This window comes from Equus caballus, chromosome 21 (genome assembly GCF_041296265.1).
Source record: "Equus caballus isolate H_3958 breed thoroughbred chromosome 21, TB-T2T, whole genome shotgun sequence".
In the NCBI taxonomy this organism is placed as follows: Eukaryota; Metazoa; Chordata; class Mammalia; order Perissodactyla; family Equidae; genus Equus; species Equus caballus.
The window spans coordinates 26,320,296-26,439,196 of record NC_091704.1 but is presented as its reverse complement, the minus strand read 5'-3'; the positions used below and the strand labels follow the sequence as shown (position 1 = coordinate 26,439,196).

At 44.1% G+C, this 118,901-nt stretch overlaps 3 long non-coding RNA genes and 1 pseudogene across 3 annotated transcripts; 1 reads left to right on the top strand and 3 right to left on the bottom strand.

Moving 5' to 3' along the window:
• Positions 1 to 25,523: 25,523 nt before the first annotated feature.
• LOC138919787 (uncharacterized) lies at positions 25,524 to 92,773 on the top strand. The gene is made up of 3 exons (XR_011430347.1): positions 25,524 to 25,798; positions 26,311 to 26,492; positions 87,900 to 92,773. It is a non-coding gene; the product is annotated as an uncharacterized lncRNA (long non-coding RNA).
• On the bottom strand, positions 32,859 to 32,953 carry LOC111769876 (U6 spliceosomal RNA; annotated as a pseudogene).
• On the bottom strand, positions 46,640 to 52,805 carry LOC111769739 (uncharacterized). The gene is made up of 3 exons (XR_002802544.2): positions 52,475 to 52,805; positions 51,247 to 51,327; positions 46,640 to 47,913 (listed from the first exon to the last, which is right to left on the bottom strand). It is a non-coding gene; the product is annotated as an uncharacterized lncRNA (long non-coding RNA).
• LOC111769738 (uncharacterized) lies at positions 81,938 to 84,766 on the bottom strand. The gene is made up of 3 exons (XR_002802543.2): positions 84,614 to 84,766; positions 83,111 to 83,303; positions 81,938 to 82,233 (listed from the first exon to the last, which is right to left on the bottom strand). It is a non-coding gene; the product is annotated as an uncharacterized lncRNA (long non-coding RNA).
• Positions 92,774 to 118,901: the final 26,128 nt, after the last annotated feature.

Genomic DNA, 118,901 nt, shown 5'->3' with positions numbered 1-118,901 from the left:
TATATGGTATCTTGAAGACATCAAATAAGAAATCTCCACCAAATTAATGGTTTTTTTTTTTTTCCTTCACTGAGATGGCCTGTGAGGCGGGATAAACCCAGGACCTGAAATGAGAGTCTGAAAGAAAATTGACAAATCCCACCTGTTTTCTCATTTGGTTGCTGTTAGGCCCACCACTTTTCAAGTACTAATTATTCAGCTTGTAGATGATTCTGGGCCTTTATTTTTCTCCTGGTTCTTCTCTCTTATTTCTCCTTGTTTGGGCCATTCTACTGCTTCTTAGCAGCTCCACCAAGGGTGGAAACGAACCTCATATAAGACCTGTGAGTAGGTCTGCTTAGAGGTTTGACGGGGAGAGAGAGGTTCAGTTATTATTGCAGGTCTTACGGAATTCACCTACATGTGCTGTGCAGGTCCACTTTTATACGGTGAATTCAAGCCTTATAACAAGAACAGAATGCCTCCCCTGTAATTCAACGAACACCAGCAATATTTTGGTAGAAAAATTAGAACTGGAAAAATGCTTAATTCTTTCATTCATTTATTCATTCAAATATTCCTATTACTTAACATGCTTCTTATTCTAATGGTCATCTGGTGAGACTTTTGTGAGATGGGGTACATAAATTTATTACCACATATGTGTAGCTTTCATGTTTAAGGAAGAGTATTTTGTTTTTGCCTATTTCTTCTAGCTGGTTACAATATATTCTATAACTAAACATGCCGCCTATCCCCATTCTTTGGTGTAATAAATATCTTGATGAAATTTCTTACAGAGTTTGGTTACTCAGTCAAAACCTAAGTATCCTGCTGGGAGAAGAACAATCATTTTAGTGATACTGTTTTATGCTTTGGTTGAATTGAATAGTTACTAATCCAGCCAGAGAAGAAAGACATAGTAATTGGAACTGAGCAAACACACTGAGCCCCTCAAAAAAAGACTAATGAGAAGTGTAAAATTTCCCATCAAACATCTATACGTCTATTTTCTCCTTTCCTTACAATAGTCATTGGAGCTGTAGGAAATAACTTGAGGGGCCTGGTCTACACAAGGGGAAAAATGCTACTCTTCATTCAAGTAATCTGGAAATGAGTTTAAACAGACAATCTGCCAGTGGTCAATGTTAGGTCAGTAACTCTAATAGCCAATTTGAATTTTTTTTAAAAAAGAAAATGTAACACCTCCATCCTCCGCCCCACCCCTTCACTGTGTAACACCACCAGATTTTTTTGAATTGTGTTAAGGGTAGAAAACCAAGATGTTGGTTGGACAATTTTCATGGATCTTGCCTAAATTAATAGCAACCGTTTTCTCTCTTTCATCTACACAACCTAAACTACCAGGTCTCCTCCAGAACCACTGCTGGGGAGCAGATGTCAGAAGGGCTGAAGCAATGGGATTGACCAACTTAGTTGTGGTGTGGTCAAGATCTCCTAGAGTAGATGCTCCAAGAGAGTTTCATGACTCTTGTTCAGTGCTGTATCTCTGGTGCATGTCACAGTCTTTGGTTCTGGGTAGGCACATAGATTATTAGTCTGGGTTTAAACCATATAAGGCAATCAGTGACTTTTTAATTTATAGATTTTTAGAGCTGGAAAGGACCTCCTTCGAGAGAACAGAGACCACTGTAAATCTCCTATCCAGCGACAATTTCTCCCATTTTCCTTCCACACAGAATCACGATTTTGTTCAGTTGTCCTTCCTTTCCTGTCCCCTCAGGAGAGGATGAAACCACCTCTCTCCAGGGATCTCCTTTTCAATGATTGATTCAGAAATGGGCACATGTGACCGAAGGATGGCCAGTGCTGTGTGAGGGGAAGTCTTCTGGGGAATTCTCTCTCCTTTTCCTCTGGAGGCTTTGTGTCTGACTGTGATGTCTAGAATACCAGCAGTCATCTTACTACTAGCATAAGGATGAAGTTGATACTCAGGATGGCTAGAATAGAGAAAATGATAGAAAGAACCCAGGTCCTTCATGACCTCATTGAACCACTGGATCAATCCCTGTAATGATTAATTTTATGTGTCAACTTGCCTGGGCTAAGGAATGCCCAGATAACTGGTAAAACATTATTTCCGAGTGCGTCTGTGGGGGTGTTCCCAGAAGACATTAGCATTTGAATCTGTAGACAGTAAAGCAGATGGCCTTCTCCAATGTGGGTGGGCCTCATCCAATCTGTCAAGGGCCTGAGTAGAATAAAAAGTGGAGGAGGGGCAAATTTGTTCTCTTGCTTGAGCTGGGACAACCATCTTCTCCTGCCCTCAGGCATTGGTCCTCCTGGCTCTTGGGCCTTCAGACTTGGACCGGGACTGACACCATTGGTTCCCAGGTTCTCAGGCCTTTGGGTTTGGACTGGAACCATACCACTGGCTTTTCTGAGCCTCCAGTTTGCAGACATCAGATCACGGGACTTCTCAGCCTCCATAATAATGTGAACAAATCACTCATAATAAATCACTTAAGATATATAAATATATCCTGTTGGTTCTGTTTCTCTGGAGAACCTTGACTAATACAGCCCCTAAGCTGCCTTGCCGCTCAACTTTCTGTTTTGCAGAATAATTCATTTCCTTAATGTTTAAGCCAGTTTGAATCAGGATTTCTGTTGCTTATGGCCCAAAGCGTCTTAAATCATTAAGAGACTTTTAAGACCAAGTTCTCATTTCACGTAAGATGTAACCGAGTTTACTCAATGTCCTGTTGCAGGTGACAATACAAATCAGGACTAAGAGGTTGGGTCTCCTGCTCCAAGGTCATTGTTATTATATGTTTGTTCTTTTACAAGTTACTTATTATAAATTAAGGGTGGCTTAAAAGTGTATCTCTGAAAACACTGTCCTTGTATTTAAAATATTGTGCTGCCTAGGTCAAGCTCTGGAATTCTAATCCAAATTTTACTCATTTGGACATGCTGAATTGAACTGGCCACTCACACATATGCAGAGTGTGCTTGTTGACTTTGAAGAACCAAAAATACTTTGTTCCTCATTGCTGGGGAGCACTGGACTGGGAGACTTGATCTGCTGGGTAACTGTGGGCCAGAAAGATAAATTATACCTCTTTGGGTCAAGACTTGCCATCTGTAAGGTGAGGGAGACCACAGGATATTGTCCAAGCCTTTGACAAGACTTTGGTTGAAAAATTTAATGGAATCCATAGGCAGAAGATGGGGTGAGGTTAGGAGTGGAGATAAAGGGTGAGGAGATTGGTTTATTCTTTCTGTTCCCAGGGGCATTTCTTATATCGGGCCATTCCCCCACCTGCAAGGCCTTCTGTCTGCCTCCAGTGCTACCTGAAATCGACCCATGCTGTAGGGCCTAGGTGGAGCTGTGCCTTCTCCACTGATCTCCACTCTCTGATCTGCAGTATGCGCCAGTAACGTTTTCTTGGAACTCACTCATTTCCTGAACTCCTCACTCATTCATTAAGTATGTGATGTTATTATGGAATATTTCTTCTGGTATTTCACTCATTTTGCCCCTACATTTTGTCTTTAGGGAGCGGATCAGCAAGGAGGAAACGACATAGACTTTAAGGACACATTGACTTGGTTTGAAGCTTGCTCTGGGGTCCCTGCTTTGCAGAACTCCTGGGGCCAGTCAGGCGATATGGCAGCCCTGCCTGGCTCTACCACTTTGGAGTAACCTTCTCTGGCCAGCTCAAGTCTGCTGTGGAATACAGTTGGAGCAGGTATGAATAAGCACATTGTGTTGGTTTTCTATTGGTGCTGCAACAAACTACCACAAACTTAGTGCCTTGAAACAACACATACTTATTACCTTACAATCTGGAGGTCAGAAGTCTAATGGGTTGGAAAGGCCGGTGTCTTCAGGAGGTTCCAGAGGGAATCCATTTCCTTCCTTTTCCAGCTTCTAGAGGCTGCCTGCATTCCTTGGCTCATGGCCCCACATCACTCCAACCTCTGTTTCCTTCATCACATCTCTGTTGCTCTGACTCTGACCTTCCTACCTATCTCTTATAAGGGCCTTTGAGATTACATTTGGCCCACCCAAATAATCCAGGAGAATCTCTCCATCTGGCACAGTGGAGGTGGTTCTGGTCACTGTTCTCTTCTGAAGGGGTTGTTGGGAGCTGGAGGCCAAGCCCTATGACCTCTAATCTTTCTAACCCTTTCGGCTCTAGCTGGTGTTGGGTCTCAAGTAAGAAATCAATAAATGTAATAAATAATGACCTAGATCGATGACAATGCCTGGCATATAATAAGGGCTCTAGGATGGTTTGGTTGTTTGTTATTTTGTTAGTGATGGGTGGGGTGGGGAACACCTGATTAAATGCTATTATTTAGATCCAAAATATAAGTTTCGATTCTTCTGCTACACTGTTACCTAATTACCCTAAACACCAGTGGGAAAGAGGAATTAGTTCACAATACAATTTAAGGAAAAAAAAATCTTGCTGTCTTAGACTTTTCTCCTGGGTCTGGAAACTTCTTGGTTTCCTAGGGTGCAGCTGACTGCTCTCTCTGCCACTGAAAAATCTCTCAGAGGGCCCTGTCCAGTTAGGTCACACAAAGCCAGTTTTATTATTTAGAGAGTACACAATGCCCCCTCACATGGGGCACAGAGAGGGAGGAATTTTTTTAAGCCAATTCCAGTCCCCTGGAGCTGCAGACTGCCCTCAGGGCAAAGAAGCCTGCAGAATAATTGGGAGGAGTCTGGCAGGAGAGAGGCCAACAGAAGTTAAAGCTGTATTTCTCTCTGTATCCAGGGATGCCACGCCACTTTTTAAGCATTCCCCTCTGGGACAAACCTGTATGTCAAAAAAAACAATAGAATAATATAGAAGGACCGAATCAGGGGAACTGCGGCCTCAGCCGGAGAAGATAATCCCAGGAGCATCATCCCGTCTGCGCTGCGAAGTGAGGAGGCGGGTTCTGGTGGTCCTGCAGGAGAACTGAGTCGGGGAGGAGGTGCTGCCTGCCTAGAATACGCTCAGGCCCCTTAAACTTGGTAGGTTCGTGCTCTATGCAAGATAATAAGGTGAAAACAACCTCTTATCATCCCTCTAACTACCATGTGCAGCTTCCCCAGGATCCCTAATGCTGTCATGGATGATGGGTTTAGAGAGAAGAACCAGAGATGGAGCCCCAAAACTGGAGAGGGAGGGTCATGAGAGGAGGGCAGACCATTAGGTGGGACGCCTCTGCCCTTAGAGCTGGATAGGGACAGCGAGGAGAGGATCCTGCACACTGTCGTCCCTGAAGCTTCGTCCTGGGCTTCCGCGCCATCATGTCTGGCTAGCGAAGGCCAAGGGGTGATCAGGTAAACATACCTGGTCACAGCATTCTGAACTACTAGCACATGGGGGTTGAACTTGTCTAAGGGACTTTTGGGGGGCAAGGCAGAAGCATTATCTGTACCAGCATGTGACCAGAGTATAGAATTCATGGTCCCCACTGATGGCTTAGATAGACACTGAATGGTCCTAATGTTCTTCGGACAGAGCAGGCTGGCAGGGTCTGGGGAATGGGGCTGGCTGAGGTGGCATATTTCAGAGGCCAGAGTGAGTCCCAGAAGTAATGCCCAGGAACACAGCCACTGGTGCCCAAGGCAAGCAGCCCAGACCTGGCGTGGGGATACCAAGATGGTACTAGGCCAGAGAAGGTGAGTCCAGTGAAGAGGCAGCAGAATCTGGAACCGCAGGGAGCTCATCAGTACAGGGTGGGACCGAGGTGAGCCAGGGCAGCCCGGAGGAAGCTCCTGGGCATCTGTGTACAGAATCCTTGATATCTAGGGGCTCCTGGGAGCATCCATATCTAGGCATCCACATCCTAGGGCTTAAGCTCATAGCTTAGGAGTGGAGGCTCAGAAACGTTTTGAGCAGATTGGCTCCTCCGAAAAACTGCAATACACTCGATCTTTAGGATTGACATGAGGAAGTGCAGGCAGGCTAAGCAGGGGGCCGTACTTGGGGTCCCTTTTGCCACACAGCAGAGGGCCATCTTGGAGTCCAGCCTGTGTCAGGCCAGCCCTACCCTATAGAGGCCTTTCAGGTATATGCTCCCAGACAGAGGGCTTTCTACACTTTTCTTGCGCAGAGTGGAAGCAAATCCCACTCTGAGCCCAGTGGGGATCTCGACATTGGCTGAGACCCAAGGGAAGCTCGGTGCCTGTGTGCTGTGACAGAGGAGGGTTGTTGGATATGGTAAATAAAAATACAGGATGCCCTGTTAAATTTGAGCTTCAGAAAAAGAGTGAATAAATCTCTTAGCTTACGTATATCCCAAACATTGCATGGGACATACTTATACTGAAAATTATTTGTTCTTTTTCTGAAATTCAAGTTTAATTGGGCACCCTGTGTTTATCTGGCCACTCTATTACAGAAGCCCATATAGAACAGCCAGCCTGAGATGAGCCAGGTGTCGGGTCAAAGCAAATCAGGCGGGTGTCTTCCCTTGACTCGACTCTCTGAAAGGTCCATTTTAGGGCCGGATCCTGAGTCAGCAGAACAAACATTCATATTGAATAAAATATCGCTTGCTATCAGAAATAGTTTGAATTTGGATTGCAATCCCTTCGTTAGAGTGCCACCCACCAACAAGCCTCAACTGACTTCATAAATAGTCACAACTGGAGCTGCTGTGGTGGTACAGATGGAGCCGGATGCCGGCACAGCACGCGAAACCCCACCACAGCATGGCTTTCAGAAAGCTTGGGGATCTCTCTTTCTCTCCTATTCTGAACTCTCTGTGGTGAAGTCCACTGAGGGTGAAAGCAATGACTGCTCTCAACGGGCCAGAAATTCCAGGCTGACATGACCCAGGGCTAGCGGGCGGGCTTGACAGTCTGTCAGTTTCTGGCTAGTGTTACTTGTCAATCACTCACTCCTGCTAAATTGCAGAAACTCCTTTTCTTCATATCAGACTTTATTTGCTCCTGATGCAGTTTAAGCCCAGCTTCTGGAGTGTCTACTGGGAATGAGGTACCACCCTGTCCACTTGGTCACGAGGATCCCTTAAGTCAGCCGAAAGCTTTAGCTTCTTTTTCTTCCCATCTGAGACTGAGCCTCTGGGTCCTCTCCAAATTCTCCATATTACTTTTGTGCTCTGACCTCATTTTGGCTGTAGCCACATTTACCTCCTTTCTGTTCCTTGAATCTGCTGAGTTTATTCCGTCCAAAGGGCCTCTGGAATGTTCTTCCCCCAGATCTCCCTACCACTGCTCCCTGTCAGCTCCTGCCTGGCCTCCCAGTCTAATCTCTCTCTACTGCCTCATTGGCTTTTAAAAAAACCCTCATAGCACTATCACTACTGTTATTTTCCAGTTTATCTGTTTGTTCATCTATTTGTCATGTCTGCCTCCTCTGGAATGGGAGCCCCCAGGCTGAGGGTGGTGCTTGGTGCACAGCAGGTACCCTGCTATGTGGAGAAGGAGACTGTAGCTCTCCAGGAAGGGCCCGAGGAGAATGGAGAGCTTTGCCACAGTCCTTTCTCTCCCTCTGGGCCTCGGCAAGTCTCCCTGTGTTTCCTCTTGCCTCTACCCCACCCACAACTAGAGAGAATAACCCAGGAGGGCAGTGCTCTGACTGTTTTACATACACAGATAAGGAAACAACTGAAACTTGGTCCTCACTCTACGGAGATAAAAACGAAGTAGTGTTTTATTCAAGAAGAATGTGTGTAATAACAGTAATCTGAAAATAATGATATCTATGAGGTCCTTGGCAAAGCCACCCATGAAAAGAAAAACAATAGATGTGAAAGCTTCGTGAGTCATAACACCACCTTTCAGCATCAAACTGCCCTGGAATCAGATTCAGATAAACTGGTTTCATAAACTCTAGACTCAGCTGTTCGTGTCCCTTTTTATTCCTAGCGCCAACTGCACATTCTCCAGATAGTGGCAAGGTATTGGCTCTCCTTCAAAACACTCAACTGTGCAGAGGAAGAATGAAAAGGATTCCGTGTCAGCTTCTCAAGGTCTGAACCCAAAAATAGCTTCCTTCCCGGGCCTGCCCATGGGCTTTCTTTTCCCTCTGGTCATCTACAGAGAGCTGCTGCCTGGACCTGTGTTCGTTAAAGGTGGCCTGTGGACCACCTGCATCAGAATTACTTAAAATGCAGATTTCTGGGACTCGCCAGAGACCTAGAGACTCTCATCTCCTGGATAGAGCCCAGGAATCTGCATTTTTAACATCTCCATACCCCGAGGTATGTATCTTACGTACACTAGGGTTTAAGACCCCTGGGTTTGTCCACCAGTACGGCCCTCACCGTATCCTGCTGCCTGTGTTGTCACTTGGCTTCCCACGTGTGAGTGTCTCTTCTTCTCAGTGCAATGCTAAGGACAAGGGATACATTTGACATTTCTTTTTGTCCCCTGTAAGGCCTAGTTCACTGCAGGTGTTCAAAAAAATATTTATTGAAGGAAAGACCTGAAATAATTCCCTTTGCTTAGAGGTTGTTCAGAGAAATTTTCCCCCAGAAGATTGGATCATGAATTTGCCAGTTTGATGTTTAAGACAAGTTGGTTTCTGTGTGTGTGTGTGTGTGTGTGAGTTTGGCTTTCCTGAACAAATGTTTTGAGTCAAAGTCCCCCACCCCTTTGTCCAGAGAAGGACAATAAGGGATATACCGTTGGGCAAATTGTCTAACCCCAAAGGTAGAGGCAGCATGTGCCCTTTCCTGGCACCCTTGTCTAAAGAGATTCATGAAGATCGCAGGCCAAGGGAGGCACTAGGGGAAGAGGTGGACATGTGCATGGTGTGGTTGAGGGGGCGCTCGAAGGCCCACCTGAGCCTTGGTACCTGGAACCTTGGCCAGTCTTAATGTGCACAAATAGAGTCAGTTCTCTTGAAGTCCAAAGCTCAGCTCAGTTTATAAGAGTGTCTGTCCCCAGAGAGCAGAGCAGCCAAGGGCAGGGGGATGTGGGCAGATGGATTTTGAAGGAGTTAGAGATCCCAGGGGTGTGGCAAGTGCTGGGAGGCAGACCACATGGGGAGTGAGGCAGAACCGGTGCTGGGCTCCTGGTGGGGAGGGAGTCGTGGGAAGGAGAAGGTCCCAGGATGCAGTGGTGGAGGGCAGCCAGGGCAAGCATCACCTCTTCCCTTGTTTTGCTCAGAGGTGCTCCTGAGGCAAAACCTGTGATGAGGCTGCATCACCAGTGTGAAGACTGGGAGTGGTGGGAATGAGAGGGGGGGAAATGGAGGTTGGAGCACTTAGATCTAATCTTACTTAATTCCACCACCCTCTGGCATTAGGAATCTGATCTAGAACCTTCTGGACATCCTGTTGGTGCCGCCCCGGGGAGAGGATGCTCGGTCCTCACAGGGAGTGCAGGGTTAGGAAGTACTTTCATGGACTGAGCTACAATCTGCCTCCTTGCGGGTTTCTGCCCCTTGCTCTTAATCCTCTCTCAACTCCCTTGTCTGGACTCGACGTCTGGACAGACATTTATGTGTGTGAAGAGAGTGCTTGTGTCCTCCCTCAGTTTTCTATCCTGCAGGTTGAACTCCCCAAATGACTTCCACCCTCCGCATGTGACTTGGTTCCCGGCCTCCTCTTTCTTCTGTTCATTGACTTTCTGCTGTCAAGCTGCCTCTATCTCCGATGAGGCCCTCTCTGTTCCTGCCAATGGCACCTTCATCTCCTCAGTCACCCAGGCTTGAACAATTGGCTCAGTCTTGCCTCTTTCTTCTTTCCTACTCTCAGTTGGGTGTTGGGTGTGTGTGTGTGTGTGCGCGCGCGCGTGCGCACATGCACATACACATTTTATACATCTTGTGACAGTTTTTCTCCTGGAGAAGTCCCAAGGCAGAAAGTGGAAATGAACTTAGTGTAAGCTTGGGGTAGACCCTGCTTCAGGCTGGACCCTCTCAAGGAGAGTCTGTTCTCACACTGAACTGCCCACCACAGCTGAGGTCAGGTGATGTGGGACACCAAAAGAAGCTGCTATACAACATCCTCACCTTTTTAAAATTTTGCAAAGATGTGTTTTCCCTTGCTCTTGGGATGACTTTCAACTTCTTATTTTGGCATTCAAGGCTCTTTATGATCTGGCTCACTGCATAGCTCCAGCTCTTGCCTCTCTCTGAGGGATGCTTTGTGCTTCAGCCGTTCTGAACAATATACCAACCATTCTGAATACTCCGTGTTTTTTTCTAACAGAACCTGATACATTAAGATGTTTGGTTTGGTTCTATTGGTAATGGAGGATCCAACAGTGCTTCTGAAAGCTGTGGAGGTGAAGGCAACTTGAGTAAGTTTATATTTTAGAAAGATCAAGCTGGTCTGAGGTTGTGGGATGAATGACAAGGAAGTGAAGCTCTAGAAGAAGTTCACTGTGCCTGGAGCCTGAGGGCAACGAGGGAGCCAGCAGTGTGTTTCAGGCAGATTGGTGTAGTAATTCACATGTGAGATCATTCTGGCTGTAGGGCAAAGCATGGATTGGAGGGTGACCGAATAGGTGTGGGGATGTGGAGGCACTCAAGGATGATGCCCCAGTGTATAGCCTGGGAAAATGGGTAGATGGTAGTGCCATTCAATGACGGAGAGGTCAAGGAATAAAGAACAGGTGGGACAGGAGATAGTGAATTAATTTAGTTTTGGATATTCTGAGTTTGAGATACTTTTGGGACATCCAAACAGAGTTGTTTAGAAGTCTATCCAAGAAGGAGAACTGGGCTGGAACTATAGATTTAGGAGTCGTTAAAAGATATAGGGGGCCGGCTCCGTGGCCGAGTGGTTAAGTTCGCGTGCTCCACTGCGGTGGCCCAGGGTTCAGATCCTGGGCGCGGACATGGCACCGCTCGTCAGGCCACCTTGAGGTGGCGTCCCACATCCCACAACTAGAAGGCCCTGCAACTAAGGTATACAACTGTATACAGGGGGGGTTTGGGGAGAGAAAGCAGAAAAAAAAAAAAAAGATTGGCAACAGTTGTTAGCCCAGGTGCCAATCTTTAAAAAAAAAAACGATAGAAATGGTCAAGTCCAGAGAAAGTGTTTATTGAGAGTGAGGAGGGACTTGGGCTGAACACCAAAGTACACCAGCTTTTAAGAGATGAGAAACCCACAGAGCAGGCTGAGAAGGAGCGGTCTGAGAGGCAGGGGAAGATGACCAGGTTGAAGGGAAACCAGGAGAAGAGGCTGTTTCAGGGGACTGATCGGCAGCGTCAAATGCTGCTGAAGGTTCAAATGAGATGAAGACAGAGAAGAGTTTGCTGGTGTTTGTATCCAGCAAGTGGTTGGTGATACAGGTAAGAGGGGCTTCTGTGGGCGGTGAGGTCAGAAGCTGGTTGCTGTGGGTCAAAGGATGAGTAGGAGTTGAGGAGGTGGAGATACAGAGTGCAGACACAGTTTGTTTTTAAAGAGCTTTTCTTGTGAAGGAGAGAAGAAGACAGTAGCTTGAGTGATGGTTGAAAAATAATACTGGGAGACACTGAAGTGTGTTTAAAGGTTAATATGAAGGATCCAGTAGACAGGGTGATGCTGACCTTGCAGGGGAGGAGAGAATGATCCATGTAGTAGAGAGATGTCTGTGACGTGGCAGAGAGTAGGGATGGGATGCAGACTAGGCTTACCCTGGAGGAGGGATAGCCTTGCCATAGTAACAGGAAGAGTGGAGGAGACGTGGACCAGAGATGGACCGAAGAGGGTGCAGGGAGAAAATGACGGGAATTATAAGGAGTTCCACCTCGTGATTTATTTTGCTTTGAGAAGAAGGAAGCAAGATCAACTGATGAGGTTGGGGGGCCAGGGGTGGTAAGCCAGGTTTGAGGGCAGTATAGAAGGCTGAAATAGCTTGTCAGGGAACTGGAGAGCTGCTGGGTGAAACCACGGGTTTCTCGGCAGTGTAGAAGGCTCAGCTGACGGTTGGCGACCTTCCCATATTCTTTCTATGTGGAAATAATCTGTGTCTCTTTCACACTCTCATCGTGTCTCACATTGTCTGTACCCCTCTCAGGGTACTTATCACTTTCTAAATCTATATACAGCTATTTGGGGGTCTCTTAGCTCTCCTCGTAGACTGTTGTAAGCTCCACAAAGGCAGGCTTTGTTTTCCTATTACTCGCAGCCCTGTGACATTACGAGGCACATAGAAGGAGATCAAAAGACACTTGTAGAATAAGTAAGTGAGTGCAGCCTGACCTGGAGAAGACCGCAGGGCACTTCCTCTGTGCTCTGGTGGACGTATATTTAGAAAGCAGAGCTATAGCTAGTGTGCTCTGAACGTGAGACACGGAGAGGGAGATATAGATTTAGGAGTCATCAGAGTTTATAAAGGGCCAAGTTCTGAGAAATGTGACTCTGACACCCTACCCTCGTTTAGACGCTCTGAAGTTCATCGCACCCAGTTACCGAATTCCAGGCATCTTGGAGCAGCATTCTCAAACCCGTCCGATACAACGCCTTCTTTCATTAAAAATGTATTTTGTGGTTCTCATTTTACTTTCTTGAGGTGAAATTCATTGATAATACAATCCACCTTTTACATATAATTTTAAAAAATTATGTAATCTCCTAATTGTTAATAAGGAGGAGAAATAAAAGGAAAGTCAATTATAATAAAAGAATACTTTTTCAATGCTCCCTAACCTAGAAGAGGGCTTCTCAAACTTTTATGTGCATGTGAATCATCTAGGGGTCTTATTAAAATGCAGATCCAGATTCAATAGATCCTGGGCAGGGCCTGAGAGCCTTCCTTCCAGCAAGGATGCAGATGCTGCTGGTCTGTGGCCCACCCCTTGAGGAGCAAGGAACGAGGGCTCACAAGGTAGTATTTGGATGCTTTCCTTGTCTTAGAACAAAAGTATTTGGATTTAAGAGAAGACAACATTTAATGGAATATTGATGGCACTTTCTTTAGAGTGGCATTTTGAAATAAGACATTTGTATAACCATTGTGAATGTGACAGTTTCAGAGGCAGATTTATTCAAGTGTGTCCTATTGGTGACTCCAATACCATGATATGATTCTGGAAATGGCGACTAACTCTGGGAAAGTTTTGGAAAAAACAAAGTAAATCTTTCCCCAATTTCTACTGTAGTTTCATTATTGGATAATTCAGTGTATATCGAAATTATGCAAAAATTATTTTGTGTTAGTATGTAGAATATACTTAGGCTTTAGTCTCAGAGAACTATAAGTAAGATTTTCACCTGCATCCATACCTGGTGGGACATGAAATTCACGTGGGACGCTGGACTGGTCTTTGTTGTGACCATCTGTCTCATACATTGCAGGATGCATACGACTCTGCCCCGGCCCAGTAAATGCCGCTGGTGCTTCCCAATTATTGACACAACCAAAAACATCCCCTCCAGCTTCCACAACAGCCCCACTGAGAGCCACTGACGTAGAGGGACTGAGGAAGAAGAGCGACTGTGGGTGGAGGCTTCCAGAAGCACATTGCATCAGAGCCCACTGCTGTGAGCAGAAGGTGCATGTCCCTGGGAAGAAGCCACCACCGGATTGCATCCACTAAGCCGAGTTTGCAAATCCACAGACGCTGAGTGGACACAAGTGGCTTGTGTTCTGTATTGCAAAGAGGACAGAAGCTGCATGTTTCCCTGAGACATGACCTTTTCAGGATGCTGCCTGAGGCAGAATGACACATTTTTCTAGGCACAAGTTAGCTCCAATGATGTTTCTACTATTCAGTCAAGTGAGACGAAGGTCACGGCCTTGTTCTTGCTCATCCTGGGGAAGAGGAAGAAGTAGATGAGGTTCCTCCTGGTGGCTGGCTACTTCTCCAGTTTCATCTGGCACCAGGCCTCTTCATGCTGATTCTGTTTGTTAATTTGTTTGTGATTTTGCTTTGGTGGTTTCTAGAAGCTCTTTTAGGTCTCAGGACTCTCTTATATCCTGTTCTCTGTGCCTAGGCTATTCTGCTTTCTTATCCAGTTTAAATGACCCTTCCTCAGGGAAGCCTTCCTGGACCCCCGAGACCAGGTCACAGGTGGTCCTTCCTTTTGTGCTCTTGTGTCACTCTGAGCTTCTCCATTACAGCTCCAACCACAATATTAAGTACTTAGTGATTTCCACTTGAAGTCTACTTTCCCTTCCAGATGTGAACAAGTCTCATCTCCTAGCACAATGCTTGACACCAAGCAGAGGCTCAAGAGTTGTTTGATGAATGCACTGAGTCAAAGTGAAGGGATTTTATTTATTTTCATAAATACCAAAGAGTACGCAGGCCAGGAGTCTGTGGTAGGATTAAACCAAATTAAGAAATACGGGGAGGCACAGATGAGTTCTTCTGAAAGAAAGAAGGAATTCTGGAATGTGGAGATGTTTACTCGCAACCACACAATGGGCTGCTTAACCTCCTGCAATTCTGCTGGGTACGGTCTCGGCGTCTGTATGTCCGCTGCCTCTGACAGCAAGGAAAGGAGGTGTGCAGGCAGAGCAAGAGCAGCTCTGGAGAACCAGCTGCAGGATTCCAGGGGTGCAGATGAGTGCATCTGCTGGCAAGGCGGAGGAACACTTAGACACTATTAGAACGCTGTTGCCCCATTGGAAAGTAAAGTCTTCTTAAGGCAGGACCCTAGCTTGCTTTCCCATGTCTGTTGTTTCTGGACTTTGGGGAAGTTAGTTAAGTCCCTTCACCTTCACTTGCCTCCCCTGTAAATGGGGACCTTACCTATCTCAGCTACCGGCTAGGAGGATTAAGACACGGTGGTCGAGCAAGACGTTTGTACACTGTAAAGTGCCATACAAGTATTTCGGTTGCTGTTACTCTCCACGTCCTAAGCAGATTTCTCTACACTGTGACACACCTTGAAACACTGCAGACGGCCTGTGCAGCAATGCCCTTGTTCAGTGACTCTCCTCTGCAGCACTCAGCAAGTGTTACTGAGTACCTACTGCGCGCCAGGAACTCTTCTAGGCCCTGAGAATGTAGGGTGAACAAAGTGGGCAGTGGTCAGTGCTCTGAAGCAAACTGAAGCGGGGGGAGGGGTTGGAGAAGGAAGGAGATGGGGGGGTGGGGCTGGCTATTTTGGCTCAGGGAGGTAGTGACAGTTGAGTAGAGATCTGATTAAGTAAGCAAATGAGCCAGGCAGATGATGTATAGGATATGTATGAGGTTGTTATTTAATTTAATCCTTTCAATAATCCTGAAAGACAAACAGTTTTATATAAGAGGAAAGGGAAGCATGGAAAAGTACAGCAACGTGACCAAGCTGATCCCGTTGGGAGTGCAGAGATGGGTCCACATCTTCCCAGTGCTCTTCCCATCCCATTCCCACACTGCTGCCCTTTCCATCCTCCACTGTGGTGTTCTGTCCTCCTCTTTCTCTTCCCACTGTGGTTACACAATCCCTTCTTCAACTTTCTCTTTATTTCCTTTAAAAAAATGGATGAAGAGGAGAAGGAGTGAAGAAAACTGGTAGTGCCGTGCACATATTCCCACTGAGGAAGTTGATATTAAGCTCTAAAGGATGTGCACCCATTTCTCCATCTCCCTGCCACCTTCCTGTGCAGCTCTCATGGCTCTTGCTAGCAGAGGCTCCTAACTGCTCTCTCTACTTCTAATTCATTCTCTGAGCAGCAGCTACGGAGAGCTTTGAAAAATGTAAATTGGATTGTGTCACTCTGTACTTAAAATCCTCCCGTGGCTTCCCACTTGCACTCAGAATAAAATTTAGGCTTCTCACCTGACTCTAGCCCGGCACCATCTGGGCCCTGCCTACCTTTCCAACCTCGTCTTGTCCCACCTTCCCCTTGTGCATTCAGACCTTGTTTCAGCTCCTCAAACATATCATGCTCTTCCTCGACTCTGTACCTAGCTAACTTTTTTTCATTTCGAGTCTTCAAATGAAATGTCACTTGTGCAGATCGCCTTCCCTAGTCACCCAGCCTAAAACTCCTGCTATTCCCTTTCAGCCTCCGGAGGCTCTGATAGACTGAGAAGCCATGAGGACAGAGGCTGGCTGTGGTGGGCAGGCTGCGCCATGTCCCAGCGGTCCTGTCTCCTGGTTTTCACACCCTTGTGTAATTCCTCCCCTTCAGTGTCATCTGAACCCAGTGATTTGACTGAATCAATAGAATATGGCAAAGGTGGTGGGCTGTCATTACTGCAACCAAGGTACAAAAGATTGTGACCTTCGCCTTGCATTCTTGGCTTGCATACTTTGATGGAGCAAGTGTCCATATTGGAGAGACCCACATAGCAAGGAACTGTGTGGCCTCTGGTCAACATCCATCAAGGAATTTAGGCCCTTAGTCCACAGCCCTTGAGAAACGGAGGGCTTGGAACTGAGCTTGGAAACAGATCCTTCCCCACGTGAGCCTTCAGGGGAGGCTGCAGACTCCGGGCTGACGCCCTGACTGCACCCTGTGAGAGGCTGTGAAGCTGAGGACCCAGCTAAGCCGGATGTGACTTCTGACCCGCAGAAACTGTGAGATAATAAATGTGTGTTGTTTTAGGCTGCTGAGTTTTGGGGTAATCTGTTACACAACAATAGATCACTGGTACACTGTCTGAGCATTCATTCACAAATATTTGCTGAATGAATGAATGAATGATTGTCTTCGTCGTGCCCTGAACATCCTGAGCAGGGCTGGGAAAGGAAGTGTCCAAACATACCAAGATCAAGCCTATAATCCCCATGGCTCTCGGCTCTCACAGGGCTTTTCCCCCGGGCCGCATAGCAAGCTCTGACTAGAAGGCCTGTTGGCTTCCTGAAAAGCTAGTTTTCAGTAAATGGCCTTCCCTTTGAAGACTAACTCTTTACCCTCTAGGATCCAGTGGTCGCCTAATAAGATGAATTTCAAAACCCAACATGCGTCGTCGTGGTTTTCGACAATGCATGAATTCTCCAACAGCACAAACAACCCCGCCCTTTTTCCTGGTTATCAGTGATGCCTTGCGCCTGTGATAACGCCCCCGAAATGAATAATTCATGGTTTACGAGTACACTTCGTGAATGTACAGGATGCCGTATAAAACAACATAAATGTTTCCTAATAGAATTAATACACTTTCCAAGAAGTTCAGCTTGAGGCAATTATTGCACTTCCTGGGAGATACAAATTACTTTGCCCTCAGCCTCATGCCAAATAACCCGCCTAAGACACACACTAATTACCCAGAAATACACTGTCTGCCATAGCTCATTGACTAATTGACAATCAGTTTAAAACTTCAGCAAAATATTTTAAAACCTGGGTGTCGCATTTAGCAAGGAAACCAATTTTGTTGATCTTCTCATTTCGGTCTGCCTCATTGGCAAAGTTGTAGCGTGGTTTGTAAGTAATGACTGAGCGGGCTTATTATAATGATCAATGGTAAAAGAACAGCATTCCATCATACCATATAGCATTTCCATCTCTCATTTCTGTGATTCTATTAAGAACAATTACCAATAATACATCCGTTAATGTGATACAAAAATAGAATGCCACCGTGTATGTAATAGTTATTGCTGATGTGATCCGTTAAGCTCAGAGTACAGCTGTCACGAGCTCCTTTCTCTTGCACTTCTAAGAGGTGGCCTTTCCGCACTCCATGCCCTTTACGTTCTGATCCAAGCACATGCACCCACTGAGTTCATGCTGTACCTACACGCATTCCTTCTGCCTCAAAAATAAATTCTGGGCAAAAGCCAAATCCTTGAGAATCATTCCTCACTATATCTTTCCTATTACAAATCTCTGTTAGAGACCTAACTTCTTCACAGAGCTGTATGAGCCTAACTCTGCCTTAATCTTGTTTCTAGTCACTTCGATTATTCCAGTTGACCTACTACAACAAACCTTCATTCTGGATTTTTCTATAGGGAAAGCGCATCCAAGTTTCATACAATTGATTTATAATTAAATATCCGGGACATGACCCATTCACACATTGGAGATTGCTGTTACGGGGGGTGCAGAACAAATCTGTGGGAGTATAGAGTTATAGGAGGGGCACTCTGTGGAACTGTTGGACTGGCCATTTTGTCTGGTTGCAACCACAGAATGTCCGATCAAGAGGGGATCAAACAATTAGGGAATTATTTTTCTCGAAGTCAGGGATTGGTGTTTTGGCTCAGTGGTGGCATCAAAAACCCAGCTCCCTTTGCGTTTCTCTTCCTCCATCCTTTGCATGGAGCTGGTTGCCTCCTGCTCTAGAAACAACTGCTGTAGAAGCAGTGGGGAGGGGTCTGCACCAGCTATGTCTAACGCTTCTGTCAGGAAGGCACAGATCTGCCCAAAATCCTCATCAGATTTCAGCTTAGGTCTTATTAGCTGAAACTGTGTCACATTGGCCACACTTGGCTACAAGGGAAGCCTAGAAACAGTATTTAGCTGGGCACAGTGCTGTCCCTAATAAATGAGGGTTTTGTTTGCAAAGGGGAAGTGGGTACTGGAGTGAGAAATAAACGAGTCTGTCATAACTGGGAAGGTGTGAGAGAAGAGGGGATGTCTAAGCTGGAATATGAGGGATGGGTAAGATTTAGGCAGGAGACAGGAGAGGAAAAGGGACCTTTGGTAGAGTTATAGTAAGAGTAACTTTGGGAGAGCAAGAAACAACAGCATGTCTAGGAGACTGTGAAAACACTGGTCCAGGAAAATTTTGTTCTGAGAAGTTGGAAAAAAGTGAGCCCAGGGGCAGCCTGGTGGTGCAGTGGTTAAGTTTGCACATTCCTCTTCGGTGGCCCGAGGTTCACTGGTTTGGATCCCGGGTGCGGACCTACGCACCACTTGGCAAGCCATCTGTGGCAGGTGTCCCACATATAAAGTAGAGGAGGATGGACATGGATCTTAGCTCAGGGCCAGTCTTCCTCAGCACAAAGAGGAGGATTGGCAGCAGATGTTAGCTCAGGGCTAATCTTCCTAAAAAAAAAAAAAAATAAGTGAGCCCAGTGAGGTGTGTCCAGTTCTGAGGAGCCTCCCACCTTCGCCTACCCCCAGCCTATCCCCCCGTCACGCTCACTCCCAGCCTCCTCTGTCAGATTCAAGTGGACTTTCTGATCAAAGAGAACACAATCTGAAGGGGATTTTGCTCCCTGCACTTTGATCTCTCCCCTGAGCCAGCGATTCTCAACACTGGCTACGCATTGGAATAACGCAGGGGAAGTTTTAAAAACCCCAATGCCAAGGCCATTCCCCAGACCAATTAAGTCAGACTCTGGGGGTGGGGTCAGTGGTGTGCTGGCAAAAGTTTAATAACTGGCTATCTAGAAAAAAAATACGCCTGTATAGATGCCCATAAATTTATTATAAATTTTACTGATATAAAGGATGTGTAGCCTACAACTTACAAATGATAATAAAATATACAATACTCTTTATTACTGAATGCTCTTTAGCCCATTGATTCTCAGATAATGCTTTCCTGTTTTTTTGCTGAACTCTTATGTCTGTAGTTAACCTATGGCTGCAATTCAACTGTGATTTCACAGAATCAGACTGGAAAGGAATGCTTGGTGACTGTCCAAATGCAGCCACTGACTCGCGAGTGTAGTTTGAACATGAATGTTGGTTGACATCTCGTTTACATTGACAAACAAAATGAATGTGAAACAATGAAGATGCGTGTTGGGACTTCACTTGCTCATCAACGAAAAGAGACTTCTTTGCTGATGGGGTCATACTTTTCAAACACTGGAAGAATGTTTCCTCAGTTTTCTGTGCTATTTAAAATGTAATGGTTACAGATACGCTGCACTTTTAAGTTTAATTTGCATTGTTAACATCTTACCCATCACTTTATGAAGTCTAGACTAGGGGTTGGCAAAGTTGTTTAGTAAAGAGTCAGATAGTGAATATTTTACACTTTGTGGACCACAAATGGTCTCTTTCTCCTCCTCCTCTTTTTTTTTTTTTTTAACAATCCTTTAAAAATGCAAAAACTTGGGGCCAGCCCCGTGGCCGAATGGTCAAAGCTCTGTGTGCTCCACTTCAGTGGCCTGGGCTCGCTGGTTTTGATCCCCCATGCAGACCTACTCCACCCATCAGCCATGCTGTGGAGGCATTCTACACACAAAAAATAGAGAAAGATTGGCAGAGATGTTAGCTCAGGGCTAATCTTCCTTACCAAAAAAAAAAAGGTAAAAACTTGCGGGTCATATAAAAACAGACTGTGGGCCAGATTTGCCCTGTGTGCTGGGGTTTTCAGACCCTGATCTAGGCAATCAACACAAAAAGTAAAGCCCTGATTTATAGTGTTTGCTAATTTCTGTGGTGTAAATATCCCATAGGCCATCAACGTGGTGTCACTGGACATGGAGTTGAGAAGAAATGCACAACAGCACAGCATCATATAGCGTTTCCACTTTTCAGATGCAGTAGCCAACCTCAAGAGCACAGATAGTAGTAAAATAATTAGAAAGTGATAAATTTTGAGTATTTACTACCTTTATGTTTACTAAGACTCATTTAATTGTAAGCTTATATAATCTAGTTTTGAAGAATGGCTGTGTTTAACAACTGCTCTGAAAATTTCAGTTTCTTGTGAGCCGGTGGGAACTGGTTCCAGTACTCTACTACATGGCACTCTGGCATCTTTCTATTTTATTATTTTTTTGGGTAGTTTTTTACGTAGTATTTATTTTTTAGAGCAGCTTTTGGTTCATGGTAATATTCAGCAGAAGATACATAGGTTTCTCACACATCCTCTCCCCCCACCGTACATGGTCTTCCCTTCATTATCAGCATCTCCCACCAGAGTGGTGCGTTTGTTACAACTGATGAACCTGCGCAGACCCATGACAATCACTGAGTCCAAAGTGTACATTAGGGTTCACTCTTGGAGATGCAGATTCTGTGGGTTTAGACAAATTTCTAATGACACGTATCCACCATTATAGTATCGCATAGAGTCGTTTCACTCTGCTCCACCTTTTCATCCCCTCCCCCCAACCCCTGCTCTTTTTACCATCTCTGTAGTTTTGCCTTTTCCAGAATGTCACATAGTTGGGCTCCTACAATATGTAGACTGAGTAGTCTGCATTTAAGTTTCCTCCATGTCTTTTCAAGGCTTGAGAGCTCATTTCTCTTTAGCGCTGAATAATATTCCATTGTCTGGCTGCACCACTTTATTTTTAGTGAAGTCTCTTTATTTTTTTTAAGCTTCCCAGGAGATTCCAACTTAAAACCAGTGCTCTTAGTAAATCTGGCCCTGTTATGACTAGAGCCAGAGGCCCAGGGGTGTGGTTCCTTCCAAACCTGTCCATCAAATTTCTGGAAGTCTCTGATTAATCCATGGAGGTTTCTCTCTCTGTCTGTCCCAGTAATAAACTCCTGGCCTTGTCCCACCTGAGTTACTGCTGCCCTGCCAGCCTGACGAAGCCTCTGCGGTCACCTGCTCTGGCTACTGTATTCACTACCCTGGCTACTTTTCTGCCTAAGCAAGTCATCAACCTCAGTCTTGAATATTTATTCGCAACTCTTGGGCTGCATTCCTGAGCCTTCCTCCTGGAACTAGTGCCTGGCACACAATTAGGCACAATAGACATTAGAAGAATGAGCCTTCCAAGGACAATCCAGGTTCCGTCACGGCTGCATGGACAGGTGAGTTCAGGTCCCAGAAGGCTTTTGTGCGAGTCATTTACCTGCTTGATCTCAGATCCATCACTTGCCTTCTCCGCTCTGAACCTCAAGGTACCGAGCCCCTGCAGGCTTCCATTCAGCGGGCTTCTGAGTAGCGTTGTCTGTGGAAGACTGGAGAGCAACAAGAGAAAAGGAGTCAGGATCCTCCTCGCCCTTTCTTCCTGTTTTAGGCAGCATTGCTGCGTGGCTTTGCCATCTTCTAGGCTCCAGCCCCTACCTGGTAGTGCCAGTTATGATTTTAGCCCCATCTGGCAGCCCTGGCTCCTGGGCTGTTCCGTTTGCCCCTCCCAGGGACTGGCTCCCTGCTGGTGCTCATCTTTGGATTGCCCAACCATTCCTGTGCCCTTTCACTTCTTTCAATGTCTTTGTAACAACTTCCCTGTATTAAATTCCTCCTCTTGACCTTTGTTCTTAATAGGGTCTTGTCACATTCAGCCTGGAATGCTTTGCTGAAGATTCTGGGCTTCATGCTTTACGGTGGTTGATAGGACACCACTAGAGGTTTTTGAGGAGGAAATGGATATGATCAAATGGAAGAAATGGAAGGAACCTTTAGGAAGGTTCACTTAACAGAGGTGGAGAGAACGGATCAGAGGTTCTATGGACCCCCTAGAAGATTTGTAGATAGCCTTTGGGAGTCTGTAAACACTCTATAACTGGATGCAAAAGTTTGTGTATATGTGTGTAAGTCAATTTTTTTCTGGGGACAGAGCTTATACCTTTCATCAGATTCTCTATGGAATTCCAAAATATGTTAACAAGTACTGGACCAGAAGTAGGAAGACCCGTTAGGAAGCTAAGTAATTCAATGTGTCAATCAGGGTCCTGCAGGAAATAGAATTCACCCGAGATGGCTCTGATGGCAACTTAAAGAAGAGACTACAAGTATGGGCAGAGTTACGTGAGCAAACAAGAGACGTGGAGGCACCCAGAGACTAGCCACAGTGGGAAGCTCTTAGCCCCCCAGGACTACAGGGCAAAGGGGAGGCAACTGACAGACTGGGCTCAGGACAGCTGGAGCCCTGGAGGCAGGCTCAGTGGAGGCAGGAATGCTGGAGGGGTCAGCCTCTTCAGAGACAGGGAGTTGGAGCAGGAAGGAGGAAGGAAGGAAGGCACACCCTGGCCTCTCTCCCCCCACCGTCTGATTGACTATCCTCAGTGCCTCCTCCTGGTCTCTAACTGCCGGGCGAGCCTGGGTGATGTGGTCTGCAGGGGCAGAGCAGGGCAGCACATGTGAGCAAATGCATGGACTGGGATGGAGCAGCGTAAATGGAGAATAACCAACACACAGAGAATACATTACTTAGAACTTCCATAATTGTCCAAGAAGGGAATCGACATAAATCACGTTTGGGAGCTCCGGGCACCATTACTCACCCTCTGATTTCTGGACTCTGCTTTTCATCATTGCCTCCTACACTAACTTGAGCCTGCCCAGTAACGCCAGACAAAGAGAAGCAAAATACGGAGGATTTTGCTGTTGTTGTTAACTTTGTCTTTCCACACCGCTTACAAGCTCTTTGACACTGGAAGTCACAAACATCTCTGAGCCTCCCTCATCCATGAAGTCCAGAGGTGGCATTTCATATTCTCTGTGGTGCCTTCTGGCTTGAAAGTTTTATGATGCTTTCAGGGGGGTCTTTGGCTTCCTCCCGATGAAAGGCATTTAGTGTTCTGGCTCCTTCCAAATGGGTGAGCAACCCTCCCTTGTCTGCAGTGGTTCCCGGCCTAGGGGAGAGCAAAGACAACAGTACTGTTGGCCCTCCACCGAGCTGTCTGCAGGCGATTAGCATTTTATCGACTTTGGCCGTGCTGTTGATTGCTAGGATTTGTAGGGAACTGCTTTCATATATACGTTTGAGTCAAAGCCTTGCCCGGGCTGAAGAAGCACTAATTTTGAAGATATGTTTGCCTTCTGGTCTGTGTTCTGGAGAGACCTAATATAAAGAAACACCCAGCAACTCTGCTTCCAGGGCGAGTGGAGGGAATTCAGGAGTGTTGCTGAAGGGAGCATGGTTCTGTATGCATTTCAGAGATTTAATTTTATTAGCTGATGCAAATAATCTGTTCCACAAATGTAAAACAAAAGGACAAGAAAATGATCCCTGTGTCAACATCAGGATGTCTGACTTAAAATCCCATTCAAATAACTCCCTAAAAATGATCAGACACTGAATACATTATTTTTCTGACTTTGACAAAACCAGTCTGCACAAAGCAGCAGCCCCATGAGGTTATGGATAAACCAACCACGTTAAAACTTGAGCATTTTCATGTCAGTCACAGATTTTCTTAAGGGCCAAGTCAATGTTTAAGGACTAATGTGTTTGGAGAGGGGGAAAAAAATTGCGCTGTGTTATTAGGCAGAATCCCCTTTATATACAGGGAGTGGATCAGTTTGACCCTGATTGTGCTGCCTGCTTTATTGTCCTACTTCAAACACGGGGCCCTGGGCATCATCTTAAGGAAGGGTTGATTGAACTGTCGGCCTGACACTTGTCAGCTGTGGATAATACGGGTTTCAGTCCGTCATGCTCACACATAAATGAACCATGACAGAGATAGACTGTTGAATAGAAAAAGCAGTTTTACTGTGGATAACCTTTCTTGAATAAATGCAACAAATAATAAAGGCTGAAAAAGAGGACATGTACCTTAGGAAACCAGTGACGTTCAGAACCAAATGGTTATTATCTTTTGGGGCCATCCAAAATTGCCCATTTATCAGGGCATGTGATTGAGAGAAAAGAGAAAAGTGCTATGATTATAATAAAAATGATGGCAGTTGAGTTTATGCTGTCTTCGATATAATATCACGTAACAAAACCCAGTTACCACTCACCAGGACTAAAAAAGGACGCATTGTTTGTGTACAGAACGGAATCCACAATTGTTCTTAGAAAATGGTGGCACACATCTTAATTAAAACAGCAGAAAAAGAGTCTGAAACTCTTCATTTCTCCAAAACATTTCTTTTTATTAAAACAAAACAAAACAAAACAAAAAACTCCCAGTAGAAATTGTGGAAACTCTACATTTCAATCAAGACAGTCAAAAGAATGATTTGAATTTACAGGCCTGTAATTGGAACAAATTGGAAACAAAAGAAGAGCTCGTTGAAGCCACGTGATGTGGCCACAGTGCTGCTGTGTACAGTATGCTCGAAAAAAATCGTGTTTCTTTAAAGCAAAGCTAACTCCACGGCAGGCACCAAGCAATTTGCATAAATGTCTCGACCATGATTTTTTTTTTATTTATAGGCCCTAAGTTTCTAATTAAATACTAATTAATACTATCACCAGAATTGTCTCCCATCCCCAGCTCTTCATAGCTTTGTCACTTTGATTAATGCACAGCCATTTATTAACTTATTTAACAAGCCGGGGTGCCTCATGACAAACCAGATTAAATTATCCTCATAACAGTCTCATTACTGAAAAAAAAAGGGAGTTTTAAACTTAATAAAAATTATCCTCAATAATGTTAAAGCTTTTTCACCGTACCCTTAAAAGATAGGAATAGGTTTCTTGTTTGATTTATAATATATGGAGTTGTATAAAGCATCCATTAATAAAATTTATAAGTTCATTTAAGCTTGCACATTACAGTAGTGCTGTAGCCTTGGGTGCTTATTATTTAACTTTTGCTGTAGTTATGAAGATAATTAATGTCCTGACCAGACAGGGACTAAAATACCCACTAGAATGAGATAATTAGAGACATAAATAATGTTTAGGTTCTTCTGTGCTGCTTTTAAAATTAATTGTTTTGTTTTTCACCCAAACTTGATAAAGAAGAAAATAAGAGTTTCCCAGGGACCTGGACAGTGAAGGCGAGACGTTTAGGCCAATGGGCAGATGCTTCGCAGTCTCAGACTTCCCGGGCTGGAGGAGGGAGCGGGTGTGCCCGGGGACTCAGCTGTCGCTGGGGAGAGGTTGGGCCCTCGCTGCTCTCTCGCGCCCCCTAGCGGCCAGGTCCGGGAGGCAACCGCGGCTTGGAGCAAGGCCTGCTTAGTACCGGCCTCAGGAAGCTCAAAGGGGTGAGTCAGAAATGAAAATTGAAGGAAGTCTCCGCATTCAGCCGTGGGGTAAGCCTCTCGTCTTAGTCAGACTCCGAGGAGAAGGGAAGCTCCAGAGGGAGCTGAACGAGTCTATGGCAGCAAATCCTTCCTGCTGATGAGGCAGAACACAGGAAGCTGTGGCTCAGACTCTGCTGGTCTCAACACAAATTGGAATAAATACCCTAAAACATATGTGGAGCACTGACCCTCGGTGCGGCTGTGTGTCACCATAGGTAGGTAGCCTGTTCTGAGCACATATTCTCTTCTCATTTTCAGTTTCTTGCTAAAATAGCATCCTTGTTGAGGTCCCTGGGTAATCTGGGGAGAGGACAGAGGAAACGCATCTGCTGATGGAAAAGCATTTGCTGGTTAAGCGTCCTTTTGGCCTGTGGCGTCCTGAGTCTTTGGGTGGGGCTGTGGGAAAGGGGCAGTAGCGCCTTGGTCACCAGTGGGGAGGTGACAGCCTGTGTGGATAATAGTTCACCATTTATGAAGCCCTTTGACATACATCATCCTTAGTCCCTCCAGATTCCTGTGAGCCCAGAGGGAGGGACTGTTATTGCGGTCACTGAGGAGTCCCGTGGTGCCTTGGATTCACAGACTGGTCAGTTACTTACTTCATCCGGGCTCCTTTTCTTCAGGTTTGCGATGTCCTTCCTGCATTTCTGCGTCCTGCATCTCACCTCCATTTCTTCCGCACGCCCTCCTTCTCCCTCTCACCTTCCCCTTTTTATCCTTGATTCAGAGCAGAGATAACAATGACTCGACTTGTTCACATACGAAAATAGCTCGCTTGTCAGAGCTGCATGGGGACTGGTGCCACGGAAATTCTGTGAGCAGAAGAACAGTTCAGATCAGAGAATTTTCTTTGGGTTTGGAGTGCTCCCTGGTCGTGGTCGTCTCCAGTCCACACCCCATCCTGGGGAGGTGAGTAGATGGCAAACATCTTTGTTATTTATAACTCTTGTTTAGCATTGATGATTTCCATCTTTGAAGGTCTGCTAGTAGAGTTCTATTAGGAGATGGTGACTTTGGCCAAAAATAGATCAACATTAGGCCAGGTCTCAGCTCCCTGATTTACTTGGTTTCTTCCTGGCAACTTTGTTTGAGTTCAGTGGACTCAGTCCCCAGCTTGCCCAGTATTCATTTTGGGCAAGTAGGCCAAGAGCAGGGCCTCTGGGAACCGCTCGAGGAGATGTCATCAAGTAAAGTAAGAGCATAGTAAGGGGGGAGCTTGTGGTCAGCACAGAAAGGTGAAAGCCCAAGGGAACTTGCTCCTTCCAGGTCCTTCCATTTGAGTCCTCATTGGCTTCATTATAAAGGCTTGAGGAGCGGAGGGGCAAGGGGGATCAGTGGCAAGATGGAGAGGGGCCAAGATTAAGGATGCATAGTTGGGAAGAACAGAGGAGAAGTAAGTGTTTTTCAGTGGTTCCCAAACGTAAGGGCAAAACAATGCTTAAGTGCAGATTCCCTGGCTCCAGTTTCAGAGTTTCTGATTCAATCTGTCTAAGGCCCAGGAATCTGCATTTTTAATAGCCTTTTAAGTGACTCTGATGCAGAGTGTCAGTCCATGGACCACTGGTTATGAAACACTGGACTAAGAAGGGGAGAAAGAGAAGAAGAACGAACTGATAGGAGGTGAGGGAATTTTGCCCTAATCACCTTTACTCCTCTGAGAAAGTGCGGTAGCTGTCACGTGTCCTTCTATAGGCCCTGCCTACCTGGGGATGCATCTCCAGGTGGCCAGCAGGGGCAGGGGAGGGGCAGAGAGGAACGTCTGGCCACAAGCACATCTCACTCCTCCATATTGGGTCCACTGAGGCTGCTCCTTTAAGATTTGTCAGTCTTCTGCCTGCCTCTTCCCTCTGATAGCTAAGGAGACCTTGTGTGAGGGGGAGTCTGAAGGAAAGGAGGGTGCAGCAGAGCCCTGAGCCCATGCTGCTCCAAGCATTTAGGTAAAGAGAAGATTATCTAGAGGGGACTGTTTCCCACCTCTGCAGCAACCCCCTGGAATAGTCAAGGTATGAAATGGGCTTTAAATAAGCTGCCTCAGGCACACACGGCCTACGTGAGCTGGGGTCGGCCGTGGAGTCTCTGGCCTCTGAAGATTGCGTCTGTTGTTTGAGTCACAGTGGGCAGATGGTGCTGCGAGGAAAAGTGATCCTCACACAGCTTCAGAGCTAAGCATGCACCCAGCTGGGACCTCTTGACCTGTGGGATTTTCTCTATCTACTCTTTGTGCCTGTATAACCACGCAGCCAGAGTGGTGGAGATGCTGTGTGTAAACACAATTCAACGCACAAACACTCATGGCAGGTGCCAGGCATCGTGCTGGGTGCTGACAATACAAAGATGAAGGAAGTTTTCTGGCCCACTGGCTTATCTTTACCCCTTGAGCCTATCAGTGACATTGCCCTGAGGAGAAAGGTAAGTCCAGAGAGGTCCCCCGCATCATGCAGCCACCTGGCAGAGAACAGGACACTCATGGCTATAGGGGTTCAGTGTTGGTTTTGCAGGGTGGATGTGACAGAGGGAAAAGGGAGTGACAGGGCTTTGGGCCATGGTTCCCAAACTGGGGTGTGCACACCTCCAGGGGCTGTGTAAGATGATCCACTGGGAATGGGCAGAGAATACTGAAGTGCTTACTACATTGGCCTTTTAAAATCTTGTCATTTATGCCTTTCTATTTTTGTGATATGTTTTAAAATGAAGAAAATGTCCAGTAGCAAAATCTTTGCAATTTGAGAATGGATGAATGAATAAATGTCAGAGATATGTGCTCAATTATTTTTCTTGTTGGATGTGTGTAATGAAATAAATTCATAGACCATTGGTTTAGAGTATTGTCAAAAGAGTGGTTGAAGTTCTGGGCCCTAGAGTCTTAAGTTGGAAGAGGAAGGGAGCAAAACCACGAGGGAGTTGAGAGAATGGGGAAAATGGAACGAAAGGGGGATGGAAAGACTCAAGGAGATTGGAAGTCAGGTTTAGAGGATTTCAGGGAACAAGGTCTCAGGAGAGGAGGTTGTGATCATAGGGCAGGACAAAGATTGAGAACCCCTCAGGTGGGACAATGCTAGGTGATTCCAAAGTCAGACCTGTAACGGGGAGAGAAGGAATGAAGCAAGTGAGGGCCAGTGCGTCCGTTGGATGTGTTGTCCACATGGATATTAAAGTGCCTGAGTTGATGGCAGGCTCTAGAATAGAAAAGAAGATGGTCAGTCACCAAGATGTCAGTGGGAGGTCCCGGGGTAGCCGTGGGCAACCAGGTGGCCTAAGGGAGAGAGGGAGGGACTTAGATGAAGGTAGAAGAGTAACGGTGTCTCTGAGGGGTGAAAAGGCCCAAGATCCTCCCTCTCCAGGCCCTGGAGCCTGGGGGGATGGAGAGGGGTGGGCGATCCTGTGAGAGAGCCAGGCTCCAAAGGAAACAGGAAGAGAAAGGAATGCTCCCATCCTCGGGCTAAAGTTGAAGGGAGGTTGCTCACCATAGAACAGAGGTTCCAGAGGGCACTGGGAAAGCTCTGGAATGAAGGATGCCATGGGAGTAGGCTTTGGAGGAGTTGAGAGCAGGCTGGAGGTGAGCCCATGGGAGAAGAGAAAACACTGCCTGAGCTCTGGGCTCACCCTTCCCCACCGGGGGTGTACCATTTTCTAAGGCTCTGTTTAATGGGTTGTGGAATAAACGTTGTAAGCATAGCTGGCATTTTTTAAAAAAAGGAACATACAAATGTCTTTTTATTCAAAAACACAAAATATTTTATCTGTGGGCATGCCCACTGATAGCCTTAAACCATCATGTACTTTGTCAACTGAAACCCATAACCTTTCCTTTAGTCTTTTTTTTTCCAAGTCATTTCTCTGAGGTTATTGGTGAGAAACACAGCTTTGAGTTTCCTGTAACGTTCATTAATAGTGATAATGCACTATTTTAGGAATTAGAACACGCGGCTTCCAATCCACCTCTACCCACTCTGTCCATGCCAGGGTCCTCCTCCTCTTCAGGATCTTTGTGACAAATTCTGCTCTGTTTCACACAGCACCAGCATCAATGAAGCAGCCCTTACTACCTTAGTAGTGCCAATGATGCCTTTCGCCCTCCCAGCCGCAAAATCTCGCAGCATAGCATCACAACCAACTTCTGACCGGCTGTGCCTAATGTTCTCAGCTGCCAAGGATCCTTCTAACTGTCATTTTTGGCAAGGTCATTCCAATACTTTGAAAAGATTCATTTTGAATCTTTTCAAAAATAATTTTTATCTTTGTTTTTTAAATCTTTATTAGCTGGATTTAGTAAATCCAAAGCTGGAATATGCTGAAACCAAGCCCATCCACCTTGTAGGAGGATGCCTTCTTCAAAAGCAGCTGGAGCAGCATTGAGTGCGTCAGGAACTCTTTTTTTTCATTTGCGCTGCCTCACCTGTCCCACCAGCCTTCCCCATGGCTGTTGCATCTGGGCATTTTTCTATTTTCATTTAATTCTTCCTCTTCGTACTCACTAGTAGCATCCTTTCTTTTTTTTTTTAAGTTAATTTTTATTGAGTTAATGATGTTTTACAATCTTGTGAAATTTCAGTTGTACATTATTGTTTGTCAGTCGTGTTGTAGGTGCACCCTTTCACCCTTTGTGCCCATCCCCCACCCTTCCTTTCCCCTGGTAGCCACTAATCTGTTCTCTTTGTCCACATGTTTAAATTCCTTATATGAGTGGAGTCATACAGAGATTGCCCTGTATCTGGCTTATTTCGCTTAACATAATTCCCTCAAGGTCCATCCATGTTGTTGCAAATGGGACCATTTTATCCTTTTTTATGGCCGAGTAGTATTCCATTGTATATATATACCATATCATCTTTATCCCATCATCAGTTGATGGGCACTTAGGTTGCTTCCACATCTTGGCTATTGTAAATAATACTGCAATGAACATTGGAGTGCATGGGACTTTTGGAATTGCTGACTTCAAGCTTTTTGGATAGATGCCCAGTAGTGGGATGGCTGGGTCATGTGGTATTTCTATTTTTAATTTTCTGAGAAATCTTCATACTGTCTTCCATGGTGGCTGCACCAGTTTGCATTTCCACCAGCAGTGTATGAGGGTTCCTTTTTCTCCACAACCTCTCCAACATTTGTTACTTTTTGTTTTGGTTATTTTTGTCATTCTAATGGCTATAAGGTGATATCTTAGTGTAGTTTTGGTTTGCATTTCCCTGATGATCAGTGATGATGAACATCTTTTCATGTGCCTATTGGCCTTCCATATATCTTCTTTGGAGAAATGTCTGTTCGTGTCTCCTGCCCATTTTTTGATCTGGTTGTTTGATTTTTTGTTGTTGAGTTGTGTGAATTCTTTATATATTATGGATATTAACCCTTTGTTGGATATATGACTTGCAAATATTTTTTCCCAGTTAGTGGGTTGTTTTTTTGTTTCAATCCTGTTTTCCTCTGCCTTCAAGAAGCTCTTTAGTCTGATGAAGTCCCATTTGTTTATTCTTTCTATTGTTTCCATTGTCTGAGAAGACATGGTGTCCAAAAATATCCTTTTAATACTTATGTCAAAGAGTGTACTGCCTACATTTTCTTCTAGAAACCTTATGGTTTCAGGTCTTACCTTTAGGTCTTTGATCAATTTTGAGTTTATTTTTGTGAACAGTGAAAAAGAATTGTCAATTTTCATTCTTTTACATGTGGCTATCCAGTTTTCCCAGCACCATTTGTGGAAAAGGCTTTCTTTTCTCCATTGTAGGCCCTCAGCTCCTTTGTCAAAGATTAGCTGTCCATAGATGTGTGGTTTTATTTCTGGGCTTTCAATTCTGTTCCATTGATCTGTGCACCTGTTTTTGTACCAGTACCGTGCTGTTTTGATTCCTGTAGCTTTGTAGTATGTTTTGAAGTCAGGGAGTGTGATGCCTCCAGCTTTGTCCTTTTTTCTCACGATTGCTTTAGCAATTCGGGGTCTTTTATTGCCCCCTGTGAATTTTAGAATTCTTTGTTCTATTTCTGTAAAGAATGTCATTGGGATTCTGATTGGGATTACGTTGAATCTGTAGATGGCTTTAGGTAGTATGGACATTTTAACTATGTTTATTCTTCCAATGCATGTACATGGAATGTCTTTCCATCTCTTTATGTCGTCATCCATTTCTTTCAGAAAAGCCTTGTAGTTTTCATTGTATAGGTCCTTCACTTCCTTAGTTAAATTTACCCTGAGGTATTTTATTCTTTTGGTCGCGATTGTGAATGGTATCGTGTTCTTGAGTTCTTTTTCTGTTAGTTCGTTATTAGAGTATAGAAATGCTACTGATTTATGTAAGTTGATTTTATACACTGCTACTTTGCTGTAGTTGTTGATTATTTCTAAAAGTTTTCCAATGGATTCTTTGGGGTTTTCTATATATAAGATCATGTCGTCTGCAAAACAGCGAGAGTTTCACTTCTTCCCTCCCTGTTTGGATTCCTTTTATTCCTTTTTCTTGCCTAATTGCTCTGGCCAAAACCTCCAGTACTCTGTTGAATAAGAGTGGTGATAGAGGGCATCCTTGTCTCGTTCCTGTTTTCAGGGGGGTGGCGAGTAGCATCCTTTCTTGAATACGTTTTTCAATTTGTGACTCATCACTTTTCCCTTTCAAGAGTGTGGAGTCATCTTTGGTCTCAATGACTTCTACTTTACGGAGGCTGAACTTCTTCAAGATTTAGGGTCAACCCCTCCTCTCCAAACACCTCCAAAAGCATTTAAAAATGAGTCAGTTCCAGGGTATAGTTTTTTCTTTATTATACGAAATTTATTCGTGATACATTATGCAGGTGTTTTGATGAGAATCCAGAAACATCTTGAGACACCATATTTCTCTGAAATGTGAGAATTTAAGCCCATTGCTGTTCCAGGACAAGTCTTGTGTAGAGATCTTTTTATTGCATTCATTTGCATTATTTCGTTCACTTCTCAGAACTCCGTCAATTAGCAACAGCTTGATCTTGCAGATGAGATAACGGAACCCAGAGAAAGCTCACCCAAAGTCACACCACTTGGAAGGTAGTGGAGCCAGGACTAGAGCCAGTGTTCTCTCTACTATATCATTCTGCCTTTCAGAATTAAGGGCAGATCAGACAATGAGACCTTTTCTGATTAGCTGCATGACAGGATCAAGCTGGGCGGGACCCTTCTCTGGATCCACTTCAGCTCCCACCTTCCTGGACATTCAGTAGATGTATCTAATTAGGAAAAATGCAAATTAGTCGACTGTATACCTATAAATATTATCCTCAGAAAGAAAAAGAACATTTGGTAAATGTACAAAAAATATGGGAAAAATTTGCATGTTATCCTTGTGTAGGGGCCGTGTTAATCTTCTCTGTATTGTTCCAATTTTAGTATGCATGCTGCCAAGCAGTCTCCAGAATATTTTAAAGTGAATATACTATGATAGAAAATACCAAAGTGTATCACATATAGTAGAGGTAAGTATTGGTTTCTGAGACTTTTGTGTTAGTTACATACATGCGTAGTTGTGGGTCATGGTAAAATTTCTTTCATACTGTGGATTGTGCTAACAAATGTTGGAAAGCCACTGTAGAGTAGAAAGAGCATTGGAAAGTGGGTTCCATTACTTGATTCTAGTCATTACTCTGCCAACAACCACCTGCATGAGCTGGGCCAAGGAACTTGACCCCTCAGAGCATCCACTTCCGTATCTTTAAAAGGAGCAGCTTGAACTAGATGTTTTTGAGATCTCTTCCTCTAAGAATGTATCTTTCTGGCGATCCTTTCACGGCATCAAGGAAACACAAAAGCCTCCCTTGTGAGGAGGATGGGTGGAGAGAGGCAGCTGGGGCGAAAGGCAGGCGTGAGCCAGGTGCAGTCACGTGACTTTGCCCCATAGCAGCTGCTGGCCTGGTGCTCATTCTTGCTGCTTGTCGTCACACCGGTAGCACCCCAAGATGCTCCTGCCATGAGGGTATGAATGATGACCATGGGTACATCCAAGCTGGAGCCTGTGGACAGCAGTGGAGGCGAGGCCTGCCAGACACACACACCTGGTACCACGCTTGGCACTGCGAGGTGCTCCGAAGCAGTTCTTGATGACAAGCAGGATAAATATTCCAAGGGAGAGGCAAAGGAAAGGCAACCTAAACAGAACAAGTTGAAACTTAGGAGCCATGTTCCCTCTACAGTCTGTGTGGTCCTGGAGTAAGAAAGAGCAAAGGAAAAAAGTTTTTTCCTTAGAAAAAAATAAGGGAGGGGAGCAATTTCAGAAAATATGCAATGTGAAATGCTTAGTATAGCTCCTTTTTTGGTGTAGACTAGCACTTAGTTTTCTGTAAAGAACAGGGACCTGTTATCACTTTCCACTCATTTGATAGATAAAATGCAAGCTTAATATCATGGTGGAGAAACACCCAAGAGGTTGCTTGCTTTCCATTAATATAGAAGACATCTTTGACACTAGCACATAGGATGTATATACACACACGCATACACACATACACACACAGGAGAGCTGATAAATGCATTAAATGCATAAATTATTTATTGGTCCTGGGACAGCATACAATGTGAGAAGAAATGAAGTGCGTCTGTGTGATACGCGTGCACATGTAGAAATTGAGGGAGTGTTTTTTCCTCAGGTAGAAACATGACGCCAGAAAACATTCCGCCTTTGAAGAACAAAATTACGAAGATGTCCTAACAATTGAAGGTTGTGGTTTTGCACACCTGTTTATTACTTGTTGCATTTGGAAACAGGGCCTGGAGAAGACAATCCGCTTTTCCAGCCTGGCGCTCTTCCGCAAGCTTCAATTTAGCGTCACCGGTTAGATACGGTTTAACAAGGTGTGTCTGTTGGCTTGCAAAATCCCTGGTTGACAAGAGCCTTGTGTGTCAGGAAGCAGATCAAAAATGGGCTTGGTTGTTGTTGAACACTGTACTTTTAAAGAAATAAATTAATAATCGAAGTGGGTTTAGTGCTTGTGGAGGGCACTGACCTGAGAGCTTTGGGAACCAAGGCCTGTCTGCTGCCCACATGCATCGAGTATAACCATGGAACCAACCCACCCAGCCCCACAGTGAAACTCTTCCAGTCACTCCAGTTGCTCCAACTAGACGGAGGAAAAAACACGACCAGTTGGTGGGGCCCAGCATGATCGTAGCTGTGCGGGAGGCGCTACTGGACCAAGAGGGGAAGAGATTCACTTGCTAGATTCTCCTTTTGTGTAGGCAACTGGGGAGGTTTAAGCAATGAATACCTTTCTGATCGGGCCCCACCGTGACTGGAACTAAACCCATGAGCCTAATGTGGGACGTTGGTGTAGCAACTTCTTCAGTTACTCTGTTTACTTCTAAATGACAAAAACAAAACAAACAAAATCCAAAACCAAAACAAAAAATAACTCCAAACAAAGTCTAAACAACAGGAAAAAAAAATCTCCAGCCTATACTAACCAAGTGGCTGTTATTTTTGGCTGTGGGCTGGGCTGGTGAGACACTCTTTGGCCGGCTGTCACTGTGCATTGCCGTCTGACTGGAATTTTTGTGAGCCGGGAAAGGGATGGTTATATTTGGCCTCTGGAAGGGAAGTTGCTGAGATAGAGAGGCAGCTTTGGGTCAGAGGGTTTGAGCCTATGCCAACAAGAGGGGAGGCAACTCACCCACTTCCAGCTGAGGAAGCTGGTGAGACAACCCGGCTGAACCCTTTGGCAGGGTCACAGGGAGGACTGCAGGAGGACGCACACACTCCTGCTCCCGGGGCTTGGTCCAGCCCAGTGAGACTGGCTGCCCCTGGCTGAGCCGGCTAGGAGGGCCAGCATGGGCTCAGCTACAGTGCCTGGAAAGCAAGATTGAGTCACTGCGTCTGTTTCCATTTATTTAGCCCACAGCGCTCGTCTAGGCCATCTCCTGGTATTGTATTCATGGAAGTTTCTAGGTTGTTTACTCGTTACTATTCACATGCCTGTGTTTGCTACTAGACTGTGAGTGCTTTAGTTTACCTTTATGATCTACACAGCTTCCACACAGGAGGACACTTAAAAAGCAAATACGCACTACATGGCCCTCCCCCTTTAAGCTCTGGGTTATGGATATATAAAATAAATTATTGTCTGCAGTTGTGTTAGAAAAAGAACGATGCTCAAGTCATGATAGAAAAACAAGATTATTGTTTATGAATATACCACTAAAATATGCATTTTTGTAAGGCTCATTGATTTATTTCCAATTGGAGAAACCCCATAGACATACAAAATGGTTCATCAGATATTCATTAGACCTCCTTAGCTGCTTTTATTAGAAGTGCCCATGGTGCCAACGGCAAGGTTGATGTTTTCAGGGGTTGAATCAATGCTTGAAACTCATCCATTTCTTATAAGCAGTTTTGGTTTAAGGTATTTTGATGATTTTATAGAAATGTTTTACCCCATTAAAAAGCTATAACTTAAACTGTGGTGCAGGGCAGGCAACATTAGATGATAAATGGCTTTGTGTAAGAGATTTCGAATTTGTCAAATCCGCATTAAAAAACTATATTTGAAATTGGTTAGCAGGTTGGGTGAATTCTCCAGGTGAAAATGCCATTTGTTTTATGGATCCCTCCGAAACAGTTCCCCCGGAGTTTTCGTTTGAATGAATCACATCCAAGTTCAGCTCTCCAGAAACAGCTAGCCTGGTAGGGCTGCGGCAGCTGCCTTCCTGTTTCCTCCTTTTAGGGAAAAGGGCCCTATTTCTTCCTCTGTAACGGAAGCGAGACTAGACAACCAGGACATGTGAATCCCTATACCCTCTTATTCATTCATTTCACACATTTATTGAATAGGTGTGGGCACGTTCTGGCACTAAAGAACAGAACATACAAAACCTAGGCTTTGTTCTCCGGGAAATGACATCTTAGAAGGAGGAAGATGATAAACAAATAAGATAATTTCATGGGTTGACAAGTGCCCTGAAGGCAGCAAAGGAGAGTATTGTGATGGTAAGTTGTTGGGCAGGTGGCCCCACGCATCTCATTCCAAGAACATTCCAGGAAGAGGGCCCAGCCAAAGCAATGGAGTGGCAATGCATCAGTCTGCTGAGGAAGAGAAAGCCTAAGTGTTTTCTTCGTGGACGTTCTTCCCCCACCTCTCGAGCTGTGAATACTCTGCTGCATGAAAGTGAATGAGGCCAAGGGGATTGTGGGAAGTGTGCAGAGGGAGGGAACAAGAGGGTATGGAACACTGGGGATAGGGGAGGAGGGCCATGTTAAGGTAGACTAGGCCACACTCACTAATGAATAATCCCACAGCTCAGTGGCTTAACCAAGCATGTGTTTCTTTCCGGCCATGTCATGGTCTGACGCGGGTCTGACAGCTCTTCTCTGAGCAGCGAAGCAGATTCTTGCCATCATGTGTCTCCACCATCTCCAAGTCCTTTATTTCCAGTCTCATGAATCAGGAGGGGAGAATGAGTGGAAGGCTGGATTGAACGTTTTAGGTGCCAGGGCTCTACTGGCTGCTTGACTAGAATCCAGGTCCATGACGCTAGTCTAACTGTAAGGGATGCTGGGAAACAGTCTTCCTGGGTGCTGAGGGAAGAGTGGCTGAATCGGGAGCATCATCAAACGAGTCTTGGCCACAAGAGAGAAAGGAGGAAAAGGTAGGATTCTCCTACTCTCCCTGTGTCCTTGAAGACCCACATAACATGTGTTCCATCTTAGCCGGAGTACTGGTGAAGGCCCCAGGATGGAGAAGGAATGTCCTCATACCATCCCACCAGACAATATGCCAAGAAGAAAGGGAGGGAGGAGCCATAATTTCAGCCCTGGAAGGGAGCTCGCCTAGATGAACCCTCACTTTAGACTCAAAGTAACTAATTTTACTACTTGCTAAGGGTCTGGAGGAGAGGCCAGATTTGATGCTAGACACCCCTAACTCTTATTGCCTGGCCTTCAAGGCTTCCTTCCATATGACTTTACCCCATGTTCATCTAACCCTACTGCTCACACATCCACTCTGGCCAGGCCCAACTTCTTATAGTTTCCTACTGAACAGAGAATGGACTTCATCTCCTGTGTTCTCCCTATTTTTCTCCTGCGGTGCCTGGGCCCTCCTCTCTACCAAATCCTACTAGTCCTTCTTATCTTTGTGGAACCTTCTCTAGCTTCTTATACCTCAGTGGAGTGCAATCACAAAGAGGCTATATATCTCTTCCATTTAACCTTTGAATTTGCTCCAGTGGGTCCCTATCTCCCATCCTTTAGAGACATCTCAAGCAGGTCCCATAGCTTTCCGCATCACTTCCAGCTATTAGAAAAGCCTCAATTTTGATAATGAGATTTATTTTCAAGTATTACAAGTCCATTCTAGTCTAATGCAAAACTTCAGTCTCACCTCCAGACCAAAGTTCCTTACCTCAGCTTAAGCTTGGGGATGTGCAGTTGGGAAGGAGGGGTTGATTGGAAATTTTATCCTCCCTCTAGCTCATCTCCATTTTGGGTCTTTCAGGGTCCAAGTTGGCACTGATGATTAGAAGAAAAGCAAAAAATATATGTCACATCAAGATTCCCTGTTGGCTAATGTTAAGAAGCTGCCCAATGTCCTCTGTTCTGGTGGGGACCATCATGGCTTCCCTCATGGGGCACAGTTTTTGGTGCTTTGAAGAACCTCCTCTTGTTCATCACATAAACCTCACTCATATTCTGCTCCAGCCACTCTGACTTTGATTCTGTTTCTCAGTGTTGACATGTTCCTTCTTCCCTCAGAGCCTTTGCAGTGTCACTTCCTTTACCTAGAGCTCTCCCTCCCTTGCCCCTTGCCTAGGTAACTCTTAGTCATCTTTTAAATTTCAGCTCAAGAGTCAACTCTTTGGAGAAGCCTAATCTGAGCTCTCAACCTAGGGCAAGTCCCAATCATGTCCTCTCACAGCCCCTGTACTGAAGACATTAATTGTGTAAATAGTTGTTTAATGTCTGTCTTTCCTTTTGCATGTGAATTCCAAGAGGGCTCGATAAATAAATAATTGCAGGAAGGCAGAATAAGTGGATTTTCCCAGTAAGCTCATGAGGACTTTGACATGCCAAGCAGATAGTATGTACTCAATAAATATTTGTGGAACTGACATGAAATTGAAGGCAGGAGCCATGTCTATTAATCTCTGGATTCACTATATGGCTTAGCACATAGTAGGATTTTAGTAAATGTCTGTTACCTAAGTGTTTTGAACAACCTCATCAGAGTTAACCCAAATAATGGAGAATTGGCTAGAATGCAATTCTGACCTGTGCCTCATGGACGTTTCTCATTGTCAGCTGAAGAGTTGCTCTGTTATCTTTGCCAAGCGAGGGCTTTCATCAGCTGACTTCATATACCATAGTCCAGGAGGAGCACGACTGCAGGAAGAGGGCATGGATAATGTGACCATAGATCCAAAGAATGACAATTTCTAATGATTTGTCCCTTTATCCCTTTAGTACACTTGTACCTCGATCAGCCCTTCCAATCCAATTCTTGATTCCCCAAATAGGGTCCACCATATGCGCCTTCAACCTGCCTTGCAGGAGGACTTGTTTTATTAGTCACAATTAGTTGCAGGTGCAAAGACTGAGGGTACAACTAACTGTATCTGGAATCACCTCCTCACATACGAAATTAAACACTTGCACACTCAGAATTAGGTTCAAGTGGCTAATTGCACCCGGAAGTAGGTAATTGCAGGTGCAATTAGCTGCAAGTGCAATTTTTCACCCGAGACTAATTGCTCCCAAAGTAAGGAGATAGGGATTGGAAATTCAGCACCGAATGGATGTGTGGTTATTACAACCACCTGTGATTTTAATAGTTCTTCCCCTCCTGACTTAGAGTGTGGTGGCCTCCCTTTGGTCTTTAGGAACAGTTAGGTTGCTTAACTCCTTCTGTATATTCGTTCTATAGCATTCTCTTCTCCAGTTGGGTCTTCTTTCCTTGCCAAGACTTTCTTTCTTCTGGAGTTCTAGAACCCCTGGCTTTTTAAAAGTCATATGTTCCTCCGCTGTTCATCTGTACATAAAACCTCTCAGAATAGAAGAAATGGTCAGTAACTTGGACAGTGGGTGGTAATTTCCAATTAGGTCTTGAACACAGTTCTTTGAGGATTGTCATTTGAACATGATGGACAAACACTCTTCTCCCACCCCAGGTGAGGAGGACATGGACCCTCCATCAAAGTACCTAGAAACATGTCTTCTCTAGCAGGTTCCACCTGACACATCTTTTCCCACTGGCTTTTTGCCTATATCAGTACGGGTCCAACCAGAAAAACAGGAACTGCCATTATTTCTTTTTAATGATTATAAAATTAAAGCATAATTGGAAAAAAATTCAATGAATTTTAATTTAAATTGAATACAGTAAAACTAACTAAGGAAACCAAAACTGCCAATACCACTGGGGAAAGTCTTTTGATCATACAAGCATTAGTTAGGTAAAGAGTTGATCACTATAGTTATTTTAACAGAGAGAATTTAATACAAGGAATTAATTAAGCTGGCATTAGCAGACTGAAAGGATGAAAGGTATCTCAGAGATAATAGCTCCAGGAAGCAGCTACCACCCCAAGGGCTGAGGAAACAAAGGCCAGAGGCTGGGGTGACTAGCAACTAGAAGCTTGGAGAAGGGACCACACGCAGCTTGGACCCAGCACTCTGAGGAGGGGCACTGCCAGCTGCTTCCGGTGCCTCAGGAGCTCGGAGGAGAGACCTGCAGAGCTCTGAGCAGGGCTGCTGCCCAGCTGTTACTGCACTGTGGGCAACCCGCTAAACATGTCTATACGGCAGGGAAAAAAATGCCTGCAGGGTGTGCCATGGAGCCTGGGGCTTGTGGTCTGGGGATGAGTCAAACCAGGATGGAGCATGTCCTGACAGGAGGAGGGGAAGTAGCAGCTACAGAAAAGAATTTCTGAGGAAGTCGCAAAGGAAGTAAATTTGCACAGGGTGTGTGCTTTCTTGTGTGTCTTCTTTTCTCTATGTCCAGCATTTTCCTTCACATGGCTTCAATCATGTTACCAGGAAGAAAATGTGCGTCTGTGTGAGATAGAGAGAGAGAGACAGAGATGGAAGGAGAGCAGGAATATGACTGTCAGAGTGGGTGCAAGCAGGTGGTGGTCTTAAGATGGTGGTCTTAGCAGGTGTCCACAGCCAACCCTGCCCAGCGCTCTGCAGCAGATTCCATTTCCTCACAGCTCACCTGGTAGGTCAACACCCTCTTTCCTTCCTCTGGGAGAGTGCGGGGCTGCCTGGAGTCAACCTCTGACTTCTGCAGAGCGCTGACTGTTCCGTTTCCCTGCTTAGTCATTCCAGGTGGGCCGGGATCCCACCTGCTAAGTTGGTGGCGGCCTCAGCTGAATGTCACTCAGATGCGGCGGTAGGCCCCTTTGAACCCCCTCTGGCTGTTGAATCTGCTGTTGTGTAGACCCCCGTGTGCAGGACTAGCTACCAAGCCGGGGTGAGGCGGGGGAAGAGATGACAGCCGAGGGGACAGGAGGAGGGTGAGGCTTTGACTTGACCTGGGCCCCTGGCCCCCGACAGACCCGCCTCCAGTGTTTACCGGCCGCAGGTTCCTAATGGATTGCTTCAGCCAAGCATTTCCACGTGCAAAGGGGAGCGAGATTCCTTTGCCCTCATCACCCTGCTTCGTGGCAACTTAGGCCTCTCAAGAGGGGACATAAATATTAGGGGAAGTTGGGTCACCTACCAGTGGTTCTGGCTAAGAAAAAAATGTTTTTCTTCTCAGGAAAATGAATAAAACCACATGAAGGAAAATGCCAGAAACAGAGAAAACAACAGCTTTTAAAACTCTGACTAACCCACAACAGTCACCGGTAGCACCGGGAGGGTTTTTCCCACCCCTCCCCTATGCAAATCATTGGTTCCTTCCTTCATTCATTCCAGAAGTATTAGTTGAGTGCCTGCTATTGCCAGCGCCCGGATATAGGACCCTGAACAAGCCATACAAATTCCAGCCCCTTGGGGACTTATATTCTGAGGGGAGGAGGGTCATGTCTCTTGTACCAACAATTTGTTACCCTGTTTTCACTTGCCCGTCTATCTCAGGAGCACTTCCCTTGTCACTGCGTCATCTTCACGTCCACTATGCTGACAACTGCTCGCTGTTCCAAGTGCAGGGATCAGAGTTTATTTAACCTTTCACTGCTGTCGGGTATGAGCTCTCTCTCCCATTTTCACAGTTTTAAATAATGCCGCGATAAATGTATTTGTGTAGGCAGATTATTATTTTTTTTTTAAATTGTGTTTTGGGTAACTTCCTCCCTTGCTGTATCTTTCACAGTATCAGGCAGGACTCTTGGTTACAAACAACAGGCTCCAAATCTGGTTAAGTAGAAAAGGAACGTACTGGAAGGCTGTCTATCCACTAGCTTACAGAATTGACAGGAGGCTGGAGAACCACGCTCGGAAAAGCAGTAGGAACTCAGGGTCGGGGCGGCAAAAGTGCGGCCCAGGTCCACCCCCGCAAACAGCTAAGACCCTGCAAGCTCCTCCTCCTGGACACGGCCTCAGTGCCTCCTCCCTTGGCTCCACCAACACCACGAGGAACCTCCATACTCCTTGAATGTTTGTCTCATGCCTTCCCTCCAGATTCCAAGTTTAGGGCGGGAGATCTGGCTGGGCCGATGGATCACCTGCCTACCTGCTTCTCTGTTGCTAGGGAGGAATAGGAGGGAATGGCCATCCTTCCTGGAGTGTCCTAGCGGGAGGTGGGTTTCTGCCCTGTTCTCCCATGCAGGGAGAGTGTTGGATCCTGGATAGGAAAAAGGAAAAACATCCACTACAAACATGATCTTTCACTTATTGTATGCGTGTTTATTATATGTGGGGAGATGGAGGGGCAGGGCATAGTTGAAATTTTGCCTGCCAGGGGAGGGTACCAATACTACTCAGCAGTGCTGGGATATCACCCAGGGATGCTGGGCACCTCCACCAGCCCTGGGGCCCTCAGCACTGGGGGCTAGGAAAACATGGGTGAAATTCACAGGGATAGCTCCATTTTATGCATAAGGAAAGCAGCCTTGGAAAGGATCTGTGACTTATCCTGGATCGCACAGCCGGGAAAGCTGAGCTAGCCGAGACCTGAGTATCAGTCTTCTGCAACAGCCGCGGGTTAGAGTGTTACTCAGGCTTGTACTGCTTCCCAGCACGGGGCTGGTGACTGAAATGAGGGGTGCCTGGAGCAGTCCAGGCAAAGGCCCTTTCAACAATGGGGCCTTTGTAGCAAGCCTTTCTTTGTTTGGCCACCAGACTGTTCCCCGGAGTAATTAAGGTCTGTGGTCCTTAGATAGAAGGCTGGCTGACACTGCTTGACAGTAATGCAGCAGTCTGAGCTTAGGTGCCAATGCTGTGTTCGGAATGCACGAGCCAGGGCAGCTCTGCTCCCGACGCATGGGCACGAGCCCTGTGGCTCAACGGCCCTGCGTCTCCTGCCTGTTCTGTTGGTAGGACAACACTCACTGCTTCTACGGGATGGGGTGCTGGTGGCACTCTCCTGGGCAGCGTCAGGCTAGAAGGCTGGCATACAGACCCTGCCGCTGTGGCTGCATCTTCAGGATCTGCAGATGGACGTCTGGCCTGGAGGAGAAAGGTCACAGCCTTCTGTGGGTCCCTGGGTATCAGGCAATGCGAATCTGCGTCCTTTTTGCCAGGGCACGGTGCCCTCCTGGGGTGGTGAGTAACTGCTCTCCTTTTGGTCCAGGGAGATAGCCTCCCCTCCATTCCCACGAGGTCTCAGGAGCCAGCGTTAAAATCAGCTGGTGTTTTTATCCCTCCTCTGCGGGTCTGTACCCACAGTCTGTTGAAGGCCCCTCATTTACAGGAGAAAAGACAAACTTGACTCTCCCAGAACTAGGAAATGAGCCTTTCATCAGGCTTGTATCACTGGGGACTGTGAGGGTCACTGGACAGAACCTCGGTCTCTGCCCTCCAAGCACTTTCGAGGTCTTTCAGGGCGGCTGCCATTTGGAGAGGGAGTGAGACACACCCCCGGCTGGTGGCCTTGCACGGTGGCGGGTGCCTCTGCTGGAGGCCTTCGCTCTGCCTGTCCCCTGAACACACCGGTGTACGGCTCATCTGCCGGCAAATGGAGGAATGGCAGGGTTTAGGTGGAAGTGGGACTTTGGCACTGGTAGAGTTAACATTTACGGATTCAACTATTTGTGTGTGCCCTCGAGGGCTCATGACATGAAGTGATTTTTAATTGTGCTGAAGCACACATTTCCCTCACACTCGGGTGGGTGAGTCACTTCACTACTGAGAACCCGGCACTAGTGTTTCAACAGAGCTCGGGCTCTCGGTTCCTCTTCACAAAAGGCAATCTGTGAGGGGGGTCTTTCTGCTTCAGCGATGTTTGAGAATTGGGGGAGTCATGAGGGTCTCAGGCTGAGCCATCGGCACACCTGGTGAAGGCCCTGGTGTCTCAGGCTCACCCTTCAGCACTTCCCTTCAGGCCCCAGGTCCCTCCTAGAGCCCTAAGGCCTGCCATCCCACCCGGCTCTTCCAGGCTCGCCCACCCAGGTGGCTTGGGGGCAGCGACACCCCTGCCAGCAGCAGGAGCAGTCCTCCTGGCTGGCACATGCGGTGTGGGTCTGCAATGTCTGCTGAGAATTTAAAACCAATAATAAAATCGACTGTAAGTCAGTCTGCTTTTTATTATCCCCATGCTGGCAATTCTAAACAATGTCAGTGATAAAATACTCCTCCCCCAAATCTTTTGTTGGTCCATGTTCTAAACAGTCGCTGTGGCAGCTGTTGAATTTAATTGTATACATTCATATATATGTGTATACACATATATATGTGTATATATATGTTTCAAATTAACATGTTTTATTATTTATCCTTCAGTAAATATTATATCCCACATGAAAGTAATTAGGAGCATTCCCAGTGAGAACAGTGGGAGATGGCTCGAGCTGGCTTCAGGCATGGTTTGTGTCTGCAGCCCCCGTGGTCCTAGGTATTCCTGCATTTAAACAACAGACAATTGATGACAGCACAGTGATTGCAAAGCCAAGAAACAAAACCTGAGTTAATTCACTTCTGTTCTTCTGTGTGACTACTTGGCATTTTAATTTGTGTTTAAAATTTAGTAAGTGCAAATTTTCATTCATACACCAAGTATTTGACTGAATTCAAATAATATTTTTAAAATAGACATTTATTCTTCTTAAATGATTATTTTAAAACTAATGAACTAATGAGAATAATAATAATTACTGATTATTATGGTTATCACTGAAAATAATTTTGTCACCTAGAGAAGGGTGTTAAAAAGATGATCCACTTTGGGTGTTAGACGTGCTGGGTCCTCCACTGTCTGTGCCACTTCAGAAGACAAAAATCCCTCTAGCTAGTTGAAACGCGGGGGGATTAATAATCAGGTATTGAGTGGCCTACAAACACTTTGAAGGGCTAGGCAAGCAGGCTCTCATCAGAGCTTCCAGAAAGAATTCCAGCTGGCAGAATTACTCTACTCGGGAGACATGGCTGGGAAGGCTGTGCTCCCACCTGCCCACTGCAGAGCCCCTCGCCTCTGCTGAGATCAGGGCCAGCCAAGTAAAGACCTTGTCTCTTGCCCCATATAACTGGGCTCTGAATTGAGGTCTGGCGCTGGTGCATCTGATTGGCAGAACCTAATCCCATCTGGACCCCAACTTGCAAAGGAGGACGGGAAATTTAGTTTTTCTAAGGTGTCTGTCATATAGGATGGTCCCCTGGAGAAGCTTGGAATGGAGGTTGAGCAAACCAGTGCACAGCATCCTCCACATCTACCTAGTTGGGTCTCTGCAGGTCACCTTCTTTGGGTCTCTGGAGAGGTAAGGACCTGTCCTGTTTGCCAGCTAGGTCCTGCGCCATGCTGGTTTCTGGGTAAATGGCGGGCTCAGTAGTCCAGCATCTCCAGCTAAGGCTTTTTGTGTGGTGCGCCTCTCCTCCCTCCGCAAGGACCTTCTCTGCTTGGGCTCTTCCATGTGGCTCTCCTGTCAGGTGCACTGCTCTTCTCTTCATCAACTCACAGACATCTACCGGGTAAGGGTGGCTCCCGAACACCCACAGCTCTCCATGATGCCACCCCTAAACTCCACCCCACTTAACTACACCTGTTCTTATAACATCATTATGATTCTTTTATAGTCACTTTCAGGGGTTCTTCTCAATCCACATTTGCAGATTAAATGCAACTCTTGTCCTTAAGGTGTTTTCACTATCATTCTCAGAACATTAAAAATACTCCAATTTGCATCTACACTTGGGCCCTGAAACCTCAGCTCTCCTGTCCCTTGTAGGGGCAATGGGTGGTTGTGGGTGGTGTTCCACCGAGGAGCAGGTTCCACGATGACTGCCTGGAGGGTGACACTGCAGACAGCGGCAGGATGGGACCTTGTGTGAAAGTACCGGGTGAGGCCCAGCCTCACACAGGAGGCTTGAACCCAGTGTCCGTCCTGTTACCCAGGAGGCAGGGCCCGCCTGTCAGTCACAAACGCTGAGGGACACTCTGCTCATAAGGCCAGGAGGAGAGTGCCTGCCGCCCTGTGCAACTGGAGAGGCTGGATTTCCTTCTGCCGCAGCCTCTTCATACCTGAGAGACGGAGACTGTAGACCATGACCTCTCAGGGAAGGGATGCTACTTAGGCTGATAGTGTGTCTTACTTCTGGGGAAGCGAGGCTGGGAAAGGGTGTGGCACAGAGGGAAGCAAGGAAAAGGATTGGTGGCATTAGGGGTATTTCCTTCTGGATTGCCTCTGGAGGAAATCCTCGGGGCAGCAGATGATCAGCACAGCAGGCTGACTCTGGGCTCTGCTCCTCCCCACCCCAGCCACCACCAGGACACTCAGAAATGTGCCCACAGTCCTGAGCCCCAAAGTGGGGCTGAGGAAAGGAAGTGGGCCCACAGAATCTCGGTTTCCTTCCCCTACCCAGTGACTCACACAGTTCATGCCAGTCTTCAGAAGCCTTTCCTCTTTCTTCCCTGCAGCTTCCTAGTGGCCTGAACTCCATTTTCCTTCCAATAACGGGGCCAGAGAGTTTGACCCATTACCATTGGCTGCACTGAACACAGGAAGTCTCATTTCCTCCTTTCCTATGTTTTTATATTTTATTTTTTAAAATAAAAATTGTATATATTTAAGGTGTACAACATGATGAAATCATTACTACAGTCATTATGGAACATGAAAGTTTTTCAGAATATCCATGTTCTCTTCAAAGCATGGTTTCCCAGTGTTTTGCAAGGACATGACATGCCACATGTTTATATGTATATAATACATATGTTCAATTCATGTATATATGCATATATGTGTTTGTATATATACACATACGTATATACATGTATATACATGTATACACACACATTTATTGTTTATTTCTTCTTGGTTCTCATTTACCAGAATGACAAGGCATCTTGCTGATGCCTCTAGCCAACCAGGAAGTCTCTCCAAAGAAGGACATGGCCAAGATCAGGCTCTGCTCCAAAGACACAGCTAATTCCAGCCAGCACATTAAGATTCTAAAGTTAAGAGCACATTGTGAAATGTGAATCGATGTGACATTGTCAAGCAAAATGACCTGTGGGCTTGGGAGGTTGGCGCTTGTAGGAAGAGGCCCAAGTGTGCATCTTAATCTTGATTTCCTTTGGGAATATTTCCTCCATTGTGTTCCTGACTCTGATTATGTTCTTTCTTGTACAATCAAAATAGCTCTTGTCTTTTGGGCTGGACAATTCTTTTTCTTTCTTTCTTTAAATACAGGACTAATTGTTGTTGTTATTGTTGTTTTATTTTTTGGTCAGCAACAGCTGTTTGGTTTTAGAGCTGTGAGTCTATACTTGTGCACAAAATTCCACCCCATTAGGAGGAAAAGGATTGGAGTTAAAGTCCTGCTTGCTGTGTAAATTATTTAATGCACAGGGACCTCAAATGTTCAACCAGAGAACCAAAGTTCAGCGTTCAGAGTTTGACCTCAAAATGGCACGAATAATCCAGTAGGTAAGCACAGATTTCTTCCTTTATATCCATAATCTCAGGATATTATGAAAGCTTTAGCCTTAAGAAAATTTCAGGGACTTCAAGCTTATCTTTTGCCTGGTTTTAAATATATAGTAGGGCCTGGGTAAGCTGGGTACTAACTGAGGTTCTGGATTCTAATATAGGGTTTGTCTCCCCATCTCCTTTTCCCATCAATACTACTTGATTTGGAAACAACCCTACTGTGTATTGTCATAACTGTTTTTTGGGATCTTGAACCAAAGCGTAGCATTGGGAGTATCCATCCATCTCCATGTCTGGACTTTACACAGACCCTCCGGAAGCTCTCTTTCAATTTCTTTAGCCATGTACTTCAGTGAACTGCAAACAAACAGATCATTTTCCTGATGGTGATAAGGCGGTAATAGACTTTACTTCATTGCCTAGTGCCCTTCAGATATGCTTCCTACAAAACTCCCCAGCAGAACAAACAGAGTTACCGAATTTGGTTACTGGTACACAATGAAATAATAGCTAAATAACATAGTTACATGGTTATAATATAGTTAAATCATGCAGCAAGTTGCACACCATAGAAAATGCAGTTAGGCAGAGAGAATGAAATTAAGGGTTAGAGGTAAAAGAGAGGATGTATCTTTAGATGTGATTTGAAATGAAAAGCAGACACCCTCTAAAGGACATAGAAAGATCTTGCCAGATGATGCCTGCAGAAGTGGCTTCTCTTGTCAACTAAGGCAAGACTGGGGAAGGACGCTGGCAAGGGCGTGTTCAATTGGCTGTATATCTTATCTCATGCAGCCCTTCCTTTCCCCTTCCACTGAGGTCATCCTGATTAAGTCCTTTGACCTCTTTTCTAGTCGTTACAATTGCTGAATAGCTCATCTTCCAGGTCTCTGATTTATCCCACAAAGCATTGCCAGATCAATTGTCCTTGAACACCATTCTGATTGTATCATTCTTCTGTCCCCAATCTTCCAGGGCTTCTTATTACTTGCCAAAGCAGAGTAGGTGCCAATTTCTTAGCTTGGCATTCGAGGCTTTGACAGGCTCTTTGTTCTAGCCCTACTATGCAAAGTGTGTGCCAGCACATCAGCATCACCTTGGAACTTGCTAGAGATGCAGCATCTCAGCCACATCTCAGGCCCCACCTCAAGCATATTGAATAGGAATCTGCATTTTAACGAGATCCGCAGGTGATTCACGTGCACAGAAAATTTGAGAAGCACTGCTCTAGCCAAACTAAAATACTCACAGATATACTCCCTACTTTCCCAGTTTTGTCTTTTGCGTATGGAATTACCTCCACTTTTACTCCATCTTTACCTATCCATACAAGGGATCATTTTATGATCATCTCAAATGTTATCTCCTCCCTGGAATCCCATGGGCCAGGCAGATCAACCTTCAGAATGCCTGCCAAGCCCTTTATAATTGAACTGCCTCTTCTGAAGGGACAGCTTTATTTATACCCCATGATATGGTCCATTTGACCACAGAGAATTGGCCCATGGTTGGGTGAGCAGCAGTCCTTCTAGTGGCTGGCCAGTAACCCTGAGTGTGGCCACAGGAAATGTGAGTAGCACAGTTAAATTCTCTCTCCTTTTTGTTTTTTTTTTGTGCTGAGGAAGATTTGCCCTGAGCTAACATCCACTGCCAATCTTCCTGTTTTTGTATGTGAGCGGCCACCACAGCATGGCCACTGACAGAGGAGTGGTGTAGGTCTGCACCTGGGATCTGAACCCAGGCTGCCGAAGCAGAGCGTGCTGAACTTTACCATTAGGCCACTAGGGCTGGTCCTCTGTCTCCTTTTTAGAAATTTGAATAAGGCAGTTAGCGGTGATTGCTAAAACTAAGAGCCCAGAGATAGAGTCAAGGTCATGAGCAGTCATGTGCAAACAACAGTTATGAGGAAACAGAAACTTGGAGTAAGCCAAGGAAGTAGAGACAAGAGGGTGGAGCAGACACGCAGACATGGTAGAGATGCCATAAGAGAAAGTGAGAGATGGTGAGAATAATGGGTCCCTAGACCTGCCCAGGTTCCTGGTGACTTTCCAGTACCAGGTCTTGGGTTCTTATAATAATACCTAACCTCATGACTTGAGAAAACTTGCATAAGTTTCTGTTCCTTGCAACTGAAATAGCCACTTTGGACCCTCCAAATGAAGCTGCCGGCTCCATCCCTCTACTTCTCTTTGAGATCGCATCCCTCATTCTTGTTGGCTGTTTCCCAGCTTTGCATTATAACACCTGTGATGCTATGAACACCAGCTATTAGCAACTTGTGATAAGATCGTGTCCTTCTCATTTTTGAGCATCTAGCAAGGTGGATGCTAAAAGTAACAGTAGGATCGACTCAAATTTAATTCCAGGAAAGCAAAAGCATTATAGTGAAGAGACCTAGGAAGGAAGGTGATAGGATTTATCACTAATAAGGGCAACTGAACTGTTGAGTGGCCAGCGTTTAGTTGAAGTCTTCGGTGGATTGTACCAACCAAGCCAAAGAGCCACAAGCCAGCGTGCATTTTTAACACAAGCTGTTTAGTGTCCTAGCAGCAAAATTAGTAATTCCCATCTCTCAGGAATCTAATCTCAGCTGATGCTATTTTATCAGTAAAGTAATTTCTTGTAGCGAGTTGAATGTACCAAACACGTTTCTAGCTGGTCAGCAATCTTCCCTCTTAACCTTTAATCTGCTCCTGGCTGTTCCTACAGATTACAGGACAAAAGATGTTCGGAGAACGATGATTCTCTGCAGATTCAAAGAGGCAGCTTCATCGTCTATATCTGGAGTGTTGCCTCCCGCTAAGGGTCAGTGTGGGCCTCTTATGTGTGTGCATAGTGGTATATGCAAGGGAGCTATGTGTGCAAAGAGAAATGGTTCTGCATGTTTGTGTGTGTGTTTCTTTTAGTGTGGGAGATTAAGCTGAATCTGAAAAGTGTCATTATGGTTGTTTGGAAGGAAGGCAGAGAGGGGGCCCTAATTTTGCAAGTAGATGGGGATTTTTTTCCCCTCTCTCAGCTCCCTCTTAGAGAACATCACACTCTAAATCCGGAGGTTTCATGTGCTTTTAAGCTGGAAGCTTCTTCTTTAATGGCTTTGTGACTCACAGGGCCTGGGTGATGGTTGCTTTTTCTGTGTATAGAACTATAATCCTTCTCAATTATCAAAGACATAAATTACTATTATTTCCTTACCAGATCGAACATCTTGCTTAAATACGTGAAAGAAAAATTGTTGGTTGTCTGGTGAATTTTCCTCTTGGAAAAACTGCCTATTCTTAATCTACAAGTTCAATGAAAGTTCAAAAGTTTATCAGTGCAAACTCTATATTCTAATAATTCATCAGCCAGCTTCTACAGCCACATTAGAAGGCTCTAGTTGAGTTGGTTTTGCTGTCTCTCTCATGTAAAAAAAAGGAATCAAACAGCACATTTCCTGGGCATATTGCAAATACCTATTGATCATCATCAGAGCACAGATGGTATGAGAGAGCTTGGCTGACACGCAGGCCCTCATGTCAATCACAGGAACAAATTGATTTTGACCGCCCAGCCACAATTCTCCTACCCTAGCAGAATTCCATTCAGTGCTGTTGTTTGGAGAATTTCTGAAGGAGTGTCATAGTCCAACGTTATTATGGAGGTAAACTTGATTACTGAGAAAATGGTGATTTTAATGTACTTCATACTTACCTTTACCACAAGAAGGTCAATACCTTTTGCTGGTGTTGACAGAGCTCTCATCAATTTAAAATTTATCCTGATTTATGTCTGCTAATTAGGGGAAAGGAAAATCCCAATTAGCATTTTTCTATGACAGTATGAAGTGTCATTAATACTTTTCTCCAACTGGGATTTGTTTTCTTACTCACTTTTTTAATTAATAATTTTCATTGACAAAATTAAAGGGCTTATAGTTATGCCATCAATCTTTCCCTTATGACTTGGGTGTGCTGGAGAAAAGCATAGGAAGAGAGGGCTAATACCCCCAAATACTATTATAAGCATTAAAGTCCTCTGTGGGAGCCAGATAAGAAAGGACTTTCTGTGATACTATCCATTAGTGTCCATTACTTTACTGCTTCATATATCAAGGCTGCCAGGACAAGTTCGATAGGAAATGGGTCTGACTCCTTCAGGGAAGGGTTTGGAATATGAATGAAGAATGACTTGGGGACCAAGCTGTTCTGTCCTTCTCCCAGCCCCCAGCTCTAGGCTGGCATGTTTTCCACATGGTCCTTCTTTCTTGTCACATAGCCATCCTACACCTTTTCTCTTGAATTGCTCGCCATCTATGCTGTCTCACTGATGGGGGAGAGGGAAGACCAGATGCTTTTTATGTTATTTTTCATTAAACATCTAAGCCTCTTCTCCAGCCAAACTTGATTGTACTAAGAGTGGATATTTGACTCAAGGGGAACCAATCCATAGACTGGTCTAATCCAACCGGACACCTTCTCTCCAGAATTCAAGTTAAAATGTACACAATCTGTAAGCAGATGATGGGCAGTTGGAATCAAAGGCATATAGACCATCCAGGAATCAAAGGCTTTGGGGACCTGGGGCAGCCATTTTCAGCCAGGTGTACTCTGATGAGTCAGCAGAGAAAGCTTGTCTATGAAGACGAGCAAGAGATCAAAGCTGACACAGAGATGAGAGACCTCAGGCCGCTATCAGGGACAGGGGAGGTAACCCTGGCTCTGGGGTTTGCAGTGTCAGACTTGTCAAACTTCCTGTGACCCAGGTCCCCTACCTCTTGTCCTGGAATGCCGTTATGCTTGCCTGTTGTGCTTCTGAATAGGTCCTTGTTTTTCTTAAACTGGCTTGAATGAGTCTCTGTTCTTCACAACCAAATATACCCAGACCAGAAAGTATCCTGTTAGAGACACTCAGATGGGGAATTTCAGTCTCCTTCACTTACCTAGTCCAGTGCCTGGGAACCTTAGAAAATCCTGGTGCTCTCTTTCATCTAGCTGAGTGCAGTTCCACAAGAGAGGATATGCCAGGGGAAAAGATGTTATTCTCGAAACATTCAAATCTCTTAACCTCACCTTCAAAGCCCTCTACACTCATCCTGTTCCTCTTTCTCTGACAGTTGCTCCTGCTCTTGGACATTGACAATTTACTTAAATCACTCTGCTTTGTTCATTGCTCCTTATGGTAGATTAGAGTTGGCCACACATTTGTTGTGACTTTTCCCCCTGAGAGATGGACTCTAATTCTCATTCCCTTGAATAAGAACTGGCCTTTGTGACCTGCTTGACCAGTAGAATGTGGTGGAAATGATGTCTGGGTCTTCCAAGGTTAAGTCATAAAAAGCCTTGCAACTTCTGGCTGTGTCCCTGGGAACAATCTCTTGGAACCCTAAGTTGCCTTGTAAGAAGTTCTACTGCTCTGAGACTGTCCTTGTGAGAAGCCCAAGCCAGGGTGAGGAAGATGCTAGGGAGAGATACAGGCAGGCCAAAGACTCCAAGCACCAAACTTATGAGTGAAGAAACCATCTTGGAAATGGATCCTCTAGTCCCAGCTGATGCCATGTAGATCAGAGATAAACCACCCAGCTGAGCCCTTCCTGAATTATGGAGACACAAAAATTGTGAGGAAAATAAAATGTTTACTTTGAATTGCTAAGTTTCGAGGTAACTTGCTACACACCAGTGGGTAACCAGAATATTCTGAGTCATCTCAGGACTACTCCAGCCTCCTTGCCTTTCCTTATGTTTTTTCCTAGCCTAAGGACACCCTCATCCTTTCCCCCACCTCTATATCCTTTGGTTATCAGGACATATCTCCCTTTTGGAGAGGCCTTCTCTGATTATTCATTGTTTCTGTAGCAAGTTTGGCCAAAGCCACTCTTAGAACCCGTTGGGTGTGTGGTCATATGTGCCTCTTTGATACTCTGGCCTCTGTCATGTCCTAACTCCCCAAGGGCAGAGCCTACTCCTTGCTCCTTTTTTTCGATCCCTCTGCCCCTTGGCAGAGTCCTGGACAGAAGGGATTCAAAACATGTTGAGACTCCTAAATGTTCTCATCTTGAGAATACATAGCCCTAGTCACCTTAAACCAAATTTATATTGGTACCAATCCAAGGTTTGTCTTCAATTACACATTTCCATTAGGTATTTAGATTTAGAGATACTTCCCACTTTTTATTCTCAGATTTGGGTGTAAACTTTAAATTTTTGGTGTGTTTGGGAGAAATCTTCAAGGCCCACAGAAAGCAAGCCCATGTAGCATAAATAATGAGCAGAATCAAGTGACATAATGTCAATTTGTTTGCTTGTGAACATGCCTGTATCATTTATGTGAGGTCAGGTCAAACTCAACATTTATAGTTCTGTTGTAGTTGGGGTGTCTTTTAACCACATCACCTCTTTCTAAAACCTATTTTGTTTGGACTTCTCCCAGCCCACCAAAATGAACTTTCCCATGTTCCCAGGACAGTTTTCCATTTCCACCTACCCTTTGGTTTCCCTTTCACATGCAACATTCTTCTTGGCAGTGTTCAGCAAACTCATTAACGTCCAACCTCCTCAATTAGGCAGAGTAAACATTGCGCTACTCCAAACTGTCCCCCACTGCAGTGGGTATAGACAGAATTCAAGCAAAATGTTGGCCCAGAACCCAGGGGTTTGACCACTGAAGTTTACTTCTCTTCAATCAAATTCACGTCACATTTTCCTGTAGTTTTCTATAAAGTAATTGAGCTCTATCTTCAGTTTTCGAAGGATCACTGTTTCCTTTTCTGCATATGTGCATCTCCTCTTTAATTCATGGTGTGTACTTCTGTATTATTGTATGTATACCTAAATCAGCAACACGATAGCAGGAGCAATAAATGAGACCAGAAATATTTTTTAATCGTGCAAAAGAAAAAGTCACGTTTAAAATGTTCTGTTTCTTAAAGAACATTTTAAAAAACCCCGTCAAATTCTTGTCCTTCCCTCTAGAAATTGTCACTGTATAAATGCTAACTTTTCCTAGTGCTCAGGCACGCGGGATGTGGGGAAACATCAGCCATAGTCTATTCATGTTCATAGGTCGTGACTAAGATAAATAGATTTTCAAGAAATATCGACGTGGGTGTACTCCAAGTGGGAGGAATTTCATGTTCCAGTTTCCCTGCTGAACACCTAGAATTTTAGAGACTCTGGGAAGTTTGTTTTTGACTCCTTTTAAAGCAGAATATGACTAAGGTCATGGTGTGATAAATCTCTGACACGACAGAGTGAAGGAGCAGGGATCTGAACGGAGAGGAGTGAAACAAGCCGAAGTGAAAAGTTCAAATGCATGAGCGATATTCTTACAAGTAAGAGGCAATTGAGGGTTATTACAGAGTAGCTTTCACAGAGGAGGTGGCTAATCACCGACATTTCAAACAGGAAGACGCTTGTGCTTTCGCTCTCCCTCCTGTTGTCAGTTATAACAACGCACATGCGCACACAGAGACACAGGCGCACACTGCTTATTTATGCCTAACATCCAATCTGCTGAAAAGTATTTACTCTTTCTTCATCAGAATGTTGAATTGTGACATATATCTTCAGTTCCTTAGCAACAAACTGTCATGTCACCCTTGTGAAATTCTGGTCAGCTGAGAGGAAAGGGAACGTGGAGTTGTGATGGAGAAAATCCTTACTTTAATCACAAATGTGTACAAGCACTGGAAAGACAATATGAAAAAACAGGTCAAGGAAGCTGCCTTTGAACAAGTGTTTTTGATTAAGGTTTGTGTCGGCCCAGAAGTCCCCTTTAAGTTCCTTTTTATTGAATAATTTCCCTTTGATCCTTGAGTAACTAAAAGAAAATCTAGCACTTGACATTAACCTGGGACTTAGAGGCCTGTCGTCGCAGGATTCCTTCGCCTGACTGCCATCAGGGTCGCCGTCAGAGAAGAGCCTAGCCCAGCGCAGCATGAGCCATTCACTCTTCCCCAGCTCTGCTTTTCCTTTCCCTCTCTGCGGGGTCAGGGTGCAGGACACCCAGCTGAAGCAGTCATTCCACGTGTGCTTATTTCTTTGCTTGTTTTTGACTTCAAAGGGGCTAGCCCAGGGACACTCATGATAACATAAGAAGATGTCGGTTATCCCAAGAAAGTGGCCTTGGAGAAAGGGCAGAGATCACCAGACGCTGGGGATGTTGAGAATTCCATCTCATCTTCTTTCCTTGTTCTGTTTGTTAGAATGATGCATAAGTGATTTTTTATTTTTGGCTTCGTGGATACAACCAAATCATTGAAGAACATTAAAATCAAACCAAATGGGAGCAAAATTAATAAGAAAAAAAATGCAGAACCTTTTTAAAAAGAGAGAGAAAGACCCAAGAAAGCAAAGGTTATTTAAACAACTCTGAGCGTGTTTTAAAAAACCATATCAGTGCAGTTTACCCGAATTCCCAGTTTTCGTATTTAAATGTCTGATCAGTCATTCAATTCCAATACAGACATGATGTTTGAAGGCCACTTTGTAATGGTTTTACCCTGGTTCAGATTATTTGCAATCCAGGGGGAAAATGTACATTCTGTGTGAAAGCAAATAGAAAACATATCTGAGCACAAATCAAAAGAATGATTACTGCACTCTACGCTCTGTGCCCATTACCGAGTCCCCAAGGCTCTCGTTCTGTTTGTCTTGGCACTTTTTCTTTAGCTGCCTTTGGACTGGGTGGGAAAAACAACCAGCACCACCCACAAAAGCCTCAGCAGAGAATGAGGGCGGTGGAAATGGATAACCTGAAAAGACACGACATCCTTCAAGGGCTTGGTGCTCCAAGCTTCACTGTGGGGGAAGCTGCCCGGGGAGATCTCCCAGGGCCCCCATGGAGGTCTTTGCTGAATGTGTGTCAGGAAGTGCCTGACCATTTGCGGGAGGGGCAACTCTGCTCTCATTTCAATCTCTAGCAAGCTCCCACTCAGTGGTTAATGAAAAATGGCATTTGCACAAAGTGGAGAGAAAAAGCATTGTTTCTATAACACATTATGCTTTTCACTGCTCAGGAGACAACATTTCATATCTTATAAAAAGAATTATCTTTATAACTTACTGTGCATGGCAGAGAAGTTGCAGTGTGTTCTTAAGAGAGCTGTCTCCACACTACAAGAAACACCTGTCTCTCCTACTCCCTACTGACAGAATAGCCTGTGTTTATAAGCAAATCCACTCAACCCCTTAATGATGACCCAGAATAAACATCTGACATACACTAGCTTTCAAGCTCTCCTGTGTTTAGGCATGAATTGTTCATTTCTATGCCTTTTGTATCCAGTCTGAAGGAAAGACAAATGATACAAGGGATGATTTACATTATCAATGGAGGCAGAGGTTATGCCTGTGTTTATCTGATCCTCTTTTATTGTATAACAAACAGTGAGATAACCAGCCTGGCACACAATGACCATTCAGTTTGAGTCACCCACCCACCTTATTTCCATGTTGACTTTAATTTTAAAATATGTTAAAAAGACAAGCCCTTGAATTGCTAGGCGCCTTTGGTTCAGACAGGCCTGCAGGGAAAGGATGGGTTTCTCAGTTGCTGTCAGGCTTCTCCATCAAGCCTGCAAGGTATTGCAACTGGGACATTTCTCTCTAATTGCACTAGGAGAATTGGTACTCAACTTTATGAGGATGATGTGGATGCCTGGCTCAGGTTGCATTCTCAGTAGAGCACTGGAAATTTGGAACAAATTCACCTAGCATCAGAAAAGACCATAGAGAGTGTGCATGAGCCTGAAGAACAGGTAAGCTTGCTTTTCCTTTTAGTGAGTTCATAAGAAAAATCAAGTCATCTCATGAATTGTCAGTCTAGCCTGGAAAACAACTTCATGAAAGCAACCATGGGCCTCCAGGACAATCTGTACCACATTTGAACATGATGCCCCAACACGGAATTCACTAAGTATCCCCTTTGGAACAAACTACTAATTCTTATGTAGTAGGAACTGATCTCTCAAGGAAGACACTTCTTAGCTGGTCTGGGATCTGTCTAGTCCTGGATGTGCCAATCGTAAAGTTGCCTCAACCTCAAGTGCAGATGGTCCCTGTGGAACTCAAGGAGATGGGGTAGTGGTGAAGGCAGTAGTGGTGAAAGATAAGCTCATGGAGATGGAACAGTGGTGGTGGTAGAAGATAAGATGGCCCCATATATCAGGTCCCAAGCCCTTCTCTGAATCGGACCCAAAGAACGTGGGGGATGGAAGTTCTAGGTCAGATGGAAGAAACACACACAACCCGGTTGTTCTGACTGACTGCAACTATAAAACCTGGACAGAAAGGATGGACTCTGAAAATTTAAAAGTAGCAGGTAAATTGGGGAAGAAGACCAGAATTTGGAGTACCACTGAACTGGAGGTGAGTTGACCATTTCTTCCCTCTGATATTCCCCACCCTGAACTCAGTGTAGCCTGAAAACTAGGAGTGGGTTCCAGGAAGCAGACTGGGAGAGCTCCAGGAGAAGCTTGTTCAAGGAGCAGGGAAAGAAACTCCTAACTCTCAGAAGGAGTGCAAAAACCCATCATTTCTGGTTTTTTCCTCTGTTCCCTTGCACCCCAGTCCCCAAGGAATTCGTTAATGGCAGCAATGGGAGCAATAAAGAGCAGAAATCAGTGAAATTGAAAAGAAGGAAGAAAATAAAATAAGCCAAAAGTTGATTCTTTGCAAATATCATTAAAATTGATGGGCCTCTAGCAAGAGGAAATGTGTGTGTGAGAGAAAAACAAATGAATGAAAGAGAGAGAGATTGAGATAGAGGACACAAATTACCAATACCCAGAATGAAAGAGAAGATACTGCTACAGATCCCACAGACAATAAAAAAAAATCATCAGGGAATACTACAAACAGCTCTATGCACATAAATTCAACAAATTAGAAGAACTGTACCGTTTTCCTCGAAAAACCCAAACTACCAAAACTCACCAAGATGAAATAGATAACCCGAATAGTTCTATAACTATTAAAGAAACTGGACTTGTACTTTAAAATCTCCAAAAAAAGAAATCTCCAGGCTCAGAGGATTTCTCTAGTTAATTCTCTCAAACATTTGCAGAAGAAATTAGATCAATTCTATGCAATCTCTTCCAGAAAATGGAAGAGGATGGAACGCTTCCCAACTCATCTTATGAGGCCAGTGTTAACTCAATACCAAACAGATCCTATTGTTTCATTGATTTCTGCTCTTATTTTTATTACTTCCTTTTTCTCTGCTTGTTTTGGTTTATTTTGGTGTTGTTTTTCTAGTTTCTTAAGGTGGAAGTTTAGATTATTGATTTGAATCCTTTCCTGTTTTTTAGCATTGTTAAATACTCTAAGTAGCATTTAATGCTACAAATTTCCCTCTAAACACTGCTTTAATCTGCATCTCACAAAGATAATACAAAAAAAGAAAACTACAGATCACTATCCCTCATGAACAGTGACATAGAAAAACTCTTCAACAAAGTATTAGCAAGTCAAATCCAGCAAAAAAGAATATTTTACCATGATTAAGTGTAATCTGCCACATTAACAGTCTAAAGAAGCAAAATCACATGTTCATTTCATTTGCTGCAGAAAAAGTGTGTGACAAAATTCAACATCCGTTCATGATAAAAACTCTCAGAAAATTAGAAATTCACAGGGACTTCCTCAAACTAATAAATGACATCTATAAAAACCATATAACTAACATACTTAATGATGAAAGATTGTATGGTTTACTCCTAAGATCGGCAGCAAGGCAATGGTGCTACTCTCGTCACTCCTGTTCAGCATTGTACTGGGAATTCTACCAAGTGCAATAAGGCAAGAAGCAGAAATAAAGATTGGAAAAGAAGAAACAAAACTGTTCCTATTCACAGGTGACTTATTTGTCTATGAAAACAATTCCAAGGAATTTACAAAAAATTCCTAGTACCAATAGGTGAGTTTAACAAGTTTGTAAGATACAAGGTAAACACACAAAAATTAATTGGATTTTCATATACTAGTAATGTACAATTAGAAACCAAAATTTCAAAAACCCTTACAATTTACAATAGCTCTGAAAAGTGAGACATTTAGCTGTAAACATAATGAAACATGCATAGGATCCATTTGCCCAAAACTACAAAATGGTGAGGAAAGAGAACAACAAAGACCTAAAAATGGAGAGACACCCTGTTCATGGATTGAAAAACTCAATGTTGTAGAGAGGTCAGTTAGCCTCAAATTGATCGATAGATTTAACACAACTCCAATCAAAATCCTAGCAGGACTTTTTGTAGGTATAGACAAGCTGATTCTAAAATTTATATGGGAAGGCAAAGGAACTAGAATAGTTAAAACAATTTTGAAACAGAAGAATAAGGTTGGAGGAGTCACACTACTCAATAATAAGCCTTATAAAATAGCTAGAGTAATCAAGACAGTGTGGTATTGGCGAAGAGACAGGCGTATAGATCAATAAAACAGAATACAGCCCAGAAATAGACCCCAAAATATATGGTTTTGACAAAGGTGCAAAAACAATTCAGTTCAATGACAAAAGGTACAAATTCAATTCAATACCATTTTCAACAAATGGTATTAAAACAATTGAAAATCTCTATGCAAAACATGAACCCTGACCCAAACCTCACACCTTATATAAAAGTTAACTCAAAATGGATCATAGATTCAAATGTAATAAGTAAAATTGTAAAACTTTTAGAAGAAAATCTTTGTGGTTATACAAAGCGTTCTTAGACATCACAGCAAAAGCATGATTTATAGAAGAAAAAAAGTGATAAATGGAATTTACCAAAATTCAAAACTTTTTCTCTGTGAAAGACTATTAGCAGAATGAAGAGTCGTACACCCACTGGGAAAATATACTTTTAAATTACGTATCTGAACAAGGACTTATATCCAGAATAATATGAAGCTCTCTCAAAATCATCAGGGAGAGAAGAAGCCATTAAAAAGTGGGCAGAAGTCTTGAAGACTTCACCAGAGAGGCTGTAAGGAGGGCAAATAAGGACATAAACAGATGCTGAACATTGTTAGCTATAAGGGAAATGCAAGTTAAAAATCACAGCTGGATAATGCTTACACATCCATTAGAATGACTGAAATACTTTTTCTGTGCTGGTGAAGAGGCCAAGCAAATGAAACTCTCCCACATTGCAGGTGGGAACGCACCATGCAACCACCGCTGGAAAACAGTTTGAGATTCTTATAAAGTTAAACACACGCTACCATACCACCAGCAGTCCCACTCCTGGGTATTTACCCTACAGAGATGAAAACTAAAGTTCTCACAGAAGCCTGTACACGCATATCTGTAGCAGCTCTCTTCCTAATTGCCCATACCTGGAAATAATCCAGATGTCCTTCAGGAGGCGAATGGGTAAACAAGCCGTGGTGTGTCCATACAGTGGAATACTTACTCAGCAGTACAAAGTAACCATTTGGATGAATCTCAAAGGCATTTGAAAGGCATTCTGAGTAAAAGAATCAAGTCTCAGAAGATCATATACTATGTGATTCAATTTATATGACAGTTTCAAAAGGACGAAACTATAGTCATGGAGAACAGAGCCGAGGGATTTCATGATGGAGAGTTTTGGACAATGGAATTGTTCTGTATCTTGATGGTGGTGGTGATTATATGTATCTATACAGGTGCAAAAATCCATAAACCTGTACACACACACGCACACCCCCACACACGCGCACACAAACACACAGAGTCAATTTTACTGTGTAATGATTAAAGACGTAATGTAGGGAACAAAACTCTCAAGTTCCCCCACAGCTCCTCCCTCACTCTGATCTCCTTAGGGGGCTGAAGGCCTTCCCTTCCTCTCCTTGCTGGCTTGTTCCCAGTCTCTTGGTGCCCCTTCCAGCCCCTCCAAGTCTCAGCCATCGAGAGGCTGCAGCCCGTCACCCAGGTCTAACCCTGCCTGAGGCTGTGGCCTTGCTCTACACTCTTCTTTGTCAGGAGCAACCCTTGAAATCCACTGAGTTTTGATCTGATTCCCTCAACAAACCAACAAACGACCACGAAAACAGAAGCCACCCTTGACTTCTCTCTTTTTTTCCCCACCTCTGTATCCAGTTCACCAGCGAGTACCGCCAGTTCTGCTTTCAAAACAGACCAAGAATCTAGTTACTGCTGCCGTGGCGGTTCAGGCCATCGCCATCTTAGGCCATAGCTACTGCAGCCACCTCTTATCCCATCTCCCTGCTCCACTTCTTCCCTGCTGTTGTCTCTTCTCAACACGGCAATCGGAGTAATCCCACTAGAACAAACATCGGTCCTTTCTCTACTTAAAATCCTCCAAACTTCTTCCAGTGCTTTTAGAACAGAAGGCCTTACTCTGGCTTCCAAAGGCTTCTTGAACTTGCCCTTGCCTGCTTCCCACCCTGAGTCTCCTCCCATTCTTCCTCCTGTGCTGTGCACCAGCCACTCTGACCTTCTTGCTCTTTCTGGAATATGTCAAGCTTATTCCCACTTCAGTGCTATTTTCTCTGCCTGGAACTGGCTTCCCCCAGAAATCGGCGTGATTGCTCCTTCAGATACTTCGAGACTCAGCCCTCAAGTCATTTCCTCAGAGAGAACTTCTCTCACCACTTGTTTTAAATAGCCTCCCCAGCCTTCCAGTCTCTCCATCCCCTTAACCTGATTTATTTTCTCTCAGCGCTTAACCACCTTGTGCCAGGCTTTATTACAGAGGCTGACTTCCCATTGCAACATGGAATCCAAACTCCTTACTGGAGACACTATGTGACCTGGCTGGCTCCTGCCCCTGTTGCAAACACCAAAACCCTTGACTCCTTAGGGGCAATCTCCCCTCGCTGTCCCCTCCAGCCACGCTGACTTCCCTGCGTTCCTGGAACAGGAAAGACATGCTTCTTGCTCAGGATCTTTGCACTTGCCATACCATCTGCCTGGAATGCTCTTCCTCCAGCCAGCTTCCCAGTGTGCTGTCTGCTCAAATGGCACTTAATCAGAAAGCTTCTCTAACCACTGTCTATAAAATAGCAAGCCCTTCCTCACTTGGCATCCCTGTTACCTGATTTATTTTTCAGTGCATTTCTCACATCCTGCTTGGTGTATATATACGTATTTATTTGTTTTGTGTTAGGCTCATCATTACGCTGCCAGCCTGGGAAGAGCAGGGACTTAGTTTAGTTCACTATTGTCTGACTTGGTGAGTCTCAGCTCCTCTCATACGATGCCAATTTGAGGCTGCTTGGATGCAGGGAGGCACTGGGAGGATGGGGCGGGCAGTGTGTGTGTGGGGAGGGGCGGTGCCTGGCAGCTTGGCTGTTGCTCCTTGTCTGTCTTTGTCTCCTGCGTGTAAGCTCTGTATGGACAGTGACCAAAGGGCAGTGCCCAGCACATAGTGGGTGCTCAGGAATAGTTGTAGAATGAATAAATGAATGAATACATGATGGAGGCCTTTGGATATTTAAAAAGGATTTTACAGTTTTTAAGAGGAGCTTTCCATGTTCAAACCCTAAACTCAGAGTAATAGTATGAATTGGGGGTAGGAAGGTACCTAATTTGGAGGCTCTTTCTGACGTCTTTACATTTGCCCTCAACTACTAAACACATTTTGATGGCCTTCTATTGTTCTTGTGATAATGATAATATGTTTTAACAGGGCCTGTACCCCTCCTTAGCCACACCGGCTCCCTCTTGCTCTGGGCCTCAGCCACACAACTCTTCTTTCAGTTCCTCCCAAATGCGTATTTCCTCCCCGCCCAGGACCTTTGCACATGCTGTTTCCTTTGTCTGGACCCCTCTCCCGGCCCCTACCCTTCCCATAGTTAACTCTCCCCCTCACCTTCCCGTCTTCACTCGAGCCTCACTTCCCTAACACCTACACCAAGTCGGGCCCCAGGATGTGCTCTCCCACACACCACTGACCATGGTTGTGATTTGACATGTTTGTGTGATTATTTAGTGAAGGCTCCCACGAGGGCGGAACTGTGGCTGCCTTCGCCCCATCGTTCTATCTCCCGGAACCCAGCACTGCCTGGCACGCAAGAGGCTTTTAATAAAGGTTGGTTGAATGAAAACATTAGTTAATTAATGAATGAAACAAAAGCTACTAACTTTTCTGTAGAGCCCTAATTTCAGGGTAAGGCAGTGAAGGCAGTTAAAACAAAAGACAAAGTAACACATTAAGCTCTTAACCCCTCGTCCTTTTAAAATATGAAAGATGTGGTGGTGTACGGGGGATGGAACATGGGGCAGGTGGATTTCTAGGGCCTGAGAAAGGACAGATGAGCTTCTGTGCTGCTGAAACCTGCCACTCCAACCTGAGCAGGCTTCCTCATTGTTTGAAAGTATAATAGGCCCAAACCTTCAATCCAACAATATGGCTGGTGCTCGGGTTTTTTTTTTTTTTTTACATTATGTGGAATTTTCTTTGTGCCTTTCTACTAAAACTCAAAGCATAGGAATAAGAATAGAAAAGATCACGGAAATCAGCTCCATGTAAGGTGACCTTCAAGCAGTCAGCTGTGTCCCATTGTGAGCTGCCTGGCCGTGCGGGTGTATCGAGGAGGAAGGGGTTTCCAGAGGCCAAGGCACCACTCCTTGTCAGGATGGTGTGGAGGTGAGTCAACCCCCAGGTAGGGGACGAGGGGCACTGGTCTGGGGACCTTTAATGAGGCTTTCCACCTGGAAACTCCCAGAGTTTCTGCCCATGCTTTCTGAAGTCTAACCTTCAATCTTCTCCCTTACCTGACCTTTGCTGGAAAGATAAAATCAGTTTGCCAATCCTGCTGCCTATTGGAATCACATGGGAAGATTTAAAAATTCTGACACCTAGGCCTTACCTGTGACTAATTAAATTAAAATATCTGAGGTATTGTCCATGTATCAACGTTTTCTAGAAGCTCCCTGGATAATTCTGAAGTGCAGCCAAGGCTGACAACCACCGTGGACATGAAGCATAACAGGATGATTTCCTTTCTCCTTCTTTCCTGTTGTGCCTCTGGTTCTCAGATGGGGTAAAGGCTAATGGGTGTGTGATGGGCAGACTTCTGTGATGGCTGCCGTGGTCCTGCCTCCTGGTATTCCTGCCCTTGTGTAGCTCTGTCCCTTGAGTGTGGGCTAGACTTGAACTCAGCTCTGCCTAACCATCCAGAGGAAAATGGTCAACACAGTGGGAAGGGTGGCAAGGATGAAATGAAAAGTCCTACTTAATCCACAAACTTGGGTGATCTGATGGTGGATATCAGTGACCTTTGCCTCCTCTGGTCTCTCTCTTCAGTCTCCCTCCAACTTTAACCCCAACCCACTGGGGATAGTTGAGGGGTTATCAGCCCTTTGGTGCTCTAAACATCCTTGATAGAACCTTTCTTCAAGCTTCTGGTCCTGCCCTCCTCCTTCTTTTCATCTTCTCTCTACCTGCTGCCTGGTCTGAACTGGGAGCTGGCATCACGGCCTCTCTCTCAGCTAGAGAAAATCCTCCTCTCAAAGGAAGGCCAGTCAGAACCACGTTCTGCACAGGGTGGCCATAAGAAGCTGCTTATCTAGATCATTACTGCACTCGTTACTTTGGTGTGAGCACACGCGCCAGTCAAGGTCTGGTTGGATGCCCTGGCTCTGGCAGCGGGCTACCCTGGCAGAGCCAGTGTGTATTCTCTGAGAGGGGAGGTCCAACCAAGGCTTTCTGACCACTGGGACTCTTGGCATTTCTTTAGGGAAATTGGGATTGCCAGGCTGACTGCTTCCCACTCCCTTAAATTTTCCCCGAGCGTCAGAGGAGCTGCCCTGGGAATTCCACTGCATGTCCCCAGTTCCCCGGCCCTTAGAGCTGACAGCAGCCCTTTTGTTGGTCTAGCTCTCCACTTAGATCATTGAAGCGATTTCAGAGCCAACTGGGCAACACTCAGCGTTTCATTTATGTCTTGGCAAGGTTACCATGTTATTACTTAACTGTGCTGCTGCTACTCAATAAGTGGGAACTGATTGAAATAACCACAGGAGTTGCTGGATTCCCCTAATTTTAGCACAGAGTTGAAGCTCACTCCCACAGTTGGAAGTTAAAATAGGCTGCCAACCCACAGAAATGCCCACCCCCCACACCTAATTGTCACACCGCTGATGCCTGTCATGGAAGGAGACGTGGAAGGCTGCAGAACATTCTTAGAAGCAAGGTTCTTCTCCTTGGCAGATGCTTGAGGTCCTTTTGGCTGGGCTGATGTCTTTCAGAGCCTGTACCTGTGGAAATTTGCGTGACTGCTTAGATACTCCTGTTTTCTTCTGTAATTTGTTTAGCAGCCGGTCTAAGCACAGAGCACACGTTAGAGAAACGGACGAGAACAGAAACTTCTGTTTGGGGGCGCCTCTTTAAATGACTCATTCCTGGAGCCCAGCTGTGTAGAGTGCAATGACCCTGAGCAATCGAGGTAATTTGGAAAGCAGAAAAACGATATGCAATCCATGATAAGTTGTCTTCTCTCGGTGTCAGAGTGACCAACCACAACCCGAATGCTGCAACTTGGTGAAAAATTTGGAGTAAATGGTTTCTTGTGTAACTGCCCCCAAGCCTACCCAATTGTTTTGGTTTCTTACTATTAAAATCTATGTTTTATTGGTTTTAAAGGATTTTGAAGGAATTCTATGAGAAGTTACTTCTCGTAGTGTGCCTGCTGCTTAACATTTCTTATCACTGTGCAATTTTGTGTTTTCTTGCTCCTATTTTAAGTCATAATCTGTCCTCAACATGTTAGCACAGCATAGTTGAGTGACTGCTAAGAGCAAAGTAGAGGAATAGAATGGGGGGATTTTTAGAGAAAGAGAAAGGCTTTATCCACGAGATGTTTCTCGAGAGGACCGTGGGCAGCTCCTGGAGTTCTGTCAGGTCTTCTTTGCCAGGGTTGATCACCCACTCCTACTCTCTCCGCTGCCATGCCACCCCCCTCTCCTAGGCCTCAGAGGCTCCCAGCTGGACTGTCAGGAGCCTCCTGACACCTATTTTGGTCATTAGCGTCATGTTAATCATCTTTAAAGATACCTTTCTCCATGCCACTCTCCTGCCCACAAGTGTTCAGTGGCTTTCTATTGCCCATAGAATCAAGTCTAAATCTTAGGTTTTCAATGAACTACCTGGTTCCTAATGACACGTTGCCTTTAGGTGCCATGTTTTCTTTGTGAAAACTCTTTTCTAGTCCAACTCACCTTTTCCATAACACACCTGTTCAAACTTACCTCCGCACCTCTGTCAACTTGTACTTCACAAATGCCACGTCTTTCCTCTTCCTGCCCACCTTGCTCAGTCCCGTCCAACCTCCTTACCTGTCCAAGGCTTAGCTCTCCTCTCTGCTCCTGAGTGGAGCCCTTCCTAACTATTCTCAAAATACGGTGATCTCCCCATTTTTGGATTTCCCTGAGTATTTTTTGTGCAGTTATCATGCTAGTGCTTGCTTTTTTCAGCTAGACTCCTCGAGTATCCTACCAGTTGTAACTATTTGCTAATAGATTATTTTTTTCAGAATCAATATTTTGAATATCCAAAATGGGTAGGAGAATATGGTTCCAAGGAAAGATAAGGGAGACACAAATAAATGAATGGACAATTTTGTCTACAACATGATGTTTTCAGTGTTGGCTGGCTGCTCTCTAAAGTCTATTGAAATTCCCATCGTGGGAATTGCTGTGTGACAAGCATCTGCTGCGGCGGCATTGGGACCGCTTGCACGTGGAATCACAGTTCTTGCCTTTCAGGAACCTATGATGGTAAGAAAGAGACTTGGGCTGACTCATTTTCTCTAAAGCAGCAAGGAAATCAAGTCCATGACCACACTTGTTCACATAGTTACTGAGTCAGGCCAAGCTCAGAACTAAATGATGAAAATGAAAATTAATCAGGGACTCCCATGGGTGTCACATATGGCAGTTTTGAATCTTTTTTTTCACTGTCATAATTGTTTTTCTTACTCGTTTTCTTTGGTTGAATACACACCTGTAAAAAAAATGGGGGCAGTAGAGATGATAGAAATAGATAAACCCATGGAAACAGTGGAACATCTACAGAGATTAAATTAGAAAGGAAGGAAGCAAAGGGATTTGAGTGTCTCTGTGCAGAGCGTGGTCACCTTTCCTTGCCGAGACCCCTGGACCAGGTCGTCTGACTAGGTAGCAGGTGCTTCCTTGACTCACACAGAAAAACCACCCTGGGCCTCTTGCTCTGTTGAGGCGAGTCACATCTGGTATGTAAACACCATGCTCTGCTCCCTCTGTCTGTCCTTCCCAGAAGACAGAAAAATGATTAAGTTGTTGAGAAAGAGTCAGAGAGAAGTCCTTGGACCTTTTCTTAACTCATAGAAATTTAAAGTAAAAACCCTTCTTGACATTATAAAGTAGGTTATGTCCCCTTTATTGAATTTTTGTGGAAAAACCAATCGCGATAGAAAACAAGCCATCATATAAAATATCATGCCCCAGAACATCATTTACCTTGGTAGAACAGAATCCCTTTAATGTACAGAAACCTTTGCTTTTCCCACTAGTTAGCAAATAGCATTAAGCGTGACTCAAGTCAGATTTTAAAAACTTGTCTGGTGCCTTTCATTAAGACTTGAAAACTGTGTAAGACTCTTGCTCCAGGAAACCGTGTTCTGACATTTTAATAGCATTGCCTTAGTAAGATGAGAGAATATCCAGGAACTTAGATTCATAGAAAGTAAATCAAGAATTCATCCAAAATGGAGTGCCTTCTTCTGAGTGATGGGGTGGTTTTTATGTGAGATGTCAATGGAGCTTCTACACTTGACATGAAAGTTCCCATTAAAAAAAAACTAAACTACTGCTCAATTTTTTTAATCAAGCAGAGTTATCTAAAGTGCTTTTTAGAAGAGACTATCAGGAAAGAACCGGAAAGTAGTCATTATGACTAATCAACTGCAGGGGTTGAAGGAACCAATATTGGCGGAGGGCCTTCAGGGCCCCGGGGACCTCTCAGACAACTCGAATTCCTTCCATTGTTTGAACTGGTCCTCTGGAAGGGACACAATGAGTTAACACGCACCAGAACTGATCGAATGTCCTGCCAGCTGGTAGTTTACTTTTGTACAGGAAGGCTGTTTTTCTTATGCACAATTCTTTGTTGTGCTAAAGAGACATAAATATATAAAAGCCTAAAAGTAAGCCTTCAGTTCTTTATGTCTGGCAAAATTGTCAGTACAGTGTGCCTTGAGGATCTATCCACCGTGCTTGCCTTGCAGGCTCGCTGCGAACGAGTAAGATCATACTATAATAACCACCCCATACACTTTACAGTTTATAAAGAGCCTCCACAGATGTTTTCTCAGTTGCACCTCACAACGTCAGTGGGAGGCAGGGAAGGCAGATGTTATTATCTCTTGAGAGGGCGTGGCCCTGTGGCTTTTGTTTTAGGAAGACTGAGTTTATTGTGTTGTATTTTCAAGTATTTTATATTGTACAGGGATATTTATAATAAGGAAAAATGGAAAGCTACCTGAATGTTCCTGAATAGAGGACTGATGAAACCATGCCACGGGCCTGGATGGAATACTATACAGCCGTTAGGAATTTTGACTTAGAGGTATTAGAAGCAAATCCATTAGTGCTGAAGTATATTTATGGATGAAAAAAATGATTCATAATATATTTAAGCTGGTAAATGATGTAGGATGATCTCTTTGTGATAAGAAAAAATGTGATGGTAAAATAGTGCTTACCTCTGTGTGCTGAGAATATGTGTGATATTTGTTTTCTTTCTCATGCTCATCTATCACTTCCAACTTTAATGTAATTAAACAATGTGCGACTCAACATTTTCAACCAGATTAACTTTTATAACAATAATTAACGGAGCAGGTGCAGCTCTACCTTGGGGCCTCATGGGTGAGGTGAGCCCTACACGTGGAGGTGAATCAGCCATCTTCCCGGCAGGGACCTGAGTTCACCCAGATGGTGGAAATGCAGAGCGTGAATTAAGGCACAGTTTACGGTGGTGTGAAAGGGGTTAGGGGAGCAGACAAGGATGACAAGGCACCCAGACACCAGGAGTGGTGGGAAGCCACAAGCTCCCCTAGGCCAAAGGGACAAGAGGAGGAAATAGTCACTGGAGCCCAGGGGTGGGCATTGTGGAGGAAAGCCCCTTGGCAGAAGCTGTAGTGGTGAAGGGTCACAGCCCTGTCAGACGCCAGTGAAGCAGGAAAGAAATCCTCCGACCCCTTTCCTCCCACCCTCTTATTTCCTGCTGCTGCCTCCCATTGACCAAGCCCAGCCAGAAGCCAGCTGGCAAGGGAGTCGGGGTCAGCAGTCCATAGAGGTTAGCCCCCTGGTGCACAGAACAGGAAGAGAAGGGCAGGAAATGGGTCTGACGTTGGGCATGTGCAGCAAACACAGGGAGCAGAACCCCCCACCCCGGTGTCAGTCCCCTGGAGAAAAGGGGTGTCTCTTGGTCAGGAAACTGAAACAGAAAGGAAGAGCCTGTTGGGGCAACCTGAGGTGAGGAATCTGATTTTTCTGCCTGTGCTCAGAGCTTCAAAAGCCTGGGGATGGGATCAGAGATCACGTGGCCCAAGGTGAGCGCAGACTTCTTTGTGGAATGTTACACCGAGATAAAATTGTGCGTTCCTGGATACCAATAACACCCTCCCTGCTGCCTGGGCAGAAAAAGGGACTGCTGGGGAGAGGAAGACCCAAGTCATCCCAAATCTTCCGAGCCATTTCCTGCTGTCCCATGTCCTCTTCCACTTCAGTGGCCTCAACACCAGCCCCAAGTGAGAGTGGGACTCAAGTAACAGTGGCAGCTCACATTTACTGAGCACTTCCCAGGTGGCTGGCACTGCGTGCTCCAAACACTCGACATGATTAACTCACTTAAGTCTCTCAACAACCCTATGAAGGAGGTAACATTGTTTACTACTCTACTGAGCAGCTAAGAGCTTGCATAATGGAGCCAGACCATCGGAGTTTGAATGCTGCCTCTGCCATTTCCCTGGTGTGTGACTCAGTTTTTTCATGTGTAAAATGGGGACAATAATAATGTCTACCTCTCGGGCTCAGGAGGAGGAATACATCAATAAATACGAGTGAATTGTTCTGAGCTGGGCTTGGCGCATAACAAGCAGTCAATATATGTTAGTTGTTATCGTCTTCAGTTCCCACACAAGGCAACTGAGGCACAGAGATGTTAAGGTAGTTGCCTCAAGTCACAGAGCTGATAAGCAGCAGACTTGGGACTCTAACCAGGAAGTAGGGTTCCAGTATTATACAAAGGAGCCCACTCTTTTGCTCCCTGTTACTTTGAAGCAGAGGGCCTGGGATCACCTCCTCGGGTTTGAAGTCAATGCACTCTCTCTGCCTGCCTAAGATGCAAAACAAGTCCCTCACCTTCTAGAACACCCTCCCCATTGTGCAGTGGACAATCTGCAGAAGCCCCATCCTTCCTTCAAATCTCCCTTCCTCCAGGGTGCCCTCCTGCGGGTGGGTAGACCCCCAGCAGTAGGCAGCTGGTGGGGAGGGGCAGACCAGTAGCTCCTTCTGAGTCCCCTCTTTCTTGAGATCAGACAGAACGGAGAGCGGAGTTGTGGGAATTTCAGGGCCCGCATCAGCCAGGTGGGTCCTCACTTTCCAAAATGTGCACCATGGAGAGCAAGCGTGTGCTCCAGCTCAGTTGCCTGCTGTGGGCAGAAGGAGAGGATGGGGAGACCCCTCCTTGCGTGGAGCATGTCAAGCACATTGCTATCATCAGTTAATCTGCCTTCATTAGTTAACCTGAGAAGGGTCAGGAGCTGTCAACTGGGCAAGGTAATGAGGAAAAGCCGGCACAAGATGTCCAGGTAACTGACAGAGCTCAGACTGGAGCTCACGAATTCTTTAAGCCTGGGCCACAGCATGAGCCCTCCTGCTCTTTATTTCATTTCTTGGAAACTAGTTTACCTGCCTCTCTTTCTTTGGCCTCCTTTTAGACAGCAGCTTTATAACTAGATTTTTCGTCAGTCTCATCTTTCATTTCACACTGAAATATGATCACTTACCACCCACAACAGAACAGGCTCAAAGCTGTGCCACCAGCGAGTTGAAAGGCCTCAATGTAATGTCTATGGCTTGTTGAAAACACAATAATCAAGTGGCCATTCAACAAATCTCGTTTTATTCCTTTTTTTTTGGCCTGGTGTTCAGTGTACATTGAAATAATATGAATGCAACCCCATGTCCTCAATTTTACAGATGCCTAGTAACCAAAGTCAAAAGAGATTGCTTCGTGTTCATGAAAAACAGAAACTCCTCCAAATACATTGCACACAAGTGGAAAGTGTATAATTTAAGTTTGCACAATGTTGATTCAGGTGCTGTGTTTCCTCTTTACTCATCTTCATAAAGTCACTTTCAGGAAAGGAGGCATTTAGTCAATTACAGCAGTTCTTTACTTGAAACTAAGCTGGGTCGCGGACGCTGCCCCTGCAGTGCCCGGGCTGGAGCCTGGCATCTGGCCTGGTGAGAGTAGGAGGAGATGCAGAGGTGGATCTGGACTCAGTTTCCTCATTTGTCAAACAGAGGGGTTGGCCTGGCCTTAGATAATTTCTGAAGTTCCTTCCAACTTCAAAACTATGTTTTTCTCACTAGCTCTGGACCTACAACTTTAAAATATGTGGTGAGTTGTGTTCTGAGTCTTTAATTAATCAGGAAAATGCTCTTAGATCGGAACCAAATGTGGTGGCATCAAGAGCTGAATGGCAGACGTAGAGTAGGGTGGAGGCTGAAACTCTGCTGCCCATAGGATGATTTTCTGCTCATTAGAAAATGTGCCCTTCTTGGGGGGAAGTGCCTCTCAGGCACATGGCTTAGTGAGCTGACAGTCCTTTCTGGGAATTAGGAATAGGCTCCCCTTCCTCTGGGCAGATGCGGCCTGTGCCAGGGGGCTCTGCTTAGTGAAAGAAGGCCACCTACTCCTCAGCCAAGCCCCCTGTGCAGGGCACCACCTGCACAGCCCACCTGAAGGTCAGTGTGATGGGTGTCTCATCCATTGGCAGAATCTACAATACCTCAGCGGGAAACTGATTTTTTGTGTTCTCTAAACTCTTTTTTACCTCAAAACAAGAGAGTAAGCAAACTAACAAAAAAACCAATGGTGCCATGTGAGTAGAGATTGCTTAAATCACAACACAGGGACTTCTCACTTCACAGGAAAAGTATGTTTTGTGAATAGGTCTCAGAGCGTCTTATCCCAGGTTCTCTCAGATGGTAAAGCCTGAGAAAGGAGGGTGAGGCAAGTGGTTTATTTGGGAAACACAGGCACCAGGAATGGGAGACTAAGAGATGTCAAGCAAGATGGAGGGAAAGCCAGCCCAAGGTGCTTTGTTGAGATGGTTTCTATGGTGGTCAAATGGGGCTCCATCCTTCTTGGACCTTTGAGGACTGTCCTCTCAAGGAATGGAAGAGAGTATCATTTCCTGTCTCCTGGCACCAAATGGTCAAGTGTTGCCCCTGTAATGTTAACTCCTCAAAAATCCGGGTGTGCCTATATGTCAGAATGGTTCAGTTGATGGTGGTGCAGGCAGAGGCACTGGGTCAAAGAAGGCAAACCCAGATCCGTTTCTGGTAAGGCTAAGTCACTGCTCCCTGTGGGATAGAGGGCATCTGGTGGAAAAAACCTACCACCAAGTGACTGGCTGGCGTCCTTCAGGGATGCATGCCATATGGAGTGTTCTGTGTCAGTCTCTCTGGTGACAGGCACATATTCAGTATAGCAGTTGCTAGTCTGGTCTTGGTGAGATGGCACTCATGCTGCTGGGGCCATGCAGATCCTATATCCCTGCTCCATGTCCCCTCTGTCATGCAAGTTCTGGAGCTGCTAGGGAGAGAGGCTGGCTGGCATCCTCAGGAAAATCCTGTCCACCTAGTGGTTCTGTGCTGTACCTGCAGGGGAGGTGCTCTGGTGGGCCTGGATATGAGCCAGAGATCCGTGTGCTATGTCTCCAGGACCATAGATCCATCTACATAATTTTCTCCACACTTTATCTCCTTGTCTCCAAACTTTAAGTTTGCTCCTTTGAGGCTCCTGACCCAACCAGCAAGCCATTCGCCACTGCCCATGGGTCCAGATATACCATTAACACAGACTGCTTCTCCTGCCCTCAAAGTGAGTGAACCAGTGCATTGTTTACAGCTCTGCTCACGGCGAGGAGTGACCTCCACTGTCCTTCAGGGCCACCCAGAATGAGGCTGTAGTCTGATGGAGGCCCATTTTTTGTTAGCACCAACTTGTCAGGGCAACCCGGACAAGGTTGAGGTGAGCTAGGTCCAAGTTTTTTTCCCCTTGGTTGATTGTAGTAAATTATAAGGCCTTACGTATGAACTGAGGGAAGCAGGTAGATAACACGGGAATCTGAGGCAGGTGGAATTTACTTGTGCCCTCTGTATACCTTCTGGCCCACACCCCAGTGAACTGTTTCCATTGCATGACACATTCCTGCTGTGCGTGCCCAACATTGTCTGTCTGATAATACCCAGCACATAATGGGCAGTTCTGGCCACATGGTCACCTGATGTCCTGTAGTCAGGCTCCATCTCTATCAGGGCTCAGGAGCTGTTTTTCAAGTTGTTTATAGTTTTCTGCTGCAGAAGGAAGGACTCTGGGACTCTAGGATCTGTGCTGCAACTCCCCTTATTGGGTTTGGCAGAGACTACACACACATCTTTATTTGCAATAAATAGCACCATTAGCTCTGCTGGTTATGTGGCCTGAGTGACAGGACCACTTGTACCACAGCCCAGACCTGCTGCAGATCTTGCTCTGACACTCAAAACTGGCAGCCTTCCAAGTCACCCAATAAATGGGTCAGAGCAGTATTTCGAAGAGTAGTATATGCTGCCTCCTATTTCTGAAGATTTTTAGTGGTTTTAATACATCACCTCAAAATTCTTTGAAACTTGCCATCAAGAGATGGGGTCCATGTCCCCTCTTCTGGAAGCTGGCTAGGGTTTACGTCTTCAACTAATAGGAGATGGTGGAAGATATACCACATGACTTCTGAGGCTGGGTCATAAAAGGCCATGTAGCTTCTCCCTCATTCATTGGGACACTTGCTCTTCCAACAACCCTGAAGCTGCCCTACTGAGAAGAAGTCCAAGCCACATGGTGAGGCCGTATGTTGGTGTTTTTGTCGACAGCCTTCACTGAGCCTAGCCTTTTAAGTCACCCAGCCCAAGCACTGGAAATACAGGTGAAGATGACTCCATAAGATTCCTGTCCAATCTGAGTCACCCAGAGGCACTTGAGTTTACCCCCTAAGGCTCCAGCCAGGCTCTCTCAACTGAAGTTCCTCATCTGAGCTGCAGAAGAAAGAAAATGGTTTTAGTGACTATTTTCTCAGTTCACCCAAGTATGGTATGTAACTAGTACCATTCTAGATACACGGGAGAGAAATTAACTCATTACATACAAATAGATGCCTTAGGGCATTAGGGCTTAATTCTATCATGGAACCACAGTTTAGAAATCTGGCAGAAATCAAGAAATAGAGACAAAACATTCCTGGTGTGTCTTGTCCGAATTCCTGACCCACAGAATCCATGAGCATAGCATTGTTGCTGTTTTGCATTGCTAAGTTTTGGGGTGGTTTGTTATGCTGAAATAGAGAACTGGAATAAGGTACAAGACCTAATGTCTTCTCCTTTACCTTGAAGATGTTGTACCAGCACCCCCTGGATCACTGGACTCCTAAAAATGTCATTGATGGGGCAGGTTAGAGAATCTTTGTGGGGTTTCATTCCCACCCTGTGACATACAGGTTGCTGTTTCTGTTTACTGGGTTAAATTTGCATGATGTCGTCCATCTAGTGTTCCAGCATGCTTACGGAATATCAAGGCAATTATGATCCCTGCAGACTGTTTTGTGACATTGCACAAGAAGCTTTGCACAGCCTTAAGCAAGGCTATGAGTGTGTGCTGATGTCCTTCCCACTTAAAGGAGACCTGCTTTTGATCCTATTTATTCACGAGGGGTTGAAAAGAACATATTCGCAACATACGGAGGGCCAGAGGCTGCGTTTTAGTAAAGATGTCATATGTAGCTCAGCAACTGAGATTGGGGCTACCCCTTGGTTAAGCTTATGGTAGTCCACTATCATCCACCATGATCTGTTAGTTTATGTTTTCAGGGGCCATGCAGGTGAATTATACAGGGATATGATGGAGACCGTCATCCCTACATATTTTGTCTTTGATGCTCACATGAATTCTCTTTTAGGATGCAGTGCTGACTTGGGTTTACTCTCTTGGCTGGTGGGGTTGGGGTTGGATAGTTTCAGAGGCTTCCACTTGGCCTTCCTACTCTAGTGACTCTTACTCTGTAGGTCAGGGAACCAGTGGGAGGATTGTGCTGGCTACTTTGTTTATCCATCCAAATTATGCACTTGGGAAGTGGGGAAATAACCACAAGGTGGGTCTGTAGACCTATTGGATCTACTTTGTATAAGCTCTCAATTTTTTTCCAATTCTACAAGTCAAGTACCACCCTGGTTGGCTGTTCATCTGTCTCATCACTGGCAACACTCTGGCCTTTTAGCCACTGCCACAGATTCCTGAGGGGCGAAGCATCTTCCAACCTAGTTGCCCGTTACAGTAATCACATATACCAGAATTGCCACCTGGCCTCTGACATTCCAGAATCCTATCATCCTGATGGATGCTAAGGTGCCCAGATCCATGGCAGCATTTCCTCCTATTAACTCTGGTTCATAGGGGATAACCACTATTGGAGTTTCTCAAGGGATGCTAGTGCTTTCTTCATCAGTGCATTTCTTATTTCTGTAGTGAAAGGAATGTCCTCTGAGACTTCCCAGGGAGTACAGACAGATGGAGAGTTCTATGATCACAGTAATAAATCCATTTTAACATTTCCATCTCCCTTTGACCCGTCCTCTTTAGTGTGCCAAAGTCATTCTAGCAACTCTGCCGTGTTTACTATAGTCCATTGTATCCAAGCTTCAACGAGTCATGCCAGCAGAGTGTTGTGACTGGATTCTGATGTTTTTGCCAGGATGTTAAATCCTGAGTTAGGGAAGGATGCTCCCATATCAACGAATTCTTTCCATCTATCTTCATATTCAGGGCTCCCTTGTCCAACCCTCTCAAAATGCGCTTCCATGTGTGTTTTGCTGATTTCTCCCAATGACTATTTTCCAGATCTTGCAAGTGTTTTGCAACATAAAGAGAAGGCATTGTGTTTCCTGGGTCAGGCTGTGCTGAGACCTGACTCCAGTGATTAGTAATGGGAGGAGGGCAAGGTCAGATCTTGAGGAGGACAAGCATTGTCTTATGAAGCACCTGTCTCAGATGAGGCCATGGCAGTGTTTCCACATTAGGGGAGGCTGTTTTGCTCTAGAAAGGGGGAGATCGTATTTTGAGTCCAGAGTGGATGACAAGATATATTTTTTCTTGTCTGTTACTCGTTCCCTATTTCCTCTTTGCTCTATTTCTGCCTTCTTTTAGGTTGACTATTTTTTAGGACTCCATTTTATATTCTTTATTGTCTTCTTAGCTAAACTCTTTGTTGTGTTATACTGTACTTCACACATAGCTTAAGCACCCTATAATAAGATACATCCATTTCTTCCCTCCATGGCTTTGTGCTGTTTTTGTCATACATTTCCTTTATATACATTATAAACCTTACTTTACATTTTTTGATTAAACAGTCAATTATCTTTAAGAGAGATTTAAATAATTTTTTAAAACATTATATACTTACCTATGTTACACCCATTTCCAGTGTTCTTCATTCCTTGGCATAGATCCATATTTCCATCTGGCATCATTTTTCTTTCTGCTTGATAGGTTTCCTTTAACATTGTTTGGAACATGGATCTGCTGGTGACAAATTCTTTCTTCTTTTTTATGTCTAAAAAGTCTTTATTTTGTCTTCATTTCTTTAAGGTATTTTCACTGGGTATAGAATTCTAGGTTGACAGTATTTCATCTTTAAGGATGTTGCCCACTGTCATCTCACTTTGCATTGTATCTGATGAGAAACTGCTGCCATTCTTATTGTCATTGTTTTTCCTCTATACATAATGTGTCTTTTTCCTACGACTGCTTTTTACTTGTTCTCTTTATCTTTGGCTTGAACAATTTGTTTATGATGTTCCTTGGTTTAGTTTCTTTATGTTTCCTATGCTGGGCTTTGATTCTTTTTCCATTTCTCCATCTGCTTGGTTAGACGAATATTGGACCACTTGAAGTAGTTCCAAAGATCAGTCAGTCTCCATTTTTTCACTCTATCTTTAATTGGGCATAGTGTCTACTGCTATTTCTTAAAGTTTCTTAGTTTTTTTCTACAATGCCCACTTTTCTATTAATTCCATCCAGTGTAAATTTTTACCTCAGAAATTGGAGTTTTCGTCACTAGAAGCTCAATTTGGGTCTTCTGAATATCTCCCCTGTTTGTACTTCACTAGTTGGTCACTTGCAATACCGTTTTAATACTTGAATGTCCTTGTCTGTTAATTCTAACATCTGTGTCAGTTCTGGATTGGTTTTGATTAGTAGTTATTTCTCTTCAATTATTGGTTATATTTTCCTGCCTCCTTGCATAACTGGTAAGTTTTTACTGGATGCCATACTTTTTGAATTTTTCTTTGTTGGGTACTGGCTATTTTTGAATTTCTATTCTTGATCTTTGTTCTGGGATGCAGTTAAATTGCTTGTAAACAGTTTGCTCCTTTTGGGTCTTGTTTTTAAGATTTGTTAGGTGGAACCAGAGTTGTGTTTAGTCTAGGGTGAATTATTTTTCATTACTGAGAAAAGAACCTTCTGAGTACTCTACCCAGTGCCCCATGAATTATGAAGTTTTTAGTCTGGCGGGTGGAAACAGGCACTATTCATGTTTCTGCTCCCTCTAATTTTTTTGGGTGGTACCTTCCTCATTGGGTAGTTTCCTCACATGCATTCCTTGATTAGTACTCTGCTGAATATGCAAGGGGGACCCTCTGTAGATGTCTGGTGTTCTTACCCTGTGCAGCTATCTTCTCTTCAGTAGTCTGTCCTGCAAACTCTAGCTGTCCTTGTCTCCAGGAATCATCCCTGTCTTCTCTCTGGGAGTCCACTGGACCCTTGTGCCAGAATCGCCCTTCCCACTATGGGGACTTGAAAACTCTCTCAAGGCAGTAAGATTGGTTGAGCTTATTTTATAGGAGCAATTGCTTGTTCCCCTTCTCTTGGGAATCACTGTTTTTTGTTGCCTGGTATCCAGTGTCTTAAAGACTGTTGTTGCACATATTTTGTTCATTATTTTGGTTGGTCCAGGCAGAAGGGGAAGTCTGGTCTCTATTACACGTCTTAGCCAGTAGTGGAGTATCTCTGTCTTTAAAATATCCAACACAGCATTTGACCTTTCATTTACAGAACATTTGCAAAGATCTTGAATGCAGAAACCTAGCTGAATTTATCTTTGGAATTCTAGATGACTGACACAGGACTTTGCATATGGTAGGTGCTTGGTAAATGTTGGTAAATTGAGTTGCAATAGGACAAGCAGGTGAGATTTTTCCAAAGGGATATTTTGTGTCTTGTGCGAGAAAGAAATATCTAACTAGGAGTTCAATAATGGAAACTTTTAAAAGAAGTGGTGATCTTGTTATGACAGGAAGTGTTCAAGCAGAGTGAGGGTGCTCATTTGCTGGGAATCAGCATTTCTGTATCATCCAGAGAAAGCCTCAGTCTGATGCCAGTTTTCCATTAACACTTCTCAATCTTATTCTTTGCCAACTGTGAGAAATTATAAAAATAATTATTAAGGACTCTCTCTGGATTAATTACTACTTAATTGTGAATGACTCTCTCTCTAGATTAATTATATAAAGGATATTTCCCTCTAAACTTGTCTACGGCTATACTCTCTATTATCTATAGAACATCGGATGACAAGGAAGCCTGGATACTATTGTCTCCAGTTGGCTGATTGAGAAATGGAAATACACACAATTTAGGGGACTTGTTTTAAGTTACACAGTCAACTGTAGAACCAAGCTAAGAACATAGGTCCCTAAATGCAAGACAGTATCCTTTCCCTGTGGCAATGCTGCCCCAGGATACCAAAGGAGGTTTAAAAAGTCCAATTCTTATTTTTTTAATGTGAATTGTAAAAAGTAGTCAGGAACAGAGATAGTGGAACAACTGTAGGATTCAGATAACATGACGTGTGTTTGCACCATAGAAAGTAAGACTGAAATTGGCGTTGTTCTGCAGCAGAGGTTAAACAATAAGACAAATAAGAGCAGGGATCCCCAAGGTCCTGGTGATCTGCAGATTCTAGGCAAGCACTGAATTAAATCGGATAAGCAGGGGTTCAAGTGAGCTAGACAGTTTTCAAAGTAAATAAAACACATCCAGTAACACAATCTCATTTCAGGTTACAGAGTTTCTGGATAAAGGAGTTTTAGATAATGAGGCAGCGTAAACAAACACCAGGGACGTGGAGGAGGAACTAACTGAGAAGATTCAAGTAACAAGGAAGCTGGCATGTCTAACCACATTCTGTTTGGCGTCGGATGATTAAATTTTCAAAATTCACTGAGGTAGGGTGGTGAACCGGATAGAAAATGCTGGGTAGTTAAATAATCTCTCTAGCCTATGTCACTGAGTGTCAAAATAGTGTTGCAGTTTATGAATGCCTTGGGAAGGCAGGACAGAGTAAAGGCTATAAAGGATAAGACTGGATCATCCTGCTTGTTACGGAGGAACAGGGAGAGCGGGGAGGCGGGTGAAGGGAGCAGGGGGCTAAAGGGCTTTATGGGGTGTGAGAATTAGCATTTAGGCTCAGTTGCACTCCCACAGCACAATGGGAATGGGAGCGAGAACTAAGGGACTAAACAAGCCTGGATTATTGAGCAGGAATAGCAGATCTGGTTAATATCAGTGGTCTCCATCCACCGCCACCACCTCCACCGCCATTACCACCACCACCTCTCCCCCTGTCTCCGAGATCCAAAGCTCCCTCACCTTCCAGCTAGGAACTCCATGACTTGAGATCTAGTAGCAGAGGCAGGGCTCTGAAAATGGGGAGCAAAGGGGATAAAAGGATCAACGAGCCCTGGAGAAGAAGGAGAAGTAAGGATGGTCCATTCAAGAGGGCAAAGGGGTAAGTCCTTGGTCAAACTGGAAAAGGGAAGACAGTGGATGCGGGCAGAGGCTCCATTTCTGACTTCTTTGATGACCTCTGTAATGTGATATTTCTCCCATGGGTTGAAGGCAGCAGGAATATGACGTAACTTTTGTGAGAAAAGTATTCCCTTTTTGATTGCCTTTCCATATTCTGAATAAGTCTAGACAAAGCCACAGTTTGGGGCCGGTTTTCCCTTAACACCTCTCCAACGTTACCCAATCTTCCCCATCCCCTTTCCCTAACAAAGAGGGAAGAGGCCTTAGTTTAAGAGCGTGGTAGGCAACTGAGTTAGCTAGAATTCAATCACAATGCCTTGTTTTCCTAGTTATTTCTATTGATGGCAAATGATCTGGTGTTAAATTTACACTAGTTTATGTTTTCTTTAAAATGAAATTTGAAAAACGAATTTATTGTTTTGAAAATCAAGCTGGGTGATTTGAAACTAATTACCAAACAAAATTCATCATTGACCTAAATGTCAAGAAGATGGAACTAAACCCTGGCTTGGGAATCAGGACCCCAAGTGGGGTTTGGGGTCATAGTGATTTCATTGTCATTCTTATCAATTAAAGACAGATAGCTGCTGGCCAGAACTCAGCATGAGATGTCCAAAGTTTTAGCATATTAAGTTACTAAAGTTCTAGTCGAAGGCAAAGAAATAAGGTATTTTAGTGAGCCTCTGCCACCTTAACACACGTATAAGCTCAGAAATGGTGAAGGGTCCTGTGAAGACCTCCATCCTTAAAAGGGCTTTCTGATGCCAACCACTGGAGTGGATTATTTCTAAGGGATCTTCTTGTTCTAAAATGCTGTGCCAAGTATTCAGTCCAAAGGCCAGCAAAGGCAATGATCTGATAAGGAGGAATAGTGACAGATTATCACATTACGATCTCATTTTCTTTACCTTACCTACCTATCAAGTAGGTAGCCTGGAAGGAATCTACTTGAAACAGAGGTCAGGTGCCAAGCATCACCATTTCCCTTGTCAGCTACGTCCCTCTCCCCCAAGAAAACTTTTGTCATCGCAAGTTTTAGATGTTTTTTGAAGGTCAAAGGCATTGAGGCCTTAACTAGATGGGCAAGGGAAACAAGCTGGTTGGCTTTTATTGGCCTGCTTTTGGCCCTGAAGGGAGGGACTGCACCTCCCGCCTCTGTGAGGCTTCTCCCCGTCTGCCTGCCCAGAGAATTTCCTATCTGTAGAATTCCCCAGAGACCATCACTTCTCTGCATTCCCGGGAAAATGACAGGGGTTAGGATAGGTGCTTTAGAGACTGACAGCTTGGGTTCAAATTTCAACTCCCCTAGGGAGCCTCCATTTTATTTAAATTTTCACATTTGTCTAGCATAATAACTCAGCGAGGTAGGTTCAATTTCAGGGCAGTTGCTGTTACTACAAAACCTTTGTGTGAATTAGAAAAGCACACACCCCTTTCCCTAATCTAAGTCACACACACACACACACACACACTCTGTGTCCTCAGAGCCAATGCAATCTCCCAGTCCAGGGGCTTGGCAAGCAGAGCAGGGAGAAGATTCGGCACCCACCTGCCCCTTCACTGGGTGCTTTTATGGAGGGCTCAACCTAAAAAAAAAAAGAAATAAAGCTAAAAACCTAGAAGCTCCCCGTGATAGACAGGGTTGAGACCCAATGAATTAAAAGGAGAGTCTTTGGAATCAGACAAATCAAGGTGAAATCCTGGCTCTACTCTTTACCATGTGGTTTCCCTCGTCTAAGCCTCAGATTTGCTGTTTGTAGAAGGATGGTTGTCATGCAGCGCCTTCCAGGTTGTGTGGCTGTTAAATGAGGGGTGGTATGTACTCCGTGGTTTCTCCAGGGACATCTCTGTTCATGCCTAGCTTGGCATGGTGCCTGGCCCCTAATGTGGATTCAGTAGATGTGACTGCCATGACTGTGGGGTTGGGAAGCAAAGGGACCTAACGGGGTCATGGGCCAGCCCCAGGGCTGTGAACTCTACATCCATCACCTTGTGTAATCCTGGCCCAAAGTGTGGCTGCTTCTCACAGATGCAGAAACCCAGGTCCAGGGAATAAATCATCTTGCCAAGGGCATCAAGAGGGAGAGCTGGGATTGGAGTCCTGTTCTGTCTGTCTGCAGAATCAAAGTCATGGTGGATTATTCTGGAATAATTGATACAGAAGTGTTGGTACCAGGGAGAAGAGCCCTTGTCTGTCCTGCTTTGAACTGCTGGCCTGAGCCACACAGTAAAGGACAATGAGGAGCTCGCAGCTGGCTGGGGCAGCTCAGAGCCTCTCAGGTGAGAGCTTAGTGGTGGCTGGTGGGCAAGGAGGGAATTGTAGGGAGAGGAGATGGGCAAGAGGCCAGGAGCAGAGGGGGAAAGGGAGAGAAAATCCCTTTATATGGCTGGGGTAAGGAGATGACATATGCCAGCCCGTACAGCAGCCGGTAGACAGCAAGTATTCAATAAATGTTATGTTACCTTTTTCCTCTTTCAGAGTGGCCTCCTGCCCCCAAGATAAGGGCAGGGGTCCATCCTCTTTGGTGGGACACATCTGTTGGCTCGTCTGCCCGTCCTTCACCTTTCTGGACATGGCTCCCCATCCGCATGGTCACATGAACAGCCATGTTCATACAACTTCCCCTTTGGTCCTTGGGCGATTCAGAAGGGGTATCTATGGGACAAAAATAGCCACTCTGACCCGTGAGATTTGACTTTGTTTTTCATGTATCTTTGCTTTTATGAAACTAGGTAATCTGCTACGCCAGATACGACTGCATTTGGACACTGCACCAGGGCCCAGGGCATTCTAGACCCCTGCCTGGGAATGCCCACCTCTCCTAACGAATTAGAAACTGGCGCTGGCAGCTTCCCTGCTAAGTAAAAAAATTACATAATTCCTTCTGCACCACTGCATTAGGCACATTTTTTTTTTCTTTTCCTGAACGTACAGTAAGTCCCAAGTGGTTTAAGCCATGGTGCTTCTCTTCAAACACGACATGAAATCACTACCAAATTTAAATAAAAAATAAATTCCATGTTGTGCTAAGAGCTCCTCCTGCCAAAAACTCTCACACAATTAACACACTAGCAGAATGTGTTGCTAATTTCATGCCACTGGAGTCTTTTCTACTTCAGAATATAGAAGCAAAATCGGGTCAGAGCTCCAATAATAACAGGATTTTGTTAAAATATACAGCCCTGCGTTGCAGATTTGTTGTAGGCCTGGCCGAAACGAAGAGTCACAGTGATGCATGGAACAGCTTACTCCTGCAAAGAGAACTAGAAGAATTTGTCTCCAGCTTCTGTGAACCAGGAGAGAGACAGAAAGGGAGAGTTCAGAACTGCCTGGTTCTGTGGGAATAAGCGCCATTATCAGTGTTTGTCCATCCACATACTTGTCCAGGGGAGGCAAATGCCAGGCAAAGAGGCTCAGGGACGCAAAGCCAGGAAATCCTGGAGTTCTGATTCCCCTGTTTCTCTCAGACTCCCTCTCTGCAGCCTCAGCTCCCACCTCTTAGCCTCCTTGCACAGGGCCTCGTCTTTTCCATAACAAAAACAGCGATAATGAAAATATTTTGGCAGCATTCAGGGCCTTTCACATCGTGACCCAGACTTCCAAATCAATTTTCTTTATTCTTAACCTGACCTTGGCATCCATTCTCCCTGGCGTTCAATATTCGTTACAAAATCCTGAACTCCCCGAGAACCTTCCCTCCTCCCCCAGATAACCAAGGCAGGCCACACTGGTGAAGCTCCTGAGAGGAGAGAGAGAGGAAAAAAAATAAGGAGATGGAGGAGCCCGACGTGTTCTCTAGGAGTCTCATTTGCACCAAACGCCATTAGCCCCATTATTTACTCAGACAACAGTGGAGGCAGCCGTGCTCCCCTGCTTGCAGCGGGCGCTTGGATGACACCATGCATCACCGGTTGGCCGGCTCAGCGCTTCGCTTAAATAGTGATATGTAAGGTAGAGCCTGTTACCTTTAATCCATCACCCATGGGCTTGCCGAGTGCAGAGACTGGAAAAATTGCGCACATTTCTCCATTGCTGCCTGCATTAATAGTAGGAAGGGAGTGAACTGAAAAGAGAAAGTGCCAATTTCAGCACACATGTTAAAAAGAGAAGCAAAGAATAAAAGGAAAGAAAGCATCTCCCAGGCTGGGGTGTGGGGTAGTTTTTAAAGGAGAAGTGGCTTTTCAGAACTCTTGTGCATTTACTATGAGAATAAGCACCCACAGAAACAAGAGTTCAGGGTCATAATACATTTAGGAGGAGAAGTTAGCTGGCAGGGGCTATTTTTCTGCAAATTAGTTTTCTCTCAAGGGTAACCATGGGGGAGGAGCAGAGGAAAATGAATTGGAGCCATTGAATAATCGTGTATTGTTTGGCTGGTTGTGGGACCTCTGAACTGATGCTCCGAGAAGCCTTTCCAGGCCTTCCTTTTATATGGGCCAGGGTGGGAAACCTCTCACAGCTGTTGACGAGTGTCCTGTAGGGGCAGTGATGGGGACAGCAGCGTAGCCCCACAGACAATGGCCTACAGAGCGTCAGCTCCACTTGGCAAGAAAGGCACTGTCTGCTGGTCATTATTGCTGAGCACAGGGCTGGACAGGTGGCCGGGCAGGACAGTGAGAAGGGGCAGGGTCCCAAGTTTCTGCTGGTCACAAAGAACTGAGATGGGGGCAAGGCGGAAAAATACAACAATGTAACAGTAAATGATGGACCAGCTTTCCTGGGGGATGTTAATAAAGTGAAAATGAACGGTTCATCCCAAAGTGTTTGTGTCTGACTGTTCACAGGTCCAGATTCTGACTGAATGCTCAGCATCATGTTCGTCCTTCAGATTGTTTCCCATTCTCACTTTGCCATTCAAAAATGTTGCATCAGCTAAACCAGGGCTTCTTGGTTTCCCCTGAAGTGCCCCTAATGGCAAAGGAGCCAGAAGTTCAAGTTCAGGGACCTACAGGGAGCCTGAAAGCACCCTCCGCAAGGGAGACACTCCTGGGAAGTCTTGTATCTGTTTATCTTTAAAAAGCAACTAAAACCAATATATTGTGCAGTAGTTGGAAAGATTTAACATTAAAAATCACATTTTAAATGCCTTTATTTCCTCAATTCTAAGATATCATTCTAAGATGCAGCTTAATCTATCTCAGAAATAAAGACAGACAACCACCAGTATAATGCAGACCTTGACTGTGAGAGGCAACCATCCAGATTTCCAAAGCTTAAAGCGTGAATTAGAAAAATCTATGTCATAAAATCAAGGAAATAGAGTAATTACAATCAAGGAAAATGGAAACTTGAGGAAGTAACAATCAGTTTAATCTGTGGTTGCCGACACACTGGGGCATACTCCCGTTTGCAAAGTTTACGGAGGAGACGGCTATTGTAAAGTGGTGAAAAAGAAACTTCCCTGGTTGTAACCACCTTGTAATAAAAGTCTGTGTCCATTCACCCTGTGCTGTCAGAGAACAGTGTAGCACCGGGCACACAGCAGGTGCTCAGTAAATACCTGTCAAATTGCAAGTTGTTGATAGCAGTCTGAGGTCATTCTCCCCTCTGGGTAGCCTGTGGCAGGGTGTTGACTGTGGGGGGTGACATGTACTCAAGCAGTGTGACAGGCCACCCATCCTGGGAGGGCAAAGCAGGCTGGAGTATCATGTGGTGGGTGTCATCAGACCTCTGTCAGAGTCTAGGCACGGGGACCAGGTCCCATCTCTGCCACTGAGTAGTTGCTTGATCTTGGGATCTATCTCCTCTGGCAAAAGGAGGCATCAAGTCGCACCCTCTCAAAGATGTAGTTTACCAGTTCTTTGTTGTCAGTGCCATGAGTCGATTCTGACTCCTAGTGACCGTGTGGACAGCAGAGTGGAACCCTGCCTGGTCTTTTTGCACCATCCTCTCACCTTCTGGCTCTGTATCAGACAATGTTTTGTTGCTGTTCATAGGATTTTCAGGGCCCATTTTTTTGGAGTTGGGTGGCTAGGTCCTTCTTCTTAGTCTGTTTTGCCCTGGAAGCTCTGTTGAAACCTGCCCACCATGGGTGACCCTGCTGGCATTTCAAGTGTTGGTGGCATAGCTTTCAGCATCGCAGCAACAAGCATCCGCTACAGTGTGACAACCTACAGTGGATGGTGCGGTTCCCTGACCTGGAAATGAACGAGGGTCCCAGTGGTGAGGGCACTGAATCTTAGCCACTAGACCACCAGGGCTGGTTTTAACAATTCTCCAGTTCTGTATATTTAGATTTATGTTAAGAGAATTTTATTTTTTACCAGTCAGTGTGGGATGATGCTATTCAAGGGCTGAAGCAAGGACAGAATGGGGAAGAAAAGTCAGTTCTTCTCATCTCCACTGCACCTCTCCTGGGGAAGGGTGGAGAGGGCCCAGTGGGGTCCCTGCCTAAGAGGCTGCCCACTTCTGCGCCATTGGCCTTATTCTGGGAAGAAAAGCCTCAGAACAGAAGACATACTGCAAAGTGTGGTGAAAAACACTGCCATTACCGTATCACGAATTCACTGTAGATTAGGTAATTCACAAAGCAGGACACTGTAATTCTCAGTTTACCACTCCCCCACCCCCGCCTCGGTAGTCATTTTCTAATGCATAGCTCCCTTTGCACAGACAATCAAAGTCTGATCAAAGTGAACAGAGTCATCTTAAGTTAGTGTTATGTGGCATTGACTCAACTTTTTGTTGTTGTTAACACTATTTATTTGTTAAAATGACCCAGATTTTAGGGTCAAATCAACAGGAGCAGGAAATGAAAAGAAATAATTGATGGTTTCAAGTTAAAACACCAGGCAAAAATGCACACTTTTATTTAGTTCAGTGAAAAGTAAAATTGGTGCTTCTTAAAATGAAAATGTAGTGTTTCTCACTTGAAATTCCAAACTTACAAAAATAAAGTAGAGAGTAATGTTTTTAATCCTAAAAGGATTTTACTTTCTACAGTGATTCATCCTATGGTTCCAACTTCCTAGAAGAATTTGAAGTGCTATTTAATCCCTCTCCCAGTGAAAATTCATATGTCACTTTTTAAAATCAAATATATAACATTGAATATATTTCAATATAAATAAAACACAGAACACCTATATTCTTAAGATCTCTTTCCTAAAGTATGAAAGCTTTGAAATTCTATTATATTTACTCACTCATGTATTCATTCAAAAAATATTGATCAAGTCCTAATACATGGCAAGTATAGCACGAGTCCTGAGGATATATCCTCACCTCCTGACACTCTTTTCTTCTCCACAGGCTTCCATCTTCTCTGTGTCCCAGGAGCTGGGTGAAATTGTGGGTCTGATCCACTGGAGAAAGGGGTAATTATATTAGGATGACAAGTAATGCCCTTCAAGAAGGACACTGAAGTTGAAGCTATGGTAAACAGCCAAAATAAACTTTAAGTCAGAGGTCGAGGAATTTTACAGATGGAGATTGGCCTAAAGCAGTGCTCCTCAAAGCCTGGTCCTTGGACCAGTAGCGTTGGCATCACCTGTGAGCTTGTTGGAGGTGCAAACGCCTGGGCCCTGGCCCTGACCCTGACCCGCTGAATCAGAGTCTCTGGGGATGAGGTTCAGGAAACTGTGTTTTAACAATACTCCAGGTGCTTTTGATGTACATGAAAGCAAGAGAACCACTGCCCTGAAGTTAATTAGGCTTCACCAGGGCAAAGCCCCTGAAGAGTCTTCTTTCAGATCCTAACAGCATCACCAAGTGAGTTCTATCACGTGCCCGTGATATCTCTAGTAATCTTCAAAATCACACAGGAATCTCCCAACCAAGTCATTTATGCAAAGTTCCGACGCAGGGAGAAAAATAGCAAATTCTCAGTGATAATCAAAAGGGAAAATATTTGGACAGGTAATTTTAGGAACCAGCTATGGATCGCTATGTACAATAATGAAGTTGAGCAATTAGGTTTGGAAAGCCACAGCACAGAAAATAATTAACCCACAAAGTAATCATCTTGTAAGTCCCAAAGCTAATGATTAAAATAAACCTAAAACAAATGATTGTTTAACTTTTAAGCTGTGCTTGTTTTAGCCACAGTGTACTTCAGGTGTGAGCTCCTGGGAATTCCTCCTGCCTGCCGAGACTGGCTTTGGGACAAGGGCGTGTGTCCATTCTTCTGCCTCTCCTTCCCTGGGGAAGTTTGCTTGAGCATCACAAAATACCACTCCTGTGTGGGGCAAGGAGGTTGGCTCGGCTGCTCAGCCCTGCTCAGCACTGGGGTGCACCACACCCCAGAATTTAGTCTGCAGCTGTGGTGGGCTTCAGCCATATTGAATCCTATATAACCTTGGAGGCTGAGAAGAACGCTTCGTTTTTATGCAGCTTGCTTTGCACTTTCATTGGTGGTTTATTACTGCAAAGCATGGCGCTCCCCTCCCCCACTCGCCTCTCCTCCCAAAGAAGTGAATTAATAACTAGAAAATGAGACAGAAACAAGATCTAGAAGGGCCCGAGCTGCTGAATGTCACTGTGAGCAAACAGCAGTGGAGAGAAAAGGTTCCTTTCCATCTTTCTGTGCAGTGCTGTCTGTGCATTGACTTGTTTCCTGACACGGGCGCCATGGCTTGAAAGGAATTCAGGCCCCAGCAAATTTTGCATTGCGCTTCAATGTGGCCTCTGGGATTGAATAAGGGCAAATCTATTATACTGTTGCCATGGAGACCCTGGCACAACTGCTGATAAAGAGTGTCTGATGTTTGGTAGGCCTCGTAGCATGGTACATACCATTTAAAGAACGGCATGTGTGAGTGTGTGTGTGTGCGTGTGTGTGTGTGTTTAGCATGCATGTGTGAATCTGTAAGAGAGCAAGTGTGCCTGTGTGTGTGGGAGGAGTGACTGGGGGAGGCGGAGTGGAGATCAGGGTGCATGGGGAAGGAAGGAAGAGAGGCTGGCTTGGCGGATCATGAAGGAATGTTCTGTATTTTTACAAAGAATTTGTAAATACTTTCTTGCCTCTAAAAAATTAATTCTGCCTTCTAAGAATCTACACGTTAAACAGATGGGGGCAGCAGAAGATACACATACAGACTGTCCCCTTGATCTAGCAAAATTAGTCTTTAATTCATCTGAAAGAGAATTAGGCTAATACAATAAAAGTGAAAATGCGCTCTTTTGCATCTTTTGATGGATGCTGCCTCCATTCAGCTGTCTGTCTGAGGATCAATAGTGGGCCTTCAAGGATTGCCAGCATTTGCTAAAGCGGACTAGCAAGATGATGGATTTTAATCATTCAAATGATTTTATAACCACAAAACAAAGAAGGCTGATCGTCCTTTCACATGCATAATCTCAGTTTTGCTGTTATGGATTTTGCCAGTCCTCAATTCACTTCCTGTCTGGAAGGCAAATCTCACCCTCCCCAACTTCCATCCCGCACATCCATTTCTGGCTCTCTGTGCTCAATATGGGCAACTTGCATTTTTTTATTGGTGCCCTTTTTTGCATCAGCCCCAGACCCGGAGAGGGATGGCACGTTAAGCCCGAGCCGAGCCTCCCGGTTGGCGTGGTTTGAGGCGAGCCATCTCGGGCAGAAGCACCTACAGTAAGCAAGCTTCAGAGCGTGTGGCTGTAACAATGGGAGGCCGGGCAATCTGCGACAGTTGATAGGATTATTATTATTACAGAGCGCAAAAAGCTTCTGCTTTCTTTTCTGCTGCTTTGCAGACCTCATAAGGCCTCTCTGTGATTTCTGCATAGTTAATTTGTCAGTTTATAAATTACCACATTATGTTAACGCTGAATGCTTCAAAACACAAATATATGCACAGAGGGCTTGAATATTTGAAGTGTTTTAGTACTATGGGGAAATAATTTTGTTGTCAAGCTGTGGCAGATATAGAACTGCTAGGGGATACATGGCCATTTCATCAGGACTGTGTCGATGATGGCCTGTGAACATCCAACGGGGAAAATCATCTTTTATCACTATTGTGTACCGTGCTGGTCCAGATGGAGGATAAAACATGCATGAGTTGCCCGCAGCTCTGAAAATAATTATACTCATTTGCCAGAAATGTAGAAAGTGCATCCAACCAAGTTACCACCCATCATAGTGACACTCCGTTTGCATACTGATGAAGTTTAAAGCCAGAGACAATGGTGTGGGTATCAATAGCGAAGGGGGGGCTGGGCACCACCAGTGCCGAAGGATTAATAGCACCATCATTTTATATTATGCAGCATTTCACTTATGCTGCATATCAAAAGACTACTGCCTCTGAGGTTCACCTCACTGTTTATAAGATTACGGTTTGCTTTAAGACTCTACACGTTAGTGTGGATTCTTTTCAGTTTCCACAAATGAATGCAAAAATATCTGTGTTCGATAAAGTGCCTAGAATGTAATTATGGGTAAATATGTTTGGATGCCATTATATGTGCTTGCGTGTGTGCATATGTGTTTGTGAGTGCGGGTGGGTGTACACATTCCCACATGCACACTCATGATTTTGGAAGACGGCAAAGGAATATGAGAAGATAATATGCGCATGCTAAGTCCTGGTGCCACTGCAGAGTAATTGATGAATGGGTTTTTAAAATGTAGAAAGAGAATGAATACAAGTAGGACCCGGGAGAATAATTCTTTATATTGCAATCAGCTCAGCTTATATGTACTTGCTTTAATCGTAGAAATCAGCAATAAAACACATAGACTTGGTTATTTAATCCTTACTGAGTAAAAGAGAATGTCTTGTAATGACCCTCTAAAATATTACAAAATATTAAATTATTTTGATATGCCTCTCATTTTTAGACAACTATAAAATAATCAGCACATTCATTACCAGAGGATTAATAGATTTCTTTAAATTTTTGAATCCAGCAAACGTACATGTGTGAACTGAGAAGAGGCACTTTCCTCATGGAACACTGAATTCTCATAGGTGTTCCACGGTTCAAAAATAGCCCAATCATGATGTTGTCACAATGCTTATTTTTAAGTAATGATTTTAATTAAGCCCTCTAAGAAGGAAACAATTTTGTACCTCTCTTATAGGGTCTGTACTCTGATGATTACACAAGTGCAGTTTCCCATTTTACTCTGGTGTCATGGGGGCAAAGATAACAATTTCCATCTCATCGCAGGAGAGAGACGCTATGCTTCACTCTGCACAAGGCTTCAGTGTAATCAGAGGAAGGATTTTACACTAAAAATTACAAAAAAATAACCAAGGAAAAAGTACAGTTTCAACAGAAGTGGGTCAAAGACAGGAACAGAATGCAGGATACCACATAATATTTTCATGTGGCAACAAATATGGATTTTTCCAACTAACTGGGGTGGATTGGACCAATAGTATTTTTTACAGCTTTTCCAGTTCTACTTGCCTTAGAATGGTCTTTGAAACATGGAGGGAACAGGGAATCCTCACAGCTCAATGATGAGTGATTGAGAGAGAATGAGGTAAGCAAGCTAGGACCCAGAAAGACTTTCAGATGAGTAGGCAGCAGGATGCACTCTTGGTATATTGGGCACCGAAAGGCAGATTTACAGAAATGTTGCTTCTACTTCCCTTTTCCTCTGCTGTTGTATTGGCTATAATGAGAATACCATTGGGATAATGCTAAACACCATAGGACACTTGAAACTGTCAAGATCCAAATTTTTCAGGGAAGTCCTAGGAATGCCCAGTGGGTCAAAAACTTCTGAGAGAAACAGGTAATACATCTGTTTAAAGTTTAATGAGAAGTTAGACCAATTTTCTGGTTTTCAGAGTTGTTGTTATTTACCAGTTTTTACTTACCTGAAGTTCTTCCCATGGTCTCGGGTCTCAAAGGAAAAAAAAATGAACAAAGAGACAGACAGAGACATACGTGCACAAACATGAGACTTTGTCAGGAAGGTAGATGTGATAGGAACAAACTTTAGAGAATGCTTTACCACGTGGCAGATGTAATAAATATATCATATATATGTTATATATCTTAAAGATATGTGTGTCTTTAATTCTTATAAAAAAGAGAGATAAATAAGAGTCATTTGAATGCAAGTTCTGTCTGACTTCTAAGCCCACACTGATTGTATCATACAATGTGTGCCAGGGCTTTAAGACTATATAAAAATTACATAAAGAGCTAAGTACCATGAGACGGGACAGGTAAGGCCTCTGTGCCAATGAGGGAATGAAGTGAAAAAGAAATAAAAGACAGTATCAATTAATGAGTGATCTTGATAATAATGGCAATTAAATATTTGAATGCCAAGGGTGTTCTCAGTGAAAAAGTAATTTGTGCCTTTTGGTGACAAAACACTTTGGGGGATAAATAAATCAGGAAATAATTTTTCCTACATAATACAGGTGAAGCATCAAATGGTCTCATTGAATGCAAACAGTTCCTCCTTTCTTTACCCTATTGACAGTCTTCATTGTGTCAGAGAAGGTGTTAAAAACAAAAAAAGAGCTCTTCTTCTCCTTCTCCCCCTTTTCTTCTTGAGCAATTCAGTCCTAATGTCTTTAGGTAATGCAGACCAAAGTTGGCATCTATTCCAAAAGAAGGGGGGAAGCCACAGTGGCCCAGAATGGGTGTCAGAGCCTGAGTGGACTGAGGCTAGTGTAGAGAAGGGTGGCCTGACATAGGGTATCAGAACTGAGCAAGGTAACAAGTGTGGCCATGCAGGGAATTGGCCCAGTGTGGGGAGTTAGAGCAAATGGAGTGAGGAGGGCATCCATGGTGGGCAGGACAGTGTGGCACAGTGAGTCAGAATCTAAGCAGAATGAAATAGGCATCCTTGTGTGAAGTGGCCCAGCATGGGGAGGGATCAGAGCCCACCTAGTGTTGCAGATTGTCTATGTAGAAAGATGACTGGGCATGGAGTGGCAGAGTATACACAGGAAGAGAATGGTGGTAGAAATAGTAGATTGGTTACACACAAGACTATTGCTCAAATAAGTAAATATATTAAGAGACTATTCATGGTTGGAGAAGGGAGTTACAAATATGGAAAGTAAGAAAACTAGAAGAAATTTTGCAACGTTGGTTTAGAATAGGAGATATCAGTGTGACTCATGATTTTCAACATGCATAAATAGATATAGAAATAAATATATATGTAACATAAACTCCTTGGTTCTGCCCACCGTGAGGACCTGGGAATAGCAATAATCCAATAGTGATGAGTACACTTAGTGCCCAGATCTTGGCTTCTAATACCATTCACCACTAAAAGGAGCCAGGACTTTTTGGAGAAATGGCTGATTCCAGGGCTGGGGCAGGGAAGATACAAGATGAGCCTTAAGTATCTCATTTTTTGGAAAGACAATTGAAGCAAAAAGAGGTTAAGTAACTTGCCCAAGTCACACATCTAAGAAAACTGCAGTTGAATTCTGTGTGGGTGGCACCACTCTAAAAGAGTGAGAAGAAAAAACATTAAAATCTAGAATGATTCGCCACTCAAATTGTTTGACAAATATTTTTAAGTTCTTTTAAGTTTTAACTCCTCTTTAAAGAAACACACAGTGGAAATCAGAGATGATGCACCATGGCTGGGGTTTATACAAGAACAACACCATGGAGCTCTAATGAGGAGATTGAGTCGCAAAGGGAAACTATCAAATAAAATATTTAAGGTATTTACATATCACTCTTTATAACTTTCGCACTTTGACTGACTTTAGTAACTAACCAAACAACTCCTAGCCCTAATCACCTGTGATAAAGAAGGCTTCCCCTGCCACTTGATAAAGTCTATTCCTACTTGCAACAAAGTCGGTGAGGAGGTAAGGCAATTCTGGCTTGCCATCGATGATGTGTATGGGGGCCTGAGTGTTTTCTGAGTGTTTCAATAGCTGTGAAACCTTGTCCAAATCCTTAACCACTTTGTGTTTGGGTTTTTCTGCCTGTAAAGTAAGGGACTTGGACCAGAGAATTTCTAAGATGCCAGTGAGTCACCTTGTTCTATTCTTTTTTTCTCTCATTGAGGTGGCTGAATATGCCTTAAGAAACTCATTCAGTGGTTAGTTTAGGCTAATATTCTGCCATATTGATGGCCTATGTCTCAGCCAAGATGGCAGATTAGCTAATCAAGAACCTCCAACTCCTGCATGGACCTCAGGCCTGGATGGCTGTCAGTGGCCATGTGTAAATGATTAATGAAATGACACAGCGAAGATTCCAACTCTGAACCACCAGCCCAGGTTGTTAAAGATAAGGCAGCCCAAGTCACCTTTCTCAGCTCCTGTCCTTCTTAGATTAAAATCCTGTCTCTCCCTTTCTCTCCTCCCCTCCCCCAATTTGGAAACTGTATTAATGCCCTTATCTCATTCAGATTACCAGACACACTATGAACACTATTGTATCTCATAGTCTATTGATCCGTAGAGATCTTTTCTAGCTAAACTGTTTAAAAGTTTGAAACAATCACAAACTTAGAGAAAAGTTGCAAGTAGGGTACTAAGAACTTTTTTTCTGAACCATTTGAAATACACACTATAGTGTTTGGGGATGATGAGGCATTGGGCTGGCAATTTTTTTTCTAAATCATAGGGTTGTTATAAGGATTAAATGAGTTAATATATGTGGTAGGCAAAATAATGCTCCCCCCCTTCACGAAATATGGAAAGGGAGAAAACTAGAATGAACCTTGTGGTGTTGGTTTGGAATCAGAGATATAAGTGTGGTTTGTGGTTTTCAATATAAATAGATAGCTATAGAAATAAATATAGGTGGAATATATATTCCTTAGCTCTGTCCACTGTAAGAACCAACAGTGGTCAATATACTTAGTGCCCAGAACTTGATTTCTAACACTATTCCCCACTAAGTTACCAGGACTCCTTGGAGAAATGGCTGATTCCAGGGTTTGGGCAGGGAAAGTACAAGATGAGCTGGAAACGACTTGTACCAAAAGCAAGGAAGTGCTCAAGAATGATGGGGATATATCAAGCCAGTTGGAGGGGGCTGGTAGTGGCAAAATTGGTGGCAATTTAAGCATTAAAGGAATTATGTTAATAGATTATAACCCATGAATAAAACAGGATATTATGAGTTCTTATGGAGATAAAGAAAGAATGAATGAATTGAAAGTTGGATGAGAAACATGGTTTCAAAGTACCTACTCACAAAATACTTATGAACAATGAAAGAAAAAAGAGTAGCTTTAGAGTGGAAAAGTTTTTCATATTCCATCTTAATCAAGTGACCCAAGTAAATACCATTAGCAGTGGGACAAATAAACACTGTGTAATATCTGATCAAATGCACTGAAAGGAACACAGCATCACCTCATCACTTGTATGATATTCCCAAATAAAAGCATGAGGACACACTGGATGAATTCATAATGAAGAACATTCTACAAAATAACTGGCCTGTAATCTTCAAAACTGTCAAGGTCATGAAAGTCAAGAAAAGATCGTGGACCTATTCCAGATTTGAGACGACTGAAGAGATGTGACAATTGATTGCAATCTATGATTCAGAACTGGATTCTTTTACTATAAAGGACATTATTGAAACAACTGTCAAAACTTGAATGGGGTCTGAGGGTTAGATGGTAGTAATGTTAATTTTCTGGTTTTGATGGTTATATTGTGGTTATATAGGAGAAAGTCCTTGTTTGTAGGAAACATGAGATAATCCCTATATATATAATAACAGAGTCAGAGTCAGAGAAGGAGATGTGATGATAGAGGCAGAGGTTGGAGTGATGTGATTTCTGGAAGCGGGACATGAGCCAAGGAATGTGGGCAGCCTTTAGAAGCTGGAAAAGACAAAGAATGGATTCTCCCCTGAGCCTCCAGAAGAATTGCAGTCCTGCTGACACCTTGATATTAGTCCTAAAGGCCCATTTTGGAATTTCTTTGGAATCCAGAACAGTGAGAGAATAAATCTATGTTCTTTTAAGCCACTAAATTTGTGATAATTTGTTACAGCGTCAAGAGGGAACTAACGCAATACGCGTGAAGCACTTAGAACAGTACCTGGCATCTGATAAGCACAAACATTTTTTATTCTTGTTGTTGTTATTCAGTCTTCCCAAAGCACTCAATTTAGTTTTCATAGGATCAAGAACTCTGTTTTTGTACTTAGATTTTGTTGGTTCGTAGAATATTCGATAATATAATGTATCTGCAGTACAGGTGGTGTAAACACGTTTGTGAATAAACAAATGCAGTCGTTGTAAGTGTGCTGCCTGTTCTGCATTTGTCCCTCCAGTTCTGCCCTGCTCTGGTCTCTGGAGGCTGACCATATGGACTGTATCATGCCTTGTTTGCCCCTGGATTCAGGGGCTTCTATGGAGACATTGGGCAGGAGATCAAAGAGGAGGAGAAGAGTAAAGTCAGGGTGTTGTCCCGCCAGCTCCTGCCCTATTGGCCAGTCAGTTGGCAGTGGCTGCCTTCCTCTTCCAAAGGCCACAGTGCCTGTTGGGTGGCCTCTTGTGTGGCTCTCTCTGTCTCTGGTAACCTCTCCTTGATCTGCTCCTTCAGGCTTAGGGGTGGTAACAGCTCTCAGCCGTTGCTAGTCCCTGGTGCTTCATCATCGTATATTAACAGTGCCTCTGCCAATTCAATGAACTCTCCTTCATTATGCCCATTAGGTGTACTGTCCTGTGTGATCGTGACCAATACAGAAATTACTCACACATTTCCTCTGCAGGGAGCACAAATGCTCAGGAATGCTATAAGGTCCTTCAGTGTCTTAGTAGCCATTAAGTGCCTAGCACAACTTGGCCATAAAGAAAGAATGTAAAGCATTGCTCTAGCTGGTGAGCCTTGTCAACATCCTTCAGCCAAAACCCACCAGAAACACACCTGTAGTTGAACAAGGTGGCTTTAGTACTTGCTGCAGAGAAGGAGAAAGCACACTAACGGGGACATCTCAGCAAGTTAGAAAGGACTTCTTATAGGATGTGGGCATGTGTTGGTGATTTGGGGGACGGTTTAAGGAAGCAGGCCTTTGCTCTGGATTGGATGCTGTGAGGAAGCAGGAGTAATTCCATGATTGCATATCTCAACAAATCGTATCTATAAGGAGGCCAGGATAGACCAAGGATAAAGCTGTAACTGGTAAAGAAGCGTCAGTCACTCATATTAGCTGAGGGAAGGGGGATCTTTAGAATTTTGTGGTTTGCACGTTGTTCTTGCTTTTGTCTGTGTTCAGACATGATCACAGAGCGGTCATGTTTCTGTCTTGATCCACCAGGGTCACAGCGTGGTCTTGTCTGATGTTAATGTTCTGTGAATTTGTTTTGCTCACCAGGAGAACACCAGGGCCTACAAGTCAGTGCCAGAAGAGCTTTTAGCAATACCAAGGCGCATCTGGAAATCAGAGCATTCTTTTCTTTTTCTCAGCCTGTTTCATGGAGGTCGAAGTATGATCTGCATTAGAATCACCCGCAGAACTTGTTAAAATGTAGATCCCAGGGCCCTGCCCCCAGACCTACTGAAATGATGTCTAGGGGGAGGGCTGGAAATCCGTATTTCTAATTAGGATGCTGCATCATTCTGATGCACACCAGAATTTGAAGGCCAATGGTCTAAAAAGAGAGACATCACAAACCCAGGTTCACAAACCTAGATTTGTGGCAACCATTCACAGTGTGAGACATCAAGCACTTAGCTGTATGTTTAGATTTTCCTTAGTCTCAGGATCCAGTACTTTGAAGCTGGAGAATTTTACCTCAGTGGAAGCGGCTTTTGAATTTACAAGGTCATCTGTGCTTACACCTTGTGTGCCAGTTTTAGAAAAACCTCAACTAAGGAGGTCAACCTGTAAGTGACAGAAGAGAAGGAGCTGGTCACCTATTACCATAAATCAATAAAAAGTAGACACCAGTAGAAAGGCTGCTGCCAAACAGAGGAAAAAACCCAACAACAATGAGGGATTGCTTCCAAAGGCAGCGGGAACATTCACAAGGGTAACCCATAATTCCAGAGGCAGAGCTTTTCAAAGACGCATGACTGAAATCCCATTTAACGAGACGAACTATCTAGCAGAAATGAGATGTTTTAACGGCAAACTGTTTAGTCACTGCAGATAGAAACACAAAAATCTTCTGCAAAGGAACGTTCTCAAGAAAGAACACAAAGAGAGCAGAAATGAAGAAGTTAATTGATTCTAAAACCACGACTAGGAGAATATTTGGAATTTTCAAGTGTCAGAGAAGGAGCACCAAAAGTGTAAGATGGAGCCTAATAACGAACTTGATGCTGAACCTGTTTTTGAGGCATTAGTGAGATTCGACTCTTTAGGGTGACAGGAGCAAGGAGACTTGAGCCTCAGACATCATCACCAAATCTAACTTAGGACGCTTTTTTTCCCCAGTGAAGTTTTCTGCTCTCAGCTGGGGAAGAGCTAAGCTCACCACAATCAAATAACCCCACCAAACCTTTCCTAACAAGATGTTAATGAGTCTTTTTAGCCTGAATAATGCTTTTTGCCTTAAAAGTCTATTTTGTCTGCAATCTCCACAGGCAGAGAGTCTGCATCTATAGCTCATTACCACTATTCTGATGATAATGTTACATCTCATCAATTACTTGGGAGCAAGGTCAAATTTAGCAGCCAGATCTCCCCTTTCGTGAAGCCATCAAGAGCATATCTATCGCCTCCCTTCCCAACATCTACTCCCCCTGCAAAAAGCCTAGTGCTCATGCTCTTTCTCTCCCTCACTCTCCCCTCCTTCCTCACTCCCTCCCCTCTCTCTCCACCTCCTCATCCTGTCACAATATCACCAGTTACAAAATCCTGCCTGATTTAATCCCCGATTAATTTATTTCTTTCCACTTTCATTTGAGAAAGGACAAGCAAGAGTGGGTGAGAAAGTCATGGAGACTTAAAGAAGGGGAAGACTCTGCATTTAAGAGAGAACAGATTGTCTGATTTCGTAAATAGATATTGAAAATTACAGGTATGTTGTTCTCTTGGAATTTTAGGCCCTAGGGAGGAGCTTTTTGATTGAAACTATGACTGTATAAGCCGAGCCACTGAGATTTACTTTAAATAAAGAAAAGAAAAATTTCCTAGCTAAACGAACAAAACAAAACAAAAGGACAAAACAACTAATATAAAGATATTCCTCTCTTGGAGGCTGGCCCCGTGGCCGAGTGGTTGAGTTCGCGCGCTCTGCAGCAGGTGGCCCAGTGTTTCGTTAGTTCGAATCCTGGGCGCGGACATGGCACTGCTCATCGGACCACGCTGAGGCAGCGTCCCACATGCCACAACTAGAAGAACCCACAACGAAGAATACACAACTATGTACCGGGGGGCTTTGGGGAGAAAAAGGAAAAAATAAAATCTTTAAAAACAAAAAAAAGATATTCCTCTCTATTTCCAGAATTTGGCTTCATTACAGAGCTGTCAGCCAGTCCAAAGTTCTCGAAAGTTGTTTCAGTTTTGTAAGAAACTTACCTGGAAAGTCCACCTTGGTGCGTGAATCTTTGACAATTGGCTCATGTTTTAGGTTTCTTTATGATAGTTCAGCTTAACTCCACAATTCATTTACTCAATTTACTTCCTAGAATCAGTAAGCAAAAATTCAAGTTCATAAACACAGCTGTACTTGGCAAACCAACTTAACGAGATGAAAAGAATCTGTTTAATCACTTTTCAGGGTGTATTTATAAATTAACCCTACTTCTGAGTAGTTAGGATTAAATGGATCCGACAATCACTCTCTTAAAGTTGATTTTTTTTTCTTGATGTAGTAAGCCTTATGAAAATGCAAAACTCCTATGAGATGTAGCACTTTAGGTAGGCTGCTACCAAAACCTGAATTTCTTTATATACTTTGAATCTATCCTGTTAAGTACATATAAATTCAGAGCCATACATCTTCCTGGTAATTTTTTTTACAATGATCCTCTCTATCCATAAAAATGTGTTTTGCCTTAAAGGCTAATTTGTTTGAGATAATATAGCTGCAATGGTTTTCTCTTGCTAAGAATGTATCTAATAAATCTCATCCTTCAACTTTCAGTCTTTCTGCACCATTATGTTTAGGTGTCTCTTTTATACAACTGATTTTTAAACCCAATCTGAACATCTCTGCCTTTTAATTATTGAGTTTAATCCATTTATATTTATTGTGATTATACACATTTGGTTTTATTTTCACCATATTATTTTCTGCTTTCAACCAGCCATACTTTCACCTTGCTTGTTTCCCATCCTACACCTTTTTTTTTCAAGTGTTCATGTTATATTTATTCATATTATGCATGTATTGGAACTTCACATTCTATCCAACATATTTCTTAACTGCTCTTTTCTGTTTTCTGTCTCTTTATCTTACTATCACTCACAATAACCCACTTGTGGAATTTGTTTTTCCCATCCTTACAACTTCAGGCTCTGTGGTAGAAGTACTGATTTCCAGCGGCTTCCACCAGGGGATACAGTAAGAGTTCCACTTTACCTTAAACTACAGCTGCTACTGGGTCACTTAGGGTTCCTCATGTCAAGAGACCAGTAGGCAAGAGAAGGACATACGATCCTTGCAGAGTAATTTACACTGATCATCAGGACGAGCTACAGCTGCTATTACATAATGTAGAAAGGGAAGAATATATTTCACATTCAATGACTAGTTGGAGTATCTCTTGAAACTCTGCTGCCCAATTTGGATGGTTAATAGACAAGTGCAGTAGACACATTCTCAGAAGGGCAGGGTGACCAGAAGCATAGACCCTCAGAGTTTCCACCGGTTAAGTTATTAAGACCATCAGAAGCACTGGTCAAGGGTGAAGAGAATCTGGAATGGGTAGTAAAGAAGGAAGATGATAGAAACTGGCTATTATCTTAAAACTAGTTGCAGCAGCAGGAACTGCTAGTTTTCTCCACTAACTTTCCTTATATATGATTCCTTAGGAATTGAAAAGAATCAGAAACCTGATGATGCTCTTCACAGATGGAACAAAGTTACCACAAAATGCAAATGTAAATGGAACTGAGCAGTCCAAAGATGGACTGTAGTGGATGCTGATCTGTGCTGCTCAGAGTTCCCACCTCCTATCTGTGATTTCAGGCCCGAGGCACTCATTGTTGTTGCTGGGTGGATTGGCTGCTGACGGCTCCCTTCTGGGTCTATCTGGGAATTGTCTTTGGAGAAAGGGAGCCATCTTTCCCAAGTTTATGACCTCTTCTCAGGGGCAACTTGCATCCAGTGAGTGGTTGGTGTTGGGGTATAAAGGACCAGTCTTATTGCCCCAATTTGGGATATTCTTAAGAGCTATCTCAACTCCAGAGATCCTCATGGGATCAGCTGAGGCTCTGTTGCAGCTGTATCACTACATCTCCTTCTGCCTAATTCTTCTTTCACTCCCTCAGCGGTGTTCCTTAGAGTGTTCTCCAATAAACCGCCTGCATGCAAATCTCCATCTCAGAATCTGTTTCCAGGAGATTCTACTCAGACATTATCTTCTTCAGATAAAACTTCTATTATTATAGGTTACTGGGAACCTATCCTTCTGTTTTTGTACTTACATCTTGGATTATAAACTCATCTTCAGTGGAAACCTTCCTATGAAAATCTTGTGTGATCCAGGCTGTGGAAGCGTCACTCCGTGGAGATTCTCTTTTCACTTCTGCCAGATACTCTAAGGATATCACTGTCCCAGGACTAATTTTTATGTAAATTTCTAATCTTGACAGTTCCCAACCCATGACAGAAGTGTACATTCTAACTGCAATATAGCATTAAGCAGAGGCCTGAGATTTTAATTTTTCTGAGAATAAATTTTTTCTTTTTCCATAGCCCAGAACAATAAACTTTATCATCTCCCTGTTAAGGTGGGCAGATCTTTTTTCTAGGCCCCTTATTACTGAGGTTACATCCCTTTGAGTATCTCAGCTTCATGAAGGCGTATTAGTTTCCATTCACTGTCTCATAGGACCCACGGCCTCATATCCTAGCCTGATTGTATGTTAAAACCCAAATGACTAGCTATTACTGAATTTGATAACCACCCATGGGGAAGCTTCAGGATCAGATCCTAAGCTTATAGCTCTTAATTTCAGGCACCTTGAGATTTCCATTTATTTCTTGCAAGTTGATATGCATGAATATGATTTTTAACATATTGCCAGAATTTGGAACCATTGCTAAGTAGCTGAATGTTTCCTGGAGCTGGGTTTTAGTAAGAAATGGAAATTATGAGGGCATTGACCTTGGAACTGAAGCGGAGGAAATGACATAACTGAGAAGACAATGAAAAAGTCAAACTATCTTTTTCATGCCCAGGATGGGTCCTGATTGGCTAGGCATTAATGTGATAAAAACTGATCCAGAATTCTAGCGGACTTCAAGTATCTCCCTTATGGGACTGTGATTTCCTTGAGGGCAGGGAATGTGTCTTGTTTGGTGTTGCATCATCCCTAGCATCTAGTTCATGCTCAGCACATGTTAGATTTTCAGTAGATGCTTATTGATTAAATGAATGAGTCAGTAATAAAGCAGAGCTGTGCAAAACGATCAGATCTTAAAAAATAAGAAGCAAGAATATAGCATAACATTACATCAACACTGGTCAAAGGAGAATAATAAAAAATAATAGAAAAAAATGTGAGTTGAGTTATCATGTTCATTCTTTCCAGTGTTCCTCCAACAAATATTTATTGAGTGTCTATTACTGAATCTGGCACTCTGCTAGGCATGGAGAATGTGATGATGAGCAAAAAGAAGCGTATGGTCCCTGCCCATGTAGAGATCTGGGAGACGCAAACTTTAAACGAGAACACTAATAAGGAAAAAGTAAGCATAAAGAACAGGGTGACCAAGTGTTCTATTAGCCAAGGGACATCTTTGTTTAGACCTATTGTCTCCGTGTAATTATTAATAGTACCCCCAATTCACTCTCCAAAGTGTCTCAGTTTGGATGGTCATCCTGGCTCTGATGGAGAGGCATGTGGTATTAGCAAAGTGTACAACAGGGAGAACCACCTACTCAGGGAGTAGAGGAAAGGCTTCCTTGGGAAAGGCAAGACTGACCTGAAAAATGGAGGGTGCAACACACAGGGTATGTGACCATGTAGAGGGGCCAGTGGGGAAAGGCTGTTCGGCAGACAGAACAGTATGTGCAAAACAAGGCACATTAAGGAACCAATGGAAGGCCTGTCTGTGAGTATCAAGGGCAAGTGGTAGCCTAAAAGGGTAGATGGCACCAGGCGGTGAAGGCTTCATGGGCATCTTATAAATTTTGGAATTTTGTTCTTTATCCTTTAATCAAGGACAGGTGAGGAGGAGGGGCATTCAACATTTTAAAAAGATTACCTTTGGCTGCAGTGAGGAGAAGAGATTTGGGGAATTTCGGGAAGCTAGTTAGGTGGCTACTGCACTAGTCCAGTTAAGATGTGATAGTAGTTTGAAATAGAATGGTGATAGAGATGAAAAGAAGTGAATGGATTTGAGATGAATCCAGAAGGCAAAATGAACAGAACTTGGAGATGGATTGGCCATGGAGATAGGGGACTAGGGAAGTATCTAGAATAGGTTTCTGGCTTATGCACCTGGACAGAAAGCTATGCAATTCATTGAGCTAAGGAATGCAGCTAGTATTAAGATGTGGCATGTCTATCAATTCATCCATGCATTTACTTATTTAGGGAACCAACATTCATTGACACCTGGTATATAGCAAGCACTGTGGGTAATAACAAAGATGTTTACTATGAAACTTAATAAGGAATAAAATACAAACATATCTATTTTGCCAGTTGTCCTACTTTTAGCTGCAAGTAATAGAAAACTCAAGTCAAAATTGCTTAAACAATGAGAATAGTTGTAAGTCCTAAAACGAGGTGCTCCAGCTTGGCTGATTCAGTGGCCGTAATGATATGAAGGATGTTAGCTCTTTCCATCTTTCTACTCTGCTGTCGTTACTCAGTTAACTTTTCCCTGACTAGTACCCTATATGATGGCAAGATTGTTATTCCAATTCCAAGCACACACAGCTATGACAGTGTCAGCATCGGAATGACTATGTCTCCCCATGCACCTCTTTTTTCAAAGCTAAAAACCTTTCCTAGAATCTCTCCAATAGCTTCCTCCTCACATCTTAGTGCGCAGAATGGTGTCATACGTTTATTCTCCAGCAAGGACTGGCAAAAGGAACGGGATTGCCATGACATGTCCAGTGAGGCACATTGCCAGGTAGAAGAGGATGATTTGCCAAGCAAATTTGGGGATTTGTTTACAAGAACAAAGGGTGAAATGGCTGTGGAGTATGCAACCAAGGGTGTCCGGCGTATCTATAGAGCAGGGCAGTATTAGCATTGTCTTAGGAGTGGTTCAGAATAGTTCAGGAGATTGAGGAAGAAGAAATCACTTTGGAGACTGGGGGAGAAGAAATGTGCCCAAGGTTGGGAAAGATTATTAGGTTTCTGTCACTCTGAAGGCAGAACCTGAGGTCTGAGATTATAGCAGCACCTAAAAGAATACTAACATAAATCCATCTTCACCCGTTGACTTCCCCAATTTCAGGCATCCTCACAGCTTTCCTGAATTTCTCCAAAGTCAAATAAACACTGTTTCTTATTGTTTTTGAGCTTCCCTGAACTGAAAGAAGAAGAGTTGAATGGTGTTTTGCATAAATACTAGAAATATTTGTTCCTTAGCTCTGGCTTGATCCAAGCCTGACCTGTTTCTGTCATTACCGCTGGAATAGTTCTCCAGCTCTCGCCAGATTTTACTTGTCACGATCATAATTTATCCATCTTGTTGTCAGATTCACAGCTAGTTTGCCTGACTCTAGGGGAATCTAAATGTCTATCCCTACACGTGGTGTGCAATTCATACTTTAAATGCATTTAATTCCAAAAATCCTCCCCTGCCACAGCCAACATCCAAAGACTCACCAAACTACGGTCGTGGTACCATTTTCCCCTGTTGTAGAAACCTCCACCACCCACCAGAGATCAGTTTTCCTCTAGTGTCCTCTAAATGCTCCCTAAAATGACAGGCAACATTCACGGACCATAGGTACTAAGTCATCTCCCAAGACCCTGGGCCCAGAGCTCTCCTGTGTTTCCACATTCCTTCCATCCTCACGTCCCCAGTCAAGTACTCTCAAATCATGCCTTTTCTTTGAAAGAGTCTGGATTTCCTAGTATGGTAGACAACCTTTTTATTTTACACAAGGCCAATCTTGAAGCTTCTCACTTGAAAGGCAATTCCCAGGGTTTGCTTTACAAGGCCAACCACAAGTTACTTTGCGTGTTTATTAATTCAGCCCCTTCAGCTTTTCCCCCTTACAATGGGTCCTTTTCAAGGTTTTAACTGTAAGCTTGAATTACCCTCCTGATGTATCCCTTTCCTCTTCCTTCCAGGAATGCTTGGAAAGGAATCCAATTGTGGGCAGATGTTAGGTCTTTCTCAAAAGCAGTTTGTGTCAAATAACAGTCATCCAGTTGTAGTTCAAATAAAATACTAATGGTGATTTACGTGTTAAGCAAGAGTGGTAATTACTGGCTTTGAAAGCATATCATAAGACTCTTTCCTTTTGTTCTTATAGTCTATTATTCTTCCTTTCTTCTGCTCTCGTCAGTGTGCTTAATTACATGGCCCGAGGAAAACACACAGGGAGAAAAGACAGCAAAACATGAGAGATGCTGAAACACTGGCCACCAAAGCCGTCAGATGAGATTTTGGTAGTTAATGTGGGGTCATAGGGCAGCAGCACTGGGACATTTGGGCCTCTTTCTCCTACTTTCCTTTTCCCACTCTCGAAACTATACCCATAACTGCCATTCAATCAGTTCCTCAAAATATATTTATCAACTATCGACTACTGGTTGAGGAGGGCCTATCTAAGAGATTCATAATTTATTAATACCTCTAGACACTCTCTCATTTGTTGTTAGGTACAACCAGACCAGCAGAGAGCTAACTGTACCACACAATTTTGTGCTTTTCCCCAGGACTCCATGGTGTTGATTTTACTGGATTTGACTATGGCATTTTATCACTTCTTTAATCCCTTCACTGAAGGACATGATAAGAAATGGAGTTATGAAACTTGTGGTTCTACTGGCTGCTAGGATATTGTTGAGGACATCGTTTATTACATCATGCAGTGTCTTTTTTATGAGAACACAATGGGGAAAATTCTATTTAATTTACTTATTGGAAGTAGTCACACTTTTCCTGAGCAACTTTTTTCTTTTTTTAAAATCTCATGGTCTCTGTGAATCATGTGACTGATCATGTTTCCCTTTTTGCTTTGGCTACCAGAAAGCTTAGATCATAATGTGGCTCATCTCTAACAAGCATCAACTCAGACATTGAGAGGTATTTGTACGTGTGTGTGTGTGCGTGTTTGTGTGTGAGTGTGTGCGTACTGGCCTCACTCTCCATCCTATTTTTCCCTACACTCACTTTGTACTGTCGTGATAGCTTCACTTATTTGTTTTTCACACAATAGAAATTTATTTCTTGCTCACATAATTGTTGAATGCAGGTATTTGGCAGGTAGCCTTCTGTGAGGTCCATCTGGTGACCCATTATCCTTTCATCTTACTGTTCTACCATCCTCTAGGGCCTCCCCTCCCCTGCATGGGGTCAGCACAGAGAGAGAATAAAGGATCATGCAGGGGGCTTCATGGTCTTGGCATGGGAGTGCTGTGCATTGGTGCAGTTTATGTTCCAGTGTTCCGGCATGCGGTCACACAGCCACCCTGACAGTAAGGGAAGCTGAGAAATGTGATCTAGCATTGTGTCTGGGAAGAAGGGAAAATGGCTATGGTGAATGACTAGCCAAGTTGTCAGAAAACATGAAAAGTAAGGTACAGAGGAAAGAGCTCACTCAGCGTTCCCTGAGGTATTTCTGCTAATAGCATTAGCAGAATTGTTAATGTTAATAGAAGTAATCGGGAATTGTTCAGGCATAGAACCACAGGGTGATCAGGCAAGCCTCTCTTGGTGGCAGCTTTCCCTTCTGTCCCTTCTTCTCAATTTCTTCTGCCATGGGCTTTGGTCGGGTCTTTTCTACCTCATGCTCAGCCTGCTGGAACCCCTACCTTCCTGGCCTCTGGAGAGGACTATCTTCTGAACATGTCTGGTGTTTTTTCCTTCTGCAAGTTGCTGACATATTTTATTGTTACCTAATACCATGTAAAAAATCACCCCAAGAGCCCCGTGGCTGAGTGGTTAAAGTTCGCTGTGCTCTGCTTCTGTGGCCCTGGTTCGTGGGTTCTGATCCCAGGGGCAGCCCTACTCCACTCACTAGCCATGCTGTGGCAGTGTCCCACATACAAAATAGAGGAAGATGGGCACAGACGTTAGCTCAGGGCAAATCTTCCTCAAGCAAAAAAAAAAAGAAGAGGATTGGCAATGGACGTTGGCTCAGGGTGAAACTTCCTCAGCAAAAAAAAAAAATCACCCCAAAACTTAGTTGCTTAAAATAGCAATAATTATTCATATCTCTCTTGGTTTCTGTGGGTCAGGTATTTGGGGAGCCACTTAGCTGGGTGGTTTTGGCTTGGAGCTTCTCATGAGGTTGCAATGAGCTATCTGCCGGGGTTTGCACTCATCTGAAAACTTGACTGGGGCTTAAGGATCCACTGCCAAGATGGCTCACTTACGTGGATGGTGAGTTGGTGCTGGCTGTTGGCAAGAGGTCTCAGTTCCTCTCTACCTGGGCCTCTATCCAGGGCTGCTTGAGCTACCTTATGATATGGTGGTTGGCTTCTCCCAGAATGAGCATTTAAGAGATAAGGAACAAGCCCCAATGCCCTTTATAACTTGGCCCCAGAAGTCCCACACTGTCACCTCTGCTGTATTCTGTTGTTCACCCAGAACAGCCCTGATTCAACTAAGAAGAGAGTACACAAGGCCATGGATATCAGGAGGCAAAAATCACTGGGGGCCATTTGCGGGGCTGGCCACCACACACACTTTGCATTTGGAATACGTCCCTCTCTCAGTCTCAATTTTCCAAAATTCTCTCCCAGTTTCAATACTCTGATCAAAGCCCATCCTTTCCGTGAAGTCTGCCCTGATCACTCAATGACTAGCACTCCTATTGTAACTCTTCTTGTTCTTATTATATGTATGCCCTTTGTCATTTAGGACCCTGTTTTGAAGATCTATACACATGTCTTTCTTTCAGATGGAATTGAAGCAATTGGAGACGTACCCCCGTCATATAGCAGGCACTCAATAAATATTTTTTGGATGGATGAATGAAGGAGGGAATGCAGAGTACAAGCCAGAAGCCCCAGGTCTCTGCCTGTGGACTTTCTCCCTGCTGCTTGACCTTCGCCAATCACTTTATCTCTCAGTCTGAGTTTCTTCCTGCACAAGATAAAGATAATAACACTGACCCCAACTTTCCTCACAAAGGTGCTTTAGATTTGAAAGAGGTAGCACTCACAAGTGTTTGCAGGTGTCTGGAGAATATGGGCATGGTGAGGTTGGTGAGCTGGCTCACCAGGGATGGTTGAGATGTATGGTGTTGTCACAGGTGGAGGTCAGTCAATACCTCTGACTTCCTCCTCAAGGAACAATTAACACCTACATCAAGCTGTCAGCTTACAAATGCCCTTCATTTCAACAGCTGCTGTCAGCATATAATGGTTCATGGCTGGAAGAGACCCTCAGCAAAGAGGACTGCCTGGATGAGGGTGCTGGGCCCCATCACAGTCATACTCTGGAAATGTCATAGCTCAAAGGCAAGGTTTGTTTCTCTAGTAGAATTCTCAGGTGTCCTCTTTCTTCGTGTGCTCTGGTTTTTTCCATTTTTCGGTTATAGACAATTGTCTAGGTATAATTTTTTCCACCCCACCCTTTAAAAAATACTATTTTAAGAATTAACGTAAAGTAAATTCATCTGCTTTTTGGTGAACAGTTCCATGAATTTTAACACATGTGTAGATTTATGTCACCACCACCACCACAATCAGGACACAGAGCGGTTTCATCACCCCAGCAAATTCCCTCTCACTTTCTGTTTGCACTTGCATCTCTCCCCTGACCCAAACCGATGGCAACCACTGATCTGTTCTCCAGCACCACAGGTTTTCCTTTTGAGAATATCATGTAAATGGAATCATGCAGTATGTAACCTTTAGGGATTCGTTCTTCCCACTTGACATGTCTTTGAGGTTCATCTAGGTTTGTTCCTTTTTCTTACTAAGTAATATTCCTTTGTAAGGATGTATCTCGTTTGTTTATCCATTTACATGTTGAAGTATATTTAAAATGGACTTGCAGGCTCATCTGGTAAAGGTATGTTTAGCTTTGTAAGAAACTGCCAAACTGTTTCCCAGCGAGGCTGTACCATTTCAGATTCTCCCCAGCAATATATGAGAGATCCATTTGTTTCTTGTCCTCACTATCACTTGGTATTGTATTTTTTTAAGCCATTCTCATAGACATATAGTGGTATCTTGTGACTTTAGTTTGCATTTCCCTCAGAGGTGATGTGTCTGTTCAAGTCTTTGCCTACTTTTTAATTGTGTTTGTTTTCTTATTGTTGAATTTTGAGAACTATTTATGTACTCTGGATACAAGTCCTGTGTCAGCTATGTAATTTGCAAATATTTTCATCAGTCTGCAGCTTGCATTTTCATTTTTTAGCAGTATCTTTTGCAGAGCAGAAGTTTTTAATTTTGATGAAGTTCAATTTACTAATTTTCTTTTTCTGGTGAGGAAGATTGGCCCTGAGCTAACATCTGTTGCCAAGCTTCCTCTTTTTGCTCGAGGAAGATTATCCCTGAGCTAATGTCTGTGCCAATTCTCTACCACCATGCATGTGGGATGCCACCACAGCAAGGCTCAACAAGTGGTGTGTAGCTCCATGCCAAGGATCCAAACCCGCAAACCCCAAGCCATGGAAGTGGAGTGCGCGAACCCAACCACAATGCCACGGGGCTAGCCCCTCAATTTACTAATTTTTAATTTTATAGATTATACTTTTGGTGAGATGTTGAAAAGCATCTCAACATCTCAAGATGTTGCCTAACTACAGGTCATGGAAATTTTCTCCTGTGGTTTTTTCTTAAATTTTTATTTCTAAAATATTTGTATTTAGCTCCGTGATCCCCCCCTTTTTTTTTGGTGAGAAAGATTGGCTCTGAGCTAACAGCTGTTGCCAATCTTCCTCTTTTTGCCTGAGGAAGATTGTCCCTGAGCTAACATCTGTGCCAATATTCCTCTATTTTGTATGTGGGATGCTGCCACAGTGTGGCTTGATGAGCGGTGTGTAAGTCCATGCCTAGGACCTGAACTTATGAACCATGGGCCACCAAAGTGAACTTAATCCCTAAGCCACCAGGCTGGACCCCTCTATGCTCCATTTTGAGTTCATTTTTGAATAATGAGGATGTGAAGTTTATTTAGAGGTTCTTTTTTATTTTTTGTATATAGTTTCCTGATAGTTCCCATACCATTTGTTGAAATGATCATCCTCCATTGAACTATCTTTGTATTTGTCAAACATCAATTGATCATATTTATGTGGATCTACTCCTGGACTCTCTATTCTGTTCCATTGACTTTTGTGTCTATTCCTTCGTGAATTTCAGACTGTCTTGATTTCTGTAGCTTCATAGTAAGTTTTAAAACCAGGCATTATGTTTCCCTCATCTTAATTCTTATTTTTTTTTTTTAAAGATTTTATTTTTTTCCTTTTTCTCCCCAAAGCCCCCCGGTACATAGTTGTGTATTCCTCGTTGTGGGTTCTTCTAGCTGTGGCATGTGGGACGCTGCCTCAGTGTGGCTCGACGAGCAGTGCCATGTCCGCGCCCAGGACTCGAACCAACGAAACACTGGGCCACCTGCAGCGGAGCACGCGAACTTAACCACTCGGCCACGGCGCCAGCCCCTTAATTCTTATTTTTAAAACTTATTTTGGCTTTCCTAGCTCCGTTGACTTTCCATAAAAGTTTTACAATTACTTTGTCTATATCTACAAAAATCCTGCTTGGATTTTCTTTGGAATTGCATAAAATCTATCAATCTATTTGGGGAGAAGTTTCATTATTACGTGTCTTCCAAACCATGAACATGGTATATCTTTCTAATTATTTAGGTTTCTTTGCTTTCTTGCAACAGAATTTTGTAGTTTTCAGCATACAGATTCTGCCTTATGCATGCATGAATTCAGGAAATATCAGAGGGAAAAAAATGGTGATTCAAGTTCTGGCCTTCTTTCCCAATATGCTTGCTCTCATTTACTTTTCCGAGTCCTCAATGCATTCTGCCCAGGTTTTATAACTGGGAGAGACAGAGTGGAATGTGCGTACTCCATCTTATCCAGAACTGGGACCATTAGGTGTAACTCTCACTCTTCCTATTCCTTCAGATTTCCAGTTTCTGTACTCTATGAGGGTTAGAAGCAAGGCTTATCATCTTTGCATCCCCCTCTGAGCCTAGCATAGTGCCTTGAATGAGATTTTGTGAGTCAAGTATTCCATGAGGGCACACTGTGGGGCTTGTGTCTGCTCCACAACGTTCGGAGCCTCAGCAGGAGTGGCTCAAATGGCTGGATATGTCTGTGACAGCTTGGCTGTGGGAATATATCTAGGTCCTAGGTTCTGGCTGTTGGATAGATTCCTTTGCTCCATGTGGTTCTGCCTGAGCCGTAGTATCTGAAATGGCTTCTTCACTCATGTGGCTGTTGCCCAAGCTAGGATGGCTGGAACAGCTAGGGGATGGCTGGCAGCCTGCTCTCCATATGATTAATTTGGGCTTCCTCATAGCATGGAAGTCTCAGAATAGCCAAACTTCTCATATAGTAACTGGATTCCCCAAAGAATCTCACTCCTTATTTCTAATTTTATTCCACTTTGTGGTACGTGTGCATTTTTGTAAGCTACCTTAAATTCATTTTAGAATAAGGTGTGTAAATCAAGTGAAATATAAATTAGGTATCAAGGGAAGACAAAGATGTGTAAATTTGTTTCTCTAAAGAAGTTTAGAGCCAAGCTGGACAGAAAAACTGTAGTCATTAAAAGTTAGCAAGCAGGAGGAAGTGAAGAACATTTGTTTCCTAAAGAGCTGTGTAGACAAGAAGTGCTATGATCATTTGCAGGAAGCAATGAACACTTCGAGCTTCATAAAGGAAGCGGTCTTGAGATTTTACTCCTAATTTTTAAAGATAGAGAGGATTTGGACTAGCTGAGAGAACTGGAAGGATCCAAAAAAGAAGTTCATGAAAAAGTAGACATGTTAGAAAAGCCCAGTATGTATTTTGGGTCCTGGCAGTAGGCCAGTTTGGCTGCAGAGTCTGTCCAGTGGAATTCTGGGTAAGGATTTTCTTTCCTTGCCTAGGTGTCCATTCACCCATCATCTGGTAACTGACCCTAGGTTTCCTTTTGGGTAACCATTCTCCCACTACTCCAAGCCCAGTAGGGAAGCATGAGTTGGAAGCATGAGTTAGAATCCTGGGCTAAACAGAGAATTACATTTTCTGGGCTGAAATACTGATTTAGGACATCAGCAAGATGAAGGGCTAGGAGGTTGCCACACTTGTCTCTCGCCCAAAAAACAAGCACAGTAAATAACTACAAACTGAAGAAAATAGCTCAAGAATGGGCACACACAAACCCCTCTAAGCCATTGACACACCACGAGGACTTTTCTTGATTTTTCGTTGGCTGTGAACCCGAAAGAATACAAGAGTCAGGTCTGCTACCGCCATCTTGCTACCATGCAAAGCCTGAGGTTTTAACTCAGCAAACACAGCAGGGGGTACAGCCTAGAGATGGAGAGAAACTGGGTCCTGACGACATAATTAGAGTCCTGAATCCAGTCCTACCTACAGCCTTATTTCAGAATATTCAGAAACAAGACGCTACACATATAGGAGACAAAAATTTGAACTAGGTATCTGAGAAGAGTGAGGGGAAAACAGTGTATAGTTAGAGAAAAGGAAAATCATTGGCTTAGAGGTAAAAACCAAAAATATTTTGCAGGCTTACAAGGTCATTTTGATGTACTGCTAACCCATCTTTCCACCTTTGCTTCCTCTGCATCTCTTTCTTCACGGTACACACCAAACGCCATTCTCTGAATATTGCTTGCTCTTTCATAACTCTATGCTTTTGCCAGTTCTGTTCCTTAGGTGAAATTGCTTTTTCCTGTCTTTTTGTTCTGGAAAGCTCTTTAATCATCGCTGAAGATTGTGAACCTTCCCCCTGCATGCTTGTGTAATATTTATATACTCCCTGTGATAGCAGTTACCTCACTGTTCGGCATAGTTTTTGTCTGTGTTTCCCATCATTCTGCGAACTCCTTGAGGGGACGGACCAAGTCTTGTATGCCTAAAATCTCTTCAAAGCATTTAACACAGTATCTCATATACAGTAAGAGCTTAATAGATGCTTGTGGAATAGACGGTGAATGAATGAATTAGAAATGGTATGTAATAAACAAAGAGAGGCTTTGCCAGATTTCCCTGGCTTTTGTCACAACTATTCCTGGAAGCTCTTCCATCTTGGCCCAGAGATTGCTAGACATTTCTTATTTGCTCACCATAACTTGCTTCTCCTGTGTTTTCTGACCTCCCTTTAGTTAAGTGTGGCCATGGAACTGATCTCATTTCAATGGGGTGTAGTAGCAGGGATGTGTACCACTTCCAGGCCTGGACTTCAAAACTTCCGAGCTCCATCCTCCATGTGTCCCTTTCCACTGGCTGGGGAATGCCCAGCCTGACCTTGGAAGCCAAAGATTAAAGGCGGCCAAGGCTCTGTCAGCCTGAATCCTTAAATGACTGCGTGAAGCAGAGTCCTTCCCCCACCCCATCCATTACCAACCCAGAACACCTGCACTGTGTGTGCAACAATTACACACTGAACTGTTAGACGAGGGAGAAATTTGCCTTGTGTCACGCCACTGCACTTGAGTCTGTTCGTTTGTTTCCAAAGCCAACATTGCTCTAATGGGACCCAATAGAACTTTTTCAGTTCAGGTGAGATTCTGAATGTGGTAAACGTTGTATACAGGGGAGAACTATATTCTGGAAGCCTCCCTATTGTCTCTGGCCTCTTCTCTTATGGAAAACGGTCACTTGTGATATGAGGCAGCTGGGCACAGTTTTGGAGCAGTAGGCTGGCAGTGAGAAGGTTACGTTCTATTCCTGGGTCCTGCCCCTCACTGGTTTTGGGTTCCCAGCCAAGGAAAATGACAGCATGGATACTAGAACAACCCACCCAAGGGGACAACACACGAAAGCAAATCAATCACCCCAGCAGAAACAGAGGTGATTTTTGCTGCAGGAGAGAATAATGTTCTCTGCCTCGTCTCTTCCAGGCTTCACTAGTCTCAACGCGCAATGCCTTCCAATCCTGCAGACGCTGCTTACCGATTCCAAGCCTGGCCAGCCGAGAGGAGCATTTTGACCTTTCTTTGGTGCAGGCAGACTGCAGATGCACCAATCAAAATGTCTCTGTGCTCGTCAGTGTCAACTTTCTAAGCCGTAGGATGAATACTGAATTTACTTAGTTAAAAGATAGACAAATACAAAATGCCAGAAGGAGCAGCACTATTGCTGGAACTCACCAATCAATGTTTCTGTGCTGCAAACTTTCCTGGCCTGGAGTACAGTCTATTTCTATAGATCCTGTGCCCAACACATCCACGTCCTGTGAACAGGCTCCTCGGGTGTTTGTCGCCCACCCAGAGGAGGGATAGCTATTTCTCATCCTCTTCTACCAGACTTTTGCAGGCTTGTTCTGTGGGGAAGGAATCACAAGAGTTGTTTCTCAGGACCAAAGTTCTCAAAGACTCGGAGATCCCTAACTGCCCCCGTCCTCCGCATTGGAATCTGCCGCCATATTAGACTCCTTTATCCAGTCCCTAGAACTGGATGCCCCATTTTCTGGCCCGCAGCCCTAAAGAATTGCTACCACTGACATTTCAGTATCTAGTAGGCATCAGAATCACTTGGAGAACGTGGTCTAAATGAGCGTAGGCTCGTGGAGTTCGCTCCCTGGATTCTGATTCAGTACGCAGAAGGTGGGGCCCAAGATTCTGCAGTTTTAATTGGCACCCAAGTGCATCTGATGCGGGTGGATCTGAGACCACAAGTATAAGAATATCCCTTCCTCTTGGCTGTGAGCGATCTTTCGAAAACACAAATAGGTTCAAAATATACCCTTTAAAAAATTCTTTGATGGTTTCCCATTGCCGTCAGGATTGGGTCCAAACCCCTTAGATGGCAAATGAGGGCTCATTAGGAACTGGCCCTTACTTATTTCTCTAGCCTCAGTTCTCACCACCCATCCCCTTGTCTTCTTCATTTCAGTCCTTCTGGAGTTAGGATCTGCTGTACTTTCTTTCACTGCTTTGTGAATGTTACCCTCTGCTGGGAATAGTCTTCCCCAGTCTTTACCTGGCTAATCTGTGGTCAGACCGAGACCTCCCTTCCCCTTGGGAACTCTTGTTGCTCTTTCTTGACTAAGGAAGTGCCCCACCTCTGTGCTCATAGCTCTCTGCCTGCCCTGCTCTTAAGAGCACTCGCTACTATGTGCTGGGTTCACCCTTCACTTGTCCGTGTCCCTGACCAGAGCCAGGGCTTCTCATGGGAGGGATCACGTCTTCATCTTCAGGTCCCCAGGGAGTTCAGTTAGGGGACAGGGGACAATGGTGGGCAGAGACGAGCCTGAAGGGCAGCTGCCCCAGGTCGTAGGCTATAAGGGTCACCAAACATCAATGGGATAACTTGGCAACTGTTTCTGTTCCCCCCAAAATAGACAGAAGTCTCAAGGAGAAGTACTAAAACATTCCTGCTGGTGTAGACCCATTACTGCTGAGTATTTTTGCAACATCATCTTGCTGTTGCAGTCAATAAGAGTCGGAAAATGGAACAAGAAGTAGCCTACTGCTGTTGTAGGAACACTGGCTTATTTCAAGGCTACGTTATGACCCAGAAGCTCTTAATTTGGAGGCGCCATCCAAATATACCAACGTATGAAAATGTCCCACATCCCACATAGAGCCTAAGTGACGTCTCACTATAAGAGTTGAGTAGAATTGCACTTTGGGTAACAAAACACCGAGCTCAAAGGACCCCCAGTCTCAGAATGACTGGAGAAGGGCTACCTGCCATCTTGCCCTGCTCCCATCAGGACTGTTACCCACAAAAGAACATTCTCAGTAAGTCAGTGTAGTTCGCCATTTCTTGCCCAAAACGTTTCCTGAAGGGAAAGCTCTGTGGAGAAAGCAAGCAGGCAGACCTTACCTGACCATTCCATGCAGGCACCAGTAATCCACACAATTAACCCGAAAAGCCATGTTTCCTCTTTCTTACTCCCCTGAGGAAACAAATAAACAAAGCAAATAAAAGAGAAAATAAGCAATGTCAAGAGGAGGAAGCACTTCCTCCCTTTGAGAATTCAGAATGTGGGTGCCCACCATCAATTAATACCAGGGAAATAACAGGAAATTCTCTGGAGGGAAATGTGAAAAAAGGAGGCACTTGCTTTTGAGCTCTCTGAATAATGAGCCCAGAGCCAATATCTTTCTGTTGCAGGCTGTCGCTACCTTCTCACGAATACCACTTGTGCATTTGCATCCAGTGGTTTCTAGCCTCCCAGGAAACAACAGCGCCTCGCCATTTCCCTGGCTCCCCAAGATCCTGAAAAGCAGATTTCACTGATCCATTCTCTAAATGGGAAAACGGAGGCTCGGAGGCTGGGTGATTTCTTTAAAGTGCAGTATGAGCAAGCAAAGAAGCCAGCAGGAGATAAGAATGCGTCTAACTCCCCAGTCAATTTTCAGTTCCCCAGATAACACAGAACCTAAATAAACCTACATCAACACCATATGGTATCAGCAAAGCAGGGGGATGTTGGGTACTCATATTAAAATGGGCTATAAAGGAGAGAGAGTTTGTATGTGTGAATAGTCAGGGGGCAAACCATCCTTTCGATAATTCTCATCATGTTTAATTCAGTAACCCAGGATGATGTGAGTTTTGAGGAACGAGCCAACTTTACTAATAGCTATCCAGTCCTTATTTTTAACACAAATTATAATAAATCACAATTTTTATGAATGTTCAATAGGTAACAACTTAATTAAGCATGTGTAGGATTCTGGCTTATTAACATTCTTCTTGGCTAGAAATCTTGAGGTCCCTTTAGAGGGCTTACCTTGAGTTTTGAAATGACAATGCATTCTATGTTCTTTTGGGATAAGCTCTTTCAGGATTTTCTTCAATGCCAATAGGAAACATAGATTTAGTAAAACTACATTGCAAACCTGTTAACCTATAACAGCCACCAACTAACCCGATGCACAGCCCCTGAACACAGCAATGCATCCCACTAGGCTGCCATAAGGGCAAATAGGATTTGTCTGTAGAATTAGGCTTCGCAGTTAGAGTCCTGCTTTGGGTGTGTGGTATCCTGTGGACTACAAGCAGATTTAGTGTCCCCAAACAGATGGGCTTTCCCTTTATGGGCCAGTCTTCAGTTTTCTAGGCAAACTGCAGCTGCGTTAATGTCCCTTTGTGTAAAGGAGTGTTAAGTTGAACCACTTCCCTTTACCTGATGAGTTGTCAGAGTTTTGAGCCAGAGACAGCTGGGATGTGCCAATATCTGCAGAAAAGGAAGATTCCCTTCTTCGTGCTCTTTAGGATCGACTGTGACAGGCAGAAAAAGCTTCTCTGGATATCAGTGAGGATCTTTAGTTGCAAACAACAAACCACTGTAGCTAGTGGGAGCAGGAAAAGGAGTTGAGAAAAGAATTTGTGATGGCTCAAGGAATTTCTCGGAGGCCACAGAATCCAGCTAGGAGAGTTTGCAGATAGGCACAGTGCCCAGGCTGCACCACCAGACTGCTCCATGGGAGAAGATGCCATAGCTCCCCCTGCCAACACAGCCTGGGATGCTACGCCCAGGACCTCTGGCCCTGCTGCCTCCAAAGGCTGGATGAGTCTCTGCCTCCTTCACCAGAATGTCCTCTTCACGGCATCATCTTCTTCATGACATTCTCCTTCAAACTGAAATCTCATGTGGCATATCTGATTAGTGGAAATGAAGTCACATACACGGCAACTCATCTCTAGCTGCAAAGGAGGCTGAGAAACCAAGCGTCTGGCCTCTACCTTGGGAAGCTGGGAGGTTTCCCAAATGTTGAAAGGGCGTTCAAAAGATAAATGGGGACCCACAACGCAAAGTATATCTGTTATGTCTACTGTTTGGCTGTCCAACAGCCCCATAAAGTCTCTTCCACATTAGAATTTGAAACAACTACAATCGCAAGAACAAAATGCTTCTGCCTAAAATCAAGCAATTATTCCTTGTACAAGTGAAAAACGTGCTCGCCTTCTCCTCAAAAGGGTGACAAGGTAAGGTCTTGTCAAT